Source organism: Pagrus pagrus (genome assembly GCF_965226575.1).
Source record: "Pagrus pagrus genome assembly, chromosome: 14".
In the NCBI taxonomy this organism is placed as follows: Eukaryota; Metazoa; Chordata; class Actinopteri; order Spariformes; family Sparidae; genus Pagrus; species Pagrus pagrus.
Window position 1 is genome coordinate 26018753 of NC_140198.1, and position 132251 is coordinate 26151003.

Genomic DNA, 132251 nt, shown 5'->3' on the forward strand with positions numbered 1-132251 from the left:
CAAGATCTTAAAATCATCATGTAGGACAACACATTGTAGAAAAACTCAATCATTGACCAACTATTAGTAAATGATGTATTGTCTTATAGTGGTTAAAGCCTCACAGATGAACAGCTGAACTACAGGGATGATGTTAAAACATTTCACTCACTTTCTTTGTCCTTTTTGTTTTGTGTTTAACTGAGACCATTCCTGTGAAGTTGTAAAGTAACCACTTAACCCACTGTACTTACCACACCTTTCAAATAACCCTGCTGATCTTCTGCATACCTTTATAGTTAAAAATGTTCAGGCCATGCCGCTCAGCTCCAAGTGCGTAGGCTTTATCACAAGCTGTGATTTATGACTTCACAAACATGTCAGATTTACTGCCGTGGTGTAAAGAGCATGAAGACTACAGCCTCGGACTCTCCCCGTCCATTCATTTTTGACAGGTGACAAGACACCAGTAATTATCAGCCGCCGGGAATAAATCACAAGATTTTATCACGCAGCTCGCCATGCCCTTGATGGAATAACCATTTTCAAGCAAAGGGAACCTGTCCAACGCCGCTGAACCTAAGATTTGTAAATCTCCTGCTCAAGCCCCCATAATGACTGGTTGTTAGCCGTTTGTTATTAGAGGTCTGTGTGCCAAACGTTATATATTTCCAAAGGGGTAGTTAGAGGTAATAAGTGAGTAAGGTCTAGGTTCGCTAACCTTGGCTTTCCAGTGGTATGTTAATGCATGTTTTTGGTGTCTGCCATGGAATTTTCTCACCTCAATAAAAAGCTTCCAGTCAAAAAAAAGTCATGTTATCTCTGCTCCTCCACTATTTGTCACACCACAATCCCTGGGGATAGTTAATGTCTGTAAAAATCTATGTTATCAACCGTACACTACCAATCTGTGGTCATTTCATGGCAGTTATTTTATTTGTCATACTGTTCTCTAATTTCTTTTATTGCAAAAACACAGCTTTACATTGCGTCCTTGGTCAAGGACCAATACTCAAGTACAAGCCCTTGAAAATTGCACTTAATGATCCAGTGTGTAGGATTTAGGAGGAACTATTGTCAGAAATGGAATATATAATATTCATAATTATGTTTCATTAGTGTATGATCACCTGACTGAGAATTGTCATGTTTTCATTACCATAGAATGAACCTTTTATATGAGGTTCTCCCTCATGAAGTCCGCAATGTTGCACCACCCCTTTTCTGCAGTAGCCCAGAAAAAAGAGTAGAGAGGGCCTTTCACTGTTTTCACATTTTTTAGCAGCCACTGTGCAGGAGAGTCAGGGGTGTATGTCATTGGTTGTATTCTGCAACCTCAACGAAGGATGCCAATAAATCGTACAGTTTTGACCTTAAAGTGCCACACTACATGTATTTCCCCTTCTTTCCATCACTGATCAAATGGCAACATTAGCATGAATTCTCTTTACAAATATGCGTACTGAGGACTGTAGTAACCCAGAAGCTCCGATTGTGAGGCTCTGTCTTTAGCGTTGCAGGACACTGAGCTGCCTGCCTGGCAGATCTGTGTATATCTATCATCTATGATCTTTGGTGTCAGCACCGAATGCTGCCTCTCATTGCCAGTTGTATCAGAGACCCCCCGCTGAAGGAGATGATCTCTCCAGATGCCTCTGTGAATCGCACTTTACTCTGCTGAATCAACGGAGTGAGACCTCAAGTCTTTAAGAATCATTCTAAAAAAGCAACGACAAAAAACAACACGTCACTTTGATCCTAGGTTTTTTTCAAGTTTAGTAGTTGAGCTGTTTTTATCATCTGTCAACACACAGACACACACGTCTTAGGTTTTCGTGACAGGGTGAGCGAGTGTCTGCGCGAGAGATCTTGTCCAACATGTTAAAAACAAAACGCGAAAGCAGCAAGTCTACTGACACATGTGAATGTGAATCATTCTGTCTGAAATTACTGGCAATTACGTGTAGCTGGCTGCTGTAATCCCTTTCAGTGTGCACGCCAGCTATAAAATCTCAGTTGTCGGGTTGAAACAATGCCCCGGGTATTTCAGCACGCACAGCTCGACATTGAAAGTGTTATTCACAGAATATCTGTCATTGAGTTGGCTATTAATCATAGAGGTGTGTTGGAGTTGATTCTGAAACCTTAGAGATGTTTCCAGTGGCTTACCACTCAGAACTTGAAAGTGTTGTGATTTATGGGGGAAGAAACTAGTAAAATAGGTGGTTACTTATAAAGAAATGGATGTTGTGATCAAGGCCAATAAATGTTGTCATCCTTTTTTATCAAGCAGTTAATCATACCAGGATACATTTAGCTGGAGGAAGACACAGCTGAACATCTCACTGATTAATTCAGTGACCTCTTTATTATTTTTAATCATTCAATTCATATTTGTCATCATGTAAATATTTGATTTAGTTTCAAGTCCACATGCCTGTTGAATGTTAATCCTGCCTTTATAGTAATAGTAACCAATTGATCACGGAGACATCGTATGTTTCAGTCAGGCCGTAAAGTCTAGCTGGTTGCCATGTAGAGAAAAAACAGCACACTTCATGTTTGGGTCACTAAAAATCCTGCAGTCTCTAATTTAGCCATAAGCAGAACATTACTGTAACCTCCCTTCTTGGTGATTTATACCTTGTAACAAAACCATGCAAATCTGTCAGTACTGATGTCATGACATGTCTAACAGTTTCCTGCACATAGGAATGTCAGTATACTTCCTCCTCTGCCCTAAATACCTGAATCATGATATGAATCACTTGTTTTTACAGGATAGTATTTACAGCAGGTTCATATGAACTGGATATGGAAATGTATTTATTACAGTGGACAGACAAGCTGTTCACAGCTGAAAATGCAATGTTTTCATACATTAGTCAATTTTGAGATTTTGGGCTATTTAGCTTGCATAACATGTCGTCTTTCAGACTAGTGGAAAAAGAGCATCCAAAATAAATATTTAGGTGTTTATTTTAGATTTATGTTCTGGAAATCTGTGCAAAATAGTGAATATTTTATTAGATTGGCCCATTTGTATGTCTAAACATAAAATATTAGGAAAGTTAATTACAGTACCCCCTAGTACAAGTAATTAACTGGGAAAATGTCATGTTGATACCTATCTGTAAAATGTTTTACCCTGTTGACCTTTTTTGTTGTTCATTTATCATTCATAATCTGATCTATATATTAGACAAAATTCCTTTAAACATGATGCAAATTGATTTTTATGGTATTTTCTTATTTATGAAGTGATACAAATAGATATCCAAAATTCCCTCTGTAAAAGCTTTGACTCTAACATACCAATAAAATGAGACAAGAATGTTGAACCTGGCTTTATCCAATGTTCTGATTTCTGTTCTTGAAATGAATGCAAATTAGTGTATTTTTAACTTGAATGGCGCTGAGTAGAGTACAAAACTTCACCAAGGCCCAACAGTCCCCTTTCACACTCACTCATGCCAGCCACCAAAATCCACCTGATTTTTTTCATGATGATCCATGCATTATTCCCTGAAATAATTAAAATGGTTAAAAAAAAAAAGGAGCCCTAATTTGCAGTGTTAAAGAACATGTGAAACCATTCATGGATCCACACCAAAGTTAAATGTGGTCTATTCTGGGCTGAGACTCATGTCCAATCCAAGCTTCATAGAAATCTGTTGTAGTAGTTTTAGTGTAATCCTGCTGACAAACCAACAAACAAACAAACAGACGCAGTGAAAACATACTGTATCATCCTCAGCAGAGGTAATACGATTTTATGAAAAGTGTCTTAATGTAGGTCATCAACTGGGGAAGTTTCATGGTGATATGTGTTAGTTAAAACTTTACCTTATTGACCTGCAGTGTCTCCCCTTAAACCATATTTCATGCCATGCCATGTCCATGCTAAGGTTAATGTAACCAATTTTCTGCAGCCTTCTTCACATGACAAAAAAATGTGTATAGAAACAAAAAAAGGAAAGAAACACACAAAAAGGCAGTGGTGTATGTTCGTGGTGCATTCCTTCCAAAGAGCAGTCAGTCATTACACTGGGTTATCATTACAGGGTCCATTTGGAGTGTTGGAACATGTGGTCAAGGTTATCTGTCTGTAGGCTAGTTCCCACACAACCCACAGCACTTAAAGTGATTCCCTCTGACCGGAGAAGTGGTAACAAAGCATCACAGCAATACTATGCTTAAATGAGTCTAATACGTTTACAACACTCTCCTAAATGAATGTCCGAAATGTCTGTGCCCAGGGATACAGGTTGACTGACTCAGTGGTTTGGTTGAATCAATAAGTGATAGGCAGAATGGATTACCTAAAATTCTAAAATAATACATGAGAGCTTGCTGGTTGAAAATGAGCATATTTGTTTAAGAACAAACGAAAGTTACCATCTAACTTTGGTCATTATGTGGTCATTGATAATTGTAGCTTTGCTCTCGGGGTCAGTCCTGCGGAGGTCATAACCTTGTCTTGCCTCTGGCCCTTAACCTCTCTCTCAATGGAAAGAGATGCTTTCTGTGCTACAAGTCTAAAGATGTAATTAGAATAGATTTGCTCTGTCAAATTTGACTTTGACCTCATTCCATCAAATCAAGCCTAGAGGGATATCTTAAATTAAATATTCTCTTTAATCTTAAGGACCAAGTTATTTAGAACAATTCAACCAGCAGTAGTTCACCACAGTTAGTGCTGTGACAGGATAGATACACCATTTTTCAAGTCTGTTTGAAACAATAATCAGTGTCCATATGGACATTTTGCTTGCTGTAATCATTCCTTTTTCCTTTTTTAACACATTACAAAAGCAACGCGTTACAGTAATATATTTCTTTTAGCGGTAACAGAGTAATATAGCGCATTACTGATAATATTTCAGTAATGTATTACTACAGTTATGTCACGTAATGTGTTACAATATGCATTACTGACTGAAATTAAGTGTGTATTGTTGTTTTTTTAAGAATCCATCCACACTGCGCATGACTGCGACCTTCCATCACCAGAAAAAAAAAAATCACCCAGTAATTCCTGTTGCGAAATTCGACGTTGGTTGCACACTGGCATGGCTGAGATGGCTGCAGAGTCAGGCTCTACGTTTGCGAGATGTGCATACTATTATTTTGAGTTTATAAAAGAAAAGGACAAGAACATAATAGTCAAGTGTAAACTATGTCAGGGAGGGAAGCCAAATCTCTACAGCGAGACATAGCACAAGTACCCTGAAGAAACACCTGGAGAGGGTTCACCCAAATATTAAACTACCTGAGAGAGGCAACATTAGCAAGCAGAAGAGAAAAGCAGAGGATGAGAGCACGAGCAAGCTTAATGTTAAGCAACAAAAATAGATTTCTCTGGATCTCAATCTGCTCAGATTGAATGGCTTGAACCCCGAGAAGTGAGGAGGCTTGTGGCAGAGTATGTTGTTGAAGGTATGCAGCCTCTGTCAACATTACAACCACCAGCTTTTAGAAAGCTTGTCAGCAAAATCCCTGTCAAAAAACAATGATAAGGTAAGATAGCGTTGCCATAATCAGATCGGTTTATGCCGCCACGATAGTTATTAGCTTGTTAACGATACAAACTGCCTAAACAGCAGCATTGCCGAATATAGCCCAACACTGATTGCCCATTTAAAACAATAGCATGAGTTTAATACTGTGTCTTCTTAAATTTTCAGCATCATGCACTACCAGACATGCTCATCACTGTGTCCAAGGCCATTTGTTTATTTAAAAAGATCCAGGCTATTTAATTGTTCTATATAGGTTATTTGGACATTTTGTTGAAAATAATAAGTAATTTATTACCCTGCGCAGACAATGACTTGTAACGTAATATATTACTTTAAAATGAAGGTAACTAGTAATATGTAATATGTAACACTGTTCCTTTTCATACTGGCCATTTAATTATCCCTTTAATGCACATTCAACGTAAGTTATCAGGGACAAAACCCACAGCTCTTGTTTTGTCCAACAATGTGCTCATTGACCAAAAGTGAAAACTATCTATTTTATATTTTTGGCTTCATGATGTGAACATATACAAATGTCACCTCTGTCAAATACCCGAACAACAAGCTGTCTGCCCATGACTGTGGTGACCCAGCACTTTGGCAATCTGCCGCCTGCTCTCAAACACAGACACACCCTCCTGGTGACTGAGACAAAAAAAGCATTTCCTATATTTCCCTAAACCAACACATAAAAAAAACACAATGTTGTTTTTAACCACAAAAAAAATGACAAAATTGAACTCAGTTTTAATTGTGGAGGACGAGGAGGAATAATAACAGCAAGGGAAAACTGTCTCAATGTTAAAAATGTATCAGCACCTGATAATTGTCTTTGTTCATTTACATCACATAACAGATATTTTCATTAAAATAAAATGTACTGAATAACTGACATCTATCTGGACAGGCAATAAAGCATTTGAATTGTCCCATGTTGCAGTTATTCCTTCAATAAATTGCATAAAGTTACCCATACATTACAAAAATAATGTTTCTGTTTAATACATGACATACTGTATCTCACTGTGTAATAAGCAACATTGTTTCATAAGTGGAAAAGGAGGACAGCACAGTGATGCATCAAGAATTATTGGACATATGAGTGACTTCAAGTGATGTTCAGCAAGAGATGAAGCTCATATCCCAGTTATTGCCTTTGCTGTGGTATACACAGTGCACTCATTCTAGAAGTAGAGAGCAGATGCTACTTGAAACAAAGCAGACAATCGTCTCTCCATGATTCCTAAATAATTGTCAGTTGTACAGACTATGGACAAAAAGATAAAAACATAGGGCTGCATTTCCCATCGTCACATTCCAGAAAACGCAGAATCTCAGTTATTGTGCTAGTGGCAAGTAAAGAAAACTACACTACCACCTCAGAAGACAACACCACTTCTTTCTTATATCTTAGACACCTCTTTTTAAAGAAGGACAAGACTACAACAACTCTCCATCAATACATTTTAGAATTTTTTTTTTTTTCTTTCTAAAAAAACAAAAAACAAACAAAAATGGCATTTTCCATGGCTTTTATTGGATAGCAAGGGGCGACAGGTAGGACTAAGCCTCTGTTCACGCTCTACCAATTCCCTGGGGGCCCCATCAATATCAATATATTGTCTTGATTTTAAATATTTTTGGGTGCTTTACAGTCAGTAAAGTCGACACAGAATAATATAGGTGGTATATATACAGTACAGACCAAAAGTTTGGACACACCTTCTCATTCAAAGAGTTTTCTTTATTTTCATGACTATGAAAATTGTAGATTCACACTGCAGGCATCAAAACCATGAATTAACACATGTGGAATTATATACTTAACAAAAAAGTGTGAAACAACTGAAAATATGTCTTATATTCTAGGTTCTTCAAAGAAGCCACCTTTTGCTTTGATTACTGCTTCGCACACTCTTGGCATTCTCTTGATGAGCTTCAAGAGGTAGTCACCTGAAATGGTCTTCCAACAGTCTTGAAGGAGTTCCCAGAGATGCTTAGCACTTGTTGGCCCTTTTGCCTTCACTCTGCGGTCCAGCTCACCCCAAACCATCTCGATTGGGTTCAGGTCCGGTGACTGTGGAGGCCAGGTCATCTGGCGCAGCACCCCATCACTCTCCGTCTTGGTCAAATAGCCCTTACACAGCCTGGAGGTGTGTTTGGGTTCATTGTCCTGTTGAAAAATAAATGATGGTCCAACTAAACGCAAACCGGATGGAATAGCATGCCGCTGCAAGATGCTGTGGTAGCCATGCTGGTTCAGTATGCCTTCAATTTTGAATAAATCCCCAACAGTGTCACCAGCAAAGCACCCCCACACCATCACACCTCCTCCTCCATGCTTCACGGTGGGAACCAGGCATGTAGAGTCCACCCGTTCACCTTTTCTGCGTCGCACAAAGACACGGTGGTTGGAACCAAAGATCTCACATTTGGACTCATCAGACCAAAGCACAGATTTCCACTGGTCTAATGTCCATTCCTTGTGTTCTTTAGCCCAAACAAGTCTCTTCTGCTTGTTGCCTGTCCTTAGCAGTGGTTTCCTAGCAGCTATTCTACCATGAAGGCCTGATTCACACAGTCTCCTCTTAACAGTTGTTCTAGAGATGTGTCTGCTGCTAGAACTCTGTGTGGCATTGACCTGGTCTCTAATCTGAGCTGCTGTTAACCTGCGATTTCTGAGGCTGGTCACTCGGATGAACTTATCCTCCGCAGCAGAGGTGACTCTTGGTCTTCCTTTCCTGGGGCGGTCCTCATGTGAGCCAGTTTCTTTGTAGCGCTTGATGGTTTTTGCGACTGCACTTGGGGACACTTTCAAAGTTTTCCCAATTTTTCGGACTGACTGACCTTCATTTCTTAAAGTAATGATGGCCACTCGTTTTTCTTTACTTAGCTGCTTTTTTCTTGCCATAATACAAATTTTAACAGTCTATTCAGTAGGACTATCAGCTGTGTATCCACCTGACTTCTGCACAACACAACTGATGGTCCCAACCCCATTTATAAGGCAAGAAATCCCACTTATTAAACCTGACAGGGCACACCTGTGAAGTGAAAACCATTTCAGGTGACTACCTCTTGAAGCTCATCAAGAGAATGCAGAGTGTGTGCAAAGCAGTAATCAGAGCAAAAGGTGGCTACTTTGAAGAAACTAGAATATAAGGCGTATTTTCAGTTGTTTTACACTTTTTTGTTAAGTACATATTTCCACATGTGTTAATTCATAGTTTTGATGCCTTCAGTGTGAATCTACAATGTCAATAGTCATGAAAAGAAAGGAAACACATTGAATGAGAAGGTGTGTCCAAACTTTTGGTCTGTACTGTATATATACAGTATATCTATATATATATATATATACACACACACATATACACACAGACACACACACACATATACATATATTATATAAGATCACTGCAGACTTTTTACAGTTTGTATCAGTCACATTTAGAAGGCAAGAAAAGAAAGCACTTGTAGAAAGGTTGCCCTCTAGTGGCAGAAAGATCACACACAACTACTGAGCATGAAGGCTGTTGAGTATTTCTTAGGGTACATTTGGCCAGTTATATAAATATAATAAATGCAGCTGTTGTATTGCAACATAAGGACATTCATGACATACTGTCCAATCAGTATCAGTGATGTATATTCCAAAAGGAAATCATACTCACTAGTGAGTAACTTCTTTTAAATCACTTCTTAAAACTCACTTTGCTTTGAAACAGACTTGCTTTTATGTGAATTCAACCTTTTACAACTGAATTTTAATTTTTGTTGTTTTTTTCTCTTTTTACATTTATTTATTTTTCTTCTCTCTTTCTTCCTTTTCTGTGATTTTGCCTGTTTATCACTTTTATTCCGTTTACTTGTAATGACTCATATTAACTCACCTTAGACTAGACTTCCTCGTGTTTCGCTTGACTGTAGAGTGTTTGTTCTGTAATATTGTCTTCCTGAGTTTCCTGCGTTTGCTTGATTGTCAAAGCACTTTGTAAACTGTTTTCAAAGGTGCTCTATAAATAAAGAGTGTTATTATTATTATTATTATTATTATTATTATTATTATTTCCATTCAAGCAATTATTGGGCCTCCTCCTCGTTGACAACCAGCTTTCTCTCCGCCTTCAACTGTGGCCATTCAAAACTGCTATAAATACTTTAGATTTCCAACATGGTTGAGAACAGGTCGTGCAAACTAGTTCTTTTAAAAGTGTTACTACACACCCAAATTCTGGTTGCTTCCTCCCACCCTGCATATTTAAAAAGCTTAGAAGAGGACTGCACCAGACAACCAATGTAGAGGTCATGACCTGTTGGCTATGTAGTGTTTGACATGGGAGATAAGAAGAGACCGACCAGAGTGACAGTCTGATCGCACCTCTGTGAAAACAGCTAGCAGTCAGTCAGTTTGTATGCAGTCTCCAACTGTGGTCAATTATGGCAAGGGAGCCCATTAAAATGTAACATAGGCAACCTGTTATTTCTGTTCTTGGATCAACCTCCATTTTACATGAATTCTCTAAATTGAAACATTAATAGTCAAACACAAAGGAAAGAAATATGAGACAATGATTTTATTACTGTTATGTCAGATATTTATAGTGTGAGGGCTTCATATCTGTACAGATGTCACTTTAAGAATCCTCACATCCCACTTACCAAGAGTCTGTCTTGATAAATACTTCAACAGTCCAAATTAAATTAGTCCAATGTCAACATAGACAACAACTATGATATATTGTGTGCAGTTTATAATATATATGTAAGCTATTTGGTCTCCCTGACTACTAAACGTCATCTTCAGCATGTATTCTGTTAACAGAATAAACCTTCAAATTAGACAAATGAGATCAAAATCTCTCCAATGCAGCATATAAAACGTTTCTATAAAACATCATATTGTTGAGTCAACATCTAAACCAATCAGCGATTAGATCAGTGATAGCCAGACGTTTGCAGTTGGTGGAGAGCAACTGAGGTGCCTGGCTCTACAAACTGCAGCTGCCTTGATGTCGTGAGATTGTTGTTGCCCACGTGTGCGTGACATCAGAGCAAGTCGGGATCAAGTCAGACACAAATCTAACCGGCACGCAGTGTGCGGTGCCTGCTGCTGATTCTGCACGACTGGCTGATCTTGAACAAGCCTATTCATTTACAGATGGAATGGGTTGTGTTCAAAACAGTAAATACACAGCTGATTCTGGTTGCTAACATTAGTGGTAGTACTGTAGCTGCAACCTAAAGAAACATAGGGTTGCAGCATAAATGAAAAGTTTCAATATATCAATATGGTTTGCAGAAATGCTCATTGCCACCATTTAACCTGGCTAATCAGTTGGAGTTTCAGTTTAGTGGGAGGGACTTCACTGTTAGAGCTCCAGTCAGCCACTGCAAGGGGACAGTGCATGTTGAGTAAGTTCACTTATTAACTTACTATACAGTGAACAGGAGCCCTAAGTGGGACAGCTGCTGAGTAGCCCACCCTTCTCCCTCTTCCTCCCTCTCATGCCTTGAAATCTTGAAGTAGGAAGTAATATATTTTGTTTAATAATTAGTTGTTTTGAAAAGATACATGCTGTACCTAATGGGGTAGTACTTCAGCGTTCAGTTTGCAAACAGTATCTTTATGCAACTAAATTCTACGTTCTCAGTTCACTTTATAGTGAGCTGAGATGAAACTTCAGCTGTGTTTCAGTTTGTAGTCTGAGCTCCGGTCAAGTACTGAATAATTTGGTGGACAAATCTTTTTGAACCATTTTGAACCACAACAAACAAGTAGCACAAGTAATTTGTAATTTTCAACTTTTGACTTCTAATCTAGCCCACAAATAGTTTTCTAACAGTGAAATATATTTCATATATTATAAATGATTAACCAATAATCGATTGTCAAGGCAGCCAACTATCATTGAAAGAAATGCTTAAAATTTGCATCCCGAATTGCACAAGAATTGAAAAATACTTAGAAGAGGGTAAACAAAAAATGCAATACAAAAACATATTTTACTTTTTTGAATTTATCCCAAAATAAATTATAATGCACATCTGAGGCATGTTGTGTGGGCTTTTGACATTAGGATATGCTTCCATTGGCATTTCCATGGTCTGATCGCAGATATAGTACAATGTGTATGGAGAGAAAAGATTTGTTGAACCTTGTTGTGCAACAGTAATGTCACTGGTTTAAAGTAGCATAGATGATGGCTTTGGTTCTTTGTAAGAATAAACATTTTAACAGAGAAATGGTTTTGTATTTTGGGATTAGTTTAGTAATAGATTTAGGGTTGGATTGTTTGTCCTTAATGACAGGAGAAGGTAACTCTCTAAAACGTGTGACTATTGAGGAAGTGAAAATGGAGTGGCAAGCCAGAAAGGTTGAAAAATCCTGTCCCAGTATTTTTCCAACTGGTGTTGGGAAAAGGCTCACTCTCCCCTGTAGGTGGTGTGAGTAGGCTGCATTTGTTTTCTGTTAAAGAGACAGGATCAATATATTCGGACCTGTAGAAAGCTGGAATTCAAAACTTCACACACTCAAGCTGTTCCCTTACATGGTGAAGGTGCTTATTATGGGGGGCAACTGCAAAGGTAAAGGTAAAATAAGTACTTCATTAATGTCTACCTGTAGGCAGCTCAGGGGTTGAAACACGAGACCAGTGACAGCCAGTGGTATCCTATTCACACATAGAAAATGCTGCATGTATATATGGATATCTAGTTGTTATTAGTATATTTAAATATGGGAAATAATTTATACCCTAATTACTAACAAGTGTGCCAGCTGAACCAATTGCGGTTCACCTTGGTCTCTTATATGTGTAATGTGTACTGTGGAGGAGGGTGGAGCAAGAGAATGTAATGGTGTTAGGTATTGTAGTGCACTTTTTGTCACTGGCAAGTTAAGTTGCTGTGGATAGATATGGTTCTCAAAAGGATGAATTCTTATGATTTTGAAACTCATACTTCCCAAATTCCTTACATATACAACACATATATAATCTGCTGTCATCAAATTTGCTGAGAGCACTGGTGTTTCCACAGATGTAATTTAAATAACCCTATTTCTTTTGTCTGTTGTGCATCAGGACAAACATGCATCAATATATTTGTGGTGTCTGGCACTTTTCTAGGAAATTGCAGCCTCTAGTGGCTGCTAGTGGGAGTGTTGTACTTGTAGGGTTGTTTTAAACATCACTGGCACAACTGTAGGAAGTTTGCAAAGGTAGAATAAATAAAATTACTGATTTGAGGACCATACTCTCTAATTGCACAGAGGAACAGAGATAAGCAAGCACTGACAACACAGACGCACCCAATCCCCTAAGATGCAACCATAGTGCTAGTGAGGTGGCTTTCCTTTGTATTTATAGATCCAGTTATATGCAATAAATGTTTATAAAAGTATGATATATATATATGTTTACATACACATTAGTGTCCCGTTGTGTCCTAGCTTAACTTTTTAAATATATTTAGTATGTGGCATTACATGTAATATTAGAAACCTGGGCCCTGTGTGGCAAAATGTGGCCAAAGTATTTCAGGCTATCATTCTGTTATTAGGCAAAAATAATCCTGTTTATTCTAATCCAGCACAGGTTGAGGAGTGATTAGTCCATCCTGAATGACGCTATCCTGAATAACAGTGCGCCCTTAATTTGAAATAAAGGCAAGGTGATTAAAGAGTGGAAAGTTATGGCATTCATGTGATTGTTTAAATGATCATGTGATTGCAGTAATATGAGGTAGGTGTGTTGGGAACACTCCCAGCATGCATTGGCAGCTGATTCATGGACATGAATCTCACTTCATGCTTTTTCCTGAGTTGTCAACGCTGTCAGGAGACTTAAGATTGATCATTATAAACCTGTTATGAAAATGAAACTAAAATTTCAAGAAAAGCAGCTGTAAAAACAATTTTCAGTTAATTTAATTCCACAGTTAATCGTTTGATAAGTTTTTGTGTTCAAATGGCAAATTCGATATGTTCTGGCTCCCCTGGTCTTTCAACAGAATATTAAGGTTGAGTTTGTCTTTTTGCTCACAGTATCTCAAACTACATTTGTACAAACTTATTTTGTTGTATATTTTATCATGTATAAGTTTATTCAACTATTTATTATGACAATTATATGATAATTATGATATAATGATAGTGATAATTACACATACACAATTTATTGATTTCTCAACAACGTGTGCATCTAAGATTAATAATTATGTCAACTTTCTATTATTAACCTAAGAAATGTGAGCCCTTTGTATCGGAAAATCTGTAATCCAAGCACAAAGACCTGGGCCTCTAACTGATATCTCAGTTACTTGTTTCTGTACTGACTGTACTGAGTTACCTTAACTGAATAGTTTGGCTTCTGGTTGTCTGAGTTCTTCTACATTTACCACTCTGCTGGATTTAGCCTCTCCACCTGATCACTTACACAAGCCACAGTGTTGCAGTAATGCAGCTAGCATATCAGGGTGTCTGAAACTAGTGTATGGTGTTTACATGCAAAACACAAAAGCAGGATACAGGATATTTTCATATGAATCGTACTGACATTGGTTACACTAGACTTTTTATTGGAAAATCGGTCTCAATGTTAAAAATGTATCAGCACCTGACAATTGTATTTGTTCATTTACATCACATAACGGACATTTTCATTAAAATAAAATGTACTGAATAACTGACATCTATCTGGACAGGCAATAAGGCATTTGAATTGTCCCATGTTGCAGTTATTCCTTCAATAAATTGCATAAAGTTACCCATACATTTTATTTAAAAATAATGTTTCTATTTAATACATGACACACTGTATCTCAATGTGTAATAAGCAAAATTGTTTTATACTTGGGTAAAGTGGGAAAAGACGGACAGCTTAGTAATGCGTCAAGAATTATTGGACATATGAGTGACTACTAGTGATGTTAAGCAAAGAGATGAAGCTCATATCCCAGTATTTGCTTCTGCTGAAGTATACACTGGACAAAAAGATAAAAACATAGCGCTGCATTTCCCATCATCACACTCCAGAAAACGCAGTATCTCACAGTTATTGTGCTTGTGGCAAGTAAAGAAAACTACACTTCCACCTCAGAAGACAACACCACTTCTTCAACCTTAGACATCTCTTCTTAAAGAATGACAAGACTACCAAACAACTCTCCATCAATACGTTTTCTGCCTTTTTTAAATACCTGACTTATTTTTTAAATAGCCTTACGTAGCTTACATTTAAACAGCAATAAACACAAAACACACAAGCATAGTCCTACCTGCCCTCTCACAAATGGTGTGGAATATTTAATCCACTCCTGTGTGACATGACAAACAGAGCAACTCTGCAACTTGCACTGAAAAGCTGAGAATGTTTTAACTTCATGTGCATCCATTAAACCCAGCGCTAGAGAGGAGCACACAGTACCAAAGGAGAACAATGGTTTGTCTGGCAACGTGTTTCTAGCAACGCATCTTGGTGTGATCAGCTAGTCAGTTGAACTGGCCCAGGTCTGCTTCCCCTCGACATTTCGGACTCGTGTTAACTGTTGCTGTGTATGTTAACTGTTGCTGAAGGATGCGGCTTTGGAATTTGATGTCCATATTTTTTTATGAGGGGTCAGGTGCTTGTGAGGTAGGAGAAAATAACGCTGCATATCACTAAACATTCAGTGAATCTCTCCATGTCTTAACAGCAGAGCCAAAAACCTTTTGCATAATACAACTTAATATTTAAATTGTAAAGAAATCTTATAGGTCAGACAATATTAGGTAATTTAATATGATGTCAATGAATCTATTCATTTGGTGATTTCCCACTGGGTATTTTGGCTGTTGATACTTTCATCTGTGGGACAACTACACATGATACAGACAAAAAGCCGGCATATGTCATTAGCTTGATCTTCACAACTGTTAAAATTTTGCACAGACATCACTCCACAGGATGAATTGAAATAATAATCTAATACACAATAAGCAAATAATCTAAACAAAGATGGTTAACATAGAAAATATTACATGCTCAGCATTAGCATGTAGCATTACATTGTTGTACAATGCTAAGGTGCTTCAGCCTCACAGAGCCACTGCTATGACTATAAAGTTTTGTTTTGCTCAGAGAGCCATCAATATCATCAGCGGATTTGACCATCAAATTCCTCATTGAGACCGGCTTGCATATACTGTTTTTTCTTCATGGTGTTCATGTGTAATATAGATTACTGTATATCCACCTTGGATATGACATTATTTCAAGATGTGATTGTGAGCATCTGAGTTCTTCAGATGAGGGTGAAGTCACACTCAGTTTGCATATGGCTTTATAACATGCCATCTCTGGCTGTGTTTTGTCAGAGCTATAATTTTTTTTCTCATTGTCTTACTCACATATGTGTTGTCCCTGGATTGCATCCAGACCATGTTAATGTAATAATGTGAGTCTGAGCACTGAATTATCTGATTTTGAAGACTCAATAAATCTGAAGTAGAATGTCTTAAGCTTTTAAAAAAGAACCAAAAGCTGCCATCACTCTCAAATTGATGGCAGCAGGGATTATACAGGCCTACCTGTAGAACCAATTATGATCATATGGGAGAAATAAAATTGGTTCAAATCCAGATCCCATGAGGTCTGGTTAATGCCTTGGTGTTTAGTGTAATGCTATGTTTACGTACCATGTATTAAATTAGAGATTTTAATAATAGAAGAGGTAGGATTGTTTGTTCAGGGAAATGCAGACAGTCTGTTTAATCCTGAACTGAACACAAAAATAAAAAGGAAATACAGAACCAGCTTGAACAACAAAACTTGGTGTTTTAGGGTAGTGCTCCACTTTAGCCTCTACTCATAAAACTTTAATCAGCTCTGGCTGCTATGATGATTCAATTTGATAAAAAATTGGTATTTTTAAAGAACAGTATATAAATAAAAAATGTTTTTGATGCTGCAGCCCAAGCACAGACTAAAAATTAGAGCTGAACTCAGAACTAATTTTTTGATAACATAAAATTGTCTTGCTTATCTATAATTCAGATCTGAGGGAGCGGTATTAGCACAATAAAGTGTGTGCACGCTCTGAAGCCAAATGACATATTTGCAGCAGGAGAATCACATGCAGGTCCCCTTAAAGAGGGAGAGTGAACAGTGATCCGAATCAGTCAGCTGCACTGTGGACCATGTGTGCATGCGTCCTCCTTCCCTCTCATTCAGCTGTTTTAAAACGACACCTCCCCCCCTCCTTCCCAAATCCTGCTCCCGCTCCGAGTGCAGTCATTTCTAGTGCAGAGAAATGTCCCTGGTGACACTGAGGGATGACGCAGGCTCTCTCTTCCTTTCTCTGTTTCACTACCCCCCCACCAACACCATCTTTTCCCTCTTTTGACTTGCTCTCCCCTTTCTTTTTTTGCTCTGGCGCTCCCCCTTTCTCCATTTCCTCTCTCTGTCTTCCTCTCCCCCTCTCCTCTCGCTGCCTCCCCCATCTCTCCCCTCCTTCTCGCTCTCTCTCCCTCTCCCTCTCCCTCTCTCTCTCTGCTCCGGCACTGCAGTGCTGATTGTGATTGCACACACACTCACACACTCACACACACACACACACACACACTCACGCAAACACACACACGCGCACACACAGGAGCGTAGCTGAGAGGCAAGGACTGCAGCAGCATGCACCAACCGCGGCTGAGCTGTTCGGGGACACGAGGAAGGGGAACTGAGGAGAGAAAATAGTGTGCTATCTCACACCAGCCTGCGTGTGCATCTTTGCAGCGGTGGGAACGATGCATTTCAAGAGCCGATAGCTTATGTTATCCGGCCTCCTCTGCACTGCCTCTGCATCCCATTCACCCTGCTCCTCCCACTCCAACTCTTCCTCCTCCTCCTGTCTACAGCATCATTAGACAGGACTACAGATTGACCGGGACTGGCGAGTGGTGGATGGTCAGGTTTGCCCCGGCTCAAAGATTCTTCTGTGGCTATGCTACATCTACACCTCCGCTGAGGGCTGGATTGTATTCGACATTTGGAGGTAGAAGATAGCCCACAACCTGCAAGCAATCTTGGATGTGTGTGTCATTCTTTACCAGTGTTGTCATTGGCGCATTTCCTCTATTTCGCTGGTTGTTTTGCCTTCTCTGAGACTGGCTAGCAGGCACTGCAGCATCAGGACCGCAAGACCCATGAAGCGGTAGGGCATGAGGACCCAGGGGCGACCCAAAGGAAGGGCTTGAGTGCTTCCATTGCTACCACTGCTGCTGAGGTGCTTATCTTGATTTTTTTTTCTCCAGAAAAGGGTGTCTGGTGGGGGTTGGGGTGGGTGGTGACAGCACAGGTACCCAGGCCCCTGCAGAGCAGAGCGGGTGGCTCTTGCGTCGAGGCAGGCAGGACGTCCTGTGGGAAAGGGGGGAAGAAGGGCTGGCTCGAGCATTGGGCTCCTGATGGTGGCTATTTTTGTCTCCCCTAGCTGAGTGATTGGGACAGCGGGTGGAAGAGAAGATGCTTATGGCCCGAGACACGGCGCGGGATGAGGCTCAAAAGCTACACAGGAAGTGGCTGAAGCACCAGGCCTTTATGGCGGAGCTGGCCCGCAATAAAGAATGGCTGGCCAAGATAGAACAGGTGAGTGGAGGTGACCAGGGCATGATGATGGAGGGAGGGATGGTTGGATGGGGAGGTCAGATAGGCAGAGCAGGTGAGTCGGGGGGAGGGTACCATGCCAAAGAGAGCACATGACTGAGAAACAGTGATGAACGTGGGTGTGGTGGCAGTAAAATTGAATAGTTGAAAGTGGCAGAGATGTCATCACTCAGCTGTCATTTCATCTCTTGGTTTGGGGACATCCTGAATTACATTCTCAAGGTTATATTGCTATAGTGGCTGTGTTGTTTTCAGATTCACAGGTGGTATGGTCCCTGTGATTCTTTGCTCTTTTTTTCACAGAAGTTAGACCATCTGAATTTCATTGCTCAGCTATGGAGGTTACAGTGAATTATATAGAGGACACATGAACCTTTGCAGCAGCTGAGGCAAAACAGAGAGATTGCATTTTCCTTCATCTCCTTCTATTCACAACTGGTATCAGTTAGCAACACACAGCTGATGTAAGGTCAGTTCATAGCATAAAAACATTCTAGCTTTTTTGCCCCGCATTCCCATCATGCTTTGCTACACTGTCAGAGCAACATCCCTTCCACACAGAATGTTCTCCATGCCCTCTGCCTCAGTGAAGCTCAGGTGGGCTCTTGAGATGCAAATTAGTCAATGAGACTCCATTTCTGCTAATGGCACATTGCATTTGGCCGGTTTAAGTCACGAACATATTGCTGCTATCAGAAAAATGTCATTTTCAGCTCAGTCACATGTCTGGCTGCTGCTGACGAAGACATGTAGGGAATATGAGATGTAAGTGCACTTAGTAAAGTGAAGTTTGCATAAACCAATACTACGTGTCATAGTGTGACGCTTTTTCAACAATTTAAATAGAATTGCTGACTTTAGGTATGTGCTGTAAATGTGTAGTGATGTATAATAATTGATTCAGACTGATGAGATCTTGGGTGAAAAAAAGAGGAAAAAAAAGCTGGAGTGGTTAAACCAGGAAGTGCTCTTTTGCATTCAGCCCCCAAGCATCATCTGAACATTAGCGAAATGTCAGAGAGAAACCATTTTTGCAGCTGGAATCCTATAATCCCCCCATTTTTATAAATATTTTAATTATTATTTTCTCATTAGGAAATTAAGGCAGGTTAATGAGCAGATTACTAATTTCCTTTCAGCATTTTAGTGGCCAAACGCTGCACCGGGGTGAAATCTGTCAGTGTACAATAATTAATTGTGCAAAGTGTGTTTTGTCAGCAATGTTTTTGATTATTTAATACTCAGTTTTCTCACTTAAACCGGGAAACAAATGAGTGGCTTCTATCTGCCCTCTGCCTGTACCAGTATGACGAAAGGTGTGATTGAATACTTTACATGTGACTCCTAGACACACATTTAAAGCTGAATAATGAAGTCACAATGTCGGTGAGTTTTATCAGATTTTGACCTTGCTAAAATGTATTTACGTGTCTGATAATATCCTGAGATGTTTTGTTGATATTTCAAGTGTATTAATTTTTTATTGAATACATTAAGACATTCATTAGACTGTATAGATTTTACACATTGTTTTTTGTAGTATATACAGTATTATTAAATATTCATAAGATGGCAGTGTAACTAATTATAACCGTGGTCCTTGAAGACAAACCCCACTACTGTATATTACCTAATGAGGAAATCCTCATTAGCCATCCTGGTTGTCCATGTGTGAAATGTATTTTAAGGCTTATCATGTTAAAGTCTAGACCCTCCCATTAAGACAGCAGACACCTCAACTTTTTCAGTCACGATGCAAAAGAGCTTAAAGATGACTTTTAGATGCCAATCAGTGTTCGCAGATAGCTTTGTGCTTTTGGCAGATGTATTTGTTTATTTTTTCTTAGACAGTTTTTTATAAGTTCCCAGGTTTAGTCACTGAATTCGTGCAGCCATATTCATTCGTGTCCTTGACAGTGTTACACCCTATGGCTTAGTAGTACAGTATATTGTGTTTGTTTGACTATCGTCTGTTGAATAGTGTAGTGTACTATAATGTTTTATTTATTTGAAATTAAAGAATAATGTGAAATAGGTTTAGTATCTCTAGTATGTATTGTATAAAATAGAGGTTATAAAACGCTAATGTCCAAATATGGTTTGCCAGATCTATTTTTACATTTACGTTTCAGTTTTGGTTTCTATTATGTGTAGATTTGTCAATTTATGGATTAGTCAATTGATTTTGATTTGATTTTGATGATTGACTAATCATCGGCCATATTTCAAGCAATATGCCAACAAATTCTGTGGTTTCGGCTTTTCAAATGTTAGGAATCCTCTATTTTGTATTAACTAATAATTATAGTAACTGATTGACTGAGTCTTTCTTCAACAGCAGTGAAATAGAATAAAATGTCCTGGGACCTACCACTGCAGTATAACCCATGGTTCGTTTTAGAGATGCAAAATGTATCTAAATATTAGCGTTATCGCAATATGGCCAATCTCAATATTCAAATCCAGGAGCTGCAATATTTTTGATAGAGGTGAAATGCGTCACATTTAAAATAAAGCATTGTGGTGCTACAGAGATGATTGTTTTTATATTTTTTCAGTAAAAATGAAATAGGCAACAAAGGTCCAGATCATTTGAACCATTGACAGTGCAGTCATATGGTTTGTGTCTTCGACCACCATGACACCTTCTAACCCATGACCAGTTGCCTTTAATATATATGTACAATATAATTTGAATATATCATGTTTCCAGAGTTTAAAAGAATACAGTTAATGTTCTGCCTGTCACGTGACTCTACTCAGAGAGACATGGAGAGGTCCTTCCCAGAATGACATCTCAACTTGAGATGAAAACGGACTGAAACAGGATACTGCCTTACTTCTGAATCATCAGCACATTTGTATAACCTTTCATGCCAAATACCAGATAAATCAACTGAAAGGACTGACACTGAGTGCAGAAGATGGCTGCTCCACAGAGATTGTCTCTCCCCTTGCTGATTGGCATGTTTTCCTAAAGTTCCTGTGTACGTAGCTCCATACAGGCGGTTACAGAGAACCTCGTGTCTCCCTAGCCCTGCTAACATCACTTAATCTACCCCCATCTCACTCTCTGTCGTTACCTGAGAGACAGAGAGAAAAGATGACGCCGCGTCCTGCCATGATTGGAGAACTCTGCGTCCTTTTGGAAGGGTTCCCGCCGCGGCCCCTCACCTCTGTTCTCTCTCAGTACTTACTCAGCACATGAAGCAGGCACACAGCTCCAGGCCGGCTCCTGTTGGTGGAGGATCTGTGGGAGCTTCTCTGTTACAGTGAGAGGACTAACAGCTGACCTTGTGCCAAGCCTTATCATGGGCTCAGGGGTCAGTGCCTGTAAACACACAGACAAAATGTGGTCTTGTGTCCTGTGTCGCTGGAGCACATACAGTAGTAACACTGGCAGACTAATGAACACAGGACACTTATATACTTATCAATACATTTGCTTAATGAACTTTAACATAACTGTCTGTTTTTTAGATAAAGAAAGATGTGGCTGTTATATTTCATATCCACATTCTCTGTCTGAAATATTATTATCCTCTTTATTTTCATTTGCTCTTTTGTATGTGATTTGTAGAACTTTGGTAAAGGAGATTAACAAGGGATGATTGCCTCTCTTAAATACATACAGTAGAGTCAGTGTCATTGTATGTTCAGCTGGCAATATTCTGTAATTTTCTTACTGTAAATAAAGCCATGATCAAATAATACATGCCAATAGACCACACCTAAGATTGTGTTGGTCCACCTCTCTCAGTCGGCCTTTTTCACAGTAGGAGAAGCAAATGTATAAATGATAAAATGGATTATTTAAATTTAGCTGCTTCAGTTTCAGGGTCCTGGCCATCATTAGTAACACCTTTGTGTTTCCCTATTATGCCGATAAACAGTATAGTTTCGTTTTTTCATAACACTTTTCAGCAGTAGATTACATACTGTTGCAAAATGTTAGCAGGACATTGCATATGGAATTACCATGTTCACATTAATGAAGGAATATGTCACCCAAAGCAATGGTGTGTCTCACTAATATCATTCTAATAGTTTGTGGATAACAATGGAGCTAGAACTAATTTTGTGTTCAAACTACAGTCAATCGTGCATCCAGCCCTCTCTCTGTTTTATCATTCTTAATAACTGTTTAATAATGAGTAAATTAAAATGACATGGGTTGAAGCAAAAGAAAATGTTCCACTGTTTGGACTAACTATGGCATGGAGGAATACATTTCTGTATATCATGCTTTGGCTGCTAGAAAGAAAACTAGAATATCACCAGTCATATTTAACCAGTAGGTGAAGAAATAGAGAAGCTTGACATTATCATAGCTTGGAACTAGTTTCACAGTTTTTCATTTCCTCAAAACTAATACTAACTATTTTCATCTCATCTCTTATGAAAGTAATGTTTATCTTCACACATTCTATAATATCAGGCAGAATTCCAACACTGAACAACAAGGCTTATACTACACCTATTACAAAAAAGTTGGGACATTGTAAATAGAAACAGAATGCAATGATTTTTAAATCCTTTCTGACAGGCATTCATTTAAATTGTGACAAGATATTTGATGTTCAAATTGATGAACTTATTGTTTCTTTAGAAATACACACTCATTCTGAATTTGATGCCAGCTAAAATTTCCCAAAAGGTGGGATAGAGGCATATCTACCACTGTGCTACATCACCATTTCTCCAGCTGCATTATGGCCGCTGGAGTCGATTGCGGCCATTCTAAACAATGTTTGTGATTCCAGCGTGTAGCAGCTTGTTTCAGGAGCGCCTCTTTGCTCTGCTCTGCTTAAAACATGCAGCCACTTTATTTTTGATGGAAGCTGCATCAAGCTGTAAAGAGCAGATCAGCAGTACATGTAAGTCAGACACAGGAACCACATAGAGCATTCAGTCAATTTTCAAAATAAAACACCCTATGCAGACTCATGGTTAAAACAGACGTTAAAACAGACAAAAAAAAGAATCCATTTAACTACATCATACCTGCCAACACTTACAATTCGATAGAGTCTCCCTATTTTTAACCCTTTTCGCCCGCTGTGTTCCTAATTAGTAATTACTTCCACTAATCTCCTGCTTTTATAGTGTCCACTCCGCTTAGTTTGTTGCTGAAAATGGACGAAACAGGTTCAGAGAAGAGGAAATGCACTTTCCACTTTGCATCACTTCATGTGAAATGAGCTCGGGGCCCAGAGAAGTCAGTGGCATTTCTGGATGTGGTTGATATATGATTTTCCCTTCGCATGTTAGAGATTATAGATGAAGCGACAAACTGTGTTTAAAGACAACAGTTTTCGAAAGTATTTATCCTTTTTCTACAATGCCAGTTTTAGTGCAGTGGCATTCAGTCATCTTTTGATGATATTATGGATTGTAGATGGTGATATCCATAAATTCCTTGCAATTGTGTGTTGAAAAATGTTGTTCTTAAAGTCTTTACCCATGCATTTTTTCACAAAGTAGAGAACCTTGCCCCACCCTTGCTTGTGAAAGAATGAGCCTTTAAAAGATCCCCTCTCAGACCCAGTCATGATACTATTATCGTTACCAATGAACCTGTGGAACGTTCCAGCCGGGTTTTTGGAGCACTCCATAACTTTGTCCCACCTCTTTTTGGAGTTGCAGTTGTAACTCACAGAGCAGCAACAGTTTCAGAGGACCATTTACTGTAGCCACATGTAAGAATGGGGTTGTGTGGACTGACTGATGTTTTTTTTTTGCTATTTCAACTATGTGCCATCCACAATGCAACATCAGGATCTTGTGAAGGTCCCACAGCTTACATCAGGTTAAACATGATTTCAGGGTAGTTTGGTTGTGGTGTTATTTTGACTATCATAAAGAATGTTACGTTGTTTTATCCTGTAGTATGTTTGCTACTAATAAATGAAGTAGCAATGCAAATAAATGATTGATAAGGGCTGGGGCTAGTTCATTTATCCAAGATGAAGCATATAACAATACCTCATACAAAGCATTGTGTTGAGAGATCTGTATGAGTACGACATATATATATATATATATATATACGTGTGTGTAAACCTATTGTTTAACAGCCAAAATTGCCATCAAATTATCATAATTAAAGAGGTCAGGTCTACTAATAGATTTTATAATTCTGTTGGCTAACTTTGAGACTACTGGTAACTGGCATTATGAAGTAAGAAAACATCTTACCCTTTCTAGTTCTTAATTGGCCATGTAGCTGTTTCATGTGAGATACGAGTGTCCTGAGTGGGGTAATGAAATGATCATAGCTGAACAGTTTCTAAAATGACTAATTATAAGTTTTCTCAGTAACTTGTGTCCAGATGTCAAACAACCTTGTCAGCAAAATGAAAAAATGACCAAGAGACAATTGACCTGAGGTTTATTTTTCCCTTACTTCAGTGATGTCTGAGCTAGAGTTAGTGCAAATGTTTTAAATATGATGAAACCGACAACTGTGCTTGTTTTTCTAAATAAGGTATTCTGTAACACATAAACATCACTTTTATTGTTTGCTCTACAGTGAAGTCTTGTCATTGTCATTCGTTCTTTGTTTAAACACTGCCAGTTATAAATTCAGCCCAGTCATATCATGCTCCTGTTATAAAACAGCATTGCACAAACACTATACTGTATATATAATATATATATGCAATGCTTTTTGAAATGGAGAAAGCTGCGGGTAGCCATTTTCTCAGAGCGTTTTATGACTTTGTAACTCCGAGCACATTAGTGTACTTGTTACATTTAGATTTTATAGATTGCTTTGACATCCAGTATGAATTTGATTGTTTTGATGCTCTTGAAAAGTCCTATATATCTAAATACCTTCTTATGCCTTAATTAACACCTGTTAAGGTTTCGCATCCATAACATCCAGCTTTCAGTGATTTAGTTTTGTCCATGGAACGTTTCAATAAAAAGTGAGCCGTAAGCACAATTAACAGTCTCTCACTTCTACAGTGTAGTATTGATGAATTTACCAATTCCCCCATTTTGTCTCTTACATCCATAATCCAACTCACTACAACACCCTCACTTTCCAGATGATGCTGTTTTTCATGTTACATGTACTTAAATGTACTTACTTTATATGCTTAATCCAAATCAAAATGCTATTTTATGACAACTGTCATTGCCACCATAGCCCCGCAATGTACAATAAATACATGTCCATTCTGCTATTTTAGCGTTTAAAAATATTAAAGCATGTAACTGTATTTAAACAACTGCTTTCATGAATGATAAGTTTCTGTCTTTGACGGCAATGGTTCTTTCAGAAATAACATGCTACTAGCATTGCATGCCATCCATGCATCGCTGGTCAGGGAGTGGTTTAAAATGAAGCCAGTAGGAAATAAAAACACAGATTGGAATAAAATAGTATAATAGATATGTAATAATAGATAAGTTCATGATGACATTCATCTTATTTAGCCTTATAGAAATGGTGGAATCCATTTATTCATACATGATTTCAAAATATGATTTTTTGTTTTTAGTTATTATATTAGTATATACTTATATTTTTAGTGAGTGTCACAGCTGAAAGTTGTTTCAGAGGGAAAAGTCCAGAATTGTAAATAATGGTAATCCATTAAGTTGATAGTTTCACATCGCTTTAATGTGTTGCATTGTGGGTTGGGCTGAAAAGACAACATGGAATCAAAGAATGAAAGGTGGCATTGTGTAGTGATAATTACAACATTATGACACTTTGATCAGCTAAATTAGAATTTGGATGTGTGCTCGGTGTAGGATGTTTAATGTTTTTTTAATCTTTTTTTTTTCTAAGTATCATGCAGATAACAGCGTGAGTTGCATAGTGTTACTTTGATGCATACAGTAGGTGTGAATACATTGTTGTTTGTGCCAGTAGTATAAAACAAGCCCTTTAATCCCACCCACTATTTCATTGTGCTGCATCAGCATTACAAGAAAGCCTGCAGAATTTGGCAACACAATGCTGCCCCAATAGCATGATTCATATGTGGTAGCCATTAAAATATCGCACTACGTCGGCCATGACTGCCTCAAAAATTCACTTCACAGATGCCCTTTGGATCCAACTGTGCCCAGGCTGTAGCACAGCCCAGCACACCCGCAGCCTCATTCCTGTTCCATAAACCTTTGATTCTTCCTCCTTTTGCTTCCCTTCTTCCTTTACTCTGCCTTTCTCCTCTCCTCTCCTCTCCTCTCCTCTCCTCTCCTCTCTCCACCCCCTCTCTGATTTCTTCTCCCTCTGCCTCACTCTGTGTGTCAGTAAAGCCAAGAGAGGAGAGAGAGAGACCTGCTTTCTGCTGGCTCTGCATTATGGGAGGGAGAGCGAGGCTGAGGGAAGATAGGAGCGAGAGAGAGGGATGTGAGAGAGTGAGCGCTAGCAGCAGTTAAGCAGAGAGCCTGTGCCAAGAGGAGGAATGCAGCACTGCATTATGAAAGCCATAGGATATAGGTCCAGCTCTCTGTGAAAGATAAAGAAGAGAAGAAGAATTTAGAAGATAAAATCCAACATATGCACGGTTGTTATTACAAAATTGAGCTAAGTAACTAATGAATACATCACCCACTATCAAACGTGACATGAGAATGTTGAGCATATATGTATATTTCTTAAAAAATGGAAGAAATCTGCAACATTATCAGGTGCTTTTAGTTGTGAAGATCTTCACTGTAAGTGAGCTTTTGTGAGTCAGATGCAAAAATATCCAAAATCTTGTCACAGAAGGAAAACACCTCCTACTCCCCTAAGTCTAGGTATGGGAGGAGACTGCTAATAATCTAGTTCAGGGAAGAGCTTCATTGACACAGGAAAACGCCACAAGCTTTGATCTCACCGCATCTCCCCATCCAGATCACGTCATGAACAAAGCCCAGGATTTAGTGGAGGGAAGAGGAGCAGAGGAGCACAGGCGAAGGACAGAACAGGGGTTTATTAGACTTGCCATGCATGATTTTTAGGTCAGCCCGAGGCCAAACTTTGCTCCATACACCTGCTTCTCTGCAAGCAGGGGGCTCCAGCCTTGGCATGGAGCTGTGTTTTCCCAAGCTATTTTTGGGGACAAAACTGAATTTAGCCACTCACTTTCAGCATTATCACATTTTATTCTCCTTTCTGATATAATGTAATACATATAACAAATGAAAAAACAGGACCCACATTCATGGTTTAGAACAGTGTGATGCTGAGGTGTGGAGGGCAGGAATAGGGCTGTTTGTCACAGTACCATACAGCTCTTTCTTTGAACACCACTTCCCTTTGGGAAAGACAGTTGCTAAAAGGTCACCAGTTATGTAAAAATCATTGTCATGGAAAAGAAAATCCACGTACAATCAATACATTTTGATTTAGACAAAGATTTTCTTTGTGCTTGAAATCTAAAATGGTGGACAGTTCTTTGCAGCAGTTGTACAGTTCACAGATCTCTGGTACCAAGTGAAGCAACAACCGTCTCAGCCCATAAGAACCATCCCTGGAAGCAAAAGCTGACATTAAAGTGGTATACAAGCGAGAAGCAAAAAGTCACTCAGCCAAGAAATGACAGTCCAGCACATAATGTCATTTTTAAAAAGGATAGCTTTAACACGTGTGAAAATACAAAGTAACCTACATTAAAGTGATCTTGTGACCAATCTGAAATATGTTCTGCAGTTTAACGCTTTGTATCTGCAGGAGGGTCAGGAGCTGATCCAGGAGAAGCCGGAGCTGCGTTCAGTCGTGCAGCAGAAGCTGGAGGAGATCAGAGAGTGCTGGTCCGACCTGGAGATCACGACCAAAGCCAAGGCTCGGCAGCTCTTTGAAAACAACAAGCCAGAACCGGCTGTGAAGAGCTACTCGGACCTCGACAACCAGCTCTCCCACCTGGAGCAGCAGCCCCCCCAGCTGGAGCAGGCACACCATCTGCCCACCTTCAATGAGCAGCTCCAGAAATTCCAGGCAAGTCTCAAGGCTTTCCAGGGTCCCTCAAAGAGATTGTTTCTTGTTATAAAATATTTTACTGAGACCCAAATGATTCTTTCATATATGAAATGAGCTGCTCTGCACCCACAACCGATTATGTTGGTGGAGTTTCCACCATACCTGGTCATACTCTTACTTCCACCTTGTCTAACACGTTGTCCTTTGTACTGCTCTGCAAGTATTTATTGCTCAGCATGTTTTCCAGGGATCTTTCACTCACAGGTAATACTAGCCCAATAGGAAAATACCTCATTACAAGTAAAAGTCATACATTTAAAATTATCATCAATTATTTATGAGGAAATGATGTGTAAGCAACATTTTATTGACGTGAAGGTGGAGTTAATTTCAACAATTGTTTTTACTTTTGGGTATTTTAATCTCTAATTGACTTAACCTTATAAATTGGACCAACACATCTGGCTGAAACAAATGTGTGGAGTGAAAGATACAGTCTTCACCTCTGAAATGTAGTAGAGGAGAGAGGTATAAAGTGGCATCACGTGTAAATACTAAAATAATGTAAAGTACCTCAAAACATTTAAACCAGGGTTTCAAAAATGAAACACTGATTTAGTCCTTGAGTCCTGCTACATTTATTTTAGACTACCAGTCGACTTCAGTTTGGCCAAATAATTAAAACCTTGACTCCACCCTGTGATATTTACCTCAACCAAAAATACTATCTCAACCTCCACAGCACCTTCGCCCATGAGAAATATTTGTATGACTAAAACTCTCTAATCTCCCCTTATGTAGCTAATGCTTTTGACAGACTGCATACTTCAGCTCATTGTTGTTTATGTAATTTATCTCAGCTCGGACGTGTGTCCAAAGAGGCCGCTGTTGTAGCATGTTCTCAAACCCGAGGTTCAGTGGCATTAAAAAATGCACCATATGCCTTTTTTCCTTACAGTGAGACAACCTGCTTACATAACCCAGAAATGTTCTGATAGGAAAGCGGCTGATGTGCTGTGTTTGTCCATCCGTCATATGGCTGTAAGATGACCTTCCCCTTCCCTCTGGTGTAGGCTATGGAGTCTCAGATAGGGGACTTTTACAAGGATGTGGGAGACCTGGGAAGCTTGCAGGGGGTCTGCCTACCCCAGCGAGGGCTGATGGCAGGTGAAAGGGAGGGCGGCGAGCAGTCAGACGGGGTAGAGACCCGCATCGTCCGCCTCATTGAGCCCCTGAAGGAGAGACGCCGCATCCTGCTGGCTTCCAAAGAGATGCACCAAGTCGCCCAAGACCTGGAGGATGAGATAGTGAGTGCAGACCTATTTTTTACAATCCTTTCAAGTTATAGGGTTCCTCTGCTTCAACTGTCAGAGTTAGTATGATAAGGTAGACGGTGTTATGGTACATATATTTAAGGAATCAGAATTTAAAAGATTTAATCAATGATACAAAGTTCATGTGTCTCACTGATGCTTTCCATGTTTGATACTGTACATAGATCCTTACATAAACTGAAAATGTAATGACCTGACTGTTGTTACGTGATAGCTGTGGATTCAGGAGAGGCTTCCCGTGGCCTCGTGTAAGGATTATGGGAATAACCTCCAGAGTGTACAGCAGCATGTTAAAAAGAACCAGGTGAGTGTCAAATATGACATTTGGCCATATTCAGCTGAAATGTGACCGAAACTTGCTCACCTCTTATTGCTTATCTCTGATTGGTCCTTTAGACACTCCAGAGGGAGCTGACAGGACGGCGGGCTCGTGTTGAGGAGGTTCTGGACAGGGCGGGGATTATCGCTTCACTGAGGACTCCTGAGGTGGAGTTTGTGCGTGAAGGGGCGGGGCATGTGCGCCAACTGTGGGAGGTTTTGCAGCTGGAGACGGAGAGGAGGTCTGTGTTGCTGGACGCCACTCTGCAGTCTCAGCAGTACTACACTGAGGCAGCTAAAGTGGAGTCCTGGCTGTCAGGTCAGAAGCTTCATCTGGTCAATGAAGAAAAAGGCACGGTAAGGATAGCCCTGATAGTCACACAGGCCTTTGTTAGCATAAACCTTTAGTGAACATGTGAAACCTACATCCTTACGTTATTCTGATATTTTCAGGACGAGGCAAGCACGCTGCAGCTGCTGAAGGCCCACCTGGCTCTGGAGCAAACAGTGGAAACATATGCAGAGACTGTAGGCATGCTATCCCAGCAATGCCAGCATCTTCTGGAACTTGGACACCCAGATAGGTGTGGAATGAACCGCCATCACACATGCACTCACCAAGCACACATATAGCCGAAGAAAAGAGGAAAGTTAGATTTTTTCATGCTCTGTCTACAGTGTTGGATAATATTAGGGTGATATTGTCAATGCTCATTTTCTTGATAGCTGCTACATTCTATTTTCTCTCAATATTCCACAGTGAGCAAATCACCAAGCAGCAGTCCCACATAGACCGGCTGTATGTGTCTCTGAAAGACATGGTCGAGCACAGGAAGACCAAGCTGGAGCAGCAGTACTGGCTCTATCAGCTCAACAAGGATGTGGAAGAGCTAGAGAAGTGGATCACTGACCGTGAGGGAGTGGCAAGTTCTACTGAGCTGGGCCAAGACCTCGAGGATGTCACGGTCAGTCCATCAGCATGCTACACTACTCTGATGACAGGAGATACTAAAATTTTACAGTCTGAGTAATTTTACCCCATGAACCATGATTATATAATCATAGGAATATTTAGCACCAGAACAATGAAATACAGTTGCTTTGTTAATGCAATAAGTGAAATAAGTAGTCGTGGTTAATTAATCATTAGTTATGTTATACAAAAAGCTGAAAGAAACTTACAGTAAGGATCCACAACTGTAAGATTGTAATAAAACAGTCTAAGTCTAAAGAAACCAGTTTATGTACACTGTTTTACCCTAATTAAAAACAAACTGAAAGAAAATAAAGCTACTCAAAAATATTACATTTCATTTTTAAGCCCTGTTACTTTCTGAGCAAATGTAATGATCTGATTTAATTTTTAAGCCTCATGTTGAGATTTTAATTTGATTATGATGATTCATAAATGTTTTCTTGTGATCACAAACATAATGTCCATAGCAAACATGCCAGAGGGCAAGAAGCAAAAATGCAAGAGGATAAAGTAAATTAGTAATTAGGGTTATTTTATGAGCCATTGAATTAATGTGTAAGAATGGCTGCTGTTGGTGCGTGTACATTCCAAATATGAGTTTTATATGCTTTGGTTTATGATCTATTCAGTTACAACATGTACATATATATATATATATATATATATGGAATTAATAAAGCAGCAGTTTGAAAGAAAAACACCTGATGTTTAATGGCTGCTTAGTTTTTTTTAGTGAAGGAACATAGCAGACATGAGAGAGCAATAAAAACAGCTATAAATGCTCCATCTCTAAAATCTATAATTTGTTTGTAAAAGGTTAAAGGCTCAGGACTGAAGGATAACTGTGACTGTGTCTGTACAGCGGTATGTTTTTCCTACATGAACCAAGATGAGTAGGTTATAAAAACTAAGAAGAGACTTGTGTCTTGGCTGATGAAGAAATATAGTTTTCAGGTTTTATGTTTCATAATCTTTATGCGATGAATAGACAAGGGCTGCAACTAAAGATTACTGTAATTATCTATCAATTAGCCATTACTCATTTTCTCGATCAATCAGTTAATCATTTTGTCTGTAAAAATGCCCATCATGTGTCCAAATGACTCATTTGTCTGACAACTTCTACAACTAGAGATATTTAATTTATAGTGATAAAACACAAAAAAAGCTTAAAATAATCAACATTAGTTTGGAATTTTGCTTAAAATGAGAAATTGAACATCAAAGTAATTGCAAATTAGTTTTCTGTTACCTGATGGATTAGTCAGCTAATGTTTTCTGCTCTAGAATAAAGAGGAGTGGTGCTGTTATTCCAGTTTCCACAGGTAGTGGAAAACCACCCTTATTTATTATTTTATTTTTCTATTTATTATAATTGTTTTACTGGCCAGTACTACAGTTTTACTGTCCCATTAAATCTACTGACCGGACACTAAACAGATTCTAACAGAAAACAACAGCAACAAATACAAAATTACACCTGTGGTTCCTCATTCTAAGCTCCTCGTCTCGTCTTACTTAGACACATTTAAGGAATAGAAACATCCTTGATGGTGGTGGACCTCTGTTGATTTCCAGGTTACGGGCTAGAGGACAGAAGGTTGAAGGATGAGAATGAGCATAATGAGCGGTATAGAAAGCCTCAAAAATGTCTCAAAATAATTAATATTATGAGCCTCACAAAGGTAGTACATTTGCATCAATGAATGCACAGCATTATCACATTGTATCAGAATGAATTAGTTCATGTTCTTGTGTCCAGTCCCTGTAGTGTTGTGTTGTTTATGTGTGTTCCAGGTGCTTCAGGAGAGATTCACCAAGTTTGCCTCAGAAACCAACAACATTGGCCAGCAGCGCATGGAGCAGGTGAACAAAATGGTGAACGAGATGATCGACTGCGGCCACTCGGACGCAGCCACCATTGCTGAGTGGAAGGACGGCCTGAACGAGTCGTGGGCCGACCTCCTGGAGCTGATGGAGACCCGCAGACAGATGTTGGCAGCATCGCACCAGCTGCACAAGTTCTTCACTGACTGCAAAGAGGTACAGTCAAAACAAATACCAGCCTGTGATTCAGGTGTACAGTGCTCTTCATCGCCGTTTCAAAGGTAGACAGTCTGGGACATGCGGCTTCTATTTTTAAAACGCTCGTGACGATGCTGTCCTGTGTTGTAGGTCTTGGCTCAGATCGCAGGGAAGATGAAGCAGCTGCCAGAGGTGAGGGCGTGCCAAGCCAACATCACCAACCCAGCCACCCTGCAGAGACTCATGCACTCTTTTGAGCATGCCCTTCAACTGCTAGTGGCACAGGCAAGTGATCTGATTTCTTTCTGAGTCACACACTGTACTTGCTGCTGATGAGCGCTGCGATGAGGGCCTATACATTTCACCAAACATATTTTTGACAAAAAACAGAATCCTTTCCCATATCCATGGATAACCTAGCCCTTAGAATAAATAAGTGTATTTAAATACATGCCCTTTAAATAGCTTGTTTTGTTCTATCAACAGTCATAACCTCTTATTAAATCACTTCAGTTCAATGTATTTTCTACAAACACAACCATTCTTCTGCGCCAGAAGAGCCACTAACTTTCTTCATCCTGTCTTGGTGAAGGTGAGGCAGCTGCAGGAGAACGCTGCCCAGTTGAGAACCATCTATGCTGGTGAGAAAGCTGAGGCCATCATGGTCAAAGAGCAGGAAGTGATGGAGGCGTGGAAGGAGCTGCTGAGCTCTTGTGAGGCCAGCCGCGTCCAGGTCACCTCAGTAACCGACAAGGTGCAGTTCTTCTCAGTGGTGCGTGAAAACCTGATGTGGATGGAAGGCATCATGGGCCAGATAGGATGGGATGAGCCAAGGTAAGACATCTGACATATGCTTGTTAAGATGTTGTGCATAAATCCTATTATATGCAGTGTATGGTTGAGGTTTAGTAACTGCATTGTGTGCTTTAGTGTTCAGTTAAACCAAAAGTCCTTGTGGTCTTGTCCCTGTAGACAGAATTTCATTACTGTGTTGAATTAGGCTGCCACCTTGACCTAATTTTCTATGACATCTGTTATTCAATTTTTCATATGATGTATTTTTGGCAATAAATTTTCATTTTTTAATCACTGCCATTATTTGTCATTTTACCCAGCCAATTCCACTGTGCAATAAGATCCCAGCTCTTTCACACTTGGCTTGAAATCTTAGAGCAGCTGTCGATATATGAACATATGTGCGACCATACAGGACTGTGGGACCGATAAAGATGGCAAAACATACGTACATTTCCTGTCTGGAGGACAGAGCTAAAATGTTTGGTTGATTATGCTAATATTTTGATGATTGGTTTCAGAAAAATGAAAAATTCTCTTGTTACAGTTTCTCAGTTAGTCAGATTTTCTGCTTTTTTTTTCTGATGTCATAGTTTTGGACTGATGGTTGAGAAAACAAGACATTTGAAGAAGCCACCTTGAGTTTAAAAAATAATTGTCTATTTTCTGCAACTTTATACAGCCGTGGTCAAAAGTTTATATACACATGTAAAGAACATGTATACCATGGTCTTGAGTTCCAATGTCACAAATTTATGAAGTTTGGTTCAGTGATTAATTTATTATAGGTCTTCTGAAAATGTGACCAAATCCTCTGGCTGAAATTTTAACCACTCCTCTTGACAGAATCGGTGAAGTTCAACTAAATTTGTTGGCTTCCTACCACGGACTTGTTTCTTCAGCACAGTCCACATGTTCTCGATGGGGTTCAAGTCAGGACTTTGGGGAGGCCATTCCAAACCCTCAATTCTAGTAGTAATTCTCAGTTCCTTTACCACTTCTGATGTGTGTTTGGGATCATTGTCCTGTTGGAACACCCAACTGCACCCAAGACCCAATCATCTGCTGATGATTTTAGGTTTTCCTGAAGAATTTGGAGATAATCCTCCTTCTTCATTATTCCATTTACTTTCTTTAGAGCAGCAGATTCACTGGCAGCAAAACAGCCCCACAGCATAATACTACCAGCACCATGCTTGACCGTAGGTATGGTGTTCTTTAAGGCCTTACCTTCTCGCCTCCAAACATATTGCTGCTGACCACAGAGTTTTCCTCCAGAAGGTTTTTTCTTTGTACATGTGATCAGCAGCAAACTTAAGGTGAGCTTTAAGACACCACGTCAGGAGCAAGGGCTTTCTATGTTGCTCAGCCCATGTTAATGCAAAACACACTTGTGTTTGTTTTTGGTTGACTCTTGACCATCCTGACCAGTTTTCTCTCAGCAGCAGGTGATAGTTTGTGTTTTCTTCCTGATCATGGCAGTGACACAACTGTGCCACTTTATACTTACAAACAGTTGTTTGTACAGTTGATCTTGGGACCTGTAACTGTTTTGAAATGGCTCCAAGTGACTTTCCTGACTTGTTCAAATCAATAATGTTCTCTTTCAGATCAATGCTGAGTTCCTTAGACTTTCCCATTGTAGTGTTTGTGTCTGAGTCTAATGGGTGTATCAAACAAGCCCTGTTAAAATACGCCCAGAAAAGTCATCAGCTATCATTCATAATCACTCAGATGAAGTGAAGACACCATGCTAAAAAGCTAATTTGATTCACACAAATTTTCTATAATCCCCAAAATTGGTCACTTGTTCAGTTTGTTGTATGTATATTTTTGATCTGGTCACATTTTCAGAAGACTTTGACCACGACTATAAACTAAAAAATGATTCGGGACAATATTGAACAGATTAATCAACAATGAAAATAATCCCTAGTCTGTGGCTTATTTTATAATCGACTAATTGTTAATACAGTGTTAAAAAAATGCTCAGTTCAATTAACCATCCAAAACCCAGAAGTGTTCAGTGATTTACAATGACAAGGATAGAAGGTGTTGGATGCTTTATAGATTGTAAAACACTCAAAATTTGTGATTTGTGATATTAAATTGTCAAATGCTGACATTTGTGAAGCTGGGACCATTAAACATTTGACATTTTTAAATTTTTAAATGAATTCAATGATAAATTAAATATCAAAATCCTTGTCCATTTAGTTTTGAGGCCAACGGTGGCCTGAAAAAGGTTAAAAGCCCCAAAAATAATCTTCAGAAAACAAAACACAGTAGTAAGAGTATATAACCTGTCAGTGGTTCTGTGAGGCTGTAATGCTCATTATTAACAAGAATTATGCAGCGGGTGTTGTCAGCAAAAACGGCTATAGAAACCAATATCAGAAGGGTTTATCATGTTGCGTCCATGGAGGTAATACATTATCTATTTGTGTGTGGAAGGTGTAAGCTGGTTCAGCTGCTGGCACTAGAGGAGAAGTCTGATCACCAAAGTCATTATTATTATTCTTCTGGGCACCATGAATGTCTTTAACAAATTACATACACATCCATCTGCTAGTTCGGACCATCCCTAGAGCCACGCCACTAACTAGAAATTCTGACTGTGGTCTTACTGTTGACTACTCGTGTTAACAGCACTATATAGAGAGCAGCAGGGATGATGTATTTTTATAGGCTAACCTGGTGATGAGCGTCGGCCTGCTTCCCTCAACAAAAACTGTTGGATTTTTCCATTTGGATTATCGGCGAAAATAAGCTCCATGGCTTTTTTTTGTTTATGATACTTACATGTTTTGTTAGCAAGATAATCTTCAGAGATGATCATCACTTTTATGATTTTTGGATGTGTAAATAAAGTCTCTAGAAGCAAAAAGCTAACATTAGGCTATAAACAGACTATATCCTGGTTGAGTCATTTTAACGTCACCACCACTAAGCTTCCGACTACACTATACTACTACTATAGTAGTTAGAGTTGTAAAGTTAGAGTAAGAATAGTCTAAAGATAAACCAGTGAGTAGATGAGTCTCTGTGCTCGGCGAATTGATGATTTATGTCCCCAACAGCCTCTGCAGTCTCATTTAGCGACTTGTTAGTAATGGCAAACGCCTTTCCAAAAACACGTAAACGCTTCATAATTCAAACTTGGGTTGTGACCTGACGTATTTTATGTAGTAGAACAAAACGTGAACATTTCTTCAGCTTACTGTATGTTAACCCCAGATCTTATTTCAGGCATCTAACCAAAAACCCACACACATAAAATCCTTGACTTCAAGACGAGTTTCTGATTCCGGGTTTCAGAACTACTTCCTGCAGCACTCTATTACCATTTGTAAAGGAGTATACTTGGGAATTACTCAGCTAACATTTTACAGTCTGTTGTTATTAGGATTTCGTAATATGATTTGTTGCTAAATCTAATCTAAATATTCTGATCTATCCCTTTCTTAGGGATTTGATGGCCCTGGAGGGGATGATGAAACAACACCAGGAGCTGAAAGCCAAAATAGACGGCCGCAGCAAGACAATACAGCAGTGTGCAGATCTCGGCAAGATCCTGATAGCTGCAGGCAATCCTGCATCAGAGGAGGTCAGACAAAAACAGTAAAACCCATATGACTATCACACATACCACAAAAGAATACATTAAAGCGTACAATTACTTAAGATGTAGCAGTGTGTTGTTGTGGTCATGACTGCAATATGTCTGTCACCACAGATCAAAGAAAAGTTGGACAGCCTTCTGGCTAAGCAGAAGGATCTTATTGAAAAATGGGACAAACACCAAGAAAAGTTACAGCGCAGTGAGTAGAAGAGACGACTACATCAGAGCAGAGGCAGCTCTTAACACAACACTATGTTAAATGTCAAATGGGCTCAGACTGTAAATGGTTTTTCCACTTTGTCCTCTTATCATGAATCATGTATGAATCGTATTGTTCTTCTTGCTTGAGCTAACGTTACACACTTACTCTGAACATGACTGAAGTGATAAGTTACACATCCGAGCTGTGATCTCACACACACAGTAAATATCACCGTAATGTACACACAAGGATTGCTACTGGAGTGTGCATTAAAATGTGGTGTGATGGTAACAGTGCTGCCGGTCTGCTGTCACCTCCAGAACAGGAAAGGTTCCAATTTGCCCAGGAGACGGTGAAGGCGGAAGCCTGGCTGAAGGCCAAGGAGCCGCTGATCACCTCCAAGGAGCCAGAGGGAGGAGGGGCCCGGGCCCAAACAGACGAGGTTGAGCAGCTCATCCTTCGCCATGAGGCCTTCCGCAAGGCTGCTGTAACCTGGAAAGAACGCTTCAGCTCTCTCCGCCAGCTTTCCGCAGTAAGCTTGACTGTAGATAAATGTTTAATCAGTTTGGTGGAGTCACAATTTAATGCTGCTACAGGAAAAAAATGTGACCTTGGGATGTTATGTTTGCTTAGCAGGCATGAGCGCATGCCATGAGTTTGCATCGTTACGGGCTTAAATCTGCCTCATGACGTTTACTGCATGTCGTGTACCCTCACTCACTGCCCCCCATCTGCCTTTCATGCTCCATTGTTAAGTAGCCACTAAAAGAGACTGGTTTGAGCAAATCATTCTTGATAACTTGGTAACTTTTATTGGGCCATCCTGTGTTTGATTTCTGGTTTGAGTTGGGTTTGTGTAGTGCTATTAGTTATTTAGTTAACTCTCTCTTTAGGCTGAGAAGAAAAAAGAGGAGGAGAAAAAGACAACCCCACTCTCCAGCCGAAGGATGTTCCCATTATCTTGTCTGACGCCCAGTATTCCCTCAACCAGTGCTACCTCACCTTTCTTGAGGCAGACGGTACAGGCGCATCTAGAACACAAACCCTTACAGACCAGTCTGGATCTGGGTGCCACCACTGCAACCCAGAGATTGTCCTCAACCCTAGCCAGCTACAACCCGGTTATAAATGGATCAGGCTACTCTGGACTGGAACAGCAGTGCAGCGCGAAGCTGGTGGGCTCCTCATACCTTGGGATGAACCACCAGGCAGCTGGAGGTGGAAGTGACTCCGGTTTCTCTGCGCTGACCTCCCAGAGTGGTGGAGCGGACACTTCTACTTATCTGGGGATAAACCATCAAACTGCTGGCAGTGCAGAGAGCTCTGGGTACTTTGGGCTGACTACTGGGTGTGTGGGTGGTATGCAAAACCATCTAGCCAGTGGCAGGTTAGGAAGTTCAGGTAACCTAGCTCAGCAGCCAAGCAGTGGAGGAATGGGAAGCCCTGGCTTTATGCCTCAGCAGAATATGGGCAGTTCTGGATATTTGGGCCAAACACAAAATATGGGAAGTTCTGGGTATTTGGGACAGCAGCCTAATTTAGGGAGTACAGGATATTTGGCACAACAGCCTAATATGGGGAGCTCTGGGTATTTGGCACAACAGCCCAATATGGGGAGTTCTGGGTATTTGGCACAACAGCCTAATATGGGGAGTTCTGGGTATTTGGCACAACAGCCTAATATGGGGAGTTCTGGGTATTTGGCACAACAGCCTAATTTGGGAAGCTCTGGGTATTTAGCACAGCAGCCTAACATGGTGAGTTCTGCATACCTAGCGCAGAATTATCAGAGCAGTGGGGGAATGGGTAGCTCAGGCTATCTGGCACAAAATCATTACAGCAGTGGAAGTCTGGGTAGCTCTGGTTACCTGGCGCAGAGTGGTGGCATCATGGACCCTAAAATGGCGTATGCATGGCAGCACCTGAAGGCTGACTTCATGCAGCCCAGGATCAACCACATCCACAAGGCTGTAAACCCCCTCCTAGAAGCCAGTAGAGTGCAGCGGGAACAGTTTGGGGACATCCCATTGGCTGACATGGTGCCAGAGTCAGGGCTGGAGCTCCTCCACGGCCGCCTCCAGAGGGATCCCCGTGGCAGCCGCTCCGATCCTCAGATGGACCATCTGAGGAGAGAGAGGGAGTACAAGCTTGGTAGACAGACCTCCAGTGAACAGGAGATCCAGGCCAGGCTCAACGAGCTGCCGCTCATTGTGCGTCAGGAGCGCTACAGGAGGCGCCTGGAGAGGCAGTCATCCAGTGAACAGGAGGGGAGCAGCAAGCAGAGGCTGCAGAGGCAGGACTCGAGTGACCTGGAGGGCTCTATTAAGGAGGGCTCTGACAAACGCTCAGGGTATGTGAATGAGTTGTGCTGGTGACAGTGAAATTTAAATGATGCTAACAAAATTTGGCTTTCCAGTTTGCCTTGTCAGCATTGTCCAGCGTGATCCTAATGATTTTTAGGGTCACATAATGATTGTGTTCACTGTTTGCGTGACTCATTGCAGGGAGAAGAGATCCACCATGGCAGAGATTGTAGAACAAGTCCAGGAGAGAGAAGCAGCACATGTGAGTTAGCCTGCATACAGTGTATCATATTAGTGTTGTATATGATCATTTTTCTTTGTGTCTTGGTGTCACGATCTCTTTTTCTCTGCTGTCTCAGGCACGGGGAGAGCCTTATCGGCCTTCTAGCAGCCTCTCAGCACCCGTGACTCGTTTTGACGGACGTCCACGTGCCCGAGACCGCCCCAAACCCAGGAGGAGGCCCCGTCCAAAAGAGCCTGAGGAGACCCGCCGTTCTCGTTCAGCTCCAGCTACCGGTGCCCCAACGACACCTCAGCCACCTTCACACACTGCCCAAAACGAAGGCTTCCTCTACCGCAAAAAGGCTACCACCTCTGACCTTGAAGCTCAGCAGAGAAGCCCAAATAGGTATCTCCCTAATGATAGGTACAGTACTAATAATTAATTATACAACAGACAAAGCTAATAATTGACCATTTGCCAAAGCCCAAAACTGTCCAGCAATTATCCAATTGTTGCAACGGTATGGAGTCACAACAGGCCTGTTTAGCTTTGGATTTCCCCACATGTTGAAGCAGTGTGCATGGGTTTCTCATAGAAACAAAACTCGCCATTTGAAGAGTTTTTAAGGTGATGTTTATTGACGTGCTTCCAAAATCAAAAGCACAAGAACAAAAATGTAAGGAATAAATCATACCGCTTGTTTTTATACTCTAACAAAGACATAGCATAGTCTGACTCACAGGAAGTAGGCTCGTAGGTTAGTATAACAATTTAACATTATATTTACACATTATGTAACATTTTCCTCCCCTTCTGCAATTTGAGTGTTTCAAGGTCTCCATGAAACAGAAACAACAATCTCTGAGCTACCAACCTACATGCTGAAAATGTTTTGATTTGAAAAGATTTGTATCATGCAGCGAGGCAGGCCTGCTTGGTTCTTTTTCTGGGATTTAGCCATTTTAATGCCAGGTCACACCTCCCCACATGGAAATGTTACACCCCAACATGTCCCTCCCCAACATTTTTCCACCCATTCCAGAATAATCATGGGTTCAGTCAGTGCTAGTACAGTGCAGAAACAAGGTGTAGAGATGGGTCTGGCTCAGCGAGACTTCAGCTAGCACGTCCACTGTGTTGTATAAAGCTGTCAGAGTTTATGCTAATGTTATTGTTGGATTTGGGGGTTTTAACACTCCAGCAACCACTGTGACATCAGTTAGTTCTCATACTAAGGGAAAACAAATTGTTTGAAACTACTCAAAAGTATTTAACAAAACTGGTTTATGTTTGAAGGAATATCAGTCTGATCTTAAACTTTTCCTTATCACACTTTTTCTTTATTTCAATGTCCTCCATACATGGTTCATTGGGTGAAGATGCTTTTTCATATGAAATGTAGCTTCTAGCACAGTTTCTCTTATGTAGTGATAAAGTGCACATTTAAAGACCCCTTTTACAAATGATGCTTTTAAAACAATCAGCTGGAAAGATTTAAAAGTCAGCCAGTGACAGTGTTTTCAACCAACTCATGTAGCTAGTTTATGCTAATCTGCCAATGTCATTTCAACCTGATCATGATTCATCAGATTCTAGAAGAAGATGTCTGCTTTTGTCTTTCTATGTCCGAAATCAAGTACTCCAATGTTTTTGAAATGATAAAGAATTCCATTGGTAAATCTGCCACTGCTTTCACTGTAAACTGTGTTTGTGCCGTGTAAGAAAAGAAAGCACAATAGTCACATCAGCAGTAACTAAGGAGGGGACGGCTTAGCCATCAATCAATTCAAGCAAATTAGCGTTAAAAACATTCCAAATTCAGTTCTTGTACCTTCCTAATGACTGTGTCATATAATGTTTATTAGGGTAGAAGCAAAAAATTATAATTTGAGAAAAGTTACATCCAACTGGCCCAAGTTATGTCCAGAATCTTAATCTGATAAGAGCCACTTAATGTGTCATTTTGATTTTACAGCAAGTCCTGGGTGAACGTATATTGTGTGCTGAAAGAGGGAAAGCTGACCTTCTACAAGGATGGAAGGAACCAAACCACAACGTACAATGAAGAGCCTCCCGTTGACCTTAGTAACTGCACATTTGATCCTACAATGGGATACAAGAAGAAGAAAAATGTCTTCATTCTGAAGTAAGAGCTGCTTTATTATAGCATTTGTGTACATTTTCTTTGAAATTAAACTCCAGATTTAAGATTGAAACATCAAAACACAAAATATTGTAGTATAGTATAGTATTCATTAGACTGATAAGGGCAGTACTAACAATCCCTGTTGATTTTCTCTGAACAGAATGAACGATGGAAACAACTTTGCATTCCATGCAAAAGATGAGGTAAGAACATTCATATTTAAATCATGTTTAAGAGAAGCAGACATTAGTACTCAATCCACTGTCCTTTACTTCAGACCTTCTATGCACCACACAATGTCTATGAGAGAGACACTACACCTTTATAATTTAAGTTTGCCACAGTTTCAATAATATTAGAAGTGGGCTTTATTTTTCATTCTGTGAGCGGACGGTAGCACTGAGCCAGTCAGCGCCTGCTACTGTGTACAACATAAGAGCCATAGACTGAACACCACACATTACACTGCTGAACTCTCCGTCTCATCTAACTTACAACTATGAACATACGTATTGTACCGCACCTTAACTTGTTGAACAAACGACCGAAGTGAGCTGCAGATGTCAGTTTGCAGGCTAGGTGGCTTGTTAGCAACAAACACAACACAGAGTTTAACATTAAACCAGCACAAAAAGAACAACACCCAAAAGTTCAGATGTCACTGAGTTGTCAGCAATAATTCTGAAAAAGGCAAAGATGAGAACGTCCACAAAACAAAATATCAGGCAACATTTTGCCGCAGAATGACTGCTTCTGCTATCGATGCTTTAAAGTGGCAATCTCGAAGGGCGCCAGAAGCAGCAATTGCAGGTGTATTTTTTGGACCTCACTGCTTCCCAGATCCAGTGTCGCCTGTTTGAGGCAGCATGTCCCCTCAGTGTTGTCCTCAGGCCGTTGCTCTGACATGAATCTCACCCTGCAGAGGAAACTATCTCCCGTTACCACCAACATACACCCGTGTGCCAGGTTTAAAAGCCCCCTTGTCTCCGCACCACATGTCCGTAACTTAGCTTTGTTCAGCCTCATATGCACAAAACAACGTTGGATGACTAGCCAAGGAAGCTAAGCCAACAGCGGCTCTTGAGGAAAGAAACACTGCTGCCACAAGTTTAAATGAGTGTCTTTGGTTCTCCTACCTGAGCTGGTTTAATAAGAAAGTAATAAACAGGACATGGAGACGTAATGTTAGTGCACTGAGCAGCAACATACTTCTTTTCATTTCCTCTCCACATATCACAATCAGCAACAACTCTTGCCCTAAGACAACTCTGAGGGGACACGTCACTTAATTGAGCTCCCTGGTGGGGAGCCTTTTGAATCACGATGGTAACGATGGTCAGGGATCAGTGGTCAGTGGCTTTCAGCCATCGCCAATGAACGATGGCATTGTTCATCAGCCCAACCCTAGTACATACTTATTCATTGTCTAACATGAGGCTAACTTATTCCGGTCATTATGATGGGAACCACCTACTCCCTCTGGCTGACCGACCACTGCTGGGTGAACGCGTCACTAACTGTGCACCGCTTGTGATATTTGCTGGGAAAGTCGCCACCAACACCCAGTGTACATCTTTGGTATTACAGCAAATGCGAGGACTTTCATCAGTGGGCCATAGGCCCCCACTTGATAACAGATATTTATTTACATGAAAATCTTCAAGATTATTACTTCAAGTTCATTTTGCTCATAATACATCTGTACTGTGAACGCAGGACTTTTGTTTGTAATGTAGTATTTTGAAGTTGTTATATTGGTACTTTTATTTGAGTAAGGGATCTAAGTACTTCTTCCAACACTCTTTCAAGGTCATGTTCAATTCTATTGTCACTTTATGTACTAGAAACATTTCCCGCCTCTGTCACTTACCATTTTGTACTGACACCTGAGATGAATCTGTTCAAATAAGGGGAATATGTGCAGTTTGAATTGGATTCTTTTTTCTCTTGAAGGCTCAAATACTGATATATAATGTTGACCTGGTGTAAATCAAACACAAAACATAATGTGAAAAACATGCACAACAGAAAGATATTACGTGAGAAAGAGACTCCTTACATTCCTGTGTCTTTTTCTGCTCCCTGTAGGAGGACCTGAAGGCTTGGACTTCAAATATCACCACCAGTATAACTGAGCATGAAGACATGGTCAAGTGGGACAAGCCAGGCACCTCGTCCATGGACCCCGACCACTCTGAGCGGAAGGAGAAGTCAGAGGGAGACGCAGATGCCAGGTCAGAGAGGTCCGAGCTGGCCGAGGGGGAGGAGAGGTCCGAGAAGGAGAGGTCAGAGAAAGGGGATGGCTCGGAGAAGTTAGACACGTCAGAAATTGCCGACAAAATGGAGGGCGGGGCAGGGGGCTCCAGCACGTCTGGAAAGAGCAAATGAGGAGCCCCTTTGTGTTTTAACATTACTCACTGACTAAAGGCATAGGATGCGGTGGGTGGGAGGGATGGATGGATGGAGAGCATGTGCAGCTAGGTTTGCAGATCCTCAGTCACAGAGCTGGAATACACTGAGGCCACGGCCCTTGGACTGACTATTGTTACTGTGACAGACTAATCTCTCAGCCCCTCCCCTTCACCCAGGCAATACATCAGTGCTTGCATTGTGCCACCTGCTGGTAGATAGGAGGTTGGCCCAGACAGACAGACAGACAGACACACAGACACCCAGACGGACACACAGACACACAGACGGACAGACAGACTCCAACAAGTGGTCCCAGGAATTAGCCACTGTCACGTCCCATCGTTGATCGTTTAATCTCTTGGATTCACAGCATCTTTCTGTATGTATCTTTGACTGATAATGTAATGCTCTGTCTAGCTAGACAAACCCGAGAAGTGGTGAATGAAATGTTTCACAATATTAAAAAAAGAAAAAACGTTTTTTGAAGCAATATACTTTTTTATTTCTTCTCTTTGTTGAAGAGAGAAAAAGGGAAAAGGAAACGAGAAATAATTGCAAATGTGAACTCTATGATTTGTCACATCCACATAAGCTTACTCCAGGCAGTTGTGCACCTTAGACACTTGACACATCTGTATACTAATCATAATGACATTTAATCCCATCACATGGCTAGCTTTGAATCATCTTAATATAATGGAATGCTGGTGTTACCCACCTGACTTCATTGGTGTCAATGACTACACATTTCTACAGTTTCTTTTGAGTTTTTATTATTATTATTATTATTGTTATTATTATTATTTGTCCACAATGATCCATGTCAAGAAAAGAGCTGTCCATCAAATTCTAATCCATTAACCCAAGGTGTGTTCAATGCTCAAGTGACACTTAGCCTATGTGACACAATGCCTTTGTATACATGACAAAAATCAGAACATTGCATGAGATAGTCTATTAGTGCACCTGTTAAACTTGCCTTTATTTTTATGTTCTTGAAATAATTTGGGCAGTATTAGAAATGCAATAATTTAATGTGAGAGGGGGGGGGAAGGATTTTGCTCTCATGGTCCACTTCTCAGAGTCCAGAGGTAAGTTTGACAAAGTAGGGTTGTCTTCTATCCACAGTAAGCATGAGAAGAAACAAGAATTTTCTGAGGTGGTACACCAGAGAAGTGACTACTCCTTGATCTGTAACATGAATTAAGAAGCCAAATGGCCCCTCTGCTGTTTGTACTGTATTACTGCAATTTTATTTTCCACTGAATGTACTGATTTCAGCTGTGAAATGTTCAATCACCACCGAGTCTGTGGTGCCCAAAATTGTAAAACCCTGAAGCAGTTCACTGAGAGTTAAACCTCTCTGTACCCTGTGTCTTTCATTTGAAGTCCAAACTGATTAGATTCTCTCCATCAAAGGCAAGTTAAATGTAAAACTGTCATGATTCAAGTCATGAATTGTATATACCTATCTTTGTATGTATACCAATAAATCCTGTGCTCTAATAAAACAATACTCTGAACTGAAATGGGTAAAATTAAAACATTTGTATTAATCCACAAATAAAAACAATCATCACTCAAATATATTAATGTTTATTACATTTAAATGAAAAATATGCAAATTAGGAGTCACTATTAAATATCATAGTGTATATACGTACACCAATATCTAGTTGTATGAAACACCTTTTACCAGGGAAGAGCAGCAGGACATACTGTAGGTATGCTTGTTGTATTTTTATATGCCTATATTTATTCATAACAGATTCAGGAGTTGCCCCGCAGCCCCAATAAGAACTTGTAATAATAGCTGATTGAGTAGTCAGTGTGTCTGTGAGAGGTGTGCTAAATTTATATATTACAGACAAGAAAAATAATCCACTAGCCGGGGCAGATCAGTACATGCTGCTCTGGATAATCTAATTATTGGTGACTAAAGTGAAGTACAGTATGCTGTGACCACAGAGATGATCACGCATTAGTCCACTCATTGTTTGTCATGTGTGTCAATTATTTTTAAGGATAGAAGTACAGTTAAAGTTTCCTTAATGTCTGTCAAATGTAGCCATGTTGACACGTTAAAGACAGAGGAGGAAACACATGCAGTGTGACAGCCGCTGAGACTTTATTCAAATGTACGTAGTGTTTTTCCATTTGCCATCCTGTCAAATTGCACCTCAAATATGTAAAAAGAAATGACTAATTAACAGTCTTCCTTTCTATAAAAACACCAAAAGTATATCTCAGATGCAGCACTGCGTGAATTCACTGACTCGAGGATTGTAGTGACAGTCTGCTGCATCTGTCTGTGTTACTGCAGCCTTCAAATTAGACAAACGAGAATAGATAAGCCGTGTTAGGATGTGAATGTTATTTTCATTTGTCAGTCACTGTTTGTTTTTTACATAAGTGCCATGTCATGCAGTCTGCTGAAACAGTGGTTCAGAGGAGAAGGCTAAGGATTGGTTATTGAGACATGAAGAAGGTTTCACTCGTCTGACAGTGAGCCTGTCATTGCAATACACATTTTTATCATTGAGATAGGAGCTCTAGTATTTTCATGTGGCTGTAAATGTTCTGACTCATTGCTCATGGCAGATATTTAGCTCGCATCACCATGTGCGTTTTAAGTGTTCGCTTCCCATCACTTTTATGAAACACACAGGGGGATTTTTTTTCCACTATGTTATAACAGTAACAGTCGAAATTAAATAGGCAGCATAACCGTGACTGAAGAAAAAAATATTGTGCAAACTTTGTTTCCTTCATTGATGGTCTTACAAGTGTGTATGTCTTTGTTACTTTACATTACAACTTGCTGCTATGACATTAAATAAACCTCCAAACTTGCTGATGCAAACTTGACGTGGATTTGATGTGGACACATGCTGGTCACACGCACGCACACACACACACACACACACACACACACACACACACACACCTAATGGAGACAGTTTGTTCCACTCACAACTACGAGCTGAGTGGCTCTCTTCTTGTGACTAACAAACTTTTACTGCAGCTCTCCGTCTCTCAGTATCCATGAATCTGAAGGTGAAGACTCCAGCTGCAAAGACACAGCATGGATTAGCTGTACATGATCAGCTCCATATACTCGATGCTAAAGCCTTGGTGCTTCCAGGTCATACATAAGATATAATAGGGACATACAGTCTAGTAGGTGTGACGTTGATATGTTAAACACACTCAACTGATACATAAATGTCTTTTTTACGAACATCAGTCTGTGTGTCCCTCACATTAGCGCCCCCTGGAGTTAGAGCTGAACTAGCCTTCAAACTGACACGACTGCACGAGTGAGTCGTTGGTGGAAACAACTGAAGGGCTGGTATTTCCCAAACTGTGTCCATGTCAAGGGGTTATCGAAATGCTTCAGATCCGCCCTGCTTGCTTCTGTACATACAGTAACTGGCTCAACACAAACATTTTTACGCTGTATTTATGGCTTTCTTATAGCAACCAATGAAACTGCTGAATTTCATCCGAGCTACGTACGTGCACTTTGAAATCAAATGTGAGTGGACATGTGAATAATTTATGTGAGTAAAAATAAAGGTTCATGCGACTTTTGTTTTGCACTGAAGTGCAGCCCCATGCACAGTTTGAGACAGGAGTGGTGATGCAGGGTCTATTCTATGATAAAACACAGAAACATACATACATGTATACAGTATTGCACAAATTCTGCACAACTTGATGTATGTTTTAAGAATGTACGTTTTAATTTTGATTTGTTTATTGAATTGAATAACATCTGCCAATATCTGTCTGTGGAACTATGAACTATGGTATTGTCTCATAAAATCTGTTCATCCCTTGATTTTGCCATTGTCTTTTTTCTCCTCTGTAGGTTTGTATCATGGCCACTGACAGGCACTTTATACTCCTACACTGAGAGTCATTCTCAGTAAAATATCCTCTGCGAACCAAGAAAAAATCTCAATATACTTTAGGTGAATTGTTGTGGTTTATTCGTCTGATTTAGAACATTTTGCAATACATCTCACACGCTGCAAAACTGTTTTTGACCAAGACAAATGTTGATATACAGCAGGGTCAAAAAGTCTGAGACCACTGGTCAAAATACTTCTATTAAGCATTTGTTCCTAATGTAATACTATTTTTTCTTCACAAATGATAACAAGCCTCAACAAAAAAAAATGTGAATAAATGAATTTCAGAGTATCTTAGTATTTGGTATGTCCCCATTTTGCTTTAATGACAGCATGCATCCGAGCTGGCATGGACTCCACAAAATTGTGCAAAACCAGCAAATTTGACCAACTCATGTTATCCCAGCAAACACACCTTAAAGAAGACCTATTATGCCTTTCAGTTATTTCCTTTCCGTCAGTGTTTTGCATAGGTTTGTGTGCATGTAAAAGGTCTTGAGAGTTAAAGTGGTCAAAGTCCTGACCAACAGAAGCTCCTCTCCCACAGAATACACTGCTCCTTAAACGCCTCATCAGTAGTCTCACCTGTAAATCTGTGACTTCCTGACGTCACACTACATCACAGACTTGCATAATGTATGCTAAGCGGCTAGTTTGGCATGGAAGAACTGATTTAGCACAGCTGCACTGTGGTTGTAAATGGTGCTGGTTCAGGCATGTGTGAGCTGACCAATCAGAGCAGACTGGGTATTCGTGAGGGCGGGCCTTAAGGAGACAGGGGCTTAAACAGCGTTTCAGACAGAGGGGAATAAAGTGCTGCAGCACTGGACAGGATGAGAAAGCTGATGTGTTTTCTAAGTATGGAAGCATGTAAACCTATAACCCAAAATAAAATGATGAAGTATAAGTTCTGACTTTTATAGACTTTTCCTCCAGTCACCTGATCAACCACATGCTGGGATAACATACTGTGAGCCGTCAGGTTTTGTACAAACTTGGGAAATCCATGCCAAGTCGAGTGCATGTTGTCATTAAAGCAAAATATTCACTGACATTTATCAAAGATTCAGCTTTTCACTTTGCATGGTTAAGTGTATTGTTTGTGTATTGTATTGTTTGTAATGAAAAAAATAACATCACATTCGTTAAAAGGCAAAATAGAAGTATTTTGACTACTTGACGACTTGATCCTGACAGTATATCAACATTTATCCTGGTCAAAAAAATGACTTTTCTGCTAGTCTAATAAAATGTGACAAAGGTTGGATGTCTCTGTGAAGAACAAATAAATGTGGCCCAGATTTAAAGAAGTCATAGTTACTCTTTGTGAGAGTCAGGCTCTGTCAGTACAGTAACATCATAATCCTTCCACACTGTCCTCTGCCAGATTCTGTAAATATCTGTCAGGTTTACAAGTTAAAATTCAACCCCACCATGAGGGAAAAAACCCAATGTTACCTTATACTAGAGGAGTCTGAAAATAAACTCCACAAAATCATTGCGAATGCAAATCGCACAAGGCAGTTTACATGATCTGTTGTGTCATGCTGCAGAGACAGACCAGATTCTAACTACCTGTCTAATCTCATTAACTAAAATATCTTTTCTCTATAACAGAAGTCTGAAATCTTTCTATTCTGTCTCATTCACTGAATAACTCCCGTTAATTCTGTTTAGAGCAGCCTTTTATTCTGGAGAACAGCCTCTCACTCTGCCATGGCATTAAATGTACATGACATTGTTGACTCTGAAGGATCGCCTGAGCTCACTGAGAGAAGCAGAATGTGTTTGGACCTCGACCTTTCCTGCTCTCCTCCCTGTGGCTCATGACGGAAGTCGTCCACAGTGTTGCCCATCCTCTGGTGAGACAGCAGGTCCAGTCTGTTGCAGGAGGAGCTGAGCTCAGTGAGATTAGCCTTCAGCTGGCAGCTTGGACACTGTACTGTTGGAGAAGTGGCTGTGATATGTGAAACAGTAGGATGACATGGAGAAAAAAGATGATGGATGCTGCAGGAGGATGAGTGGTAAGCTTGATGAGTGTTGCAATTCTGAGGGTTGTCCTTTTTGTGTTCTTTTTGCCTTTTAGTGTCTACAAATGTGCACAAACTGCAAAAAAACAGTCCATCTACTCATCTACAGCTCCCCTCTTTTTTCCCTTTTTTTGTATATTAATATTGCTGACCCATTTCAAAATCAGTTTGCTTAACAATTAACCTCACTTATAATACAGAGTGGGTTTCTCGTGGTGTACTCAACATCATAAAATTAAATTAGATTAAATCAGTGGTTCTCAAAACCTCAAGGCACACCTGTATTCATATATGTTCAAAATAGCTTCTATAACATGTTCATTCTCTGTACACATTTATTTTTATTTAATAATGCCAAATAAACTTTAACAAACGTACTGCAGTTCCCTGGAGGAAGGTGTATATTTGGAAATTAATGCATACAAAGTACAGATACAGCCTACTAAATTTAAAAAAAATCATTGGTTACTTGTTTAGATGTCTGTTGCAATACTAATGTATAGTTGTAACAAAATCCCGAGGCACACCTGGACTGGCCTCATGTGTCCTTTAGCAGATAGGAAGAGACTTGATAAACTCATCAAGAAGGCCAGCTCCATCCTGGGATGCCCTCTTGACCCAGTGCAGGTGGTGGGAGAGAGCAGGATGATGGATAAACTGTCATCGCTGCTGGTGAAGGAGTCCCACCCCCTGCAGGTCACTATCGCAGCACTGGTCAGCTCCTTCAGCGACAGACTGATACACCCCAAGTGTGTGAAGGAGAGGTATCGCAGGTCCTTCCTTCCTGCTGCTGTTAGACTGTACAACCAGCACTGCTCCCAGTAGACCTCTCATGTGTACTCAAACTCTACACATATCCCGTTCTCATTCTCACTTTGGTTTGCACTAACTGGACAGTTTTTAATACCCATATTTATTATTTGTAAATAAAAATACACTGCCCACACTGTGAATAATTACACTGTTCATATTGTAAATATTATGTATATACGAGTCTATTCTATTTCTTATCTTTTTATTTTATTATATTGTTTATTTTTATTATTGTTTATTGTAATATTACTGACTTTTGGCTGCTGTAACAAATACATTTCCCCATCTGCGGGACAAATAAAGGAATTCTGACTATGAATTCTGTCACCAGTGTGTCGGCAGCATACCATTTAGGAACCACTGCTTTAAAGCCCCCCTTCATTTAATAATCATTTTTTAATCACTAATGTGTTTTTGCTTATTATTGCTTCACTGTGATGTCTGAGCTTCACATTCACCTGCTGAAGGAGGGAAGTTGCTCTGTGCTCACCATTGAAGTCAGTTCAAAACGTGAACATCTGAGCAGGATTTCTGACATTACAACTTGTTTGGAAATCAGTCCAATACATAACAGGTTAAACTTGAAACCTCCAGTGCACATACACTGAGAATGGACTGTGGAGACATGGTTTGCCCAGCAGCTAAAGTCCTCAGCTGAAATACTATCTGCATATTGACAGATTCTAGATTTATTGATGAGGGAGAAGAAGAAGATGTCATTTTATTTTTTGTAAGTAATTGTTTCGTGTATGAAACCATAATTAATTTAATATTCAAAGAGCATGTTCATATGTCTTAAAACATGTCTGTGGGGGGTTTTAATGAGGTATTCACTTAAAGAAGTCTTTAAAACTGATGTTATAAGCCCAAACATTACAGCTTATTCGTGAGAACTGTGTTGTGAGCTCTGTCCTGATCATTTATCAGTGAGCTGATCCATTCTCACAGATCTCTGATGTCTGTCTGTCTGTCTGTCTGTATCTCCACTCCTTCATTTCCTTTGTGGACATGACTGGGCTTTCTGGGGGGCGTCACGTGACCGGTACCTCAGCTTGTATCTAGGGGCGTGGCTCTGCTCACATGCAGTACGCAGCTACGGAAGCCTTTGAGTTTAGTTGTAAACCCCTCTCCGAAAATGGCGAGCTGGGGAAGAGTTGCCGCTGTCCTAAGGAATGTTTTGAGGAGCCCTCGGTCTCTGAAAAGTCCGGCACTTCGCCGTGCGGTCGGCCCTGGTGTTTTCGGGTGTGTAGTCGGAACTGGGCTGGTCTGTTATTATCAGTACCGTGCTAACAACAGGACTCTGCCCTTTGCTGTACATGCAGAGGAACAAAAAGTGAGTACACGCCTCATAAAAGTTTGTGTCGTCGACATTGACGCCCAACAGTCAGACACACCTGACTACTGCACCATTTAAATGTCTGTCGGTTGCGGCTTAAAGTCATATGTTGCTAAATAGGTTATTGCGACACACTTACATTAATATTTACAGAAAGGGCGTAAATACTGAGCCGAGAGTTGGTATCAACAGCTAACGCCCCCCAGCTGTCACTCACTGACACACCACGCAGATGATGTGTTTCCTATCAGAACAACCATCAGTATTGACTCGGTTCAGTTCTTGTGATATCTACAGTGATATTTGTGTCTCCCGTGCTGCTCCAGGAAGCCGCAGCTCCCCAGGGCTCTGCCAGGAGGCTCCGTTTCATCCAGTTCGCCTCGGTGGTGTACGAACAGGAGCCATACATGACCCCGCGAGACTTCCTGTTCTCTGTGATGCTGGAGAACGTTGACAGTAAGATGCTCTGACGTCAATCGCTTCACCACCTAATGACTGATGAGTATTAAATTATTGTGTATCATATGTCATAGTGTCCACAGTCACCAGATACATGTCAACCCAGAGGAGCACTTATGGGAGGTTTTATTAAAATAGACTGAGAGTCCAGGTTAGCAGTAAAGACTGAGCTAAATGTGTTGTAGCTCCAGGCCCGGGCCTTAATGAAAGGCCACACCTTAACATGGAGGTACAGGTGCTTGTAAGAGCTTTATAAACAAAGCTGATTATTTGAAATGGCTAAAATGCAAATAAAAGATCCATCTAGGTGATTTAAAAATGATATTACCTTGCCTGCATTATCCTGAAAGTGCAGTTTTAAAAGATATGAGTGGTTATGTGAAAATGCTGCATTGCAAAGTTGGTTTATTTTAACACCAATAGACGGACATTACGTAGTGAAATCAGACATATAACATGTCTGTGCTGGGAGCTGCAATTTGTTCGCAGCTCATGTCGCAGTCAGATGTAACTCAAAAGCATAAAACAAGGCTTCCTATTGTATTGGATTGTATTATATTTATAAGGCTGTGATTAAAACATTCTTTGTAAAAAAAAAAAATATATGTTTTTTTTATTCTGGCAGCCATGTGTGTCGTCGACATTGATGCCAAACAGTCAGACACACCTGACTACTGCACCATTTAAATGTCTGTCTCTTGCGATTTAAAGTCATATGTTGCTAAATAAGTTATTAGCAGATAACTTGCTTTAACCATAACTAACTACAGAAAACCTTCATTGCCAAATTAAATTCTATAAAAGGGAATCATGTAAAGATATAATATATAACATCTCAACATTTGTTATATATCTTGTTGAGTTATGTACTGACATTATCCCAAATGTTTTCATCAGTGTTCAAACCCAGAGAGTTAGTAATTTTATTAAAGGTAACTGTGCGTTTCATATCATCACCTGAAGATGTAACTCATGGGAGAGTCAGAGACTCAGGAAGAAAGTCGGTGAACGTTCAACTAAACATTAATAAAACTTTAAGACATTCCCTCATCTGTGAATATTTCTGCCTGAGTCACATTGACAGATTTTCATTGGTAGAATGAAATGTATTGTAGAAGATAAAAAAAACCCTGCAGACATTCTCATGTATAGATGAAGATTCATGAAATACATCTACGTACCTTCTGTTCTTTATTCGAAGGTTGTTGTTCTGTTAACACATCTTGTTTTTCCTCATGTAGGAAAGCTGCAGAAGAAAGTTTTAACAGAACAGGTATGTTTACACCATCACGTTGTGTAGTTTCAAGCTGCACATGTAGTTATCATGTCATCAGTTTTTCTGTTTTTCTGTTTCTTGTCGGTGTTTTTGCAGGAAGTTGACAAAATGTTGGTGTCTGTCTCTAAAGTCCGGGCCGGTAATGATCTGTTCAGAACCTTAGGAGACGATGGTGAGTCTTCAGTCTGAGTCAACACATAGAATATTCTGTATTATTCAGATCCACATCACAATGTGTTTGTTTGTTTCCTATTCATGTTTAATTTTATCTGTGTGACCTTAACTGGCAAAAATGATGTCTGTATGTTTGCATTTTTTATTTCAAAATCGGTCAATATATTGTTTCCACAATATCGTTTTTTGTGTCTTGCAGGTTTGATCTCCTACACAGAGTATCTGTTCCTGCTGACTATCCTCACTAGTAAGTAGATTCCCACACACTGGCTGAGCTGCTGGGCCTTGCAGGGTCTTCCCCCGCTCTCAGTAATATTGTGATGAATGGACTTGCCTGTGATTTTGTGACTTAAGTGGATGCATTTTCTCCAAGAAGAGTTCTGTTGGAGCTTTGCACACCTGCACATTTCAGTGGAGCTCGACCATTAATCAGCAGCTGCTGACCTGATTTGTGTTGTAACTCTCAGCACTCAGCAAATGTTACTCTGCCCTACTAACCGAGTGCATTGTTTCATGTGAGGTTTTCTAAAAGTGTTTAGACAGAGCTCAGATGTCTGACAGTGCATTGCTGTTGCAGAGCCGCATACAGGATTTCACATTGCATTCAAAATGCTTGATGTTGACGGCAATGAGCATGTGGACAAAAAGGAGTTTCTCAAGGTAAGACCTCTGATGTATCATGAATTTTTTATCAGTGAGATGTATTAATATTGAACAACACACTTGTTTCACATGTAATTACGGGAAGACACATTGTATAGAGATTCTGTTTGTTCAAATGTCTGTTCGCATTTAAATGTAAAAATACTGCCACCTTTAATGCTGCGTCAAGCACTGATGCTCCCACAGTTGTAAGTATGGACCATGGCTCCGTGTAAAGGTGAGGCAGAGCAGCACTGCTAGTGACTGTAGTCTGTTTTTCATCTGTCATGTGTTTGCATCTGTGCAGCCTGAGTCAGCTCCTCACTGTAGTCCGTTTATGTAAAGCCACTTGACATTTTTGTGTCTGTTCCAACCAGACTCGTCCTCTGTGATGACAGCATAAGACCGCAGTGTGCTTAGTCTAGATCAGGCCCAGGCTGGCAGACTGCATGTTGGCACGCATGCACCTTGTGTCGTATTTTCATGTAGTGACTTGGTGCACAAGTATAAAGCATTCAAGAGTAGAAGTGCATGGATTCTTATTTGCTGCAGTGTCTGTCCTGTGTGACTCAGATAAAGGTCATATCTCTGCTTTCATCAGTAAAATCATCCTTTTTTTGTTTTGTTTTTGTGAGCGTTCAGAGAAGCAGGATGTGTGTTCACATTTTGTGAAGTTGTTTTTAATTTTATTGTGGAAATATTATAATGTTTTTGAATTTTTCTTTTTTTGCTTCTGAAGCTGAAGAAAATCATTGGGAAAAGTAAAATGAAAGCTCCTAAGGAGAGCACAGAGGTCAGTATTCACATTCCCTTTGAATGATTCTGTCCCTTTTCAGCATCACTAATAATGTAATGCCTGCCCGTTCAGTTTAATAGTAGTGTACTGTATGTTCCCTGAATGTTTACAGAAACCAGTGGAAGAAGGACAGGGTGTTAACACAACACTGCAGGCCTACTTCTTTGGAAAGAAAGGGGAAAACAAGCTGCAGTATCAGCAGTTTTGCAGGTAAGGAAATGTCACTGCTGCTGTCACTGATCAATACATTACAGTGATCAGTGTTTAGCCACATTTGAGATGTAATGGGTATTTAAGTCAAATCTCTCAATAAGCTGGATGAAGTGCACAGATTCTTGCCTTTAAACACAAAATTCTGTCCTTGCATACAATATGGCTTATCACATTGTACCTAACCCAGGGCTGAATGCAGCCTTATAACCTGGCTGCACACTGGCATTATCCTGGCACATTCCACAGTGGGCTAACCCCGACTTTAGCCCAGGGCTTGCTGGCCCTGCTCCAGAGCACAAGTAGTCCTGAGTTTGTTGGGTTATTCCCTGAATATCAACCAAACACGGGGCTAGTGTGAAACGGAGGCATAAACATAAGCTGCGTGTTGCAACGGATATTTAACCCAGGGCTAGTAGAAATGCAGTGTGAGTCATATGGCCCTGGGCTGAGGTTAATTCTGGGTTCACAATATGTGTGTGCAAAAAGGGGCTAAGATAGTGAAATGTGTGTCCACAGTAACAAACGTTTTTCTTCACTGTAGAAATGTTGCTATTTAATACAATGCTAGTTACAGCATGTTCAATTAATACAATTAATGTTTTTTTCTCAGTTTTATTTGTATAACGTTGAGAACATGACCACTGCATACTGATTTGAAGACAATAAGTAACTGTCGGCACTTGATACTGACCTTTTGATTTAAAAATGCAACAGTAATTTTAAAAAATCTATAATAAAATATAAAATGTTGTGATGCCAGCATTTTAGTTTAAGATGAAGACTTCCTATCATCAGCATGTGATCTGTGATTTCTCCTTTTTATTTTCTCAAACGGTTACTTCTCCCTTCTCTATTTCCCTTTTATCATTTACTTTCCCTTTTATTCGACTCAGGAATGTTCTGTTTTATTTGTTTTGCACTCTTTTAAGTAATACTGTTGTGACATTTTTCCCCTCACAAACCTCAGCAGGACTGTTGGTTCTTAAAGCATTAGATTTCTAGTAAACATCTTGTGTTGTTCAGGTTCATGGAGGACCTGCAGGCTGAGGTCCAGGAGATGGAGTTCCTGCAGTTCTCCAAAGGTATGGACACCATGCGAAGAGAAGACTTTGCAGAGTGGCTGCTTCACTACACCAACGAAGAAGACAATGAAGTCTACTGGGAGAACATGAGAAAGAAAATCCCTGCTGGCCAGGTAGGAAAAAAAGTCAATCTGGTGAAAACCTGGTTCAGTTTTGCATTAAAGTAAACTGACATGTTTTGTCTCGCAGAGTATCACATTTGATGAGTTCAAGGCTTTCTGTCTGTTCACCAACAATCTGGAGGATTTTGCCTTCTCAATGAAACTGGTGACTGGAGCCAATCGTCCTGTTCAAATGGGTAACACCTCCCTGTTGTGTAGAATTTCAGAGTTTTTATTAAATACTATGTAAAGTAGAATCTAGAGACTACATCTTTCCTCCTCTCATTACAGCCCAGTTCAAGCGAGCTGTGAGGATCGCCACAGGCCACGATCTGTCTGAGAGTGTGCTGGATACTGTATTTAAACTGTTTGATATGGACGGAGACAACTGCCTGAGCCATAAGGAATTCATGGGTGTGATGACAGACAGAGTACTGCGCGGTCTGAAGGTCAGTCTGTCCATCTTAACATTTTATATCATATTTTAATAGCTGCAAAAAGAATGTTACATCTTAAAGGAATAATTTAATGTTTTGGGTATTTTAGCTTGCTTGCTTTTCTGTGACATGGCCTTAAAATAACACAAAATATATCTCGATATTTCAAAAGCGCTTTTAAATACTAAGTATGGGTGACAAGAGCAAATATAACAATATTGGTACTTTCACAAAATATTAACACATTTTTGATAAATAATCATCAGTTATGTGGATATAATTACTTAAATGGGTAAAGGCAAGTATTAGAACTAGTAGAACAGTCTGGTAAGTTCAGAAAAATTAAATCACTTTACTGTAATGCAGCCTTTAAAACCCGTAAGTCATATCACCATATGATGATATCCAAAATCTAAGACCGTATATTGTCTCATATCAGGATAATGATATATGGATATATCGCTCAGCCACACTTAGTTTTTTGCCAAAAGTCAGGTGAGAAGATTGATACCACTCGTAATGTGAAGCTACAGCCAGTTAGCTAAGCTTAGTATAAAAACTGGAAACAGCTAACCTGGCTGTGTCCGAAGGAAAATCAGTAATCATAACCTGTAACTCAGCAATAAATGAATTTCCCAAAATGCTGAACTATTAAAAATTTAGTTATGTCATCATATCGACTGCTGAAGAAATTGGAGAGAAAAAAACATTTGTGCATCAGTCATTGCATGCTCTGTAGTGCCCTACTTTGTATCTCTTTGGTTCTACAGATTGATTTTTCATTCATACAAAATCAACTGTCTACATTTATGTAACTTTCATTTTATCCTGGCAAGCTATTTGTAAAGATACGAATTCTGAACTCTCCCAGTAGATCTCTTATGGACTGCTGTCCCAGGGCTTTTTGAATTTCTAATTGAATGTCAGTTTGATGTGATGAACACGGTCCCTCCCTCAGGTGCAGCATCAGAATGGCTTCTCTGGCTATTGGAAATGTGTGAAGAGAGAGACCATGAAGGCAGCTCGGGAGGCCCTGGGGGACAACGGGTGCCCCTTCTGAACCACCACGACACGTCTGACAGACGATCATTATACCACTACTCACCTTGGTCTCTTATAATCAAATAAGTGGGGTGAACAACATTATAAATGTAACGACATGTAAAGAGGATTCACACCACTATCGTGTGTACAATTATGTTTACAGATCAGTAATGCATTGTCTCATATTGGTTTGACCCATTAAGACCAGATGCAACATACGTGTGTATATACCTTTAAGAACTGTGGATGTGGCGTTTACAATACGTGTATTACTTGGTGCAGTGTGCTGGCCTTTGTGCTTAATCAATTCATGCATTTAGATTAGAATGGCTGATGACTTTTTAATTAATTTTGCACTCTATACGTTTACAAAACTGTGCTTCAATGAATATATGCTCAGTCTGTGCATGTTGATGCTGTTTCAAGGGCTTATATAATATCAGGTGTGGGTTTTTCATGTTTTTGTGAAAAATATTTATCAAATAAAGTTTTATAAAAATGTTTCAACAAGGTGGTCCACAGAATAAACCAGCTCTAACTAGTAACTATTTTGTCATTTATTGTAGAATTGACCTGTTAAGATCACATGAGTATGTGGGTTAACCATTGAAGATTGTGGTGCTAATTATCTTACCATACATAGAATTCAAAAAGTAAATAGACAAAACAAGCTTACTTCTGCGATAGATGAACAAATTAGTGACTGATGCCAAGGTTATCAGTGAATACAGCATACACAGCTACAATACAATAAAATTACATTGAGCATGAAGCCATCTTTGGTCTTCTTATCACTATAAACAAATACATATAAATTTGTATTGTATCAAAAATAGAAATTACATAGCCATATTGAAAGTAAATTCACATTTTTGACATACAATATAAGGAGATTACGTAAGAGACATATTGTGGGATTACATTTTTTCAATCCTTGGCTTTAAGGACCCAATGGTTTTGCCACATTTTGGACATTCATTTGTTTTTTGAAGAAATGCATTATTCTGTCAATCTCGCCGTCGTCCATCTGTGTAAGACAGTATGCAACGTATATAACAAAAACACAAATGAAAGACAAAATAGATTGTCATTCTTGAAACAAGCATGTGCTTTCTATCCTGGGCTTTGAAAATGAGGCCTGATGAGAGGCCTCTGGACAAAGAAGAGAGAGAGAGAGAGAGAGATGTGGTCAGGACTCAACATTCAGTTGTGATGGAGCAGCCCGGCCTTCACAGGTGAGCCCCGCCCTGACACACGGACATGTCCCTCTTCTCAAAAGTGAGTCTCGTTGCGTGTTTAGTTAACGGGGTGTGTGTAGTTGTCCTCCTGTGGTTCAGAGTTCTTCTGTTCTCAGAGGCACACATGATGAACTGTAGCCAAAGTGGACCTCTGCTTGAGATAATAGGGAAGTGCTTTCAAAGTGTTTGATCCACTGTGGAAGAAGAAGAAAGATATGTGTAAGGATTTAGGAACGTTATAAACAAACAGTAGAGTGACAATGGACAGCTTTCTTTTCTAACTGAGCTCTAAAGTACTCTAAGTACTTTGATATTTGAGTATTTCCATTTTCTGCTACTTTATACTTCCTCTCCACTACATTTATTTGATACATTTAGTTACTAGTTACTTTGCAGATTCAGATTACTCAGTGTTTAAAGGCTGTTAATTGTGACGTGTTACCAATCAGGTATCGTTGTGGGCGGGACACTGTGTGAGAAGATGCTGCATCAGAGCCAAAGTAGCACATTTTAAAACTAGTTTATATACTATTAGTTTGATACCGATAATCAGAAAATGCTGAATATTGGCCCTGATCATCGGTCTACCCCTATTATTACAGCAGGGATGTACAAATAGGCCTTATTGTCCCTACTACAGTATGCCAAAAAGGTATTAATTTGCATTCTGTGATGTATTTGCCTAGTAAATTAGTAAGTACAGCCTGACCAATACTAGATTGTTGGTCCCAATGCTGATATTAGGGAGTAAAAAAATGTGGATATCCATTTACATCCGCCGATTTGCTCACATTTTATGCAATGACCCTTCAATTATGGCCAAACATTACATATGTAATGGAGCTGGGATATTTTACAGTTTAAACAATAAACTTTGTTTAAGTGCACTTAAATAAACTTATGGAAATTTAATGATAAATTACCTCAAGCATCTTTTTCTGCATTTGAAAGGAAATAAACAAAAAAAGTCACATCAGTGCATATCGGCAAATATGTACATATATATTTGATATCAGATCACAGATATCTGTGATAAGCAAATATCGTCTGAAAATATCAGTCAACCATTGTATAGGTGGGGCTCTAATATTGAGAAGGTCCTAAAAGATCTAATTTGGTGAACCCTGCACAGGACGTGGGTCTAATTAAGAGAAGTGTCTACAACATCCAGTACAGTATAGTGGTTAGCTGATGAGACTGTACTAATGTTTATTTTATCCTGTCTCTTCACTTTTTTTTCTTCAAATTTTCACAACAGCCCGTGATGTCAGATTTTTGAATTTTGTGCCTCAATCTGACCTCTGAATCAGCATCAAACTGTCGAGGCCTCTCTCGACACCGTTACACACTACACTTTGTTTTGTGTCTTATTAGTGAACGGTCTGATTATGTGCAAAAAACATGGAGTCTAAATTATATAAAGTGTATTGAGTTTTAAGATGATTTATAAATCGCAAAAGGAGAAATGACACTAACAATTTATAATAACCATCATTAATAAAAGGGAAATTTATAGTTAACTACACTGTAGTTAATAGCTAATTCACTGTCAATAAACAATTAACTGATTCATGAACCATTGATAAAACAACTACTTACTGTAAATTTGCAACTGATTTTTATAATACTTTGTGAATGGTCAATAAATACTGTGTAGTTAATTTTTAAGCATTATTTGGATGACCATTATAAAGCTGAAACTGATGTTTACAAACCTTAAAAATGTCTTAATAAATGGTTTGAGGCATTTCCTTGTTTGTTATGATTGAAATAACTGTTAACTAAAGTTTAATTAACTATAAATCTACCTTTTATTTAAGCTGATCATTATAAAGTGTTACCAAAATGATTACGGTGCATTATTGCAGTGTTCCACTGTAATCTGTGTTAACACACACTGTAAACAACACATGAAAGTATTTCTCACATGTCAGTTGCAGTGTAAACAAGTGAAATATGTAATGCTGACAGAGGTCATGTTTCTTTGTGGCTCACAAAATATAAAAAAGATTAAACAACTATCGACACTGATAGTTCTCCTCTGTCATGTTGCTCTGCAGTGATTCTTATCCTGTGGAACCTGTGGAAGTATTGTGATAATGATGTTATTTATATGTATTACTGTGAACTCTTCTCTCCTTCTCTCTTTACACTACCTGAGCAACTGTTTAAAGTTATTATTCACACACACTGCTTCCAATGAGTTTCTTTGCTGTGTGTATTCTGTTGCGTATTTTAGAAGACAGATGATAACATCACTTAAATTATTAATGCTGACTGAATTTAACCATGGAGGCACGAGGATTAAGAGCTGACCTGAAATCTAAAGACCTTTACAAATCACACACTCTTTAATGCTATGTCATTTGGGGCCAAGCAGTCACAGCTGAAAAAAGAGAAAAGTATCTCTACTGATTAAACTGATTTCATTTTTCATTTGCAACTCTGATTTTCTGGATCCTCTCATTATGGGAATTTTTTTCTTGTCTTTTTCTTATTTTTGTTTTGTTTTGATTAGTTCAAACTGTTTTGAGCTTTTAAAACCTGTTTAAACTGGTGCCATCCTAACCGTCCCTCTCAGGACAGCTGCTGTCTTACCATTCACCACAACAGGATGGAGACGTCAAGGGTCGTTCTCCTTCTTTACTGTCACATCTCCGTCTCCGGCCAGGATGGTGGAGATCTCCCCCTGCATGAAGGCCCAAGGCACAGTGGATCCAGCCAGGGGACAGCGCTCTCCACTGGGGCAGTACACCTCCCCGCCTTGACCTTGGCTGCGGATGAACCCTCGGGTGCAAGGGAAGCAGAACTTGTGGTGCTGGACAGAGGGACACTGGACAAAATGAGTGTCCTCCAGGCGCTCTCTGCAGAGGGTGCAGCAGAGCAGAGTGCCCTGGGCGCTGCTTGTAGACTCTCCAGCACCGGCGTTGCTGCTCTGACCCACCGCGCTTAAACCCTGCGCCAAGGCTGCCTGGGAGACTGAGGTGGAGGCAGTGGAGGGGCTGCTGCTGGTGGGGCGCCCGGCTGAGGAGTGGGCTGTGGACATGCTGGGGCTATCTCTGGCCATCTGGCTTGAGCTCAGGCTGTCTGCAACTCCCATGAGCGCTGAGATAGGTGAGGGCTGGCTGTGTAAACGGGGTGGGCCCTCTTGAGGGGCGGCCATGCCAGGAAGAGGTTCCATGCCTGAGTAAGCACCTCGGGGCCAGGGCTCTCTCGCTGGGTGATCGGGCCGTCCTTCGCTCTCTCCATTCTCAGAGCCCGGAGAAGCCTTGCGGCGCCGAGTTGTGCCTTTTGCTGGTCCAGGGCGCCCAGCGGCTGCCATAGGCAACCCTGCATCTGGCTGAGGCAGAACCTCTGGGATTGGGGGCTCCTTAAACATACGCACACCATCATTCAACAGCTCAGAGAGCGCACGCCAGTCTCCTGAGCCTTGCCGCTTTTCATATTCCACATAACGTAGCCCAGAGTTCACCGCTTTACCTGCATCTTTGGCTGAGTCTCGGAACATCTGCCTGACCAGGTCTGGGACACCTGAGAAGATCATTCCAGAGCCGGCAGGATACTCCACAAACACCTTCAGCTCAAACTCTGGACTGGAGCTGACGTCAAAGGCCAGGACCCGACCCACCAGGTTATGGTCTTTCCTGAAACGAACATTAAAGGGGACACAGCTGCTGAGAGCTACAAGTACATCCCGGACTGCCTTGGGACGGTTTGGCCAGCCTTCGACCCTGCTGCGAGCCACCTCGTTCAGTTCAGCCATCACTTCATTGTTCCTCCACACTGCAGGATCTATACCCACCAGAGCAGAGGTGCTGGCACCCACACCCAGGGACACAGCCTGTCTTCTGCCAGCATCACCCATTATGGGGCCAGCTGAGACTGCAATAGGTGTGGCCCCGGCCCTGGAGCCTGATAACGGTAACAGCCCATGAGGGGCTGCTACTAACCCCTGAGCTATCAAGGCATGGGATATGGTGCCATGAAGACTAGGAACTGCCCCAACAATAGCCCGACGTGTGTTTGGACTCTGTCTGCTGGCCTCTGACAAGGCCACATCTTCAGCTCTGTGCAGGCCATTGGGGAGGCGAGAAGACACCCCATACTCACCCCTCCCCCTATCTATACGCTCTCCATGCTGCCGCCCTGCTTCAATGGGCCCAGCCGAGCTGGGTTTTCCCTGCTGTGGACCGGGAGACCTGCCGTCTAAAACTCCGTGCGTGCTCTTCAGCTGCCTGGCAGTTTCAATGAGGAGCTCTATTCTGTCTGCCCCGTCGTAGTTGACACATCCCCGGCACACAGCCTCGCTGAACTCCCACAGCATGGCCCAGGGCATCTTGGGCAGATCGCAGAGGTAGCACCATTGCCGTCTGGAGGAAGACTGCGAGGCGGAGGACATGTTGTTTACAGGCCCTCGACCAAACTTTCTTCGGAGGCCTACACGTTACGGTCCGCGTTTTCAACAATCCTTCAGTTCTCGGACACCACACGCCGCATGCCGCGCATTTTACGATGGAATCGAAACGAAAACTGAGCTCAAAGCGCGACTGTTGACGGCAGCATTTAAAAGTTAGCGACGTCTTCTTTCTCGATTTGTTCGTGTCGGTCTGTGTGGAAGGAAGTAAAATGTCATAAGACACCGGAAACACCTACGCGACAGAGGCCGAGGGGACTATGGGAGTTGTAGTTTAATTCCTACACTGCTGTATTTTTTTCTTTTTGTCCATTATTGTGGTATTTGCAGTGTCCCGAGAGCACACAGGGAATACAAGTACTCAGGAAAGGTACCGCGCAGGGTTATAAACCGGTTATTAAACGGGAGGAGAGGAAATGTGGCTGCATTTCACTGACAGCGAACACAGAAACGCTTCAAAAATATCATGAACGCTACCTGCACAGTTAGAGACGTGTCCCTGCTCTCCATGTCTGTATACATGAGTTTAAGTGTTGGTGACAGGGGCAGGGTGAATAGCTCTGCTGCCACAGCTCCCTGTTTATGCGTTCATTCAGGCTGCGAGTCTAATCACGTCACTGTCAGGTCACCATGTTAGAGCTGGGCTCGAGAAAATGGTTCTTATCAAAATTATGTGGTAATTATTATCAATAAAACGGTTTATACGTCATATTCAGTCAGAAGAAGGTAGAACACATACAACTTTAGAAAAGTACTTGAGTGTATGTATGTATGTATGCACCCAACAACTACTCCAAGCAATAGTGACACTAAATATGTGGTCAGCAGGTAAAAGTAAGTACTTCATCTCCACTGATGTGATGTGCTTCTAACTCAAACTTCATACTAAAGAATTTAAATACTAAGTTGAATGTTCAAGTTATCTTTTGTTTAGCTGCTTTAATTAATCTAGCACTTGATACTGGGAATAATGCACTGCAGGTCTGAGATAATGTGATTCGAATCATTTGGTCCAAGTCTCAAGCAAGAACAAAGTAATTTTTTCTTGGGCAAGTCAACATCCTGCAGTCTTACCTGCAGTATCCAGTCTTTATAAAGAAAAAAGACAAGGTATTAGTACCCATCGAGTAGTTATGCAATTGGCCAATTATTCTAACCTGTTCAAAAAGTGTTTCAAGTTATCCAATTTGTATATTGATTCAGTAAAAAAAATGTAATCAGATCAAAAACAAATAACTTTATGAAAGCTTGTTTATTTCTTAATTGCTTCTCAATCAGAAATAAAAATCCCTTCCATCACTTAGTAACAGTGAAATACTGACAGCCACACTAAAAAAAAACTCAACTGTCAACATAAAATTAACAGACAAGTCATTTGAGTCATCATGTTTTCAGTCAAGTTAAGTCACAAGTCTGTAACTTCCAAGTCTAAGATGAGTATCACGTCATTTAGTATTAAGTCAAGTTGCAAGTCATACACGTCTGCAGGCTGTGCTTGATGTGACGTTTGCATCAAACTGACAACTTTTACCAATTCCAACAAGAATAATATTCAGTGTACTACAAAAAGTGACCACTGACATTGAAATGTTGATAGACACAGATTAGTACAGAAAACCATCCTTTAATATGTGTGATTATCTTCTATAGCCCAGGTACTGATATATGGAAAGGCATCTGGACCACTTCAGTACAGCACACAGATGTCAGAGTGACTTTTTCATTCAGAAAATGACAACTGCTTCTCTCTATAAGAACTTGTCAATAAATGTATGTTTATTTTCCCATGAAAGGACATGAATGTTTTAATGCCAAGAGTGAAGTAATGATGAAAGCTACAGTACAAACCATCTCTGATGATAGACATGAACCCTAGTTACATCAATATTCACATTAGTATCACTATTCACTTGATTTAAAAACAGAAAGCTGAGGTCCACATTGTAATGTTATTTCTGGGTAGTGGGGTTTATTCAAATCTAGTGTTGTGAACATACAAAATAAACAGCTGATTGAAAAACATGGTTAAAGTAAAATAAAATCATACAAAAGCATAGTTTATGTAACATGTTTTTAACAACATCAATCCTAGTTTTTGTCAATACTGATTGAATGTTTTAATGGGACGTGACAACAGAACTACAGCATACTCTATGCAAAGACAAACTGTTACAAATAGTTTGAGGGGGAGTATTTAGTTGGCATGGTGTGTGGTTGAAAAGCACAGTTTCAGTGTGTAAGGGTAAGGCCCACCTGTAAGAGAAAAGAAAGGGGAAAAAATCATTTTAAAGACAAAATACATTATGACGTCTTATATTTTTACGGTAAATCATAAAAACTATATGTTTGTCAAAGTAATGAGATGAGATCTTACTGGGATTTTTCATCTGGAAATGGTTCATCAGAGCTAGGGCTTCCATGGCATCATTGATGGATTCCCACTCCAGAAGGCCTGAGGAACTTCTCTCACCTTTAGTGCCACACAAAACGGGTGATTAGATTATCATAATAGATGATACTCTGTTTGTTAATGCAGTGAAGATCTGTATAGGTTTTAAGATCTCTCTTTAATATACCTGAAGAGGCCTCCCAACAGATCCAAAACCAGTTGGAATGTATGTATTGCAATTTAAATTAAAGTGAATTCAAGTACACAGAGAATTATGCTGCTAAAAATAATGACACATTTTTCTGTTTGCTAAATAACAGTTTTATACACATGAGAATTTTTTTATGCCCTTTTTGAAGTGATTTAGTTAACAAATAACACCTTGCCTTTAGAAAAGTTGGGGTTTGTTTTGATTACCTTCCATCTGTACCAATTTGAAGACCAAATGCAATGTCATCATGGCAACTTGCTGTGTTGTTGTATATGAGATAGGAAAAGAAAAAGCCCCACACACTCCAACAAGGCCACTCAATTGTGTAGCTGATCGCCTGATTTGGTGTGAGGCCTAAGATGAACATACGGACTGGCCCTTCTGTGTACACTTAGCTGAAGTGGCCCCAAGTGTTAAGAAATGGTTTACTTATTGTATTCTTACATCTACATACCCACAAAAAAATGTTTTAAAAAAAATCTATATAACTCACTCTTTCCGGTGAAAAGTTTCACACTTGTGGGGGTCTTAATTCCCAGTTCATCGCAGACCTGGAAGGTAAGAACAGTTTCAATAAAAAATCTGGGCAGTGGATTGTGGGAAGTCTACACTTCAGACAGAACCCTGCTGGTTTTTCTTACCTGGTTGAAGATCTCTACAGAGATGTCGGGCTGGGCGTTAAAGAAGTGTAGGACGTTGCTTGGGTGCTGGATTCTGTTCTTGGCTGCCTGCTCTGGGGAGGTGAAGCGGTTGTTGCGGGATCCATGGAAATCTTTGAAGCTGCTTGTGTTGTCCTCTAACTGGTAGCACTGCCCTGGCACAATAGCCTGCTGCTTTGACACACTGCCAAGGAAAGAGGGCTACAGGTCTTATGTCTGTAAATCCAGCTCTGAATTCTTTTTTGCTTAATAGTGTATGTCAATGTTCTGTAATGTTTGAACGGCTGCTCTTACCAAACGTTGAGTTTTTGTCCAAAAAGGAAGTTGTTGTTGAGGTGAGTAATAGCCCTGTCTACAGAGTAACAGTCTCCCATCTCCACCATTGCTGCTCCAGGCTTACTCTTCATGAACTTAATCTGGAAGAAAAAAAAACATCCAGCTGACTCACACAAACAACTAGCATAGCAACTACAAAATTATTTTCATTATTGATTAAACTGTCAGTTAGTTTATTAAGTAATCGAATAATAATTCAGTCTATGCATGGGCGGATCTACCGGGGTGGCATAGGGTGGCAACTGCCACCCTAAAAGAAAGCCTTGCCACCCCTGCTGCCACCCCAGTTGGCAGCAACGAATTCAAGGAAAAGTTATGGCCAATTTGACATTTACGAGTGCGACTCTCCAATGTCCGACTGCTGCGATACGTCGCCGTCATATTGGAGGAGGCAGCTCCGCCCCGTGAACTAATACAAGTCAATGGAGTGAACTTTATAAAGCTCCTTCTACAAAGTGCTGTAAGTTAATGTCTCTCATTTACACATTCATACACGTACGAATATATTTGAGAAACAGACTAATGTTCTCTGATGATTATAAACGTTAACTACTGCTCCTTTATGTTTAATAAACAGGTAGGCACCAAACCGACGTATGTATTTTTATAATGAGTGTTTACAGCTGCCAATGTATGTAACTCTGTTATTGTGATGATACATGACAGTTAAATACTGAATCTGTGTCTATAATAACCAGATCCTGTAAATGTGACATCTGTCTACCATACTGTCAACTTAAATATACTATCTGCATAATATATGAATCAGAATCAGAAATACTTTATTTATTTCCCAGACGGGAAATTGCTTGCGTTACAGCTGCTCCCATTCAAAGTCAAGAATATGCAGAAAAATAGTAGTAGTAATGATGATAATAATAATAATAATAATAATAATAATAATGATAAAAACGATATATATGGTGCATATTTATAAAAGTAGCCTACTGCAACTTTACTTTTTTTTTTTTTTTACCATGTAATGTTATTTTATACAATATCATATTTTATAATGTTCTGTCATGGAGTTTATCACTTCACTGCTAAAAGTAAAGAAAGTAGGCTCACTGCCAGTTGAAGTTTCTTATCTTGATTTGCGGACTTCCTTAATTTTTTGTCTCCATGATTGTTATTATTAGTACTTAGATTATCAAAAATCACTGTATTTATAAAAACGACGTTGGTGCTTTTTATTCCGACAGATGTCACATTTACACGCCAGGATCTGGTTATCATAGACACAGATTCAATATTTAACTGTCATGTATCATCACAGTAACAGAGTTACATACATTTGCAGCTGTAAACATTCATAAACACATTATAAAAATACATACGTCGTTTGGTTCCTACCTGTTTATTAAACATATGAGGAGTAGTTAACGTTTATAATCATCAGAACATTACAGACGTTGTTTTTGGTTCCTGTCTGTTTCTCAAATATATTCCTATGTGTATGAATGTGTAAATGAGAGACATTAACTTATAGCACTTTGTAGAAGGAGCTTTAAAAAGTTCACTCCATTGACGTCTATGTATATATGTCTATGGTCTGCCATATGTTGCCACCCCTCAAAAATTCCTGCCCCCCTCTCGCCACCCCATAAATATTTTTTTCTAGATCCGCCCCTGAGTCTATGAAATGTTACAAAAGGAAAAAATAATGGCATTAAGAATTTCTCAGAGGCCATGGTAGTGTCTTCCAACCAAATCACCACAGTAAATGTTGGCAACGTACGTTTCTGCAAACCACGGATATATATTACATTTCTTCGTATTGAACCACACGTTTCTTTAGGTTCAATTTTCACTTCTAGGTTGTGAGAACGCTGTGCTTGAGCTCTGGTTAGGTTGAGGCACAAAATGGGCCGTCTTCCATTTGCCTGTTTTGTTTGACTAAACGTCTAAAACCAGGAGGTATTTAATTTACTGTTGTATATGCCAAAGGGAAACAGTTAATCATCCCATTTGACAGGCAGGAACCAGCTAATATGTTGCATTTTTGCTTGAAAAAAATCTAAATAGTTACGGGTCAATTGTCTGTCCATCAACTAATCACTTCAGTTCAACAGGAAACATTTGTTAAGGGTGAAATGTTCTAACCACCACCTTTCAGATTATACTAACTCTACTTATCATTTCAGTAAGTGGTGTAATTTGTTACATATCATATTCAACAGTCACCATCAATCAAACAAATTAATTCAGCTTGACTTATTTGAATTTAAAGGAGCCTAATAACAAATGCTCCCAGTGTTTGGTCAGCATAATTTCACTCACCCGCTCTACGTTGCCGTAGAGGCAGAAGATGTTGAAGACCTTATCAGCGTTGATCTTTGAGGGCTCAAGGCCATACACCATAAGAACAGGCGAGTCAGCATGAGGACCGTACTCAGGGGGTGGTGGTCCATATCCAGGGCCATAGCGCTGGCTACCACGACCACGCCCTCCCATTCCTGGCCCCATGCGGTGGGGAGGAGGGGGACCGTAACTGTCTTCATTGTAGCCATGATAACCTCCTTGAGGGCCACCTTAGTTAGAGAAAAAGAGATCTAAAGTACAAACACAGCATTGGAACGTGATTAAGTCTTTTAAACAGCACACCAATTTCTTTATTGGACATTTACCATAATCAGGTGGGTGGTCTCCCAGAAGAGCAGGCTGCCTCTGGCGTTTGTTGGGATTGGCATTAGGATCTAAAATGGTAAAGTCAAAGTTGCCTATCAAACAGCTTCCTTGCTAAAGTTTTCAAACAGGTACCTTACATGGGCTACTATGTGCTACGGGACAAGGCTGTGATTGACATGCAGCAGAGGGCCTGACAGCTAAAGTGTTACAAATAACGTCTGCAGGCTCTATTTTGCTAATCCAACAAGTGACATAATGGAGATTTTTTAACTGCGATTTTGAAATATAGCTGCTATCATCTGCCATCCTAGTACAAACACACACACACCTTGTGAATTGTTCCAATTGCCTTCACCATCAGCATCTGTGCAGGTACACATATACACACGTCAAATCCAAATTGACATTAAAAAAGAAAGAAATTTGGCAACACTGTAAAAACATGTTTTTACATCCTAGGCAAATAAATGGAATAGAAAGATTCAAGTAGAAGATCAGAGAGAAAATATGCGTCAAAGCTATGAGCAGCACCTGCAGTCTAAACAATGTTTTATTGAAAACTATGAGAACTATATACAGTTATTACAGAGCAGGATGAAAAACAGGTGTAACATCAAAAGTGAATCGACATCAGGACTGACCCACTGACTAGAATACACTGTGGAAGGGAAAACAATTACACCCAAATTATAGACTAGCTCGAATTAACCAACAGAAAAGTCAGTACTGACATTCTCCATAATGGTCCATGACAGTCACCCATTTTGTAGAGGCCAAATCTTGAAGTTTAAGACTTAATTATGAAAACATAATTTCATGTTAATTTAATTTAATTTATTAAGTTATTTTTCAATAATAATAATAATAATAATCTAATTCAGATCATCAACATAGTGTATATAATTTATTGTAGATTATAATCAGTAGTATATATATAGAAGACTGTAGAATTCAAATTCAAGATTAAAGAAGTTTTCAATCAAACCTGAAGGCAGTGAGGATTATCTTCCTCACGAGTATCATTTGATGATAACTTTGTGTTTGTCAAAACTGTTCATCTACTTTGACTTTTCAAGGGCATCAATAAGTATAAGCCAACTGGATGTACCCTTATATGTTTGTTATGATGTTATGATCAGACTACACTACTTTTGGAAGATGCAACCCAACCAGAATCAAAATAACCACATTATTAAGTAATGTAATGTCAAAGTGACACTACCAGTCTGCAACACCCAGCAGGTCTCTTGCAGGCCTACAGTGGCTTGTTAGTTAACAGATTTTCTTGGTATCACCCAAACATATTCACATCTGTTAGGTGAAACACAATTGCCTAAATATTTATCTGCAGAATGTGTGAGATATGCAGACGCTACAGGTACAGTGACATATACACTGGGAGATTGTCTATTAAAGGCCTAGGCAGTGCACTGAATTTCACTGAAACAAATGTAAAGTTATTCAATCATACTAAATCAGTGGCTGCCTATAATGTGCCCTGTTTGCTAACTGATGTGCCACTGAAGACACACACCAGTAGGCAATACAAGGGACGGTGGCTGGGACGAGTCATCAAATGGGCACCACAACCCATACTGCATATCATTTTGCATTATAAATATTGTACAATCTGAATATAACAAACTCTGATGTTTTGTTCAACACAAAGTGAACAGAAATAAAACCCTTAATCTGTTTTAGTTCCATTATACCCTTGCAGGAGCAAACAAAACTCCTGTGGTTGTGTCATTGCAATGTCTCACCACGGGGTGTGACAGCAACCTTAGAACAGAGCTAAAATAAAATAAAAACAACCAGCAAAAATCCACATCTGTGAAATAAAATCCTACATTTAGAACAAACAATATAGAAGATCCATATTAACTGCTACAGTAAAATCCAAATCCAACACTCCCTGAACTGAACTAAGTTTTGATGAGATTTCAAAGTTAAGAATTGTAAACTACTGACTGTCCCCCTCATTCCCTTCGATACTAAGGTCAAGGTTGGGTAATCATATGACCATCAATGTAGCACAATCTTATAATACAATATTTTAAACACGATTTATGAAGAGAAAGTTCCCAAGAGAATTCAGAGCCAGTTTTGAAGTATTAACATGAAGGCTCAACAATTTAAGACAACAGCAGTCATGTTGTCAACTTTTAACCATCAAGTCAGATTATTCATTCATTTCTGTCAAGTACTTACAGCACCACACAAGGAGCATGGGACACAGTGGGCAGGTAGGGGGCAGTCTTCAGCAAGGATGCTACCCGCCAACCTCTTGACTCCAGCCTCAACTCATTCTCCCTCTTCAGTCTTTTCTTCCTTCTTTCCTTCCTTGCATCCCCACCACCAGAGAGAAAAGTACATCCACACATCCAAGCTTGGTTTTGACTTGCTGTCGGTTTGTTTTCAAAGTTGCTATTAGAGGCTCATTTCCAGCTTACCGTGCTCTGACCACAAAGCAGGACATTTGCACCGTTTGAGAGTGGGCTGTCTGTCCACAGACACACTGAGCCAAACCTGCATCACACGGGAGGCGTTAAAGGCATCACTATGGGCCAGTGCAAAAAAAGGGAAAATGAAACAACGCAGAAACAACAACAGAACAGCACAGAGAGAAGGAGGGAAATGGGGAGGAAGGTACAGGGAAAAACAGAACACCAGAGTCCATAAATGTAGAAAGCTTTAGGAAAGGATTTTTTATCTGTTTGCATCTGTGCTTGTATGCTTGATTGGTGTTTGATGCTTGTGTCTTCATAGGCCCCCCCGTGGATATTTCTTCTCGTGTAAAAATGGACGCTCTCATGATGCTTGCTTATTTGGTTTAATAGCTGTCGGCCAGTTGCAAAGTGAAAAGGCATCTAGCGCTTGACAATAAGTCATCTGGAATATCTGCGTGACGATGTGCTGTCATGGCGGTTCAGCTGTGTGTGGCCGTGGATGTTCAGCTCGTTGTCATGTCATGTGTTCAGCACAGGAAGGAAGAGACGAGCTGTATTAGCATCTGAGAAAGAGAATGGCCTCTTTCTTGTTTACTGCCCCAGTGTGTGGTATCATCTGTTCCCTGGTCGGGCTGAGTGTGTCTGAAAAATCCTCTGTTGCTCCCTGTGGTTGTGTTATGGCAGGCACATCCCAAGGGCTAGGAGGCGTGGCCGCAACGACCACACACCTGACTCCCGCCCTCATCATCAATGTGTTGTGTCAAAAGTGGTGGCTCCTCAGGGATCTGCAGATGAGATGTGCTGTACTGGTAAAGAGGTGCTGGTAGATGCTTATCAATCTATCAGTCTGTGGTGGATATGCGAGGTGTCTGTTCGCGTGGCCTTGGAGTATTTTCTGTCCCTCAAACTGAAATGGTGGCTACTGTCCACCACCAAAAGTAAAATGGAGTCCCATGTCAGGTGGTGGAGATAGGGGTGATGATGGACTTGGAATAAGGAAGTAGTGAGTTGAGGTTGTGTTCCAGTATTTTGCCCCACTGTGTCCGATGTATGCCACAGAGTAGATTTACATGAGTTGTGGCTGTGGGTGCTGTTATACTGTAGCTGTAGAAGCCGCTGTGTCTGCTTAGAGATTCAGGTAAGTCTGTATGAGTTTGCGCAGTGAGGACACAAGGAGTACCTCTGGTTGATAAGGCAGCACAATCTTAAGAATATCAATCATCAGGATGTCAAACACCTGTATGAAACCTGAAATGTACATGTTGTGGTCCTGGTTGTGTACAAGAAAAAACAACTACAAGATTTTACAGTGATGGCCAAAAAAGAAATAAAGAGTTCCTCCATACAGGCACACTAAAGTAAAAATATTTATCTGTAATCAGGTTTACAAACACAGTAAAATTCTATTGCTGACCAAGCAGAATAAGGTAAATATGTAATATCATGATTTGCAATATTGTCTTCTCCATCAGGCTACTAACACAATACATGTAAGTAGAGATTTGTATCTAGCAGTATCCTGAAGTTTAACCCATATTTTGGTCACTATGGTGATAGAGAAGAATCTCTACCACCACAAAGTCCCAGATGACCCATTAAGTTTCTTTCCTGGAGGTTTCAGACATGCAGTGATCTTGAGTAGTTTTAGTTCTTTCTTAATGTATTCATTAAGCATTACATCAACAAAACACATATCCAATAACAAATAAGGTAATCCCTGCCTTAAAAACCATTTCAACATTATCTGGTCTTAAGTGAGTCTCAAAACAATCTAAATTTACTGACACTACAAATATTGATTTGTAAGTTTAACAATGTAGATGACACTACCTAGTGTGTTTGTAATACATGTTTAACATTAAAAGGTCCCATGAAAAGCAGAATGGTTTCCCAGAAACGTTCTTCCTGCATTAATACTTACATGCAAAACATACACAAAAAACCCCCTTAAAAAACGTACTTTTAAATGCCAGCTCTTAAATAACATATAATGTACTTGGAGCATATGTAAAGTCATTGAGGACTAATCGATTTTGAAATTCTTGGCCAATACCAATGTTCAAAATAACAATTTGGCTGTAAGTCAATGCTGATAGCAATGTTTTTTTTATTATTTATTCCCTCATTTGTGTCAGGGAAACAAATATATCATCATTCTAAAAAAAACAATGAACAGTTTCGAAGTCATTCACCCCTTCAATACACTAATTCGATCATACAAATGTATGAAATTACCTTCAATCTGACAAAAAAAAAAAAAACCTTCCGTCACGTTAAGTAGATTTTTTGTTTTTTAGGTTAAAAGCCATTTTAGCTCGCTATACAACTACCTAACAGTTTTTCAGGACTTACATAGCCTTATAAATTGATGGCACGGATGTCATGAGGTAGGTGCTCGTAAATCATCAGTCACTGCTATTGGTGAATGTCATCTCAACAAGATGATTATTGGCCAATTTATCGGTGCATCCGTAAAAGTCGCCATCCAATACAAATGTAATTGCAGACTGAGATGCCAGCCAGCAGCTACCGTCTCTGCTAATTGTAATGATTGTTGTGGTTTAATCCACAACAATACAGTGCCATGGCCAGTGTTCATTCTGCTGCTGGTTATGCTCCACCTACCCTCAAATATTAGGTCCATCCCTCATGCAGAAATACTTGTACAGTACATTAAAACCGGGGAAGTGTCATTTCATGGGACCTTTAAAAAGAGGTGTGCCTAGGGGTCACAATAAGTCAACTCTGCTGACTAGAGAAGAGAACCGGCAAGTCTAATTTGAGCTATGATAAAATCTCCACTATGTTTGAAAGAATGCTAACAGGTGTGATAGTCTCTGTAGTGTCTCCTGGATTAGAGTATGCAGGGATGTGAGGTTGTGCAGCTGTGACATGCTCTTTAGGGAATGTGAACCTATGTGAAGAATGGTGCGCCTGCATATGCTACTGTGATGGGTGCATTGGGCTTTTCACATGCATGAGCCTTTAATAGAGGTTGGCTGCCCTTGAGGTTGCTCCTCATGCCCTTACTTTGAGCCTGCTGTGTGGTGGAAAAATGCATGAAGACTGTGAAGGCATCACAAGAATACTGCCTCTGAACACTGAGTTGGAAGAAACATTGAACTGTGATCAAAGGCAATACCCCCGGAGGCAGAGAACCCTGACCATCCCATACAGTGGCATGAGAGGAGAAGAGGAAGAAAAAGGGGGAAGGAAGGACTGGGGACTGCATGTTACCTTGGCCACTGAGGTTGGGGTTTGTATAGTCCCACGTGTCCTGGTCGTTCTTGAAGACATTAAGGCGTGCCGGCTGCGAAGAGGATTGCATTACAAAAATTAAAAATAGCTTCCTGTCACAAACATTTGATATTAATTCCACTGGCACAAATGTTGATTAGACATTGCCATACACTTACCTTGGCATATTCAATCTTTAGAGTGCAGCAGCCAGAATAGATGTCTGCCCCATTCAGAGAGGCTTTGGCCCTCTGGGCACTTTGGACTGAATCAAATGTGGCAGCAATGAGTTAAGGCAACATCTGATTATATGAAGGTTTCTGAGGGCCCAAGTCTAATTAATTAAACACCAACATACTGTACAATAATAGTGTGTCAAAATGTAAAGACCAATTAAAAAGTCAATTATTGAAAAGGATATTCCACCATGGCCTGAACCCCGTTCTTTCTGAAGATGACGATCCTCTGTACAGGACCACAGTTGTTACAAATGGTGTAGAGTACATCCTGCAGAGGCACACAGGTACGTTTATTTAGAATTCCTGATATAAAGCACACTTTGTGAGAGTGCACATATCACCTTTAAAAATATCACACACGACCATACACAGAAGCATAGTGCCTTGCTGGATGTTATTCAAACATTTTTGCCATTTCTATACAAAACGTTCTGTGACATTAGAGTGGAGAGGAAATTCACAGTAGTTGTGAAAAGTATATAAAATGACGGAAAAAGAAATGAAATTGAGCATATTTGCATTCTGCTGATGATGCAGAAGAATCCAGGTTTCCTTTACCAGATATTTACATTTACGTCTAACTGGGAAAATCTGTTGAAGTCTGACATTAAAATCACTCCAGTCATAATGTCCAATGAAAATAATTCCCACAAAGTACAATTTGAATTGAGTAAAATAGACTACAATTACATTTCCAATTATCCTACTATCAATAAAATATATATATCTTTTTTTAATGAATGTGTAGGCAATAGGCACGCCTACACAATGAACAAAACAACTATTACATTTGTTTCATTTCTGCTTCACTCTGATTAAGCACATGCTTGGATTGAATGCCATAGCCTGCCTTACCACCACAACGGCAAATGTGACAAGCAAGACAGAGCAGATATGGTCAACAAGCAATCTGAACAAATGTTTTCTGAAATCAAGCAGGTCTAGTGACAGGGAAAACAATGAGTCTGCGATACAGTCTGAAGTCTGTTTCCAAGCTCAATAAACACAATTGAGGATAATATTTGACGGGAACACTGAAATCTTCCAGGACACTTGGACCAGAACTATTTTTTTCCCAGAAAATCCTGAGAAGAATCGGTCTGTATGCTTCAATATTTGTTTAGAATTTCTAGTGAAATGCAGTGCAAAAAGGATGGATACTAATTAAAGGATGTCTTAACAGAAGTACATCTAATAAATCAGTGTTTTTTTCAGCACTTAATAATCTAATCCCTTCATCTTTCATGAAGCTAGTTTCAGTCATTGCTCATATCCAACACTGTAAAACAGGGTTTAATGTTCGGTGTCCTAATGAAGGACTCTGTCCAAATTTGTAATCATAAAGTAATGTATTCAGGTCAACACACTGCTACATATATTATGAACCACTGTCACTGCACGCAAGGTTACATTTTTTAATCACGTTACCGTGGTGATGGGATAGATGGGGTTTATGATCGTGAGCAGCAGCACGTTGTTGACGCTGCGGGTGTCGTCTGAGTCTCCTGGTCGGGAGATCTTTTGGCTAGTGGAGTAATTGATGAAGGCAGGGTGGCCTGCGATGTAAACCTGGTTCTCTGCTGCATATGTAACAGCATTGCAGGAGCCATTCATGTCCTCATACTCCACCAGGGCCTGCCGCTTCTTGGGCATCATAACCACATAACTGTAAATAAATATTTCAAGAGGAAAATTAGAGGACCCATAGGCTGGATTACTGAACCATGTTTCATTAATAAAAGCACGAGTCACATTAAAGTAAAACATAATTGGTTAAACTTGCAATTACGTTGCAATTGAGTTTCATTGCACTTATCATCATACCCGTACAAGACAAAGGGCAGCTGACAACCTAAGATATCCCTGTTTAAGCTAGTGGTCTGTATGGAACAGCACAGATAAGAAGCAAACTGGTGCCTGGTGAAAAAAAATCAAGCATCTAACAGGCTCAACACCAAAATAGGAAAGGAACTGTAGACCTAGCCCAGAGCTGGACTCCTGCAGTGCTCTCTCAGTCACTATTTTCTAACATGACAGCTGGATAAGATGACAGCGGGTCAGGACTGTGTTGTCTGTGAACGCCTTTATGAGGTTATTATGAATGTTGACACATCAGGAGACAAGAAACATGCAGCGTGAGAATCACACCACTGAAGAATACAGTGAATACTGTGAGCACGTTATTACCTGATGGCCCCAAACTCCTGCAGGGCCTCCACCAGATCAGCCTCCATGATGCCGTCCACCAAGCCCCTGATGTGCACCACCGGGGAGGGTAGCGGTTTATGAGGGTCATCGTAGCTCTCCTGAAAACGAAGCACACAACATAATGCTTGCTGGGTCATAAAATACTTCCACCGCTGATGAAGAGGTGATGGAGAAGCAGATTTGTAAAGAAAGGTGAATAGCAGCTGGAGTCAGTGAGCTTTATAGAACAACTGTGACTGCACTGGAGATGAACGTGAGTAACATTATCCCACGTTCAAATGAACGTTAAACGCTGGCCTGACAAAACGTCCAATTATGTGTTCGTTTGCACGGCGTATGACGAACTAACGACAGTTGACTTACATGTCGTTTAGCTGCAAGTTAGTTAATATAAATAATATAAATGTTAAAACGCTGTTCTGGCTAAACCTGACCAAACTCGCTTTAACGTCAAATGGTTTGCGTCGGTTGGCTAGCTACTTAGCTTCTCTTCTCTATGAAAAGCAAAACCAAGCAAAATTGTGACATAATAACATCAACCACCAGGGCATAGAGGACACCCTCACCGTTGTCATTCCTCCGTCCTCAGTTTTCTGTCTTTTCGTTGCTCTGCCGCCTTCTCCGTAATATCGGCCCGCAGCAGCAGCCATGTTGTCCTGTCCCCTATGCCGGTCTACTGCTGCATTCAGGGTATGTGGGAAAAAACGGAATACTGTTTATACGGCTAAAACAATGGCAAAAATGTTCCATTGTCCAAAGCTGGGAGTTTGAAGTCTTGACTGAACCTTTCAGGTGACTCCCGTTGTTCATAAAATCAAATTTTATTCTGCAGAGGAGATAATATTCAAATAATTGCCTTAAAATACATTTTCTACAAGTGAATGCGTCCCCTACAATGTTAATCAAATGCTGTGATGACAGCATGGCTTCTTTTTTTTCCCCATAAACTTTGATTATTCTGAAATTGCGACATGACATGATTTATTTAAACCAGGTTGCTTAAATGTTTTATTTTTCACGATGGGTAGTGAATGTGGCAGCAAAACGTCAAACGTTACACACGTTACTGTTGGTCACTTCATCCTGTCAATCATTGAAATGATTGCGTCCTCCAGGAGAGGCGGCGGGTTAAACCATCGGTTAAACATTTTATCCCGAGCACAGATTCTGTAACAAACCTGTTACACATGACCATGAAACACTAACCTACTTCCGCTTGACTCATTGCTCCTCAAAGACAGCTTCATGATGCAAGTTACATCCTCTGTTAAGATGTTTCCAAATGTGTTCAGACATTTCCAGCTCAGAAAATCAGTAAATAAATAGTTTATCCATACAAGTTGCCCAAAGTTCATTTGGTCGCGTGACGCTTACTCACTCTTGTCTGTGGTTTTTTTGAATTTCTAAAGGACGATTTCTGCAAAAATGTCCGTGCCAAGTGTTGTTCCTTTAAAGGTGCACTCTGTAGTTTTTTGAAAGAAATTTTAATCAGAAGAGACAGATCTTCATTGACGGATTTTTTCAGCCTAAACAAACTAAAGAAACATACTTGCTTCGTTTTCATGACAGCATAATCAAACTGATCTGAAAGGACAACACAATTTATGCTGTTTCACTTTGTTTATATTTGGCGGACCCTGCCACCTTTCTAGCTTCAAACAGTGTTCTTGGGAGCTTATTTTCCTCTGAGAACAGCTTGTTTATTCACTTATGGAAAAGATAAATATTTCTGAGTTTGTATTATAACCTCATTAATATTGTAAATATTAAAATTCTCAGTTTGAATTTTTTATTCCCTGGTCAATGGTCAGGACAAATAAAAAATTCCACCCTCTGTTTCAACTCGAGTGTAAGAAAAACATGAAAACAGGTTGTAGACAAGTAAGCTCATATAAATGATCTCAGAGAAGTGTGAATCCGGCTTTGGAGTCCTACACAGCTCTGAGGCAGCTCTGCTCGGAGCGAAGACTCTTTTAGTGACTGACCGCCACATTTCTAGAGAGGTTTTAGCACATTTAGACCTTAGTAAAGCTCTGTATACAGTCATCATCTCATCCTGCTTAAATGCCCAAAGGAGAAGTTCACCCAAAAATGAAAAATCTGTCATTATCGTCTCACACACATGCTGACGGAAAGTTGGATGAAGTTTTGTAGTCCGCGAAACATTGTTTTAGCTTTACAGCAAAACAGTGTTGCAGCATTCTCAACAACTAAAGCAGATGGGGACTTGATTTAAAACGTTAAGAAACAACATTGCCATAAGGCCATTTCATGTATTTTATAGCTGTCTTCTAATGTTAAGTAATGTAAGTCTCCGGCTACTTCAGTTGTTTAGCAGAATGCTGCAACGTTGTTTTACTGTGAAGCTCCAGAAATGCTTTGTGGACTAGGAAACTTCACCTGACTTTGCATCGGCATAGGGAGTAGATTATGACTGAACTTTCATTTTTGTTGGACATATCCTTCAAACACAGGATATGCCTCTCGGGTAGTTATTGTATCACTATCATATATCTTGCTTGCAAAGCGGTCTTACCTTATCCATGTTAACACACAATTTTCTTTTACAATTTCAAGAATCCTGAAACTGTTATCTGTGATTTTTGGATGCACAATCTTAAAATATATCTTCTATTTGACATGAAACACGGAATTAACAGCATAATATGTATTAAAGTAAGTGTTCCCAAACCAGAACAAATCCCCTCAATGACATGCCTTATTCCCCTACAAACCTCTTGATATTACTTCAGAGCCATTGACTGTTTGATCTGTTTTCATCTACTGTAATGAGGATAATGCAGTAGTCAAACATGTGGGTGATGAATCCAATGGAAACACACTCAGTTAAAATTTCAATGTAATTATAACAACTTGCAATATATTACAATATATTTTTGTTCATATCAGATCAAATACATTGAATTACAAAGACAATAAATTACACCATTGATAAATAAACAGATAAGACCTCAGGGGTGAATAAACCATAACTTTCAAACAGAAACGCTTAATGGCAGATACTAGTTACATTTTTTCATTCCACAGCTTATTAGAGATCCATTGTCTATCTAATTCTTTATCAATTATACATTTCAATAATGGGTGCATTTAGTGCATTTCTGGTCATTGCTATTATCAATACTTATAGTGAGATCAAATTCAATAGGTGCATTACATTACACTGAAGAATACCTTGTGTCACATAACTCAACAGATAAACACATTTTATCAGTGAGACATATTAAACAATATACATATATTGTATATCGATATATATTGATTTATTGTACAACAGCAGTGTAGGTTATAATCAAACTGTGCTCAGATTTATTTATTTTTTTTCATAGCTAAACACTTTCTTCTGATTGGCTGGCAGTTCCATTCAAAATTGTACACCAAGACAACTCAAACACTTCCAGTCAACAGTTTAACTATTGATCTAAATTGGTGCGCAAAGACTGGAGGTAACCATAGTAACAGCACTTTTGCTTTGCACTACATTACCCATTAACTCTAACTGGACAAACAGACCAAATTATTTGTTAATGCTTACTGACAACAAACAAACTTTGGAAATTGGAGCTACTTTTGCTTGTGACAAGTGGCCATTGTATAAGATGATACACTCAGTCATGTCCTGATATACAACAATTACAGACTTGACTGCTACAACCCAAAGCACAGTGGTGTTCTGCGAACATTCCTCTCATGTATCAGGGCAGTTTGTCATGTATCATCAGTTACATTGCTCATCTGGTTAAAAGCAGCTGTCATTGATTTTCTTACTACATTAGGGTCGTCTAATCTGACCCAGCCTTTGTAAGCGTGAGGAGAAACAAGACCAAACTCGAAATTCAGGTCATGATCCATCAGGCATCAGGCCAGTGTCAAGCAAAATCCAGTGACTTCACAGAGTACATGCTGACCGTTTATCAAAAACAGTCATTACATGTTATTTAGTCCGCTTCATTAGTCAGTACCGTCACAATCAATTCTACTGACTGGAACTGTCCTGCAGTGGATGTGACATACAGATGTGCATGTGTGAGTCTAGAGTGTGTATATATTTTTTCATGAACCATGGCAGCAGTTGTCAAGTGATGATAGGTCTTCTCAGTGGTAGTTACTGTAACAGCACTGTACAGGTAAATGTCCTGGTGATGTGTTAGTTATTGTGCAGTCATTACTCTCCCAGCTGTGCTCTCTCAGAAGCCTTGTATATGGCAATAGGCCTCCAAGCTGGAGAAGAGGACGTAGAGGAACCAGAGTCCAAAGAAAAGCAGTGAGGTGAGGACTTTGGTGACCCGCGGGCCTCCCAGTTCGCCGCCTACGGACGGCCTCCGGCGTAGCATCAACACTCCCATAGAGAAGAAGGCAAAAATGGTGAAGAGTGTGACGGAGAAGGCCAGCGAGCCAGGGTCCACCCGGAAGACCTTACCTTTGACTTCCCAATATACGGCAGCCACGGACCAGGCCAACCCAATGCCCAAAAACACATTAACAGCGTTGCTTCCTGTCACATTTCCCACACATGCATCTGCATACTGGTCCTGAGTGGCAGCCACTTTACTAGCAAAGGTATCTGGAAAAAAAGAGCGAAGTTAGAGCACAGAGAGTTCAATACTTTATCCAACACAAGATCCTTTCAGTGCTTCTTACCCTGGCCAAGACTTCTGAAATAAATTGAACTGACTTAAATATTCCATTACTGCGTTTGCCTCACAGTTGGGGATTTTCTTTTGTATTGCAAAAACTTAGACTCTCAAGTAAAATCACTTACCAGGAAGTGAAGTCCCCAGTGCTACAAAGACCACCGCAGTGACAGTGTCTCTAAGGCCGACAGTGCAGCCAAAATGGGAGGCAAGGTCTCCAATAAGGGCTGTTAAGAAACCAATGGCAGAGATTGACACTATGAAGCAGGCCCAGCCATTCCAGTACTCAGTGGGTGGGATGCAAGCAAACACAATCTTCCAGAAAATGCACAATATGTGCAAGAAATAGTCGCAGCAGTTGGGACTTCGCTGCTCCTCCTCATCTCCATCACCTGTTTAAAGAAGACAGAGTGAAGATAAATAAAATAAAGCAAGGTTAAACCAGTAATGTATTCAGTTTCCTGGAAGTATTGTGTGGATCAACTGTTTTTTTTACATCTCATGTCCTTTGATTTTGACTTTATGTTTTATTTTTCACCTTTTCTGACATGGGGATTGGCCTTAGTGCTTATAAGCTACCTAACTAGTGACTGACAGGTCAAGGGTCATGTGGAGATTTTGGATAATCATATACCTGGGGTAGGTTGTGCCATTTTATTATGTTTATGATTAATAATCTATTATTCTAATGTGAAAGACACATTTTCGTAATGGCCTCTGTAGTCATAGCCTTATATTTAAAGGTGCAATATGTAAGAATTGGCCGCTTGTCTAATAGCATATCACCAAAGTAACAAGTAGCTTTGTAGCTGCCATTAGCTTGTAAGCTCAGTTAACAGTGCAGCTGGCAGTCATATTAGCTAACTCTGCCTGGCTGGCAACTCAGAGCACCGGGGATTGTTGTTGTTTACAATTGGACTATCACCTATACTAATATTAAGGTACAAAGTGGCAAGGGGCTAGATGGTTAGCATGCTAACTTCATTAGATATCGCTGCAAGTCACAACATAGATGTCTTTGACATAACGTCAAAACTGTTATTTCACATTCTGTTAATAATTTTTGAACATTTTTGAATGTTTTAAACTTAAATTCTTACATATTGCACCTTTTTACTGGTGTATTGATTTTCAATTTGTAAATAACACAAAACTTGTGAATGCCAAGCTATTGTAGCTAGCAGCAATTTGGAAGAAATTCCTTCCCTATTAATTGTTAGTATTCTTAGCCATATTGTGAGTCCTGTTCATGGTTCATCAGACATAAAAAGAAAGTACAGGCCCCAGAAATTCCACAACTTTACCTCTGATCAATACTTTTTCCTAATTTTACAGATCCACAGATTAAAAAATCAATTAATATAATAAGAACATATAACAACGTAGCAACATAACAGCCACTGACCTGCACTGACTGTGAAGGCTTCAATGAACTGCTCTCTCCACGAGTGAGTGCCAATCACTGAAGCCAGATTAGTGTCCCTCAGGAGTTTGTCCACTGTGTTCTGTAATCACACATTAAATAGGTCAATAATGGGTCATAGCTCACAATAGTAGACAAAGAATAGGTTAACATTTCTGTTGGATAAATACAATCTATTCAAGCCTTTTTGGAGGCTGGTTTGAAGGTCAAAATGTGTAAACAAAGTTGTTTTTTTTATTTATTTAAAAATATTCTTTATTCTTGCTTTTCTACAGCCAAGGGTATAGGTGTGGGGTAAAGCCATAAAACTGAGATGTTAATCATCTTGTCTGCGTTTTTTCCCGTCTTTTATGAGGTTGTTTGCAGATACTCATTTACATATAGTATCTGAAAATGAAAAAAAAAAAAAGACAAAAACTAATCTCAAAAGGTTTATCGTTTCATAGGCTAGTTGATGCAGACTAGGCCCAGTGTGATATATATTAACAGTACATCCACATGGCTTCACTGTTCTGCTGCAGAATTTCAATTACATTTAGAACAGAGTGACCCAAACATTTCACACAAAGCACACATGAATAAACACACACTGCCTCAGTGCATCTCCAATCAAGATGCATGTAATGCCTGAGCAAAGTAGATAAGAGAGTATAGTAACAGTTTAATGAGAAAATAAGATAAGACAAGTGTAACGAGTCCCATCACACACAGCATGCAGGCAGAAACTGTACCTGGTCTAGTACTCCATTGGGAGTCTGATGTGTAAGAGGGTGCAAGACAGTTAATTCATTTAAACACAAACACTTCAACATGCTTACAACACAGATTTTTTTTGTCTGCAACAACGCAAATGTCAACCCATGATATGCTCAAATGTCAATTTGTAGAAACTCCTATTACTACTTAAAACGTTCCTTTTAGCTGCATTTGTTTAACTAATGGCTGTGGCTAAAAGCTGTGGTTCATATTTCCTGATGAGCTTGAAATACACCCGTCTATCCCTTGTATTCGGAGATCCATTTGTCAGAGTCCAGAGTTGTTGTAATGCCTCCTATCAGCTACTTACACACCTTAAACTCACAGGACTCCTCTATGATGACTTCTAGCCTGCTGTGTTCTCCAAGAATGGGTTTGCCCATCTCAGAGATCCTCCGGGCTTCCTCCTCCTCAGGTGTGGGGTTGCCTGTCAGGGCGCACAGATATTTTATTTTCAAGCCTATAAAATATCATGTTGTCTACAATACACACACACATCCAAAACCTTAGCATAGGGTACAGGCCCACACCTAAAGCATAAAGATGAAGAAACCATTCCACACTCTGCACACTTTCAAAGTAATCTTAAAGGTGCTGTGTGCAGCATTTAGAGAGAATCTTGCTTCCATTATTTGTTGTATTTCCTGTTGAAACAGAGACCCAATAGGATTTTTTTCCAAACCCCAATCATGGTCTTATGGTCCTATGACTTCAAACATATGACTGGCAAAACTTGTAGAGGTTGGTGCACAGCTAGCACTGCCTGCAAGTTTCTGATCAGGAAAAAATTGCTATAATCCCAAAATGCCCAGGCATATCCTGATGATAAGCCCCAATCTCAGCAGTGGTACTGGCCCTACCTCAGAGGCGGTCATACGCCATAGCCATAGATGCACCTAGGTCCCCATCCAACCAATACAAGCAGCTTGTTGCAGTGACAACCCCCAGTGATCATAATTAACCAATAAACAATTAACAATTAACCAGCATAATAATATGCTGATGAATATATTACAGCAAAAAACAATAAATAGCATAAATGGAGTTAATTTTTCAGAGTACAAAAGCAGGTGGAATGGAACTCAGTAGAGCTTTTATCAAGGAGCAACAGTCCCCTTTCATTCAGTCAGGCCTAATCCAATACCAAATAAAACATATTCAGATCTGCTAGATTCAGAATTTTATTTGGATCCTCATAAAATTATCCTCATCCAAGATACCAACCACTTAAATGCACCAGATTTTCACCGCATTGTTCCCCGAAAAATAGACAAAAATATCTCAAAGCATTATAGAAAGTGAGAAAAAATTACTTGATCCATCTCTTTATCTGGATCCACACTAAAAGTCAATGGTGTCCATTCTGTGCCGAGATCCATCCTCCATCCAAGTTTTGTGGAAATCTGTTCAGTAGTTTTTGTGTAATCCTGCTGACGAACCAACCAACCAAGAAATGGACACCAGCCACAACATAACCTCTTTGGCAGAGGGAATAAAAGACTAAGCCCATGTTTATGCCCCTTTTTAAACAAATATGCCCACAATGATAGAGTGTAAGAGAAGTAGCAAAATCATTTTTGCTACAGGAAGCAATCTAATTTTATTTTGAGAAAAACTTGGTATTTAAAAATACTGCACATGGCACCTTTAACACCCAAACCTGCATCCAAACTATCTTACCCTGGTTTAGCAGTAAAGCTGTGAAGACAGACAGACAATGATTCAGTACAATATAACAACTCTATTCCCAGGGTCTAATACATGAGAGTGGCTTGAGAGAATCTAAAATGCAATCTAAATCTAAAATGCAACAGAAACAAAACTGGATACACTTGGTGCACACGCTGATAGCCTTTCCACTCTCACCTGAACGAATTTCTCTACATTACAAACTAATGTAATTGATTCTTAAGGCCTCCACTAATGAGCACATATCCAATTCCCGCACCATCCTTTTGACACATTAATGTTACAGGGAACAGGCAACTAAAGGATACTAAACTCATAATTGGCTGCAGCGCCTGTGCTACAGTGAAACAGAGACTGAGTGAATGGCAGCGTGTAATCTTCGGTTACTGACTGTGACGCAGGTGGCCGGCATTCAGCCGCCTGCGCTACTGTTGTTATTGTTTTTGTTGTGATACTTGATCTTGGATTCTTCTGCCATCCACTTGGAGTGTACTATTTTATTGTTAGTGTAAATTACCTTTGACTATCAACTGATATTCATTACCATAATCATCAATCATCAAAAGACATTAAAGCTTGCACACTTACCAGAGAGTCCTCGCTTCAGCCATTTGGGGTCCTCGAGCACAATGAAGAAGTTTTCCTGCTTCTCGTACTCCTCCACATTTATAATGCGCACTTTTAAGACCTGACTGGAGATATGTAAGCATGCACGCACCCACAGACACACACAGTATATATTTTAATTTATATAACAAACAATTAAGTACTGTTAAATACAGTGAACTTTAAGGTGCATAAATACACAATACCTCCACATCTTAAACTTAACATCTACCATCTAAATCACATCGCAAATTGAAGTGACCTAAATAATTAATCACAATGGAACAATGGGATTAAATAATGCAGGCTGAAACAGAGTGTGCTCTTGCTCTTCAGTGTGCCAAAGAAATACAGCTAAACTAAAAGACACAATACCCTGCTTAATCAATGTCTGTATAGTTCATTAGTGAAATACTTTGAAGACTTCCCGGCAGCTTGGAAGGAGAGTACATATGTAAAGACAGCATAATGGTCCAAGCAGAAAAAAAGGCCTACACCCCATTACACTTCTTCATTAAATATAACCTGCACATTTTCATATCCTTTACAGTGCAGCGTCTGTTGATGGGCCATGTTACATGACAATCTTACCCTAAGTGTACAATTAGTCCATGTGCAAACACAGCTTATATAACGTGAAAATTTAATGGGAAAATGATCTGTCAGCTTACATGGGGTGACTGGAGGTTCCCACACCTGATCGGGGACGGGATTATCTTTGGGTGTCAAGTCATCAGGTAATTCTGTCTAATAGGACCTCCTCCATTTGGAGTGGGTGACTGAGAACCCATAGTAATCTTTCAGTGAGGTTCAGGTGCCTCTTTCCTGAACTAAGCACTGATGGGCCAAAGTAAAAGCACTGAGGGTGCTGTGTGTCAGTACTGCGAGAGAACAGAAGTCTTCTTGTTCACTGTCTTAGGTGTTTTTAAAAATTTAATTTACTCGCGTTTAAGTAACATTTGTGAAAAACAACAGTGAACCATTTACCCTTTTCAAAACAGGAAACTGTGTATTTGTTGTGAAATTTTAAAGAGTTATGTCTTTAGTAAGAACTACTGTGCTTGGGATTGTGTCTGAAACACAGAGTAGGGAAGTCAGAAAGTACTGAGACAGACTAACATATTGATGGTTTTGGTCTTTTCATGGCCTTTGTTGACATTAACAATCTTTAAGGGCTGCAACAATTAATCAATCTAATCAACTTGTCCACCATTAAATTGATTGATGACTATTTTGATAAATGATTTATCGGTTTGAGTTATATTTTGGGAAAAACTGTCAAATAATAATAATTTTTAAAAAAGAACTGTAAAAATGTCTTTGATCTCCAGAATTTTTTGTTTGTTTCTGTACTCCGTAACTAAACTGAATGTCTTTAGGTTGTGGATAAAACGAGACATTTGAGGACGTCACCTTGGACACTGGAAACACTGATCAATAATTTTAGAGACTAAACAACTAATTGATTAATCGAATAAACAATCGAAAGATTAACCAATAATGAAAATGATGATGTTGCAGCCCTGCAATCGTTATCATATTACCAGCTCTTGATAATGTAAAATCCTTGTTTTAATGTATATTATGTTTAAGAGTAGGAAGATGTAACAGATTGATGTTCTAAGGAAATGCATCAGACTCTGTGTCTCCTATAGTCTTATTTCCCAGTCATTGCATCTGCTTAATGACTGTGCCTCACCTGGTCTTTTCATTAGTGAATTCCAGCTCCCCTCTGGTCTCCTCATAGTCCACCCCGGCCTTGGCACTGCCATCCTCTGTATGGTACGGCACAGCAACGGTGCCCCTGGAGCCCGAGTTCCTCACCACTGTCACCGTCAGTGTACCTGTGCTCTCGCTCACCCGCAGCACTCGCTGGCCAAAGGTGAAGATGCCAGCATGGTCATCGTCCAGGATAGTGATGGTGGCAAGCAGCGGCTCCACTAGTCTACCCTTGGGTGGACCCCCTGTCCCTTCATTTCCACCTTCTTCTAACCTCAAGTTCTTGAGACGTACAAAGAAATGCTCATCCTCCTCAAAGATGTCGTCATCCAAGATGCCCACCTGGAGAGCACAGAGTATCGTATGGTCACACTGCTTTGTACGCATGAGGTCATAGCAGTTTTGATGAAGACACTGACCAACTACAACACAACTCCAAATTACTATTCTAGGCTCCCATTGATATAAAACACTGAAATATTAGTGGAGAGATCACTAGCATATAGATGGCATATAGGTTTCTCTGTCTAGCCTGCTGAGCCCAGATGGATGAGCCAGCTTTGGTGTGTTTACTAACAGCAACTGACCTGGAAATTAAGCCTTTAAGATAGTTTTGTAACATCATAAGCAACACTTGTTTACTGTATATTTTCTGTATTTTGGCTTATTTTGACAATTGACGATGAAGATTAACTGGAAACAGAGAGAGTGAAAAAAGCAACTGACAAATTCCTTTATGTTGAGTAAAATGGCTACTTTTCACCTCACTCACCTTGATTTCTTTGCGGGTCTCTCCTGGCTTAAACACAAGGGTTCCCTCACTGAATTCATAGTCAGCGCCGGCATTGGCGGAGCCATTTTCTGTACAGTAGTCCACATAAAAAGTGTTCTGGCCTGTGCCCCCCTCAAGGATCACCCCAATGCTCAGAGCGCCACAGTTCTCTGTGCACTGGTACTGGGCACTTTCAAAACAAATGTGCGAGCATGTGGCCATGTCAGCATCCTGGCCTGCTGATTGACGAGCATGCTCAGCAGCGTGTTTCCTTAATATGTTGCCGGCACCAATCATCATGCGTGTTGCCTGAACACGGTAGAAGGCGCGACTCTTCTTCTTGTGGACCAGGGCAGAGTAATTGGCCATCTCAATCAGCTGGTCCAGGTCTTTGTCTGGGTGTTTCTCCTTCAGGTCTTTCAGGATGCGGACCACCTGTCCAAGAGGAAACCAGTTTTAACACAACATCTTTATAGCGATATACGTATTGCCAAATGTTCCGTTAAAATGCTCTTGAAAACATAAACTGCTTCAGATCTTACTTAGTAGTGGCAGCTACAACAGAACGTTTGTGACTACACCAGTTGGATGTGCAGAGGGTTTGGTGTGATGAGAAGACATAGTTTCGATTCACACTGACTAAAGTATTGGTGTGTCTTGGGACAAAACTTTTAAGTTACAAGTGCAATTTGCAGAGTAATGCAGAGATCATTCTCAAAGAAACTTTAGAAACTCCGACTGCTCAGCTTCCTGCTGTTAAGACTCCTGCTGTCTGCACTCCTGCCAGTCAGACTCCTGCTGGGATTGAATCCCATTAAGTAGCTTTAAGTTAGAAAAACATTGGATCCAGCAGTGGGCTTGACAGGGTAGAAGACGTCCCCCTGCGAGTAGCTTTGTTCCTTTTGTCCTTCCTTTTAACTACAGATGTATTCTTCGCCAAACTTTTTAATATAAGGAGCTCTAATTACAAATAAGAGCCAAACCTGACTTTAAAGGAAAAAAAGGTATGATTTCACACTATTTAATTAAGTGTGTGTCTACAACAGCATTTCTTCCTGAGCCACTTGTCTTACCTCATCGTTTTTTTGGTCTATTTCATTGCCCGTCTGCACAGAGACTGTCACACTGGAGGAGTTTCCAGGGCACGAACTCCTGTCCGACAACTTTCCATCCATGATCACATCAATGCCTTTGGGCGCAAGGTCACCTTCCATTTCCACAACAATGCCATGCCTCTTGTCAGCACGGTAACGCTTGTGCATGTATTTGTAGAAGAGCAGACGACGGTCAGCGATCCAAGCCAAGATCACACACACCGGAAAATAAAGCAGCGTCACGACAGCCTCCCAAACCTGGTAATCAAGGCAATATGAGCTTTATCTGATTTACACATTGATTTATTAGAAGTAAATTTTATACAGTCATCAAAACATACCTCTACGATCCCAGGTGAGATGACAGCCAGTATGAGGTAGAGCCAAATGTAGGCAAAAATACTCCAGAAAGCCGTAATAAAAAACACTCGCAGGTGTTTGATCTTGCGAGACTCTCCCTCAGGGATCACCCAGACACACAGACCGATTATCACAAACATGTTGAAGGCAGCGCTGCCCACTATAGTGCCCGGGCCGAGCTCCCCTGCATCGAAGTTGTGCCCACACACCTGCCAATATTCAAAGAACAAAAACAGACGCATAGAACAAACGTCACATAGGAAGAAATTGACTATATGACAGTCAGAATAGAGATGATCTATTTATAGGTTGAAATAAATCTATCTTCTCTGTTCAAATTGCTCAGTTGCAATGGCTTACAATGTGTTTATACTAATTTTAATTTATGTTGTAAATATATTCATTTTGGACAAAGGTCAACAAAGTAAACTTTTTTTAGTGCTGTACTGCCAAACTACAGAGCAGCTTCTTTCCTCAGCCGGTGAGACTCCTCAATTCATCCTCAGTACTCCGCCATAAAAAATATTTTTAACCCAGGAACAGACATTACGAATAGTTATATACAAATATATACAAAACAGCATTACATTGAGACTGGTTTGATACCCAGTTAAAACTTACTTGTAGTAGGTTAAGTAATTAACATACACAATGGCAAATCAGATTTTTATGAGCTCATGCATGATTTTAAGAATGTAAGAAAGGAAAAGAAAAAAACACACTTACAGTGAAGGCAACATTTTTTTCTTTGGTGGGATATGTTAAAAGGATGTTATGGGTAGTGTGTACCTCAATGACAGAAAGCAGGATCTCAGGCGCTGAGGAGCCGAGGGCCATGAGTGTGAGGTTGGACACAGTCTCATTCCAGACTCTCACTGTCGTTACGGTCGTTTCACCGTTGGGTTTGGTGATGGTCACCTCTTTCTCCTACAAGGACACAAGTTTGTGAAAATGTGATCGATGTTGTCATCAATTAATTAACTATACACAAGTTCCAGTTGTTTGAATCAATTTAAATGTCACAGTATGAGAACGTTCAAAACACCACATATAATACAGTTTAGAGGATTGTACAGTTGCAGTTTCCACTGTATTCAAAAGAATACATATTCCCGGAGCTGCGATGCATATATATTTCTTACAGCACACAGAGGCTAAGGGATACATTCTGGACAGTTTCATCAGTGTCTAATTTTCTCAAAGGCTTGAACAGAGAGAACCAAAACTTTTGAACGTTTGAATGAAGTGTGCTGCACATTGAGTAGATGAGACAATTCATCTTGTCTTAGTTCAGTAAAAGAGAGAAACGTCATATTTTTCCATTTGGTAAGGAAAATAGGTGCAAGAATATTTGACATTTTGTGAATTTATGTTCTTTTTTTATATTAGAAGCAACGAGAGCTTGTGAGACGTAGCAAACTCGCTGCTCGCATACATCTCCCAGGTGAAAGTATGGGGAGCTATTCTTATGTGACAGGACAAGCGGTGGCTAGCTGGATAGCATGCTAACTTAAATTCTTACAAAACATTTACATATTGCATCTTTAATATATTTAAAAATGTCGGTCTGCAAGCAAGCATATACAACTCTTGCTGACCAGCAGCCACTGTGGGATAATGACACAATGACTCTCCCAAGAATCCCTCACATCCATCACAAACTGAGAAAGGGAGAATTATCGACAAAGTAAGAATGTGGCAACAAAGCTGTGTATTAAATAAAGGATGATTGCATTTTACTTCTTATAAATATGAAGTTCAACAATACCTGAGAGGTGATGACTTCGATGGATGCCATGAAGCGATCTGCGATGACGGACACACCCAGGAACATGTACATGAGACAGACGAAGTAGACGACTGCCCTCCCTGCCTGCTCCCCCACTGGAGGTTTGTCTGGCATCCACACTGGCAGCAGGATACCAGGTCTACACACTACAATGCCCGCACACGTCCGCTTGCCAGACCCCGTAGTGTTGCCAGAGGACTGAGGCTGCTCGGGGCCAGACGCTCGCTCCACAACCTGGGGCCTGGATGAGGTACATGGGTGTGCCAGGAGGAGGAGGGAGAGGAGGAGGAATAAGAACGGGGAAATGTGAAAGGGGAGGGGTCCCATGATGTCCCTGAGTCAGGAGGGGCCTTGGAGTCACTGGGGGAGACACTCGTTGGGTCAGAGGACTCTCCTGAGGAACAGAGGAAACAATGGGGTGTAACAGATTTACAGTGCAAGTTAGTCTACCTTGTTTCTGTCTAGAGAATCTTTCACTTTTACACAGCGGTCTGGCTGTTTCTGGTCCACCAGACTGGCAACAACTACTGGATGGATTACGATCATAACTCATGGTCCCCAGAGGATGAATTATAATCATAATAATGATATGATCCTCTGACTTTTCATCTGGCCCAAAATGTAAGTCAAGTCCAGAAGCAAAGTTGCTGCACTGGATACCAGTCCTCTAACATCAGTGCAGACTGGCAGGGTCGGAGCATAAGTTACTTATATTAGCCTATAAAGCACCGCTAGTGGCCAGGTTGTGAAGCATTGCTCTTTTTTATTTGATGACTTGATTGATAGCGTGAAGTTGTGAACTAATTGTGAGCTTCCATGCTTTTCAGTCTCCATCAGATGAGTGACAAATGCCATTATGATGATAATATCAGGACTGCCACAGTAACACAAGAGAAATCACCACAGCTGAAGACAGCATATTGGAAAGGTCGTATCTGTTTACGAAAACCCCATCAGCAACAATTGATGCGGTATGAGGGACTTGAAGGGGTGTCCCACTTCATAGAGGGAGATTTAAACAGCTGCTCCTTGTAACTCTGTTCTGAGGGGCAAGCGGCCACTTAAAAATGAGAGGTAAGGGTAAAAATTGGAAATGGGATTAAGCCTTAGTCTAGTTAGGTTACATAAGAAGGGAAAGGTACTTTGGTATAATCAAAAAAACCTATATTATGTCAAATATTAAAACAACACTGACATGCAGTACATGCAGAAGAGCTTCAAGACAGACTCTTGTTTAGCAAAAGCTACTGCAGAAGTGCAAAAAACATTTAAGGGAACCAATGTGAGGTCTAACACTACTGTAAAGGGATTTTTTTTTTTTCAAATGTCCTACTCAGAGCACCATCTCTTCATCCTGCAAAACTAAAACCTAAATCTACTGCATCATTTCCCTTTTATTCTTGACAGTTTCCTGAGAAGGTTCAGTATAATTTAATGGACTATTGCCAAAACTCTCTTTCCCTCGCTGCATGGTAATCCTAAGTAATATCCTGCAGGTGATGATCAGCCACGTGTTGGTTCCCGGATGTCTTTATGGGACCGTGCAGCACAGTAAGCCAGGATGCAGTTTGTTATGTTTTACACCTAGACACCAACACAAAGGCGTGTTATTAGCAGTTAAAAGTAAACTGACCCAACAGAGTAATCTTAACAACATATCAAAATGACCTCCGAGAAACCAAAGCCAGGTTGTTAAGCCATGCAGATCACGTGGTTCTTATTCTCTGGCAGTAATCAGTGAACACGTGTAGTAAGAATGACTATGCGCTAATTTATGACTCAGGCAGTCTTTTACTGCCAGAAGCATTGTCCCAACACTATATGCTGTGTTGACGCTACTTGAAACAAATTTGCAAACTTATGATCAGTATAAATCTAGTTACTATAGTCAGACAGTTTCTTTATCTCAGCTAATGTTGACATGATATCTGAAGATAAAACAGACAAATGTATTTGTTAAAATTCACACAGTGAGTGCAACCTTAACCTGTCACTCCTTGACACCCATCACTGGTAAGCTGCATGACTAACCCGTGTGTGTGTGTGTGTGTGTATGTGTGTGTGTGTGTGTGTGTGTGTGTGTGTGTTACCATCACTTATTTATTGGCCATTACAGGTCTTATGACTAATCACTGAGTTGTAATGTTACCAAGCATAACACTGCTCTCACCTATGACTCATTAGAAGTGTGTGGCTGTATGCGTGTCTGCAGAGACTCTTAGCCTCTGCCTGTATATCCTTATTATTTTGCTGCGTTTGGGACATTTCTGATGGGTTGGTTGGCAAGCCACTAACCCAAATCATCAGTATTTGATGACCTGGGAATGAGACTCAACAATCCTTCTCCAGAATCACTAACTCTTTGAATGGTATGATTACAAACAGCAACTGACTTATCCTGCATAGTCTGCCTTTAATTACTATCAACTGCCAATTTTTGAGGCTGTCTATTCTTTTAGCCTTAAAGATGTTTTTTGATACAACAAGTTTTCACCTTTTCTTCTACAGCTAAATCTACTACTTAAATCCCTCAATGTGATAAACACAAAGTGTAATACATTTCTGAGTCATTATGATTTTTCCCAGAAACCTCCAATTGTGTTTATATTTTTATCTATTTGTTTTTAATATCTGTACTTTATCTTCCTCATCTACATTTTCTTTGCTGGCATTTAATCTGTACATGCTGCCATTGTTTTTACCTGATTTCTTTGTATATTCACAAACAATCCACTGTCAAGACGCTTACTGTGCTTATACTTGGCTAACTGAACACAACAGGCGTTAATGCTTAAATCTCTATCAGTATCATCAGCTTACTTTTAAAATAAGTTATTTTACAGCATTATTAATGTGCATTATTATCATTAAGTGTTTTTTGACTAAAGGAAGGCTTAACAATGTCAAAGCAGGGACATCGCAGTCACATAGTAATGTGTAGCAGGCAGATTACACTTTGAGCTCATCTGAGGATGTAGTGGTGTGAGTGGAGCAGGGTGGTAGAAAGCTTTCAGTCTCTCTGTGCTCTCCTGGGCCCACCACCTCCACTCCCCCTGTACAGGTGACACTGCACTATTGTGCAGCGTGAGTTGAAACAGATACTGGGGTTCTGCATCTTTGATGCAGCCTGAGCTCCGCCAGCTCATTATGGAGTTGTGATTCAGAAACACAGCACAGAGGGCCCGCCGCATCGCATTTCACTTTCCAAGGCCTGCTATGGTTACCACGACCTCAGACAGAGGGCCACCTTACACCAGCGTGTGCTGGGGTGGGGGGCAGGCCCACCAAAAATAACTTCCTCAACGTTCATTTTTGGACAACAATAGTGCACAAATAACAAAGTGACCATAATATACATCTTCCTTCCAAATCAATTCTGATATGGTGGCCCTATTAAAGTATTAAAATATTGCTGACTGTAATGACAACACCAGCCTTGTTTGTACCACAAAAGCCAACTCTTTCATTAAAAACACACATGCAAACATGTTCACATAACACACCAATTAATCAAAAAGCATATGTTTGATCAAATGCTCCAACATTTTTAAAGTTAAACACCTGAACCTCAGGAATAGTTAACTAGCATCCTGTGTTACATAATTGTATTATTTTAATAAGTATGTGTGACACGATTAAGGTCCAAATGCAGATTTGCTCTGTCTAGTGAAATTGTGCATTTTCCTCACAGATGATCTGTAGAAAGCAGCCGAGCTACAGAGGACAACATTTGAGTGCTAGATAATCAAGAAGCCAGTACTGGAAGAGCTGGATGCATTATTGATTAATGCATTCACCTAAATATAGCAGGATATCGCTTCCTTTCATGTCACCTACGAGCAGCACTGTAAACATCATTCAGTAGAGGAGCTGGGTGGATTTATCAGCCAGACATAAAGAGAGTACTTCCTCGTCTCTCCAGTTGAGACGGAGTAAATAGGGAGATAAATGGCCTGATTACTGCCCCTCCTACATAGATCAGAGCTTTCCTCTGCAGTGCCACTAATTCAGGTCAACTCTTTTTGATTTGACGCCATTGAGCACTTAATGTCTGTTCAAAAAAAGGTGAAAAAGCTGTAAAAGTCTTACATGTTCATGTTCAAAGTTGAGACAAGTGAACAACATAAAGCACAAAGCCTTTGTTATTGCCGGTCATTGGGGGTCTTGGGGTGTCGACAGGTCTGTGGTCTGCTTGTCCTCTCAGCACACAGGGACAGAGAGCTGGGTGGCAGCTCATCTCCCCTTACTGCCTCTGACACGGCTGCTATCTTTCAGCATCACCGATAAGTGATTGCCTGGGGTTATCTTACACTGATAGGAGTGTCAACAAAAAAGGGAGTTAGCACCTTCAACAGTTTAATATTTCTTGCCTGTACCCTGACATGGGGTACTGTCAGATGAAGGATGCTCCTTTTAACAAGCATAGCATTCAGGTGAGGCAGAGAAGGAGGATTCAAGCATCAATAATCAGTAAATAAATGTAATGTCATTTAAACTTATCATATAACACAACATTGCTCCAGATGTTTAATTGCACTCTAAATGTAAATATTTTCTGGTTTGTTTCCTCCTCTTTAACAGTAAATGTGTAAATGTGAGTAATGTGTGATTAAACCTATAGCACTGTTTTTTGCAAGAAAAATCCAAAGACACCGTCACAGGTCATTCAGAGGCAAGGACCTGAAATGTGTCATGTTAACACACACACACTCTTTCTCAATCACCAGTCCATCACTGATGGAAAGAAACTTTAACCGTCTGCAGATTGACACAGATAATCTTTCCAGGATGCAAGCACTATGCACATAGATGCACAGATAATATATGTTGTATATGCACAGGAAACATACCATGTGTACATTTCACAGACAGCCAATCAAAGCCAGTGTTAATCTTACAATCATCCAGAGAGGCCCCATGTATAGCATTTCTGTAGCTGTCTACAAACAAACAGGTTAAGAGTGACTCCGCTGTCATTCACAGCCTTGTCGACACATTTTCTGCTGACTGCTACCACAAGATGCCATCTAAGACAATATTAATTAATGTATCAATGGATAAAGTAACTTCAGATTTTACAACCCAAAGCTCATCAATGCATAAAGATAAAAAAAACAAACATCTTAGCTACCCATAAATACAAAGGAACCTTTGTGTTCATGACTAGATGTCAGAATACTGTAAAGGAAATGTAGTTTATCTGTGTGGTTATAATCCACCTGGTGCCACTCATTTCTCCCTATAACATTATTAGTGTTACACAAATGAATATAGTGTTAAAACTAACATTAACAACAGTGACATATTATCATCTGATCAAGTTGAGATGGTGAACATGCTAGAAAACATCTGTCGATCACAAGTGAGGGAAGTATTTGGCAGCTAGATGTTCAAATGTTCACCAGCTAGTCTCTAACTGTGTTTGTCTGCTGCTTGGTGCTCACCAGCTGTACTGCTGCTGCTGGAAACATGGTTGAGGAGAGCTGCTGTAAAACCAAAATAAATGAGCTGAAAGATGCTAAAACACTGCAGAATGGGGTCATAATTCTCTCTGGGTTCATCATTTGATCGATCAATGTCAAGATCTTGATTATAACAGCTCTAAGTAATTCTGATGATGAAGAGAAATACCATTTCTGTTAAAGGTGCAATGTGTAGGATTTAGGGGACATTGGCAGAAATTGAATATAATAATTATGAATAATAATTATAACATAATTGCTGTAATTTGTGTATAATCAAATAAAACTAGAGATTGTTATGTTTTGTGTTGTGTTTTTTTGTGTTTGTGCGCTTTTTATATCTACAGAGGGAGCGGCTCCCCTTCAACAGAGTCAGCTATGTTGCACAGACTTGTAACTACAGTAGCCCAGAAGGGACAAACCAAACACTGGCTCTGGAGAGGGTCTTTCACGTTTTTGTGTTTGTTGCGTTTTTAGTTGGAAAATATTAGTGTATATTTCTATACATGTGATCATGCAGGGTTTGCCAGAAAGGACACCCTTAACCTTGCTAATTCTAGTTCTTTTTTTTTTTTTTGTTGCAATCTGGGGAAATAAAAATCCTGAATTTGAATCTATTTGTGCATCTTAATTAAAAGTTCATTCTTCCCTCTGATATCACCTGCAGGAATCTGATTTCATTTAGTTAATATTTAAGACAGACAGGATTTCCACTACATTCTTAATCTGCTGCTGCTCATCAGCACTGGTGTCATGAGCAGAGAATGCTGGGAATGGAGGGTTGAATGGTAATTTATTCATTTCGGGCTGCATGTTTGGTGCTGAGCTGTTTCTGCTACTTACTGGTGGCATTTGTGTTTTTGTCTATCATGTTAGTCCTTCTGCTTCTACCCTGTTTGTTCTGAAACAATTTCTTCCCCCTTTGTTTCCCTGTATCCAAAGTATTGTGAAATGTTGTTGGACTTTAAAGCTACTACAAATTGTTTTGGACATGTTTGGATTGACAGACAGACAGTCTCCAGGCTGGTTACTATGAGACACACCACTGGTACAAATTAACACCACTCGGAAATTGTACCAAAGCGAATTCATTCAACAGATTTGTTTTCCCTTCGGCCTCATGGACCACAGCTCCAAGCAATTTTCCCTATAGATTCTGTCTTTAATTTGAGCAATATAGTATGAAAAATATTCATTAAAGCACAATAATGTTTGTTATGTTGAAGTTGCACACAAATCAAGGCAGATAGACAGTCTCTCTGTTTAACTGTCTCTCTGTTTGCAGTTAAAGTAAAGAAAGGAAAGAGATCCATCCCTTTAATAAGTAACACAAGGCTTTGGCTCGCTGCTATGGGCCTGTCAATGAACCCAATGAATCAGAGTGTAAGATAATCCACCAGTCTCCACACAGTCACACAGACAGACGGACAGACTGGGCCAAAGCACTAATGTGGCAATAAAGGTATCCTATGGAGGCTTCATTGTAAACAAACATGGCTTTTTTTACATCCAACATTTCCCATTTTTTCATGTTAGATACTCGTCATCTTAGTGTTTCAATGTGGATGAAAATCTTTGTATATTGATTAACAATAGACAAAATCTGTCACCAAGAATCTGTCTCTAATTCTTTCGAAAACCTTTTGGTCCTGAACTTTTCCTATGATTATGAAAACACAAGAAAATCATATGATTGATGATAGTGATTAATACTCATCTTTTCAAATGAAGTCATACAAAATTTTTACGTATAAGGGCTCTAAACCTTTAGAGCAACAAAGTAGACCAGGGTTTGTTAAAGAGTTATCCAGTAAAGTTGTTTTCATTACAGGAAACTTTCCACAAAGCGTAATCTCTGCAAATGTTTAAACAACCTTAAAACATGTCACACACAAACAAGTTATGTTAGTCACTGGATATAGGAGTGAATGTAAGAATACGCATATTTTGACAGACTGAAGAGTCTGTCAGGAAAGTGTGCACATCAGATTACACCTTCAACAACTGTGTGGATCCAGTGATGCTTAAAAGACAATTGCAAACGACTTAAACCTAAACTTTTCAAAAAAGTGACCTACAGGGAAAGTTCAACTTCAGCAGGAGCAGCTCTCAAAGCCTCTCAAAGTGCTTTACCATATCTCTGCACTGTGTGAAGTAACTCAGTCTATAAATTAACTACACAGGCTCAATCAGTACCCGTGTGGAATTAATTGGTTTTGGAGAAGCACATGTAGACGTAGCAGCGGAAAGATAACCCAAGTGGTGCACAGTCTCTGTTCCCCTTGTATGCACTGGGTCAATATTACCATCAATCTGGACAGCAGCAGTGCAAGCTCGACTGAGCACGAGGTTTAGTTTACAGCACGGTGGGCACGCTGCCACACCGTTCAGTTCCTCAAGTATGGTGATCTACTTTCAGTCAGCACAGTTCAGCTCCATTTCTCTGGCCTCCTTACGTACAGTCCGATGGTGAATTTTCAATGTCTGCTACAATGATCTTAGGTCAAAATCACTGCAAAGTTCTTGCACAGAATAGTGATGAAGGCCTGGCGCTTTAACTAGAATGGCACTCAGGAGAGAACATACCTCTGCCAAGGCCCAGCAGCCCCCTTTAATTCGATCAAGCCTAATCCAATATCAAACTCAATAGCCCTGTGCCATTAAACCACTCATAACTGCTTAATCGAAATTTAAGCTCACTCGATCTGGGATTTGTATCCATTTGTACTCACTCATAGATACCAGCCACAAAAAACAATTTGCATTTTTTTCATCAAGATCCATACATTACTCCCTTAGAAATGAACGAAAATGTTGAAAAATGCCTCACAATCTCTCACTGTAAAAGAAATCCCTTTGTCTGGATCCGCACTAAAAATGAATGGAGTCTATTCTGGGCCGAGATCCATGCTCCATCCAAGTTTCGTGCAAAATCCGTTCAGTAGCTTCTGTGTAATCCTGCTGACAAACAAACAAATGGACACAGGTAAAAACATACAGTAACCTCATTGTTGGAGGTACTAGAGTGAGTGATTGACTGAAGAATTTTTGTTAATTTACTACGCTGAACTTGAAAGAATAAATTAAAGTAAACGTATGAAAGTAAATATAATTTCTGTTTTGTGCAGGTCTTTGCCCTCGGGTGAAAAGCACGTACTACACTCTCCAATCGTCAGCAGCATCAAGAGTTCACATTGTCCTGCGATGCCGAAAACTGACAAATGTGACTCCAACGGTATTCAGGATGATTTTCTGTGGATTAATGAACACTGCCTTCTTATGAACTGTTAGCACTGCCATTAATTAAAAACAAAATCAGCAGAAAAAAATTAGACTTTTATTTTTTTCGTAGCAACATAACTCTTGAAGACCATAATAGATTGTTTCTACTCCGATGATGATAAAGTATGGTGGCTTTGATAGACATTTACATGTTTGAAAATTGTGACTGACAATGCTCATTAGGAAGAGGTAAATACACTTTGATAGCCTACTAACTGGCCCATAAGCTTACAAGCAAACTTAATTTTGGACACCAGTTACAAGCATTATAGATACAATCCCATATCCTGAATCCTCTTTAGAGCAATTAACCAATTAGTTGTCAACTATTTAATCAATCGGAAACTATGTGAATTATCCATTAGTCGGATTTTGTATTTCTTTCTATCCTGCTCTATGACAGCAAAACGAACATCTTTAGGTTGTAGACTAAACAAGACATTTGAGGATGCCGTCTTGTGCTTTGGGAAACACTGGTTGACATTTTTCACCATTTTCTGACACTGACGTAATCTTAAACCATCTCATGGTATGTATTTTCATACCAACAAATGCTACTTCATCAAGGGGAGATTTCATGTTTAGCATGAATTATGCACTGTGAGATTTCAGAAGACTACCTCAGGGGTAGTAAGGGAGTTCACTGCATTTCTTCCTCTCCAATCAGTTTGACTCTGGGGTAAACAATCCATTTGACATCTCTAAGCCGTTCTCTTCTCTCATTTCTTCCCATCTGGTAAGAACGTTACACACTTTCTTTTCCAAAGATTTCTCCACGTGTGCCTCAGGCAGGCTCACCGTACAGGAAGAGGCGGGTGGACAGTGAGAGGCCGCATGGGGCCGGAGGTGAGGTGGACAGAAAGGGACTGGTAGACAAACGAGTGACAGCCAGCAGACAGCAGCTCCTGAGGTTTCCATTACCTGAGACACCCTGCTCAGCCACTGTCACCTTAGAAGGAGCAGCATTCTCAACTTCAGCATGACCCCTGGTGAGGATACTAGTTATGCAATATTCAGGATACAGAAACTTCAATAACAAACAGAATATAAGAATGCACAATACGTGTTTTTTTCAGCCAATAACTGATAATTATCTGCTTCTCAAGGCCGATAACGAGAGGATAACTAACTTCACACATAACTTGTAGACTTTTCCCTCCTTTCTGAACCCTTGTGGAACATGTGTTGCAAATTACAATTCTTCTCACTGTAATCACAAACCAACTTTAAAGGTGCATACCACAACCTACTGTATCTCAGTGTGTAGATCCTGCGCTTGTTAAATCAATAAAAAGCAATTTGGCTTCATATCATCGGCTCTATTTATATATACATACAGAAAGATACAGATAAAAAGCAAAATAATATATTTGTATAAATATACAAACACGTACTGCTGGTTGTGAATAGGGATGCAGAGATGAATTGATTTGACCATTAACATGAAAGTCACGGTTTTGTGACTGTAAAGGCTCAGTTACACCAGCTCAGTGCTTCTGTTCTTACTCTCAAAAAAAGGACGTTATGGTACATTATTTTTCAAAGTAGCTGTGAGTTAAGAGTTGGGCTTTCAGTGAAGTGTAAGCCAATGGCAACAAAGCAGGAAAAGGAGCATTGCACCACTTATAAATGAACCACAATGGCATGTAAACCATTCAAAGACATAGCACATGCATGAGAAAATACCTGACTTTTTGCTCATTTTTATATATTATTTTGCACTGTATTATTTGGTTACTGTATTATTTATGTTTTGAAAGGCAAAAACCGTTAAAAAACTAAAAAAAAAAAGCCAATGAAATAAATGTTGAGGGGACAATATACAATAAATCTTCTAAATACAAATGCTCCTGCAATTTTATACACCTCTAGTGTTGTGTCAGACATATTCGTAATTGAACTATTAAATGTACAATTGTTGCATCCCTAGCTGTGAGAGGTCATATGACAATGTAATGGTGTCAACGCCATAAACACTAATCTCTTAAACTTACTTTTTTTCCATTGTGACTCATTTAGGAGAAAATCTCTACTTATTACCCAGTCCAAGTTAACATATTGGGTGACATCACATGGTGGAGCAACCCACTGAATAACAAAGAATGACAGCAAGGAAAGGTCAACAAACCACTAACCAATATCCATTTGAAACATTTTCATGGTGCCTTTTATTCTTCACACCGACCGCTTGGATTCAGGGCAAAAATCTAGTTCAGACCAACAACATGTTAACAAAATGTGCAGAGGCAGCCAGCAGGCCTGAACACACAATAGAATAGGGAGTCAATGAAAACAAAACCCTCACAGGCACCATCTCTCCTCTCACACACACATACACTAACAGAGAGGCTGCTAAATACTATCTATACACTGCTGTAACTTCAAGCTATATAATGTCTGTTAAACAAACCACAAACAAAACTGTGAGTGACAGCTGTGACATAGAACTACAATATTTATCTGATCCTAATGTATGTGGCAAGGGCTTTTGGCCTTCATCAGTCATTAATGTAAATTATAAATCAATGACAAAATGAGGTACAGTAATCTAATTCTCTCAGGGTAAAAGAGACCCAACTGGATGAAAAGGTTTCAGCAGGAGAGTCTGATCAACTCCACAGTTGTACTGACTGAACGTGGGGGAAATGTGAGAGAAACGTGAGGTGTAGTATAGCCCTGTGTCTTGTGGCACCTGGGATTGCGCACATATCGGTGCCTGTATACAATGCTGCAGCATTGGTTTACCTGAGCCGGCACATACGTGGGGGGGGGTAGGTTGCATTTCAGGATAAGTGTCAGTGAGCTTTAGTGGTGGACTGCTTGGATTTAGCTTCTGCACCGCAACACATATTGTCTTCCTTGTGTTAAATGCCTCCAAAGACAAGACGTACAAAAACTGTATACTGCAAACGACTTGTAAATAGGGCTGCAGCTAATGATTTTTTTTTTATATGGATAAATCTGCTAATTAGAGCTGCACGATACCTTCAAAAAAAGATATTGTAATTATTTTGTCAGACTGCAATTGAGATTTTCACTGAAAAACCTTTAAAATCATCACAAACATGTTTTCTTACATGTGGAGAACAGGTTTTGTGGACCAGGACATGCAGCCATACAGCACGTCATTATATTGCTGTTGTGTCAAACATTTTACCTTTATCAAAAAATTGCAACTTCTTTGTGGATATTGTACTTAACCATATTGCGATTCTGCATACTTTGCAATTAATCGTAGCTCTACTAATTATTTTCTTGGTTGTCTCATCAGAAAACTGCATATTTATGGGCGATATTGGCTTATCCTGGTATATTGGTATTGGCATTTATGTTGTCCGACTTGTGCCCATTTGCTAACTTATTTTTTATTTATTAATTAATTTATTAATTTATTTTACGAACATGATGCAGAAAATGTCGGAGGTAATTTAAAATGATTTCCCAGTAAAGTTTACTGTTTCAGAGCACTGATGTCATTTTGGACAATAAAGTTTATTGTTAATGTGTAAAATATCCTGCCTCAATTACGTACTTACCGTTGATGACCACATTTGAGGGATCATTGCAAAAAATGTGTGTTTAGGTATACAATATATAGTTGATATGTTGATGCTTTGAAATCTCCTCTTAAGCGCTCGATAAATGCTGGGATTGAGGGACAAAATCAAATATCACAATATTGTTGACCTAATACCTTGATATGGATATTGCAACATTATTGTAGGGATGACTATTGGTATTTTCACAAGATTAACACAATGAGATTTTTGACAAGTAATTGTCAGTAATGTGGATGAAATGACTAAGTGGGTAAAGAGGTATATTATTAGAACAAGTGGAACAGTCTGGCAAGTTCAGAAAATGACATCACTTTACTGTAATGCAGCCTTTAAAACCAGGAAAAGACAACACTTATGCCCTTTCACGATATAATAATATCTAAATCTAAGATCATATATAGTCTCATATCATGCTTGTCATACAATACTGATATATTGCCCAGCCCAAGCCATTATTGTGGATAAATATCTTGAAATAAACTCTGTTTTAGTGTTTTACTTGTTCTGTGGTGCTGAAATGACCCCAAGCTCACTGTACACATGCCCCAACAGCATGCACGAGTAAAAGATGCAAAAACCATAAGAGTGATCATGGTGTCTTTTTGGATGCTTATCTGAAAAGTGATATAAGCGTTATCGTTCGTAATCAAATATAATGGACTGGCACTGGGGGTGTATCTGCAGTCAACGCCTCCTGTCTCACACATCACCAACTCTTAACACGCCTGCGGGCAGCCAGGACTGTCGTGGACACAAGAGATGGGCGAGCGGGACGCTGTATGTGGTGCTGCCAATCTGCTAAATGAATGATGCTTTTATGTCAGTTAAATGTCAGCTCTGAAGTTCAGAACCTCATCAGAAAATGTCAGGGCGAAAGCCCAGTGATCTTTCAAAATAAAATCAATAGGACCTTCTAAGTGTCCAGCAGGAATTCACAAACATCAATATACAATCCTTTATATCCTTGACTTAAAAGTTCTGATCTAAATTTATATCTCTTCCTTCAACTAGAAGAAAAGGGTTAGAGCAGCCTTAAGGTTAGGCAGACACAGCCAAGCAGGGCACTGTTAATCAGTTCCAGGTATGGACTGTCCTTTGCACATGCAGTGCAGCTGCAGCAGGATACATGTGTTTTTATCCCATCAAACAAATGATACATGACGTGCCAGAGCCACTACAGCTGCCAGTGATGATCCACATAAGCGTTTCCAGATGAGGTACATTGAAACACATGGTAAATACTTTTGACCAAATTCGTCTCACCATGTGGTATTTCAGTCTGCTGTGCCAGTAAACTGACTACTACAACTTTAATTTATGCATTTGTGGTGTTTTTTTGTTGTTTTAGTTTTATTACCAAAAAGTATCCTACAGAGAAGATGCAAATGGTCGCCAGCAATATTTAATAGTTTCTACTCAGAGAGATTTTAATTCTTAATGATTAGACATAATAACAATAAAATAAAATTGCTCCTAGACAGGATTCATTAAGACAGAAGCTAGACAACTGGAGGCTCCTTGCCACATTTCTTCATCATAAAGTTTAAATAAGCGGCTGCTCTGAGTAATGGTGTAGTTATAAGTATAGTCAGGTCCATAGGATAAACAGGAGCGGTGGCCGTTCACCTATTTAATATCAGTATGTTATCAATCAAAACTACAGACTGTCACCAGGGCGTAGCCTTTAGCAGTGTCCCAAAGAGCAAGTTTACCGCTGCACCTGTTCCTCTAACCTTCCCTTCAGTCGTCTCTTACCTTCAGGTTTATGGCACAGCTCCACCACAGGCTGGCATCGCTTCTGAAAGTCTGGAAACACACGCCTGGTAAAACTATCCCCGCCTCGACACACAGCTGGACTCACACAGTGAACTTTCCCGTTAACTCACATCGCCGTTCACTAACGGTGCTGCTGATGCTGCGAGCGCACGCGGCGGTTGACGTGATGCGTTCGGTGTCTCCTCCCAAGTTCGTGTTTCGGAATTTGTGAACATTTGAAAGCAGCTTGTTGACGCGTATTTAAGTGTTTCTGGCCGGAAATTACAACTTCATAAAAAATGTGTCTTTGCTGTCCATAGAGTATTCCGTGAATTTAAACACCAAACAGCTATTTTTTGTTAGTCTTTGTAATGTGTGTATATACATCTCATACGAGTTTTTTCCGAGAGCACTTGAAGGCAGCAAAAGCAGGTAAAGGTGCGCAACTGCAAAGCTGATAGAAGTGGAGCTGGTCACTATAGAGCCTGTGTCCAGGCGGTCTGTCACCTATCTCCTAATATAAAACGAGTGCAGGCATATCAGCAATGCGTTAACCGCTTTCTAGGACCGTTTGTTTGCTGAGAGGACTGAAATATTTGTTAATAAATGTGCTAAATGTGCTAAATTTTACAAATCCACTATTAGTATAATAGTAGGATGAATAGGTCATTCACTATGGTTGGTTTCAACTTAGTTCAGTGTGAGTTTTATTTGAAAACATACATATTATAATCCATAATGCATCCATGTAAATGTGGTGCCATTTTCTGATTAGACACCCTTTCTAAAGGGTTTCAATTGTAAAAAATGGGTTTGTTAATGGTTAATGAATCATTTGGTAATGCTGTATATTATATTATATTATATTATATTATATTATTAGTATTTAACCATTAGGAAGAACATTTTTGGAGGTGCCAGTTTGCAAAAAAATACTACTACTAATATTAATAATAATGATCATGAGTGTCTCACTTTCTAATGGGCCTTAAAGCCTGCAGTTGATACAAGTTAATAAGTCATTATTGTAGGGTTGTAGTCATCAAGTTTGCAGTTGTGAAGATGATAATTAAAGGGTTTTGGTCCAGCTCACCTGTAGTTAGCACCATTCGTGGGAAAAGTTGGAAACCCAAATGTTATTCTATTAATGGCTTATAAGTGATCTTTAAAGCATTAAAGCAAAAGTATATATAAACCATTAATAAAGCAATTACTTACACATTACAACCCCTTCAAATAAGGTGCCAGAGAGTGTCATCATAGAGGTGATCTGAGACATGTAAACAAACTTAATGACAATGCAGGAGAAAGATTATGAGATGAAAGTTTAAAATTATAAATAATAATGAACCTATAATAAACTGTTTATTATCAGAGATATTAGGAGTGAGAATTAATTTAAATCCATCAATTTGGAGGCTTCAGTGCAGCATCCACAGAGTTAGGTATATCTTTTTTCATCAATTTTAATGAAGAGACTTGTACTGAAACATTGGCAACCCCATGCCCTCCTACACTAAGACAGGCGGACAATAAGGACATCTAGGACATAATAAAGTGGTCAGAACATAATGCTCATATTGCTGAGGATAAACGATGGGTGTTCAGGTCACTGAAGCTGAGCTTGCTTGTTTTAAATGTGGAGAAAATGTGTGTGTTTTTGTTTTTTTAGGTCTCTGTTTCTGTTGATGTGAGTGTAAGTGTAAATGTAGATTGTATATACTGAGAAATCCAAAAAAAATTTTTTAAAAACTATTCCTAGGCAATCCTGATTCCTGTTGATTCATGAGTTTTGCATCAATTAGGACAGAATCACCCCCTACAGTAACATTAACAGTCCACTATCCACACAGGCCCACCACTTACATTAGAGAAAATATGCTGAAAAACAGTGAGTGAGAGTGCGTATGGTATATACAGTATACTGTGTGTCTACTTCATGAAGATTAGTTTTTCATGAAGTAGACATGTTTGAAATAAATAATGAACTGTGAAATAAGAAAATTGTGTTTTATTATTGCACAAAACAGTGTATAGTTATTTTGTGAATATCATCGATGCAAAATTAAAACATTTAAAAGCATAAAAAGTAAATACAAAGACTGACGATTACATACTTTGTAATGTTTCTAAGTGCATTGAAATCAACATACAATAACCGGTGTAAAAGCAAATATGTGTTGATCATGTGGTTAGACTGTGTTAACTGTGTTTGCGTGGCATGTGACTAATGGCTAAATTAACTATGTCTGCATGGCATGTGTCTGCATGTGTGTTAACTGTGTCTGCATGGCATGTGTCTGCATGTGTGTTAACTGTGTCTGCATGGCACTTTTTGGTAGCATTCAGTCTAGGAGCTGGTTTTGGTTGGTTTGACAATCACTGAGCTGTCGCCGAACACCGTGGAGAAGAAATCATTCATGTAACTGTTCTTCAGTCGGTGCAGGAAGTGGACATATCTCACCCCTGGACCATATCCAGAGAACACATGTGACACCTGCAGGCCAACAGAGAGACATGCAATGAAAAACTGCAGCGGTGGAAAGTACATTCACATTGAGCCCTGTACTCAAGACATTTTTTAAGTACTTGTATTTTACTTGAGTATGTTTGTTTAATGCTGCTACACATTTCCATTCCATTACATTTCTTTTTGAAATCCATTACAATCATTTGACAGCTTAAGTTATAGTTACTTTTAAGATGAAGATTTGACACAAAGGATAATTAAACATGCTTTTAAAATAAAGCAAGATTAAACACGTTGTTTCCAGCCCTTTGCCTTTTCACATCTCACAAAAAACAGCATGAAAACAGGGTCACATTTCAAATGTTGTTAACAGCTCCAACAAACTGTGATTTGTCCCTGTTCTCACATGGTTTCAATTCAATAAATGCTCAAATGGCCAGTACTAACTACATTTATCCTAATACTTATGTACTTTTACTTGAGTATTATTTTTCATGCAGGACTTTTACTTGTCATATTTGTGTAGTATGTAGTATTTTTTACTTTGCCAGATTAGTACTTTTAAGTAAATAAAGGATTTGAATACTTCTTCTGTATTTGTCAGGGGACTCAGTAACTCACCTCCTTCCATGTGTGTGAGTAAGCGCTGCAGTCCTCGGTGGGGTTGACAGTGTGCTCTGAGATCACCGTACTTTTGTCTGCACCCAGTAACTTGACATGCAGCTGGTAGATGTGCTTGTGCAGCTGACTCTCCTCATACCTGACATAATGATAGACAGTTAGAAGTTTATGTCGAGGAGAAGAAGAAATCTTAGTAAAGTGTAGTATTTTATGAAAGAAAGGGATGGAGGAAAATCCTGTTCTCCTTATTATCAGAACCAAATGACAAAGTTCTTCACTGAGGAAATGTAATAGAACACTTTTGGAAAAGCATGGACTTTTTGGTAACTTCTACTTCTTCTTCTTTGGTAAAATAACAATGACATGATTATTCAACACACCAGGAAGAAATACTTTGTGCTGCAGAAGATACAAAAGTTGTAATTATAGTCTTATTAGATTATACAATCTACAGCTTTATTAATTATGAATCTTGGATGATTTATTATCTTAATGAACTGTCAAATGGGATATGAAATTAAATAAATAATAACTCAAAGGCAGTTAATTTTATACAGGCATATCCATTTTTTTGCATATCATCTACAAACACATGCCAAACCTATATTATACAGGTAGACCTACACAGACTGTGAAACATGTACTGTGCATGATGTCATCCACGTGTGTTACAGCCCTGCTGATAAGATAACATGGTCTGTTACAGGGCTGGAGGTGGGAGGCGGGTGGGGTGCTCATTAACCCACCAGTCTTGGATGATTATTTCAGGCTGAAAGTCGTCCAGCAGCTCTTCCCACAGTCCCTCTGCTTTCAGGTCCACAACCTGCTCCATGGAGAACCAGCTAAAGATGAGACAGCAGACACATTTACTACATGCTCATTATGTGAGATCAACTTTTTTTAAGTTGTACCCTGACCTTATATTTGCCAAACCTTGTGTCAGTGTAGTATATGCTCGCTGGCATTCCCTGTTACAACCAGCTGTGAGGTAAACATCTAATTCCCAGTAACACCCACCTGTACTGAGGCAGCTGACAGACCATAGCACCTGGTGGGATGTCACTGGTATCATAGGGGAGGACTTCTATCGCTGTGGTCCAGCCGCTGAAGTCACCTATGAATTAAGAGAAACGTTAACACGATCTGAGGCTTTACAAACTTGATTTCCTTCGTTTTCATTTGCTGCCAAATATCCTGATCCCTCACCCTCAGGTTGAAAACGTGGAGGTCCATGGCTTGGTACATCAGACAGTTGTGGTTCAGGTGGAGGGGTGTCCTTGCTCAAGCCTGAGAGAAATAAGACAAAGGGACAACTGTACATGTTACCACGCCTTTGGAAGCCATAGTAATCCCACTGTAAATATCACAAACAAGATATGTCTGCCTGTCACTAGGTGTGCCTCTGTGTGGAAAACACATACTTTAAGTATCAGTCGGCACAAAAGCTCACGTCTGCCTGCTGGGACACACCCAGTGTAGTCATGCTTGGTGTCATCAAAGAATCCAACTTTTGAATTTGCAAGTTTTTTTCTACCAAAGTGAACGGAGTAATCACTTAGATAGATTGAATTGATGAGTGCAATCCAATTACCTAGCTTCTTTTATTAATTTATCCTTTAACCCTTACTGTAACAAATGTATTAAAAATGATTCCTTGTGATGTGGAAGAATTGAACCTTTAAACTCTGTAACTAATGATTATTTTCATTATCTATTATTCTGCCAGTTAATTTCACGATTAATCGATTAATTGGTTGTCTATAAAAATGTCAAAAAACCAACAGTTTGACCAGCCAACAGTCCAAAACCCAAACACTCTTTATTCACCTTCATTAATGACAAAGAAAAGCAGCAAGTCGTATAATTTAAGAGGCTGGAACTAGCAAATGCTGATGATTCACAGGGTCAGCTGATTGTGAAAAACAGTTTACATTTCTTGCAGTTGACTAATCGATTCATCAACTAATAGTTGCAGCTCGAATGAAAACTGATGCATATTGTAAAAATATGAGTTAACTTATACTTTCCTATACCTGTGACACTGTTTGTTTCTATGGTTGCCACTTTACCAATCCCTGTGTTAAAAGGTGTACTGAACATCTATTGACAATATCACAGACAGACGGATGGCTCATGTTCCCCTGTCGTGTGGGCGTCTAAGCACTATGGTCTCTTTGAACAGATAAAGCCTAAGAAATGATCCTATCCAGAGTTCAGAGCAGGGGTGTCCGAATGTTTTTTTCTTGGAGGGCAAAAACTGAAACTTAATGGTGGTCCAGGGGAGAAAAGCAAACACCTATTGTACTGTCATAAAGCAAAATAGTAGGATTTCAATTTCCCTTAATTGACCAACTTCCTGTGCAAACTGTCACTCTGCCTGAGGTGCTTAGGTTATGAACGATAATTAATAACTGGGGATCCTACATATGTAAATGTTTACCTCACAAACAGAAACTAACACAGATTTATAGTGTACTTTTTTGAAAAGTAACTTTTCATTGTTTTGTTAGAAACATCTGGCAGGCCAGATCAAACCTTATGGCCGGCCACAATGCTGAGTGTACATCACAGTGGACCCAGAATAAATAGTACTAGTATTGCATTATACCTACAAAAACCGTTGGCCGGATTACACAATGCTGCACAACTGATGTTTCAATAAGCAGCTTACTGGCTCTAAATGGTTGATTACAACACACTGAAACAACGTTCAGTTACTTTCCAGGATGAGTTCAGGAGGAGGCATAGTTACTTTATAATTACTAATGGATCAAAACACAACACTGAAACTTGAGAAACTTTGTAAACACCTCAAGTCAATAAGTAGACCCTTCATCTGTATCAGCACTGACATCTGAACCCACTGTAGATCATTGATCCTCCTCTGCATCAGCACAGTACATTAAATCTGACTCTGGATCAGTACAGAACAGGAAGACAGCTCAGGGATCATGTCTGTGTCAGTGCTGTGGTACCGTGAGGTGAAGGGTTCTTCAGTAAATTCCTCCCGAGCGGTTTGGCTTCATACACGGACTTCCAGTCCACGCTGTCGGGCATCGGTGCGCCCTGCAGACTCCACTCAGCCTCACACCTCTGCTTCCACTCCGCTGCAGACATGGTGTCACCAAACAATCCCGTCAGATGTCACTGATCCATCCAGGAAGTCTGCGAGGACGTTTCTCTGCTCTGTACCGTAGACCACACCCCAGTGCTGCAACGTGCATGGCAATACAAACGGCTCCCTGGCCTCTTAAAGTCACAGTAGTTAAATAGTGCTGCTAATAGAATTATACGTATTATATTATATCATGAATAACAAGATATTATACTATTTATTTTCTATGAAGAGGGGTGTCTGATGAGGTGGTTTTGATTATGGAGCCCCAGAAGTGACAAAAGGTTAGGTCAAAATGTAACTGAACTACAAATAATAATAATAATAATAATAATGATAATAATAATAATAATAATGATAATAATGATAGTTGAATAATAAAAATTGATGTTGATAAAATACTTTTTTCTTGTTTCATTTTACTTTTTTAACTATTTTTATGTATTTGTTATTTTCTTCTGTTTGGTGCTAATCGGTTGATTTAATTTGTTATCTGCGTAAATTATCATTTTCTGTTATTTATCAGCTGATTGGAGGTTACAGGAGTGTGAAGTGTGAGGCTTTATATTTTGTCTGGTAATCTTTCACAAAAGCGAGGACAAAACAGAAACTGCATGTATTAAAGTGGGTACACATGTTCTGTGACCAAATGGGTAAATGGAATAATAAAATGTTAAAGTCTTCCAGGTAACTTCTTATGCTATAGGCCACTTTTTAAATAGTATAATTTAATTCAAAGCAACAACATGTAACTTCCTCGAGGAATTATTTGATGTTGAGTGTCATCCCCAGGTTGTCACTCACCAACACTGATGCTCTGAGTTGGAGGAGCACCGGAGCCAACCCTGGAAGTGTACATTGTTTTGAATCTAATCAATTGATTTCAAGTGTTCCAGTTGCAGAATCCACAGAACACACTCATATTGTACAGTGTTATGAGTAGGCAGTGGCAGCCTGTAAGCTAACTCTTATTGTTTCTTTCCCTTGCACTTTGCCCCTATACGATCACTCCCTGGTTACAGGACTGTCATTACTGCTCTGACCTTTGTAGTGTTTAAATGAAGGTATAGTATGTTCACTGGGCAGATATGAATTGATACTGGTGCACTGATTAAACTGATAAAATACAAGCTTTATGTATTCAATTCAATTGTGAATTTTTCAAACTGAAACATTTGACATTTTCAAACCCAACCTGGTTTACTATATATATAGTATACATATTTAGTACAGTTTTTTCTTCAGTAGGTGACCTGTTAACAGTATACAGGCCTTAAGAAGGTGTGGCCCACTGTACACTGCAGAGTATTAAAGGTTCAGTGTGTAGGATTCAGGGTGATCTACTGGCTGAAATTGAATCTCCTATTCATATTAATGTTTTCCTCAGTGTTTCACCTGAAACTCAGAAACGTTGTGTGTTCTTCACATTAGAATGAGCCTTTTGTATCCACAGTGGGAGCAGGTCCTCTTCCACACAGTCTGCCATGTTTCTACAGTTGCCGAGAATGGACAAACAAAACATTCGCTCTTGACAGGAGCCATTTGAGTTTTGCATGTTTTTGTAGGGTGAGACAAAGTATTTTGTTTGTTGCAATCTGCAACCACACTGCTAGATGCCACTAAATCCTGCACACTGGACTTTAAGTAATGAAATGATTTCGGCAGGGTACTTCTAACGTCACCTGTTGAAACAGAAAATAAAAAATAATGTGACTTTACTGTGATTCCTGGCAGTCGAGACTCTCTAACTCTACTTTTTCCCTTTCCTTCATAAAGGTCAAAGCTCAAGGTCAGATAATAAATAGTCTCTACTATAAACACAAAATGGTTGTGTAGTTTTGTTTAAAGGAGAAGTAGATATTATGTCAAGTGTATTCATTGCGAAAATTATGTGTTCACAGAAACTAATACAACCAGATTTGAGTAGTGATCATTTCAAACGCTTGTATTTCTTTTTATTTTGCGCAATTTTTCATCTATTTTTTTGTTTTGCTACATACATAGGTTTAATATATGTGTTTATTATGTACTGTCATCAGCTGTATTATTAGGTGTCTACTGATGCTTTTAACTGACCTGACTGACAACCTGTAAAAGGCCTGTATCTTACTGACCCACTCACCATTATACTGCAACCTGTCTGCATGTTACAAATGTTTGTGATCAGCACTGATTTGACTGTGGAGTTGGATATGGCATTTCATATAAATACTTACATCTAAAGCAACCATTTAGTGAACCAAAGATGACAGAGAGGGGCAGGGTCAACACACACAACAGCAAATACTTTATGTAAATGTCTCCATCTTGTGGATTGTAGGTGCATCAAGCAGTGCAGTGAAAAGTATTCTATACTTTACATACAGTGCATGGGCAAAATGTGTGAGGGTTTGAAGAAGAGAACAAACTGCTTGCATTTTGCAGAAGTAGAATTGTCTTTTTTTTTAGTTTTTTCAGTATAAGAGCATCTGATGCAGCAACTACTCAAATTCAAGAATATATCTTAAAGGCATTTACATTCAGACGAAGAGCAACCTATTGAAGCTCAGTCATCAAAGCCATGCAAATATACCTCTAGCAGATGTATTACAGGTGTATTTCAGTAATTTTGTGTTGCACTTCCATAAAGCTCGGGGATGTGTTAGAGACAGATTAAAAAGAATGGTCAAAATCAGAGCAGCAGAGGCTTCGGTATCTTGACTAGGGCACTAGGGAGTGCCCCTTTAAAGTACTGCAGCACATATCAAATTACACATAATAAAACCTTAGAAGACATGGGAGGTAATGGTTTACTTACAGCCCTATTTAGTATTCATAAACGGTCAATAAACACAGACTAATGTAGATGTCAGCAGATAAAAGATCATGTTTTTACATTAGTATTTGTTTTACATACAGTATTATTAACTATAACTTCTCTTAAGAAGACATTTTTATACTATAACAAGTGTGTTTTATTGCCAGTTATTGTTTATAACAACCTCCAACTAGGAGGGGGATTTATAGCTTTTAGCAAATACAATTATAAACACTCATATCTGCTTACAACTACATTAGTATGCTATAAACCATTTATTAAATACTTATATATATATACTGGTTTATATACTGGTTATAAATGATATCTATAAGTTGTCTTATAATTAAGTGCTGGTATTTCAACTCTACAACAACACTGATAAATGTCAACAGGTGCCTATCAAAAAATGATGTTACCTCTGGCCTGAAAACATTTCCAACTATCTAACATCTGGCAACACAATGTAGTTTAGTGAACGTTTATAATACACAAAAACGTGCAGAGGTGAGTTAAATTATATACAAAGCATCACACTTGAGCTGACCTTTGACCTGTTAGTGATTATTTCCATTGTTCAAATATGTTTTATAATATAAAAGTTTTGTTTTATTTTCAATTGAATGATCTAATATAGATTGTGATGATACCAACTATTAATGTTCATTTTGTGAACCACCATGTCAAAAACAACAAAGATATTCAGATTTTTCAGATTTTCATTTTATTTTGCCAATTCAGACTTGTTTCTTAGCACATCTGAGGCCGCAGGATGAAGCCTATGTAGATGCTTATTGGTTTTCTAAACACCAGGAAGGCAGATGGATGTTGTTCATCTATAGAAAACAACAGATGCAGCTCGAATTTATGTTTTCTCATCACCATGGAGGTGATTTATAGTTCAGCTGCCGATGACAGAAGAATGACCCAGAGCCAGTAGGGTTTGTGTTGGGCAGAGAGCCAGAGAAGCAACAGGGGGCAGCAGACGCTGTGTGTGGAGAGTGAACTGCTGCAGGGCACCACGCTGTACTGTAGTAAAATGGTTCACAAGTGCATACTCTAAAAACAGAAAACAGTGGGTGTGTGATACATTCAAACACTATTCCAGAGTTTTGTTGTGAAAGTGTTTGTTCTTTGAGGCCATAGTCTGTTCTGGAAAAGTAGAACAGCATACTGTCTGATTACGTAACAGTCATTCAGTAATATGATCGCAGCTGCCAATTGTTAGACATGTGTGACTGGGTGGACAAATGTTTCAAATGTTTTGACTTCTGAAACCCTCTGCAGTCTGAATCAGGCTCAGTGGTGGTAACAGAGTCAGTGTTTACTGTCTCAAAGAAAAATTCTTTATAGTTCAAACTCATGGAGACTGATCAGAATTTGTTTTTGGAAAAAACATACAGTAGTAGCACCATTGCCAGTAAGAATAAACTGAGCTCCTCGGTGGAGCCACAGAAACATGTTGGCTGGAATAACATCTCCACTGTTATGTTCATATACAGTCCCCACCTGTTGTCTACCCATGTGCCCCTGTGCATTGTGGGTTAACTGACCCCTGTGTGTTAGAGGTGAACTGTGGCTGCCTGATAATTCCAGAGTTAATCAACTCAAAGTAGTGAAGCAGTTGAACAAACAGATTTGCTCTTACAGGAGAGATGGTACAAACATTAGCTCAGCTCTAAGTGGATGAAGAAGAATCCCCTCTAATAAAATGACTGCTTTAACCCTGGTTAAAGGGGCAGGCCACACATTTTACACATCAAGGTCAGTTTACTCGTCATGGAGACAGTTCCTCTTTGGCTCTGGAGGAGCTTTACCTAGTCTGAGAAAAACAAACTCTGAAGATGCTGTCACAGTTATCTTAAGTGGAATTCTATGGCCTGATCATACTAGAAAATGGCATAGTGAAATTAATCTGTGCATCTTTGTGAAATATTTGGTTCAAGAAGCTTTGTGACATAGTGACTATACCCACCGGGCTAGTCAGTTATGCCTAGGCTTGCTGTAGCTGGTGAGCTAAGCACTTACTTGCTAACCAGCTGTTCTGTTTACTCCTCCCTGGTATTTATTGCCTGTTGACCACCATTTTGTTCAATGAAAGAGTTAATGAAGAGAAAAGAGAAAATTAAGCTTGTCTTCAGTTAGCCAACTTGCTAGCTTAACTTGGTTGCTGACAACACCCAGTACACACAGTTTATTCAAAAGATGCATTTGTACCATTGGCTCCTGTATCATAAATGTGTGAAGACTGAAGAATCTCTAGGATTGAATTGGAATGAATGGACTGTTGTCACGGTCGACATTTTGACTAGTTAAAGCAGGAAAAGGGTGTGACCAAAGTTGTTAATGATCCATTCTATGAAGTGTCCCAGTAAGCCATGTGAGTGAGTGAGCGTGCACAACACCAGAGCCCTAGAAGAAGCTCACCTGATGCAGATGCAGCCAGCACTAGTGTTGTTCATCAGCTTCCTGGGGAGGCTACTGTGGAAATGATTATAGGTCATACTAGCTTTAGAACTGTTAGCTAATTGGCTAAGCAATGATAATAGTGTTAGTAGCGTTCACTTGCTAAAGTCGCTAACCTAAACACAGCACAAAAAGTAAGGACATTTGTGTTTGGTAGATTATTTCTTTGTTGTAACAATCTTATACCGTTGTAAAGCCTGTTTATTTCCCAATGGTGCCACATTTGCAAGGAACATGCATTTGTGGGATGAGCGTGTGTGTGTGTGAGCATCTGGGTTGCGCCCATGAAATATTTGCCAAATCTTCTCTGCCAAACAGCAAACCCACATACTCAGCTCTGCTGCTCATCCCACAAATGCATGTTCCTTACAAATGTGGCAACATTTAAAAGGGAAATAAACAGGCTTTCCAACGGTATAAGATTTATTGCCAAGAAGCATTGTTACAACAAAGAAATAATCTACCAAACACAAATTTCCCTACTTTTTGTGCTATGTTTAGATCTTCATAAATGAATGATTTACTGTACCAGTTACTTTAAGAAAGATGACAAACGTGCTGTTACCATGAAAAACACTGGTTCAGGATCAGTGACAGGACTCATTTCTGAACAGATCACAACCAGCCTGAACTAAAGTGGCAGACACCAATATTTGGTTGCAATAAATTCCTCAAAGATGCTAATAAGAACACTTCGTGTAAGTTATCATTAGGAATAGTAACAAGGTAGATAACTTCCACCTGTGCTCTTCCTGCTTTGACAAGTCAAAATGTCTGCTGTGAAAAGGGTGTATAGAAAGGCTCCTTTTAATAATGGTAATCAGGCCTTTAGACTGTCTCTATCCTTTTAGTATCTTTATAACTTGACCCATGTAAGGGATTAAAGCCAGGATGTCTCTGCCTCTACTGCTTTGCTTTGACTGTACTTTAAAAACTGGTCTCTCATAAGTCAACCACGTTTATGGAAGTGCAGAACTAAATAGCCAGAGCACCTCTTAAAGAATTAGGACAAGTTAAAAGCACCAATAGAGAACCTGATTATTTCTTGAATCCAATCATCACTCATATAGAAAATAAAGGAACAGATGAATATGAAAGCAACCTTGTGTAACACAAACTGAGGGCAAAACTAAAAAGGCGAAAGTTACACTATATGTTTATATATAATCCCAAAGGTTATGGCACTGAGCCAGGTGTGGATGCATGTTACATTGCACAGTACAGTGTGTCAGTTGCGGGCACATCGCACGTGCATTGATCCATGGTCACATACTGTACTCAAAGCCTCTGGAATTCATTCAGATGTATGATACATATTTAGTATGCTTAAATAGACATTACCCAACTAGAGCACATGGTGTTCATGTGTTTTGGCCCAGTTAATCCTTCTGACAGAGCCATACCTATTTACCTAGCAACAGCACCTGCATGACTCACATGTTAATACTGTGGTAAAGAGATGAGGTGGAGGACAAATGCCACATCTCTAATCTCCCTTGATCCACTGTTTTCTTTAAAGAACAGAGTTTACAAGTGTTTTGTGATGCAAACCTTTAAACTGTATAACTATAATACACATTATGATTAAAAAGTGTAAAAGCAATTCAAATGTTCAACTTTTGATAGTATTTTTTTGTCTGTGTTTTAACTCATTTGATTTAAAATTTTTAAATATAATTTGTCCAGCACAACGGCACTGCACTGACCACATTTGCCACATGTGCAGCTTCATTTAACAATACTAAGCCTTAGTAAACGGGTGCCCCTTCTGTGGAGGGTTTAACCAAAGCAAGCTGATGTCCAGTCAAGTCTGACATAGACCGAGAACTGACTCGATGAAATTGAATCAGGGTCCTGGGTGGGAGGGAGCTCCTGTTTGACAGGGTACAGATGGCACATCAAGCATGGTATAATTATAGCCTCCCCCTGACCACACTATGTACACGTGACCATGGTGGCTTCAGTTTCAATGGAGTAAGACCAACGACCTACACTCCAGCAGGCACTGCAACAAGTGAACCACCCCAGACCTGCACAAGAAAGTTCAGCTTCCACAAGACTCAATTTAGCCAATTTATAATCTGCATCATCATCTTTTAATACTATGACAATAAAGTAAGTTTTTCAGGCTTTTGGCAGTCAGTAGATACAGAGAATTCTTTTATTTGTACTCACACACATAAATTGAAAATGAGTCTTTAAGAACAAATATATTCCCTTAGATTTTATATTGCATGCATCATCTGCGTCTCCAAACAAACCCTCTACAGACAGGTGTTGAATTGAATGCAGGAGAGAAGCTTTAAATTTAGTCTGCCATAAAGGTGTTATTTATAGAGGCTTGTTATGTCATTGTATTAAGTTGCCAAGCACATAATGTTACTCATGTTAACATATAATGTTTCGGACAAACATATTTCGAATGAAAACTTTACCTTAAGAAGGACTCACTACCAGTTGCAGAGATATCGAGATGATACTTTGATATTTGAAATGATACTTTCTTCATTCCCGACCAATGTGACATAATTTGCTCTCACCTAATACCCAAGAGTTTAGCACTGCACGCAGCTGTGGCTTGACACGGTGCTATTCTGACACAGGTCAGTGCAGTTGGCATGGATTCCTTTCCGAGGGTCAAGCTGTATACGTTTCATGAAAGTGTCCTGCAAGGCTACAAACTAATGCTCACTTCCTCTGACACGCTCAGTGGGATAAGAAGACAGAAATTGTTCAAATTTAACCAGCTAAGGTTTCAGACAAATCAGTTCTGTGGAATAACGCTGTATATGCTGTAACCTAATAATTCAACACATATATTTAAATACACCACCACCCACTATTTCATTGAAGCAGCTTCCCTCAGTTGGAATGTGTCCACGCTGTAAGGAGTGAATGTTTAAGTGGGGGGTTCGGGGTTTCAACATCTTGTGAAGCTTGAGGAACTCTGTGTACATGAGCAATGGGCACATCATCATGTCACTGCCCTGTTGCACAACTGTTCCAGACTGGCATTATTCAATTGCTGAGGGTCAAATGTCAGCAGCAAGCCGCTCTGTATCTCTTTTGGAGGTGACACTTCTTCCATCTGTGAAGTCCTTTTGTGATTCTTACTTACCTATAAGCCAGAAATGGAAAGAGAATATTTGAGTCTCTTCCGATGCAAAATCCAGGCATCTACCTTTTGCTTCAATAATATACACGAGACAAAACGAGTGCTGTATGGTGGTGATAGAAAAATACATGGGGTGATAGTAGAAACCTGCACAGAGACTAATTTAGTGGCCTCCCACTTGGAGGAGGACAGGCAGCAGGCAGCTGTGTAACAGGAGACAGGGTTTCAGTTCAGGGCAAGGGCAGAGTGACCAGCCGACACTCCACTCCCCTTCATCTGAAAAGCAGAAGATGTGGAAAGAAATTGGCCAAATACAGCAGGGGAAGTGCTGGAGAACATATTGTGTATGTGTAGCCGACAGAAGGTCTGAAGTGTAGGCTGGAAGTGTGTTTCAGGGTTGGGCTGGACATTTGGGAGGGAGGCGGGAGTGTTCTACGTGCTGGTTGGACAGACGGGGTGGTAATGATACGGGGGACTGGAAGAAGCAGGTGTGAGCCGGTCAGCTGCCAGTCATGGACAGCTGGGACATCCCACCGGGACTGTTGTCTGTTGGGGTGCCCCCCTCTTGGAACAGCGGTCGTGATAGAGCTCCTATAAATCCCCTTTTAAATTGTTGATGCACCTTCAGCATTTCAGCTCAACACTTTGTTTGTACATGCAGTCTGACAACAGCAGTGATGTTATCACTAACCTTCTCTCCAGTGTAAATACATTTGGACTATTTATTGTATTTAACTTTTACTTTTACTTCTAGTTCTACTTAAATAGGATGGTGTTCATGAATGAGTGGGCTTTGAAGATTGGGCAGCCATGTAGAACACACGTGGGTCAAAGAACATTTCCGTCTTTATAACTAATCATAATTGAAAATGTAGTTCTGCTTTTCTGCATTGCTAATGAACCAGGTGTAAACAAACCTTTAAAGGATAAGTTCACCTATGAAAATGCAGTTATTACCTACTCAGTCAGGTGAAGTTTCATAGTCCACACAACATTTCTGGGGCTTCATGGCAAAACAGTGTGGCAGCATTCTGCTAAACAACTTTAGTAGATGGGTTCTTGTTTAAAGACGTTAAAAAAACCAGGCTCCATACAGCTCGTCCAGCGTAATCCAAGTCTCCTGAAGCCCTGAGATCCCAAATTGATTTGAAAAGACTATTTACACCATTGAGGCACTGTCAAGCTTGTGCATCCACTTCAGACTGGGTAAACGTTAACACTTTTAGTTAACAGCTACAGTGAAGACTTCGGCCCAAAAAAGGGTGTAAATGATATCTTTCAAATCAATTTGGGATCTCTGTGCTTGGATTACGCTAGGTGAGCTGAATTTGTCAGTTTGATTTTATGTTTTAAAACAAGTCCCCAGCTACTTCAGTTGTTTAGCAGAATGCTGCCACACTGTTTTGCTGTGAAGCCCCAGAAATTGTTTTGTGGACTACGAAACTTCACCAGCATGAGGTTGAGGAGATAGTGACAGAATTTTCATTTTTGGGTGAACTATACTTTAACGAAAGAAGACGAAAGAAAAAAATACTAACAACTAAGATTTAGTTGTTGTCTTGTGTCTGTCTCTGTACTTAGATCACAGATTGGCACTTAAATTGAGGCCTTGACAATAGTGCAGGCTTCATGAAATACTTTTTTTTTTTCTATTCTTCTGGACAAAACTGTGTTGAAGCATTACATTAAGCAGCTGCAGAGCATATGCATTGGTAAAATAGTGTGAGACACTTGAGAGAATAGAGTATCAAAGAAGGGAGGGCTAATGAAGTTAATGTCAAAGACGGCATCATCTTTCATCCTCAACGTTCCATCTGACAGGCAGTATTCCCATCAAAGATTTGATGTCTGATAATTGGGGTATCAATTAGAGCCGGACTGAGTCATGGCTGGTTTGAGGTAGCCATGTGAGTTGGGGACAACAGAGAGTGGGTGAACATAGCAACAGTATAATCTAATGCTACCTATTCAGCAGCACCACAAAAAAAAATTGAAAAAAAAAATGAAAAAATGAAAATTTTAATCTTCTCAAAATCTCTTTGAGTCTGTGTTAGAGAGGTGTGGTTTCATCTCTAGGGTATTTTTTGATGGACCAGCATCCAAAATGCTTCTCTGGACTGAATTTCTACAAGGTGCCATTTAATGGGTGAAAAGAATCCGAACTCTTTCCAACTCTTTCACACCACACAAGGACCCCTAATCTCCACAGCATTCTTGGCAAAAGTAAAGCTCAGCTTTTTTTCTGTTGCTTCAACTCCCTCCCCCCAAACACCATCCCTCACACACCCCCACTGTCTCCCACCATCCAACTGGCGCTATCTATGGGCCAAGGGTGGGGTGGGGGTGGTGGCGGCGGTGGTACAGCTGCAATACCCGTCTTGGATGACTGAGATGTAAATGTGTCTCTTTCACAACCTGTTCATAGTATCAGCACAGAGGACTGGCCAATGAGAGCGCAGCAGGAACTAAAATGGCCAAGCCAATGGCGAGCGTCTGCCTGGTATATAAACGGGGAGCAAAGACCTCCAGAGTTGGGTGACCCCTATTTTGGCTGTGGTGAACAGGATCTGATCCCTAGGACTGTTACCTCTGTTCTTGTCTGCTGTGCAGGTAAAGAAAAATGATTAGTTTGGTGGAGTTAAATAGGCAGCAGAAGGTGTTTGGAGGCTTGTGGGGATTTGGAGAACTATGCAAACATTTAGAACGGCAAAAATCTTTTTGGCTGCCTTTTATTCTGCAATGAAAGTTTTTGGACCCAAAGTCTGTGATAAAATTGAAAAATGAATGCACAACTATTTCTTGGATGTTTAAATCCATGTGATGCATTCTTGGACAAAAGAGGCCTACTGGCTTTTACAGGTTGCTGAATTTTGTCAGATAAATGAAGTAATTGATAGTAAATATGCATGAACATGATGTTTAAACATAGCAGTAGCTGCATTGCTGTTGCATTAACTTGTATCTCTCTATAGGTTTATACTGTGCAAATGTCTCTCTCATCTGGACAGTGATTTATGTGGACAGGTGCCTCACAGACATGTGATGTGAGAGACTGCCTGAAGGCCCTGCATGTCCAGTAACTGATTTTAGCCATTTAAGAGTTACACTTTAAGATGGCTTTTTCAGCTTTAAGCTAACAAGAGAACTGTTCTTAGCAAAGTGATTACTGCATCATAATGTTTTATTGCATAAACTAATATGACGTATTACCAAAATGCTATACTGCACCATACGGATCACATTTCATGTGATGTCACAAGTGCGTCATTGTGAACGTCAGTCTTTTATAGATCATATTATCAGCCTATCAAGGCAAGATGAAAGAAATTACTCAAAGGTAAAGGTATATGCCTATAGATATTAGGAATGATAGATGTTGATGGATCATGGTGAAGAGAGGCGTCTGCAACTCGTGACTTCTGTCACGAATTCAGCATAGTCATAACTTTAAGTGTTTGAAGTGATACAAGTGTGATACATGGAAGCTGCAGTTTTTTTAATCAGAGCGTGTCTGTCAAACATGACCAGCTAACACTCCTTCATGCATTCATGTGTCAACATGTAAACTGGAGAACTGGGGTTGTGTGTGTACCAAGAGAGTTAAATTGCTACTCGTATATGCTGAGGATATTTTATATGGGTACACAGTCAGATGTGCTGGTGCTAAAAATACCCAGCCAACACGCACTCTCCCCCTACTCTATTTCAACTTGACATGTGATCCGTCGAGAATTGAGTGTCACTTGTTCCCAGGATTCTTCTGTCGACACCATTTAAACTCTGCAGCTGTCTTGCAGAATATCCCATATCTCCAAATGCTGAAGAATATTTGTGGACATTCATATCACCTTCACAGACAGTGTCAGATTGGGATGAACTGCTTTGTGATCATGCCGAGCCTCTGTTTCAGTTTGCTCATCCTGTTTGTTCCTCTCTTTGCAGTGTTAGAAAGCAATCATGCCTTTCGGAAACACCCACAACAACTTCAAACTCAACTACAAAGTTGAGGAGGAGTTCCCCGACCTGTCCAAGCACAATAACCATATGGCCAAGGTTCTGACCAAGGAAATTTATGGCAAATTGAGGGACAAGCAGACACCCAGCGGCTACACCCTGGATGACGTCATCCAGACTGGTGTGGACAACCCTGGTGAGACACTTAAATTCAGACAAAGAAATCTGTTTCTGAATCATAAAATCATCCAGGTCTGCTTAATCAAATCAGACTGCATCTTCTCACTCCTGCTTTCCTGTTTTCTCTGTGCCTTCAGGTCACCCCTTCATCATGACTGTTGGCTGCGTCGCTGGTGATGAGGAGTCCTACGAGGTCTTCAAGGACCTGCTGGACCCCATCATCTCTGACCGTCATGGTGGATACAAGGCCACTGACAAGCACAAGACCGACCTGAACTTCGAGAACCTGAAGGTACAGTAGAAAAGGACTGTGGAGAAATATCGCAAGACAACATAAGACTGAATGTATAAGACTTTCAGATGTTAAACCAAACACAACTGGATAACTAGACAAAAAAGGAAGTTGTCAGATCATGATGCACAGTGCCTTCCATTTGTGGTCTCCGTTTAATTTGGTAATGACTTTTGTCATTAGGGTGGTGACGACCTGGACCCCAACTACGTTCTGTCCAGCCGTGTCCGTACTGGCCGCAGCATCAAGGGATTCACCCTGCCCCCCCACAACAGCCGTGGCGAGCGCAGACTCATTGAGAAGCTGTCCGTTGAGGGTAAGCTACTGACAGTTTAAAAGCAAGCCCAAGCAATAGGGTGTTCACAAGACATGGAAAGTTTAAGGATTAGAAGTGAAATATAGGGTGATGAACCCAACAAGCAAACACACTCTTGAGATCTATACTATTGCAGAAGAACAATCTCCTAACTGTACATCCGTCTCTCCAGCTCTGACCAGCCTGTCTGGTGAGTTCAAGGGAAAGTACTATCCCCTGAAGTCCATGACTGATGCCGAGCAGGAGCAGCTGATCACTGACCACTTCCTGTTTGACAAGCCCGTCTCTCCCCTGCTGACCTGCGCTGGTATGGCCCGCGACTGGCCCGATGCAAGAGGCATCTGGTAAATATGAGAAAAGATTGTCAGCTGTGACAACACTTTTGAAAACTCTCTCTGTGAATTGAGACTTTCACTGTGTTTCTGCATCACCTGTGTCTGTGGTTGATCATTTGCATTGATCTCCTCACAGGCACAACGACAACAAGACCTTCCTGGTCTGGGTGAACGAGGAGGATCACCTGCGTGTCATCTCCATGCAGCTGGGCGGAAACATGAGGGAGGTCTTCAAGCGTTTCTGCACCGGCCTGAAGATGGTACGTATTAAACCATGATCTCACTGAGTGAAAGCAGTTTGGATTGTCTCCGGATGTCCCTCTGACTCTCCCTCTTTCTCATCTGCCAGATTGAGGACATCTTCAAGAAGCACAACCACGGCTTCATGTGGAACGAGCATCTCGGCTACGTCCTGACCTGCCCCTCCAACCTGGGAACCGGCCTGCGTGGTGGTGTCCACGTCAAGCTGCCCAAGCTGAGCACACACGCCAAATTCGAGGAGATCCTCACCAGGCTGCGTCTGCAGAAGCGTGGCACAGGTACAAATGTATTCCCCTGTTAGCTTGGAGACCCAGTGGGTGATTTGAGGAGGGATGCCACCCCCTTCTTAACCTGTCCCCCCTCTCCATCCCCTAGTAGCAGAGGGTGCATGGGCAGTTGTTTAGTTGAACAAGTTAGTCTTTACAGCCTGACTCATTGTTCATTTATCCGACTGAATAGATGTAACTGTAGGGTTAGGATTAAGGTTAGGATTAAAAATCAAGAAACCACAGACTGTGTACACTTGTAGATCAAAACTGAAAGTCCATTAAGATCTCCACAGAGACTTAATCTGTCGCTCACTCCTCCTTTGTCCTCTTCAGGTGGTGTGGACACCGCCTCCGTGGGTGGTGTGTTCGACATCTCCAACGCTGACCGTCTGGGCTCCTCCGAGGTGGCCCAGGTCCAGCTGGTGGTTGATGGTGTCAAGCTCATGGTTGAGATGGAGAAGAAGCTGGAGAAGGGAGAGGCCATCGACAGCATGATCCCCGCCCAGAAGTAAAGAGAGACAATCTTATGTTTTTCTCGTGACCATTCATGTGCAATGGAGCCAGCTGACGGGCGGGCAGAGGAAACAGGCGCTCACCTAGAGACTCTTGACTCTGCCCCCCTCTACTTCTTCCTTCCAGCTCGTTTTTTCTTTCTTTTTTCCACCCTTTTTTTTTTCACGTCCTCCAGTGTTGGTTGGGTAACATCCTGGGATCAGCCTCCACTCAGCTGGGCTTGCCTGGCAGATGTGGCATCACCTACTTTTTGTTATAAAAAGTAATGATAATTGAAGCTGTTCATACTGCTCAATAAAAAAAACAGTGCCCCATGAAACAACAAATGAATCTGTGGTGGTTTGTGTTGCAGCATGACAAACTGGAAATGAGTTGAAAAAGGAAAATTAAATGAAAGCCTAACAACACATATTAACACTCACCTTGTCAGATGATCACATATTCACATGGTGTGTCGTGACTATAAAAACAACATACCAAAATGAAGAAAAAAATGCCAACATCAGTGAATTTTATTAATCTTCAGCTCCATGTTCTCCTTATATACCACAACCACTTGATCTCAGTTTACAGTTTGTTTCTGTGGGGAGGAATTCAACAGCAGAGCAGTGTAAAATTACTCATACAGGTCAAACTGTGTTTCTTCAGTCTCTTTTGCATATAACATCAACTGTTTCCAAAATCAGCTTTGAAATGACAGTACATGTTAAATACTGAGCCCCCGAGGGTCCTAATACTGAACCATCCACCATCTAAACCCGACCAGTGTCTGGACAGGTACACACGTGTTTAATCAACACTCAACAAAAACTCTTTTCAAGAATTTTTCACAGTAGATTCCACCTTAAGACAATGTTCATCCATCTTATACTAAGAGTGAGTTGTTTTACATTAAGTTACTTGCTTTAAAGCCCGTTTCACTTTCGCAAACAACCTGATTCATATTTGCAATCAGGAGACAGTGACGTAACGTTTCTATGGCTTGAATGCAACCCAGGGCTTTCAACATATCGGGGACTTAAAAAGTGTAAATTCAAGTTGAAACTGCACAATTAATTCCCAATGCAAGTGTCTGGATCTAAAACTAAACCTTTTCCTTACACACTGTACGTTGTGGTACATTTCATAGCATCTAAATACCTCTAAGAAGTCAGAAGTCCTCTTCAGCATACTCAACCTATCCTCTAGCAAAACAGGTGGAGTGAAGTCACTGTATTTCACTCAAGCCTTCCTGTTTGTTTCTGTGAAAGGGGGGAAGGACCTGGTGCGGCATTTAGCACCATTTCTTTGTATCAATTTATGTCTAAAAACGATCGCGTCTGCATTTCACAAAGCTTCCAATCCTAGGTGTGCATCATGTTTCATTTTTTCCCCCTAAAACCCAAACTCTGAAGTCATGCAGGATTGCAGGTTGGTTTTTGTTCCCCATTGTCACTGACAGAATCTGCTTTAAACTAGAATTACTTCCCTTGCTCTAGCTATAAATAAACCTTGAGCTCTAAGATATATACTATATTCATATATTTTATATACAGCCATCAACTGACTGATATAAATCCTGTTTTTTTTAAATGATATTATTCTAAAAAATAAATAAAGTACCTGTGCAAATATCCACAAATTGAAGTGTTTCACATTTAAGACATTGGCGCCCTCCAGTGGCTAGTTCTGGGTATTACCTATACAGGTACACTGGAAGGAGCTGATTCAAGTCAAAGCAAAGTGCATTGAGGTCTATATTACCTAATGCTAATATACACCACAATGAGAAACGTCCAGGGAGAGGACAAGGACAGACTCCAGGTGTCCACATTGGTGTCTGCTTCTCACCTCGAGGAGGAGGACAGGTCAGCACCGGTCTCCCCTGTTGGGCTCCATTAAACAGCACACACCAAACAGGACTGAGAAGATGTCATACATGGGTCTACAATGTGAGAGTGTGGATGATGGCTGAGTGTCTCCCCGCGAGAAAGCAGGGTCTCAAACAAAGAGCCGAGGAAAGCCGACCGCTCATTGTGACGATAGAAAAAAGTGGGTGGTACATACGAAGGTGGTGGACAGCTAACGTTGGAGTCCCTGTTAAATGTAGGGAGTCGGGGAGTTTATGATGGGCGGGAGAGGAAATGGAGGTGGTTAGGGGGGGTGTTTTGGGTCACCATGAGCAAAGCCACAACTGAGAGAGATAGTATTAACAGTAAATCAGCAGCCAAACAACATGATCTCTGTAGCCTACGGAAATATCACAGTACGTTATTCACTAAAAACAGGGAGGGAGAATAGAAAGCTCTCTCAGTTTTTTCTGTCTCTCTCTTTTTTTTATACATTAAATATGTACTGTATGAAGGCGCTGGGGGTTGTTCACTTTAAAGGCAACTGGACTAACAAAAAGAAAACACTGTGCACACTGCCTTCATCGTGCCTTTCCAGATTCAGAACACTCCCCCCCCACCGATCCCCACAGTCATCAATAATGGGCAGACCAGTTTATAGACTGTGCCGCCAAAAGGAGAAGGTGGACATTTGGATGTGTGTGTTTCTCTGAGTGTGTGTGTGTAAAGGTGGGTGTGTAATGTGAGAGGTTTCGCTGCTTGGCTGATCTGCTTTTGGTGCTTCCCATCAACGTACTAGGATGATGGCTGAGGTGAGATCACATGGCACAGGACAGAACCAAAGATTTGCATCGCACTGAAAATAAAACAGACTTACAGTATCTCTGTTATTGTGTGGAGGGACAACGGACAGATTTCAAGACCGCTCATGCTTGCTTGAAAGGTTTCAACAGCTGAGGGCGTCGAGATAGAAAGACGCTCTCGAGTATGTGTCTCTGCTGTCGTGTCTTCAGTACAATGCTTTTGAAGAAAGGTAAAAGGATGAAACGGGGTGGGAGGTTAGAAAGTCCAAATGCTTTGAACAAATGCTACTGGCAACGACCAGACAGAGCTGACAGACAATGAATCCAGCCAACCAGAGAGCAGCATGAGTGTGCATGAGGTCTTTGCAGGCCTCTCTATTCATTCAGTAGAGAGCCAGCACTGAAAATCAGTATTAAACATAATAAATAGTAGTTTAAAAGTTATATACCCTTACAACAATAGGTGTCATTTGTAAAATATGGCCAGAATTTCAAAGGTAGCTAGAAAAATAACTCACAACTGCTGCTCTTTGCTAGCTATCCTTGGCCTTAGTTAGCTACCGTTAGCTAATAAGCTCATGGCTCAGTTAGCCTTGGACTTAGTGTTTGCCTGGACCGGGGTCTCACTGGGGGAGTCACCACCGGCAACGGCGCTCAGCAGAACTGGGTTCAGCGGCCTGAGAGTGAACCCAGCTGGACGGAACCGAACTGGGACAATTTATTACAATGACAGTTAAGCAAGCTTGTGAAACGTAGCATCTGCTAGCACATATCTCCCAGCTCAAACTATCCTCTCGTGGTACAAACTGGTATTAGTAGGACGGGCAAGGACTAGCTTGTTAGCATGCTATCTTCAGTAGACATCTTCACTTATTTCTTCACATTCTGATAATGTTAGTTCATTTTTTGAAACTAAAATTCTGGCAATATCTTACAACTTGCCCCTTTAACCAAATAATCTGTATTAATTTCATTTTGATATTGATGTTACTGATGTGGACTCTTTAATGGAGCGTTACAATACTGCACCGAAATGCTCTCTTCTTGTATGCATAAATATTTTGCCAACCATTTTGTTTCTCAATATAATTATCTGCATTTTTCATGTCTGCTTGTCCCCTGCAGAGACACTAATGTGATTAATAGGCAACAGATCTGCCTGTTGATGAAGTGGAAGCTGTGATTGGCTTTTTGTATTCCAGCTCAGCTTCTGATTGGCTGCTTCAGAGGCCTGTCAACCCTGC

At 40.0% G+C, this 132251-nt stretch overlaps 7 protein-coding genes across 8 annotated transcripts; 3 read left to right on the forward strand and 4 right to left on the reverse strand.

Moving 5' to 3' along the window:
- The first annotated feature begins 16815 nt into the window (after positions 1–16815).
- On the forward strand, positions 16816–48264 carry sptbn4a (spectrin, beta, non-erythrocytic 4a). 2 transcript variants are annotated; one of them, XM_084374552.1, is made up of 20 exons: positions 16816–17762; positions 17967–18121; positions 27819–28082; positions 29138–29371; positions 29613–29702; positions 29795–30073; positions 30170–30300; positions 30477–30681; positions 32490–32735; positions 32868–33002; positions 33310–33551; positions 36981–37119; positions 37249–37333; positions 37657–37868; positions 38230–39686; positions 39841–39901; positions 39999–40285; positions 41838–42008; positions 42169–42211; positions 44097–48264. In XM_084374552.1, the coding sequence occupies exons 2-20, from the start codon at positions 17999–18001 to the stop codon at positions 44394–44396; spliced, it is 4704 nt and encodes a 1567-aa protein (XP_084230678.1). In that variant the 5' UTR covers positions 16816–17762; positions 17967–17998; the 3' UTR covers positions 44397–48264. The 2 variants fall into 2 exon arrangements, with proteins under 2 accessions (XP_084230678.1, XP_084230679.1); XM_084374553.1 differs by having other exon boundaries at positions 16816–18121; positions 39999–40267.
- Positions 48265–52276: 4012 nt separating this feature from the next.
- On the forward strand, positions 52277–59285 carry micu2 (mitochondrial calcium uptake 2). Its single transcript, XM_084373227.1, has 12 exons — positions 52277–52513; positions 52843–52972; positions 54217–54248; positions 54348–54423; positions 54625–54672; positions 55003–55085; positions 55807–55860; positions 55976–56073; positions 57100–57271; positions 57348–57456; positions 57551–57708; positions 58655–59285. The coding sequence occupies exons 1-12, from the start codon at positions 52316–52318 to the stop codon at positions 58754–58756; spliced, it is 1260 nt and encodes a 419-aa protein (XP_084229353.1). The 5' UTR covers positions 52277–52315; the 3' UTR covers positions 58757–59285.
- Positions 59280–64615, reverse strand: LOC311269197 (interferon regulatory factor 2-binding protein 1-like). The gene is made up of 2 exons (XM_084373226.1): positions 62577–64615; positions 59280–60172 (listed from the first exon to the last, which is right to left on the reverse strand). Exon 1 carries the CDS (start codon positions 64375–64377, stop codon positions 62602–62604), a length of 1776 nt encoding a protein of 591 aa, XP_084229352.1. The 5' UTR covers positions 64378–64615; the 3' UTR covers positions 59280–60172; positions 62577–62601.
- Positions 64616–66134: 1519 nt separating this feature from the next.
- hnrnpl (heterogeneous nuclear ribonucleoprotein L) lies at positions 66135–79420 on the reverse strand. Its single transcript, XM_084373963.1, has 14 exons — positions 79316–79420; positions 78729–78847; positions 77970–78207; positions 76722–76809; positions 76482–76576; positions 76303–76375; positions 70944–70979; positions 70615–70683; positions 70268–70518; positions 67946–68067; positions 67634–67835; positions 67486–67543; positions 66767–66862; positions 66135–66645 (listed from the first exon to the last, which is right to left on the reverse strand). Exons 1-14 carry the CDS (start codon positions 79397–79399, stop codon positions 66587–66589), a joined length of 1590 nt encoding a protein of 529 aa, XP_084230089.1. The 5' UTR covers positions 79400–79420; the 3' UTR covers positions 66135–66586.
- Positions 79421–81623: 2203 nt separating this feature from the next.
- slc8a2a (solute carrier family 8 member 2a) lies at positions 81624–107789 on the reverse strand. Its single transcript, XM_084374439.1, has 12 exons — positions 107672–107789; positions 93592–94006; positions 92613–92750; positions 91805–92032; positions 91443–91721; positions 90370–90804; positions 89578–89939; positions 87861–87964; positions 85898–86010; positions 84810–84909; positions 83533–83796; positions 81624–83334 (listed from the first exon to the last, which is right to left on the reverse strand). Exons 2-12 carry the CDS (start codon positions 93937–93939, stop codon positions 82958–82960), a joined length of 2748 nt encoding a protein of 915 aa, XP_084230565.1. The 5' UTR covers positions 93940–94006; positions 107672–107789; the 3' UTR covers positions 81624–82957.
- A 1878-nt stretch (positions 107790–109667) lies between these two features.
- nccrp1 (P1, F-box associated domain containing) lies at positions 109668–113953 on the reverse strand. Its single transcript, XM_084374497.1, has 6 exons — positions 113738–113953; positions 111969–112049; positions 111780–111876; positions 111509–111604; positions 110763–110901; positions 109668–110168 (listed from the first exon to the last, which is right to left on the reverse strand). Exons 1-6 carry the CDS (start codon positions 113877–113879, stop codon positions 110022–110024), a joined length of 702 nt encoding a protein of 233 aa, XP_084230623.1. The 5' UTR covers positions 113880–113953; the 3' UTR covers positions 109668–110021.
- A 10790-nt stretch (positions 113954–124743) lies between these two features.
- Positions 124744–128701, forward strand: ckma (creatine kinase, muscle a). The gene is made up of 8 exons (XM_084374090.1): positions 124744–124865; positions 126198–126405; positions 126527–126681; positions 126865–126997; positions 127170–127341; positions 127469–127592; positions 127682–127871; positions 128196–128701. The coding sequence occupies exons 2-8, from the start codon at positions 126213–126215 to the stop codon at positions 128372–128374; spliced, it is 1146 nt and encodes a 381-aa protein (XP_084230216.1). The 5' UTR covers positions 124744–124865; positions 126198–126212; the 3' UTR covers positions 128375–128701.
- Positions 128702–132251: the final 3550 nt, after the last annotated feature.

Bases quoted from the DNA above. Each gene is read 5' to 3' on its own strand.
- sptbn4a (XM_084374552.1), top strand. From the start codon at position 17,999: ATGCTTATGGCCCGAGACACGGCGCGGGATGAGGCTCAAAAGCTACAC. The intron at 40,286-41,837 runs GTACAGTACTAA...TTGATTTTACAG, and splicing joins AGGTATCTCCCTAATGATAG to CAAGTCCTGGGTGAACGTAT. The intron at 42,009-42,168 runs GTAAGAGCTGCT...TTCTCTGAACAG, and splicing joins AAAAATGTCTTCATTCTGAA to AATGAACGATGGAAACAACT.
- micu2 (XM_084373227.1), top strand. From the start codon at position 52,316: ATGGCGAGCTGGGGAAGAGTTGCCGCTGTCCTAAGGAATGTTTTGAGG. The intron at 54,673-55,002 runs GTAAGTAGATTC...TTGCTGTTGCAG, and splicing joins CCTGCTGACTATCCTCACTA to AGCCGCATACAGGATTTCAC. The intron at 55,861-55,975 runs GTCAGTATTCAC...GAATGTTTACAG, and splicing joins CTCCTAAGGAGAGCACAGAG to AAACCAGTGGAAGAAGGACA.
- LOC311269197 (XM_084373226.1), bottom strand. From the start codon at position 64,377: ATGTCCTCCGCCTCGCAGTCTTCCTCCAGACGGCAATGGTGCTACCTC.
- hnrnpl (XM_084373963.1), bottom strand. From the start codon at position 79,399: ATGGCTGCTGCTGCGGGCCGATATTACGGAGAAGGCGGCAGAGCAACG. The intron at 78,848-79,315 runs GTGAGGGTGTCC...CTTCGTTTTCAG, and splicing joins AGGACGGAGGAATGACAACG to GAGAGCTACGATGACCCTCA. The intron at 70,684-70,943 runs GTGTGTGTGTGT...TTACCATTTTAG, and splicing joins CAATTGGAACAATTCACAAG to ATCCTAATGCCAATCCCAAC.
- slc8a2a (XM_084374439.1), bottom strand. From the start codon at position 93,939: ATGGGACCCCTCCCCTTTCACATTTCCCCGTTCTTATTCCTCCTCCTC. The intron at 90,805-91,442 runs GTAAGACAAGTG...CCTCTTGGACAG, and splicing joins TAGACCAAAAAAACGATGAG to GTGGTCCGCATCCTGAAAGA. The intron at 87,965-89,577 runs GTGAGGCACAGT...ACATATCTCCAG, and splicing joins TTCACTAATGAAAAGACCAG to TCAGGTCTTAAAAGTGCGCA.
- nccrp1 (XM_084374497.1), bottom strand. From the start codon at position 113,879: ATGTCTGCAGCGGAGTGGAAGCAGAGGTGTGAGGCTGAGTGGAGTCTG. The intron at 111,877-111,968 runs GTGAGGGATCAG...CTTAATTCATAG, and splicing joins TCCACGTTTTCAACCTGAGG to GTGACTTCAGCGGCTGGACC. The intron at 110,169-110,762 runs GTGAGTTACTGA...GTTGGCCTGCAG, and splicing joins ACTCACACACATGGAAGGAG to GTGTCACATGTGTTCTCTGG.
- ckma (XM_084374090.1), top strand. From the start codon at position 126,213: ATGCCTTTCGGAAACACCCACAACAACTTCAAACTCAACTACAAAGTT. The intron at 126,406-126,526 runs GTGAGACACTTA...CTGTGCCTTCAG, and splicing joins GACTGGTGTGGACAACCCTG to GTCACCCCTTCATCATGACT. The intron at 126,682-126,864 runs GTACAGTAGAAA...TTTTGTCATTAG, and splicing joins TGAACTTCGAGAACCTGAAG to GGTGGTGACGACCTGGACCC.